At 32.3% G+C, this 121,896-nt stretch overlaps 2 protein-coding genes and 1 non-coding gene across 4 annotated transcripts; 1 reads left to right on the top strand and 2 right to left on the bottom strand.

The window, feature by feature from the left end:
- Positions 1-418: 418 nt before the first annotated feature.
- On the top strand, positions 419-97,347 carry LOC123720428 (serine proteinase stubble). 2 transcript variants are annotated; one of them, XM_045677027.1, is made up of 10 exons: positions 419-529; positions 9,123-9,200; positions 54,863-54,943; positions 86,704-86,868; positions 87,178-87,555; positions 88,418-88,669; positions 90,536-90,728; positions 91,596-91,893; positions 93,196-93,345; positions 94,389-97,347. In XM_045677027.1, exons 2-10 carry the CDS (start codon positions 9,179-9,181, stop codon positions 94,524-94,526), a joined length of 1,677 nt encoding a protein of 558 aa, XP_045532983.1. In that variant the 5' UTR covers positions 419-529; positions 9,123-9,178; the 3' UTR covers positions 94,527-97,347. The 2 variants fall into 2 exon arrangements, with proteins under 2 accessions (XP_045532983.1, XP_045532982.1); XM_045677026.1 differs by having other exon boundaries at positions 54,863-54,958.
- Positions 97,348-116,359: 19,012 nt separating this feature from the next.
- LOC123720137 lies at positions 116,360-119,860 on the bottom strand. The gene is made up of 2 exons (XM_045676641.1): positions 119,779-119,860; positions 116,360-117,362 (listed from the first exon to the last, which is right to left on the bottom strand). Exon 2 carries the CDS (start codon positions 117,349-117,351, stop codon positions 116,443-116,445), a length of 909 nt encoding a protein of 302 aa, XP_045532597.1. The 5' UTR covers positions 117,352-117,362; positions 119,779-119,860; the 3' UTR covers positions 116,360-116,442.
- Positions 119,861-121,728: 1,868 nt separating this feature from the next.
- On the bottom strand, positions 121,729-121,801 carry Trnav-aac. Its single transcript has one exon. It is a non-coding gene; the product is annotated as a tRNA-Val (tRNA).
- Positions 121,802-121,896: the final 95 nt, after the last annotated feature.

Here is a 121,896-nt window from a genome sequence, read left to right as displayed (position 1 = left end):
CTCTAAAGTTTAAGTACTAGAAATATCTTAAGTTTTCAACAAAAGAAAAGTGTAACATAAATAGAAAATGAACTACCCATGTCTAGATGAACATTAAAACCTCTGAAAATGTATCTATAATATAATGTTCTGTTTTAAAAGATAAGTATACGCCTCTGTTTAATTAAGTAATTCATACGACCCGCGAGTTTTTCTTTAACACTTTTTCTTATATTATATTTTCACGCTTTTCTTCCTTCCATAATAAGATAATAGTCATTATACGCGGCATGCACTTCTTAAACATATCATCCGGTTATCGTAATTTCTAAAGAGTAATTTCAAAGGTCCATCTCCATGGAATTGCAATATTGCTATTTTGTCGAGCATCCCAATACATTTCACCGTATTTGAATCAGTTGCGCCCGCGCATCAGGTCTGTTTGCACGTGTATTCGCGTAACGCGTACCTCGCGAAGTGTTCGACAAAAAGCTGTGCAGTGATATGATTTTGTGTTTGATCTGGATTCGTTATTTGTGACATTGACGACGTAAGTTATAGTACATTTATAGTTTTTAATTAATGTAATGATATAAAAATCTATATTCCCAATTCCCCAAAGAAATATTAATAACGTCGCGCATTTAAATTATTTAGAAATCGGACGTACGTGCATTGCTTAGAAGGGATTTATAAGATATATTTGGAAAAACCACGAAAAAAACCGTGCAAAAAATACGGTGGGACTAATTGATAAGGTCGTTACCGAAGTGTTCGAGAGCAATACGAATGGAATAATGGAGCACAAGTTATTCACGATATCTAATACAGGTATCTAATGTTCATGCAAAATGCAACGAATCTCCGTTGCCGAGATTGGCTGCGTGCGCGCACGGTTAGGGCTATGAGATAGGCCAGCTGATTAGGAAAATACAATTCATTACTAAACGAAATACCCTACAAATGATATCTGCTATTTCCCTAAAATAATTTTGTTATAAATTTTAAGAAAAATATATAAAAATTAATGCCCGATATGTTTTCTGGAAATAACGTAATATATATATATATATATATATATAAGTTCTTTGTTTTTGTGAATTAAAGTCATTTTACCTCATGATGGTGATCATAAGACCATTTCTTTAAATATTTTTTCAATCTTTATTGTCAGCACAATTTTTATATATTTAAAACAAAAGTGGTTTCTAAAAAGTATATCTACAGTTTTACTATAATGTGTGGTAACCCTATCCGAGTATGTTAGTGGCGCGCATGCGTAGTGAGAGTTAGAAGATGTAGCAACGACCTGGAACGCATCAGCTCGAATTAGCGCCCGTAAAGATATTAATATTTTAATAAGTTTCGCGTGCAGGTGAGAGTATAAGGTTTTCCTTGTAGTTTTTTTTTAATTAACTTGGGTAGCTATAGACAGTTACTCAAGAACATAATAAAAAATGGGATATATACGAAAAATTATTTAAGTATTTCGATATTTTCTTAATACATATAGTAGCTGAGGTAGACATTTTAAAATCAAACTCAGAATGTATGTTTTTTGTATCAAATTAAACACACTTACTTTTTGTGTGTATGTGATTGTGTGATAATTATATTCTGCTTGAAGAAACTATTGAATGTATTAATTTAGAAATAAAAACTGAGTAATTATACAATATATAAGGGACCTAGAGTATTTTATCTATTAATTAGTCTCCTATACACAGGCATGATATCTTAATATTATTCGTATTGCGGGGAAGAAATATTTACTGTATCCATAAAATACTGTTCCTTAAACCTAAACAGAGGATTCTTGACTTGTCTAACCACTAACTGCCCGGCTAGATATCTCGCTGTTAACCTGAAGAGACTTGGCCAGCATAGCTCTGCTGGAAATGGGCTATTCCCATGGCACAAATGCGTCTTCTGCGATTCGGACATCGGCTTGGGTCGTCATAGAAGGGCTAATCGCCTGAAGGGCAGGACGGAAGCTCACTGGAGTGAGCGAATAATGAAGGAAGTGATGTTGTGTGATATCGCCCATGGACATTGCCAGAATACTCGCTAGTGCGTTGCCGGCCTTTCAGAAGTGGTACGCTCTTTCCTTGAACGATCCTAAGTCGCAATGGGTCGGAAATATTTCAGTGGGCAGCTGGTTCCACGTAATGGTGGTGCGCGGCAAAAACGGCCTTAAAAACACTCACGAGACGGACGTCAAGGTGATACGGATGGTATTTTGTATTCTGCCTTCACGTCAGATCTCGTAAGGTGTTGCTGCAATAATCTTCAATCTAGTTACAAATTGTTCAGACACTAAAAGTTGCCATACCCAATCAATTGAATCGCAACATAACTGGATTTCATAAATTATAAGCCACTCATAATTAATTTGTATGAAATATACAACTCCACATTACTGACAAGTCATCAATTAAACGAATTACACAGTAAAAGATGACAAGATACAAGCTCAGTCATCATCATCTACTTATCTAACGACACACTGTCGTCGCCAATGCGACGTGTTCACAGATAAAACTATAATTGATTTGTATGGAAATCAAAGTCTAAAAAGTAAAGAAAAAAATATAATTTAATAAAAAAATATCTACTAAAATTTATATGTTGAAGATATTTATGACTTTTTTAAATTGACTTCCTCCTCTATTGAGTTGTCAGCCTCTTCTTCGTTTTCCATCTCTAGGGTACCATTCCGTCAATATTTTCTCCATTTTTCATGAGGGCTCCGTAACATATGACCCATCCATCTCCATTTCATTTGGTCTATCGTTATGAGAATGTCTTTTCCAGCTCTTATTTCTTTGCTTGTCCGATTTTCTTATTCTCAGCATGCTTTATATTGGTTGTATTTTAAATTAATTGACGTGAATTTATCGTTGAAAATAGGATTTCTTTTGAAAAAGTGAAAATAGCCGAAATCACTCAAAATATAATATAACCTGCAGGCTGTTTTTTTTTGTTTTTTTAATAGGGGTCAAACGGGTAGGAGGCTCACCTGATGTTAAGTGATATCGCCGACCATGGACAATATAACTATAATACACTGTAATAACTAATTTAAAAAAAATGGTATTATCGTTAGCATGGTTATTATATTATCACAAGTAAAATGTTTTTGTAATTCTGCTAGTGCTAAATATATCGGTACTATTGACATGAAGGTCCTAGTAATTTATACCTTACACGACTTGAAGACAAAATAACGAAAATTATATCTAAATTGCAGTATATGCTTCGTGTACCACGAATGTACAATTTTCCATTCGGGTTTAAAAAGCGTGTCATCTATATAAACTATAATTTAAATATACTTTTGACTATTAATACAAAATTTAATATACTAATAAATGTGTTTAGTAGAAATACTTAAGTAAAGTTAACTATTTAAGTTAAATAATATTAATTAGATATGATATAATGACAGACAAAGGTCGTAGGTTCGATCCCCGGATGTGCACCAATGGACTTTCTTTCTATGTGCGTATTTATTTAACTTTCGCTCGAACGGTGATGAGGTTAGATCCAAAAACTCGACGGCGTGTGTCAGGTGTAGGAGGCTGATAATCTACATGCCTATAATACCTAATATGATATGTAGTTGAATCCAAGAAGCTCAATGTTTGTTTTTAACTTAATTATGAAGGCTAAACTAAACTACAAAAATTTATACATAGATAATTTTATTTTCGTACCCTAGGAGTTAATGTAATGCACAGAGCAGAATGCTCGGTGCAATATAACCCAGACACATATATTGTTTTACTTAAAAGTGTTCCCAAATCTTACACATACATTCTTACATTTAATAACAAAAATTTGTAGCGAATTATTGTCAAATGAATAAACACAATTTTTTTATTACTATCTTTCTCGGCGCTTTGTGCTCTGTGCATTACATTATCTCCTATAAATATATTCATTTATTTAAAAAAAACTTTCCAACGCTACGTACTTTTATACGGATACTTTAAAAAAAAGATTTACTTAATTAAGAGTCAGAGGTGTCCTTAATGGACATTGACAATTGACTAACCCTGCTCCCGCTTGGTATGCTTATATGCCTGCCTTTTGATTACTGGGCATATTAGATAGTAGTTTGTTACATCTCTTACATGCTAGGGGTATAACAGTACGAAAGAACAATTTAATGTGACAAGCACTTAAATATAACAAATATACAGTATTTATAATTTCCTTAACCTACATAATAATAAAAATAATTAAAAATTCATAAAAATAAAATGAAACAAATTAAAAAAAATGGTCTCTTTGTACCTTTACGTATGTATTGCGAGGCTTATTCGTTGAGCGAGGAATGCATCAGCTCTGGGCTTACCGGCACTATTTACCAGGCGCCAACTTAAATCTTTAATTAGCGCCTGTGCACTAGAACACCACGGCCCAAGAGTCTCTACTCCAAAGGGAACAAAATCAAAGTTGGAGGAAAAACTCTTATATTTGAGTGGTTTGTTATTTTTAATTAATTATATATTTCAAAGTGTGAGTGAGTATATCTAAAACCAACATTAAATTTTTATGTCCATATTACGTATCAAAAACCACTTTCACGCTTTATGTAAACTGTCAATAAATTGATAAGTGAAAGAAGATCTTTTATCTTCAACACTATATTGGTAAATAAATGTCGTCGCTTTCTCCGCGTTATATCAATTGATATTTAATGTACTGATAAGATGACGGCACCAAATTAGGGAGCCTTATCGAAGATGTGACGCTGAGAAATGGTTACGTATGGTATGGCTTTAAGCCGAGGCTTAAATAGTATATTATGAAAACAAGAGTAATTTAACATGCATCATCATAGATGTCGTTACAGCGATTGGCTTTTGTTTTTTGTGGAATTATTTTCTGACAAAGATACAGGCGTCGCTATGTTTTCTCTTTAGATTTTATATACGCAACTATAGGGGTTCAAATACTGAATTATTAACAGTAATTGAATCATTATGATTATTCCAATTTGTTCCAAGGGGGCAAACAGGCAAGAGGCTCCCCTGATGTTAGCGATACCGCCGCCCGTTGTCACTGTCAATGCCAGAGGACTCGTGAGTGCGTTACCAGCCTTTTAAGAATTCGTACGCTCTTTTATTGAAGGAACCTAAGTCGGAAAGGTTCGGAAATACTTCAGTGGGCAGCTGTTTCCGTTTAGTGGTGTCCCTGCCTTAAAAACACTCAGTTGTGGAACGACGGACGTTGTGGTGATAACTGTGGAATTAATACATAGGAAGTAAACGAATTATAATTAGTTATTGACTGTAACTTCAGTCGTTGTCTAGGGTATTGATTTTAAAGTAATTTAGTAAATGTAGCTTTATTGCCAACTGTTCAAGTTCGAATAATCTCTTCGTTCATACTCTGCCAGTATTTACAACATGGAAAACCATAGACAACTTCCAAAACCAATTTCCTTTGGTATGCGGTAAAACAAAAGAGGTATGACGTCTGAGGTTACTAACCCGGTAATTAAAATACAATTACAATGGGTTTCCCGCGCTCTGACAAAGGTCCAGTTATAATATTTGTCAAAATCACAAGCACCGCTGCCGTTAACTTTAACTACTTGTAATGGAGAGTTTAACAGCGGAAAACATGATAATTTGCACTAACATCTTGCTTTGAATAATTCATTTTATTTTTATATAAACCGATTATTTAAATGATTAAATTTGGAGTAATATAACTATTCTACTTGTATTCTAAATTTGAATTTTGTTTTTTTTTTCAATACAGCCAGTGTCACGTACACTGGACAACGTTCCAAAGACAATAACCAATTGGTTTTATTTTTCTAGAATAATTATCTACATTAAAAATCGATGGCTATGTTTTTGTCTTTGACAGGCTTATTTACTATGGTAACAAGGGTGATTTCGTTAGTTTGCCCTGCATTGTCAAAGTGGCTATAACGATAAGGGAATTTAATAGCTATTTTATGTTTATAGTATATTTATGAATGGTAAGTGATTTAAATAGGAAATGTTTGTGAACGATAACAGTTTATTGGTTGGAAACATCAAACCATACGCCGTTATCAATTTTGGTGTAATAATTGCACTGTACCTTTAGTGTAATATATCATATGAGGACCTAAAGCATGAAAATTTTGTAATTTATGTTTTAATTGTGTTACATAATTTATTTTCTCTTTTGTCATTGTAATGTTTCCCTTTAAACGTTATGCACACTTGTCATTGATGCATGTATTGTGTTTTGTATGTGTCTGTGGTTCTTTAGTGTGCCTTTTATAAATTAAAAATAAATATTAGAAATTAATAGGTCTGTTGTGACTAGTTCGACTTCACTTAATTGGCCTAAAGCAATGATTATAGATATCCTCTTGAATCCTATAATCAGATGATGTATTAACTATTAATAATTTTTCAACTGTAACTCAAAGCGTTTCCGATTTTTTTTGTACGATCTGTGAACATAAAAAATCGTATATCCGATAAAATTAAAAAAAAAACCTAGAGAAAATTTACTTTCGTATTTGAGTATTACTATGAATAATAAACTCCTATGCTTCGTAGAACTCCCATGATCTAGCTTATCATACATTATTTATTCAGTAGCTTGATTTTCTTCTATGAATATGGAGATGTCATGCAAAATGTCTCTATACGACACGCAATACATTGCGATGTTATTTGTTTTGTTGATAGAGGTTCTTGAACTTGATTGATTGATTAAAACAAGTGAAATTATGACTTAAAAGTTTTTTTCCTCTTTGTCGTTCAATAATTATAATATACTAGCGGATCCGACAAACGTTGACCTGTCTTAACTATTTATGAATATTAATTTCGAATTGGTATAATTAACTAAAAATGCTTTATGATATACAACAGTTTGTATGTTTTTCAGGCGCGTATATAATAGTTTTGTTTGTATTCCGACACGGGAACAGGCGACATATAATAAGTGAAAAAAATGGATTTTCATGATTAATGCCACAAAAAATTAGCGACTGTAATTATTTTATATGTATTTTATCAATATAATAACTCATATAGAGGCATGTGTTTTAAGCGATATTAATTTTTCATACATCCTCTTTGACGATATTTGTAGCACGCATTCTGTCAATGTTATGTCAAACGGCATAACATAAAAATGTTTGAATTGTAAAGGCGCTATGTACTGAAAAAAAATTGCTATCGTAACAAAAATATTCTTAATTTTTTTAATTGACTGCGCAATTTTTTTATTTTTTTATTTCATAAGAACCTTCTCCTGACATAACAGACACAACAAAAAAAGAGTGGTGTAGAACTGATGAAACATTAACAGAGATTATAAGTCATACCCAACAGGCCAGGTACAGGCCTTTCTACCCTAATACAGGTTCTTAAACCAGTACGGATAAATTTATTAATATTTGTAGTTTATGGTAAAAAATGGGAACTAAAGCTTATTTTCACTTCACTAATGACGGCAATAGTAGGGAGCGATATAGCGACCAAAAAAGTATTTAATATAATATAACAGTGCGCCATTGGTCTTTCGGTCTTTGTGCGCATTCAACACTCGCTCGTACTAGTCGATCGTTAGGAAACTGGCGTACTTTATACCCAAGATAGTCGAAGTCGTGTGTCAGGCACAGAAGGCTTATCACATACTTGTCTATTAGGAAAAGTTAATGACTAGGATACGGTTACTGAGGTACAGACTTAGTAGGTACAACCTACCACTGGTTTTTATAGGTACATTTAGCACACGTGATTACAGGAACAAACAATCAGGTGAAAAAGATAACGATCTAGATACAGAGAAGAAACGAAACTCATGAAAGAAAGATATACTTTATTATACACAATATATTTAGGTCAGGCCAGTCTCTTCCTTTTAACATATATAAACTGTATTTTCCTTTATGATATATATCTACATGATACAAATTTATATTTAAACTTTTTTTGCACATTAAAAATATTTTCTGTATCAGGATAGGAGAGGTTGACAAGATATTCTTTGAGATTTTTAGTAATGTGTAATATGTGAGTTTTGAAGTGTTGGTGGTTGGTTTTTAAGGTTTGGTTAAAGATGAAAGGGCTTCGGAAGGAGTGAAAGCGTTGGGCGAAGAATGTGTTTGATGTGGTGTGTCGGGTGGTCCAAAGAAGACTGCATATTGCTATCAAGTATAATTGTCTATGCTTCGTTTCTTTGAAGAATTTTCGAAGTTGAGTAGCGGAAAGGATTCTTATAGGATATCTTAAGAATGACGCGTTGGGTTCGCTAAATTTTCAGCACCAATAAAATGCAAGAGTAAAAAAAATCTTCGCCTACAATACTTATTACACTGAAGGTATTTCGAGGCTCTTCCACTTACTTTCCGATTCCGCAGAAAGTTATAACTAATTAAAATTATCGAAATTAGAGCATGAAGCGACAGTCTTTGGAAACTAATAATTAATTGGAAAACGAGTTTAATTTAACTTTAAGCGTAAGTGCGCGAGTTGCTTCGCACGTAGCTAGTAACTTTTTAAAATTCATTACATTCGCTGCATCGCAATTAATACATTAATAACTATATTAAGTTTATAAAAACTACCCGAAGAAGGGCCGACGTTGGCACTTTTTGAAAGTTGCCAAAAAAACAAAAGAAGTTTGTTCAGCGTTTGGGACTTCCGTAAAGCTGCTGGGGAACAAAAGAGATGATATGCTCCTCATCTACCCCTTGCCTATTTTAAGAGGGTAGTCGGGAAAAGAGAACCGGTGGTCAATAGCGGTAAGGAGCCGAGGTGTGTATTGCCCTGTTGGCTAAAGGAGTCCATTAATCTTTTAATCTATATGCGTGGGTCAATTTTTATCGGAACATAATTAATAATGTAACCAGGAACAAGCCACATAAGGCCACTGAAACACCGGTAGAACCCCGTTGTGCACCAGAGCTGTAAGGAGACGAAATAGTTTAACATGTGTGGCACTCACATAGCAAGTCTATGCTATGGGATGCCAAAGCAATTTTTATCGGAATTTAAAACGGAATTCCCAGAATTCTGAGCTAGATAATGGTAACACAAAAGTTGGATTTTGTACTGCAGTAGACTTTAGATAATATTTTATCAGACTTTAATAAAACTGCTTTAATATTGCAGGGAGTGTGGAGGCCAATTCCGTGCTGTGATGCGCCGCGCGCGCCTCCACTCGACTTATGCATGCCGCCCGCGCATCCGGTAAGTCAAATATACTTGAGTGCTAATTTAGTGATTTTCTGTCAACGATTGTCGACTAAAGGCGATATTCTCATGATTAATTAAATTGAGATAGATAGATTGAAACAATAAACTGCGTAATAATCCTCTACTAATTTCTGCGTAGATTTTAAAAATAAAATAAATAAATCAGTGGTTTTACAAACTCTTTAGGTTTGGGCGTCAGATTGCTGTATCTGGTTCATGATAATTTGTCAATCTAATAGGTAAGTAGGTGATCAGCCTCTTGTGCCTGACACACGCCGTTGACGTTTTGGTTCTAAGGCAAGCCGGTTCCCTCAAGATATTTTCCCGAGCGAATGTTAGTTGCGCTCATATATAGAAAGTCCATTGTGCACAGCCGGGAATCGAATCTACGACCTCAGTGATGAGAGTCGTAGATTTTGCTGCTGAAGCCACTAGGCCAACACTGTTCTAACTCACACGTTATTATTATTTCCATGAATAAAACGAGTTAATCGTATCCTAGAATTTAGACATTTCTTTTTTACAGAGTATCATAACACCGAGTCCAAGCTTAGTAAATTTATTTCACACCCGTCGAAAGCTCACAAATAATTCCCGAAAGCTCTCCCGCAGTCTGCCAAATGCATCGTTGCATATTTCATGAGTGTAAAATGACTCTGAAACCTTCACTTTTATTTCACACTAAAATTGTTTTGTGTAAATTAAGGTGATCTTTGTGGCGTATTCGACTCGCGTATTAAGATATACATAATAATGTTATATAAAAAATAGGACTATAATATATGACATATGACAGCGCCAACATACGTCCTTGTTTGTAGAACAGGGGACAAACTGATAGGTGGCTCACAAGTGACACCGCCACACATGAACACTCTCAATGCCGTGAGCACGAAAGCGATGCTGGACTTTTAAGAATTGGTACACTCTTTTCTTGAAGGACCTGAATTGGTTCGTTTATACTTCAGTGGGTGTATTCCACGTGGTAGTGCGCGTAAATAATTGTAATATTATATAATTAAATGCATTTACTAATTGACAATTGTCTCATTATAAATAAGCGGCATACGATAAGCCTAAACATTTCAAACTAGGAATTTATTATAAAATTCAGACACGTTCTATTATAAAATGATTGAATTCTTATAAAAATCTAATTCTAATTGAAATATTAATAGTTTTGGGTATATAAGATCAGTGTTGGCCTGGTTGCTTCAGCGTGTGACTCTCATCCCTGAGGTCGTAGGTTCGATCCCCGGGTGTGCACCAATGGACTTTCTTTCTATGTGCGCATTTGCATTCTCCCGAACGGTGAAGGAAAACATCGTGAGGAAACCGGCTTGCCTTAGAACCAAAAAGTCCACGCCACGTGCCTATAAATATGAACAAAGAAATGAGAGGCCCAGACCTAAAAAGGTTATAAGTACCAGTGTTTTATTTTATTGTATCCTTGACTTGATACATAAAATAAAAAAGAGTAAAATGCGGAAATAAACGGAGAATGGCGGATATTAAAGAAGAAAACTTTTAAATTTCCTACAAAGTCCTAACTCGGTCTTAACTTACTGTAATTGAGCGTCGCGGTGCACAGCATTTGCTGACAGTTAACGATTTGCATATTTCAGAACTCTTCAAAGTAATGTATATAATACGGATTTATTATAATTATTTTGTGTACAAGTTTAAAAGGATTCTGTAGCCAACTAAAAGCCCATTACAAATTAATGTTAAATATATGAGTTTTAATTAGCAGGCGGAAAATAATAAGCGGCTCAAATATAAGAGTTTTTCCTGCAACTTCGATTTTGTTCTCTTTGGAGCAGAGACTCTTGGGCCGTGGGGTGCCACCCCGCAAGATTTAAGTAGGCGCCTGGTACATAGTACCGGTGACTCCAGAGCTGGTGCTTTCCTTGCTCAACGAATAAGTATCGCAATACAGCGAGGAAATGCTGCCAGCGCTAAAGGAAACCACAGGGACCAAGCTTTTTAAATTTTTGTATTTTCTATATTTGTAATATGTATTTTCTATTCTATAATAATATTACTGTGTTGGATACGAAACTTATTTATACTGTATATTTGGATGTTGATAAATTCTCTAAAGGCTTTGTCTTTGGTTAACATAGCTTTTACACATTGAAAGAAAACAATTTTTTAACCGTCGGAAAAATTTAAATTTAAAATTATGTAAAATAATTATAGGTTTATAATAATACAAATAGCTTTAATCCGGTTAAAAAATTCTTTTCTTTCTTAAAAGGCTGCCAAGTCATTTGCGAGCGCTCTGGCAATGTGAGTGTCTATAGGCGGTGGTATCAATTACCATCAGGTGAGCCGAGAGTTAGAAAATAGAATATTCTAAAACAAAAAAAACTTGGCATTTTAATGGAGAGGTGGAAAGGTTTTTTGCCTGACCGTCTCGTCCGTTCTACGCCCATGATTTAAGATCTACCAGATATTAATTACTTTTATTGACTTTATAAACAAAAAAATACATCAATGGATTATATTTCGATTTGTTTCTAGAAATTTATATAAATTTCACTTTCACGTTTTTTAATATATATTAAAAACGCAAAACCCCGAAAACCAGAGAAACTTATACCACAGATAATACAATTCAAGTGTTGAGTCTATTCACGAGCTATTAAACACTGCCTTTCAGGTCAGACAAATAAACATTTGAATTTGAGAGTTTTTTAATATTAATATCGGTGAAAGTGATATTTCTTTATGAAAGTGAGTACACTGCGGAGTGTATGAAAAATTCAGCATTTCTTTCATGTCAACGGATGTGAAAGCATTTTTGAGATGCAAAGATGAAAGCGGAAATTTGGGGTATAGACATTTCGTAAAATAAGCTTTTACAAAGAATTAAAATAGAGAATCCGAATAGCTGTTTCTATAAAACAATATAAAGGCTCACCTAGTTTCAGCAGTTGTCAAGCTGCTTGATAATGCTCATTGCCTTAATCACTTGATATGAACTAACACGGATCTCTTATCGTCTATGGTTAAACGCGTTAAATGTTTAAAATGTCATCGCAGTGACAGCCGAAATGTTGCTAGCGCCATCTAGCGGTAGTAATTTAAAACAGAGAGATTGTGTTACTGCCACTCTGACGTCTCTAATTGGGTCATTAATGAATAAATATTGCGTTAATTTTTCTTCCATTAACACCTTATTTTCCCCCTTTTAATTTATGTAGTTTAAAATTTAATTAATCACTTATATTTTGCTTTTTGGGAAGTTGTCGTTTTTGTCTATAAAATGTGAGATACAAATGGAATTTTTATAGTTCATTCCTTGTGCTATATCTTATAGCTCTATTAATCTCATGTAAATGATTCTCGTATGCTTACGGGACTAAATGGTTGGTCCATGCAAAATGTGTTGGTGACTACACTGTGGGATCATATGCGGAAATTTTCATACTTAAATCTCGTAATTACTATGACATTTTATCGGATTTTACACATTCATACCTGCCATAAGATTAATTGAGATCGACATAAGCTTTAATAATTAGCATCGTTAGCACCTGCACACAAGTAACTGGTCTAATAAATTATTTATAACTTTCCACACACAGCCTAATAGCACTCTCGTGTATAGGACGTAAGGGCCAAAATACCGTGTCAATATTTTGCATAATAAAATAGAATGATTGCTATCGAAATGTCGAACGCATTAAGTTAGATGTTGCTTATAAGAAATTGTAATGAATTGTAGATCAGTTTATAGATAACTTGTTCTATTATGAGAAATAATGATTTTACAGTACTTCATACTCTTTAAAGTTTATGTAGTTGAGTACTATTTTTTTTTAAATAGAACGTTAGCAATTCAAATAAGGAATTGATGAAACACTTTCGTAATGCGTTCGTGGTATTGCCAGATTGGTCATAGTCGTCTCTGCAGAATTCAACTTTATGCAGATTATAATAAATTTAGTGTCGCGTACTGTAGCAGGTAAGTTATATTGCTAACCTTTGCCTATATAACGTCTTATTTTGGTATTCATAATGTGTAATAAAAAAAGAAGTTCAGAATGGTGGAATCGCAAATTGGACACAGTTTTTCAAATATCATAGCTAGGTAATCAAAGGGGAGGCTCATAAGTATTTGTGGTTAATGAATCCGTGAGATTAGCTTTTAGTTTTAAATTAATTTCTTTTTGTATTATTTTAGATTAAGTTTGGTAATTCTATAAATTGTCAGTATTATTTGTAATTTTATATTTTTGATGTGATTGAACTTTACCTTTAATATTTCTTATTTATGATAAAAAATAACTGGTGTACTTAAATTCGTGTATGCGGTGATGCTAGTTATTTTTGACTATGTCCCCATTGACTATATTCCCACGGGAATGTAAGTGCGTGCTCCTATTTCACCATGCTTCCTGCTGGTGTCATGGTTGCAGCTCCTTACAAACGTTGTGTAATACAAAAACAAATTGGCGATTAAAAAGAGTGGCGGAGAGTTTATTGCCAGTTCTTCTCTTCCGTTCTACGCCTTTGATTTGACAACTGGCAGTAAATGTAACATTAGAAGCATTTAATGTATATTTATTTTTTATTGACGTTCATAAGTGTACATTGTGTTACCTATATGAATAAATGATTTTTGACTTTGCCTTAAAGTTAAAGTTGGCCGAAAGAGATTGCTTGTAAGCTATAAGGCCGCCCGTTGGAGCCCCTATAATTTATGTTACGTATTATAAGTTTTTAAAAGTACTTGCCCTAGGGTTAAACACATTTGTACATAGGTGTTGCGATGCCCTTTCATATCTATTTCATGATAAACATTTTAAAATATAACAAAACAATGGTCGACTAGATGGTCGTCGGAGATAATAAATAACTCATGTATATATATAACTTAAGGACATAGCATTGGTTACTAGGATTATTAATTAATTAGGTTGAATTTCTCCCTAAAATATTTCGATGGGGCCGATGGCTGACCATGCGTCATACTCGTAAACGGGTGCTACTTGTGGTGACTGGTCGGACTTGAATTCGTGTATTTGTCTAACTCTGAACCTGTGAAGATACGACAAGAATACACCGTGACCTGTGAACATTTTACTCATTATAACGCTATATAAACCTTTTTCATTACAATTTCTTGTGAAGAGCAATAAAATACATTGGTATTCCAAGAAATTGGTCTATTGAAGTGTTCGGTTCATTAATTTTAAATCACCAATTTTTACGCCGAGTTCAAGACGTATTCACAGCGTTCGTTAAAAAAAAGTCTCGCTTGATTTTGGTTAAGCGTGTTTTTTGTACATATTTACATTATTGTATTCGCAAAAAATCTTATCAAATTAATTTTATAATACAAGTTTTTATAGCCTTAATCTATTATATGAACCGTCTCGCTTCTAAAGAGGTCCTAGGTTATTGTATTTTAGATTAGTAACTTAGGGTTGACGTACAATTGCGTCCCCCAGGATAATTAGACAATGGGCACTTAATTCTTTATTAGTTTTGGGTCTTTCATTTAATAACAATTGGAAAATTTTCGTCTCGGCTATCAAAAGTGAATTCATTATTGCACTATGAACATATTATTAAAACTAACACGTATGCTCTTCGTATAAATTCATTTAAAATTCAAATTCTTACGCAACTCGGGTAAGCAGTGAACAAAAAATACTTTCACTTTACCCGATTGGGCTTAATTAACTGATTTTACAGCCCAGCGAATTTCGGGGATTTTGCTGAGTCGCTGAAATAAAATATTTTCTCTTCAATTTCGCCCCGTTTGCTATGCCAAAAATTGCTAAATTGTAATCTCAATTCGATTATGCAATTAACTAAATTAAAAAAGAACACAATAACAGAGTGTCTTACGATTAAAAGCTAATATAAGTAGTGTTATGGGCACTTTTAGAGACAATTTATGAAAAAACAATACTATCGTCTTTTTATTCAATCGGTAATTATTCATTCATATCCGGTATTCTTCAGGTAATAGCGTGGTTCTTCAGGTATACAGTATATCTATTATGGACCTGGATTCCTGAAACTAAAGCTGCTTCAGCTTGAACATGACCTTCAGTAAAGCATCTTCTAGATACGGATTTAGATGAGAATAAATATAAATTAGACATAGGTGGACCCTGAGCTAGAGCTTTCCTCGCTCAACGAGTATGTATCGCAATACAGGGAGGAAATGCTGCCGTTAAAGGTACACTGCCACAGGGTACAACCTTTTTTATTATTATTATAGTAACAATAAAAATTAGATTAAGGAAATTGTAAATACTTTATTTGTGTGTTTTCGTCACGCATTTTCTTTATTTAAATTGTCTTAGAGAAAATAGAAAAAAAACTTTGTGGCTAGTCATAAACGGAAGTGCGGTGTGTAAAAAATATCGTTCACATTCTATTGAGTAGTCTAGTACTTTGTCCGATAGAAAATAGAAAGCTGTTTAGATCTAGATTTTTACCACTTGCGTTGTACTGTTAGAATACTATCAAATTGGAAAATTGTCACGTACTGAAACTTATTAACTGTATCCCAGAAGTCTAGATGAATAAATATGATAGGTGAGTGGTCTGCAAAAGCAAAAAAAGTACAGTATATACAATTATACACATCTACTCATAATCATATAAAGATGTTTGTAAAATTAAGAGCTACCCAAACAGGCTGGTTTTCTATGCTGAGTGCCCTCTGCCCCAATTGGTTTTTTTATAAAAATCACTTAATTTTTTCGACTAATCTAAACTGTTAATAGTAAATAAAAATAAATCACAAAATATGTAGCGAAGCGCAAAAGTCGAAGACAGCTGGACCAATTCGAGTATTTTTTTATTTATTCCTTGAACTCTGAGAAAGGCTTTTAGACATCTAGGAAAATTGAAATTGCATAGCAAAATGTTTCATATGTTGGTATGTAGCAGTGTTGGTCTAGTGGCATCTGCGTGCGATTCTCATCCCTGAGGTCGTAGGTTCGATCCCCGTCTTGGTGCCCACTAATAGATTTTTTGTCTATGTGCGCATTTAACATTCGCTCGAACGGTGAAGGAACACATCGTAAAAAAACCGGCTTGCCTTAGACCCAAAAAGTGGACGCTTTCAAGCACAGATTACGATGACTATTAGATTAACAAATTATCTTGAAACAGATACAGAGATACAGGGGCCCAGACCTAAAAAAGGTTGTAGCGCCAATGATTTATTTTAATTTTTTTAGCTACTGAAAAGGTAGGTTTAGGAACAACATTTTATTACGGCGAAACGAAGTTAGAAATAAAATGACACACTAGAATTGAATAAGTTTGGTCGCTGAACTATTTTACTACATAATCAACATTATATATTACCTATACATTGGTACTCACTGTAAAGAATAACAAAACATAATTATACTATTCAGTGACTAACGTTTAGAAATAGCCATCTTTTTAATATCCAATATAAAAATACAAGTCGCAAGTCGAATTTTTAAGTAAAACAATGTTGCTACGCTCTTTGATATAAAATTTTAACGAGGCAATAAATATTCAGTGTATATACATTTTGTAATACTTTGTGATATAATGTTACCAGTATGGACTTGTTTAAATAGGTATGTAGGTTAGGAGTACCTAAAGATGCTTTAGGTGAATTTGTTTACGCTAATAAATAAAAAAAAATATTATTATGAATACAGTTTTTTAATTATTATTATGGTTAAAACACCAAAAAACCACAGAGGTTTAATCTAAGTGAAGTATAAATTTTAAATTCCTTATAAAATAAAAAAGGTATAAAAACAATAAAAATAAAAAACGAAACGAAAAAACAGATAAAAAAATACAATAAAACACACTTTTTTTTTAAATGATCACCCAAATTAATACAAGGAAATTCGCAAATATACATTAGTTTCATGTTAAACTAACGAGTTAAGCAAAATGTTTACAATTTAAGAAACACTTTTGTTTGGAGTGTTGCCAAGTCTGAGTCGACAGCGAACAGCAAATAAACACTTAGCACAATTAACTTATCTCAGTACAAATTTATGCTATACATTGCTGAGAACAAACTCTAACTAAAAACAACCTTATTCATATAGTAAACTTACGAACGTCAACAGAAAAGATGTTAAATTGATTCTAAATTTATATTTACTACCAAGGGCAGGCATGAAGAACTGGCAAGCTCTCCATTCTCCATTCCAGCCACTCTTATTAATCGCTAAGTTTAGAGTCATACAAACTAACCTGTAGCAAAGTAACCATATGTATACCAAATAACCGGTGCATCAGGCATTTGTGACACACACGGTCTCCCCTCCCTTCCAAATTTAAATAAATATACGAAGTAAGTATCGCAATACAGCGAGAAATTGCTGCCAGCATTAAATTATTATTACTATGTAAGTAAAGAATATTGTAAATATTGTATATTTTATGTTGGAAATAAATATTTATGATTTTTACGAAACATATACCGTGAGACACCATCTAAACATTGGATTAAACATAACATTTATTAAGATTTCTTCTTTATAGGTGGATAATTTACTCAAGATTCATATATCATCCTGTCATATAAAATGAAGATCTCAGATCGTATCTGACCATGTATATGAATTGTAATAATGTCTGTAACAATTGAACGGATTTTGAACGGTTTTCGCCAATAGGTATTGTGGATCGAGGCAACCTTGTTAAACACACAAATTCCACTAGGGAGCTGCGAGCTAGTTTGTTCTAATTGGAAAATTGTGCCACTCCCAGACCTGTGTACGTCATAAAAAAATTGAATTCTAATATCGTTCCCGTTAAGCACGGCGGCGGTATTAACATCAGATAAGCCGCTTGCCCGTTTGCCCTTCGATGTTATAGGGAAATTACTCAAACTCATTAAAAAGCTTAAGTATCTGTTAGCTCTTAATGAACGACTTTGAGTTAAGACGTTATTGTATGCAACGGTAGGAATAGGACAAGAGCGTTTTTTATTTTACCAATATGAAAAAAAAACATGTTCGTGTTTTTACAGTACTCTCACAAGTAATTCAATTCGCATACATATAAAATATTCGACAAGTATTTACGAAATGCGCCATTAGACAAAGTCCCTAATCACCGTTGTGCCACTGATCTCTTTTCGCACCCAATCCGGTCATTATCGCCGCAACCAAACAAAACAAAACTCCAACTTTCTATTGTACTCCTCTTATTGGGGGACGTGCGTTCAATATTTGTTTTTGTCAACTGTTTATACACGTTTTGGGCCGTTTTCACTTTCGTTGGTACAGTCGCGAAGACATTTGTATTCCATTCGCGAACGATTACGTGTCTTTAATGTAATCTTAAGTAATCGGTGATGTTGAATGATTTTTTAATGGGATTATTAATGCATTGTTTATGTATGTCGCGTGTGAATGGATTTTCTTTAGTTTTTTGTCAAGAAACGAGGTGTATTTGCTTTTGTAAGTAAATTTCGCGAAATTAGTTCCACACCTACTGTTTTATGTATTAATATTAAAAGCAACATGTTGATATTGTGATATATTCCTTTGTAAACTCCATTATAATAAAATAAAATTACATTTTTCACTCAGTAAAAAATATTACATATGACATAGAAAAACTTCATTGCTCGACTGTACCCCGTCACGGAAAACGGGACAAAGTACTCAAGTGAATATTATTTTTCAATATCTGATTTTTCTTAATACAACATGGCTTTTAGTATAAATAAACTTGCGTTTCTGCTATAAGTAAAGCACGCTTTTTAAATTATAAGCTAAGTATATAGAATTGGTTTCAGTTAGATTAATAAGTTTTTGTTGTGTGAGGTTACCTCTTAAAGTATGGGGCTAATATATTTATCTTTCGTGATAACACCCATAGTTATATGATTATACAGAAGAGTGATAATTGTTTATTAGTAATCGTAACAATCAAATATACAGTATTTACAATTTTCTTGACCTGCATAGTAATAATTAAATTAATAAAAAGAAAACTAAAACAAATTTAAAAAAGTTTGATCCCTGTAGAAGTGTATCTTTAACGCTGCCAGCATTTCCTTGCTGTATTGCGATACTTATTCGTTGAGAGGAAAGCACCAGCTCTGGAGTCACCGGTACTATCTATCTTTCTCTCCTTCTGAGGCCCATTAATCGTTAACCACCTCCTTAAAAACGAAATTATCACTAACACTTCAAAACTCACATTACATACACTTACTAAAAATCTCAAAGAATATCTTGTCAACCACTTCTATGCTGATACAGAAAATATTCTTATTGTGCAAAAAAAGTTTAAATATAAATTTGTATCATGTAGATATCATAAAGGAAAATATAGTTTATATGTTAAAGGGCTGGACTGGCTGCCCACAACACAGGGAATCCTAGTGTGGGGCCAGTTCACTTTACTTTACTTAAATATCCTATATTTAGTGTGTATAATAAAGTTTTTCTTTCTTTCTTTCTACCTGCTTAAATCTTTAATATGCGAGAACTCCACTGCTCCAGAGTCTCTACTCCAAGGGGACCAAAATCAATGTTGGAGAAGACTTATATTTGAGCCGTATATTATTTTCTTTTGGTTCATTGATTTAATCTGAGTAGTGTTGTGTGACTTCTGTGCCCAGCCTGAAATTATTACTGTTTCGCCAGGAATCGAAACCGTAATCTTCGTCACACTTTGAAATCGATTTTTCTTTAAAAAAAATTAAATTTTGTTGTACCAATGTATCAGTGTGCCAAGGGTTAGAAAGCTGTTATAAATAAATAATGAATAATATAGTATATGGTACATTTTAAATGTGTCGGAAAATTCAAAGCAAAATAAATTAATCCATTTAAAATGCGTGTTAGCATCAATACAATCATTGTGATATTATCTATCTGAACAAAAGAGTCTACTAAACACATACTAATGTGTTATAATTGTTAAAACCACGGTTTTCTTAGTACCTCGTGAGAAGATGTTTATCGCGGAGTGGCTTGTCAATACACTTACGGTGTTACAGAAAACCTGGTATACATTAGAGAATTTGAAATGAAAAATATTTAATTCGATTTCAAAGTGTCATCTCAATACAGCTAATTCAATTTCTAACTAATTTCTAATAAGTAAGAAATACTAAAAGAAAAAGGTGGTGGATATGGAGCACACAGTTGGTTTTTCAAACAAAAAAAGCCAAAGTACATTATATATAGCGTGCAATAGAAAGGAGTATTCTCGGAATTCAATTACGCGACAAACGTAAAAGTATATATTAAATATATTAGAAAAACCAAAATTATTGATGCTGAACAATATGCCCTTAAACTTAAATGGAGATGGGCTGGCCACGTAGCCCGTTGTAAAGATGATAAATGGTCTAAAGCAGTAACTGAATGGACTGGTCCAATGGGAAAAAGGAACAAAGAAAGACCAATAGAGCGATGGGCCGACGGGATCGAGAGGGTAGCTGGAAGAAATTGGATGACGATGGCACAAAATAAATTAGGGTGGAAAAAGTTGGAGGAGGCCTTCTCCCGGACAGGGGCCGCATCTTAGTTAAATTTTTTATTTTATCTTATTATTATTTAAGAAAAACCACTGGTGTTAAATTTATTGGCTACAGATTTGTGTATGTGATTTATAATCATTTTTTTCTCTGGCCAGTAGGTGATCTGCCTTCTGTGCCTGCCATAAGCTGACTTTTTGGGTCAAAGGCATTCCGCTTCCTTACGATGTTTTCCTTCACCGTACTAGAGCTTTTTATAAGTGGTTGAATGTACAAAAAATCTTGTCTAGACTCCATTTTTGCGACTTTTATAGTGTTTTTCAGTCACTTTTAGTGAGTAATATTCCGTCAAATATTAAATGGTTATCTCGGATGTGATCTGAGATGACTAAAGGTTACCTTCTTGTGCGTTAAGTTTTTGGTTCATCGCGAAGATTTCTTCAAATCCATATTTATCTTCTTAATCTTTGAGTCCTTTTAATCTTCTCCTCACATCTTGACCCTGATCTTATATTTATCAAAATTCTAGGATTTATTTTGAATGAAAACGAAAATCAAGCGTGTACTAGAAGCTTTTATTAAAGCTTCAAATCATGTTTGACATTTACTATATTCTATCAAGACCTTCATTGTTATTAGCGCTATAGTGTGTATATTCGCTAAATTATCGTTTGATATTTGATATTACAAACTTATAATTTTTTTTATGACTCTCACAAAAACGTTTTAGCAAATAAATTAATTTAAAATGTATTGTATCTTATAACACTTTAATAAAGCCATTAACAGTTAAACAGAACATTGACACAAGGCGGTAAAGAATCGTTGTATGTCGTAAAATGCTTACAAGATTTTTAAAATATCGTATTGCATGTTATATCGATATAAATGAGGTCATAGCCTTTGCTCTGTCCGCATATATTCACAGGCGTAATCTCATCATGAATATATTCAAGTAATTACGTATTCTACGGTTGCTTGAGACAGGTGTGTTACTGAAATTCGTATATTCGGAAATTCATTCACTAAACCAGACTTGCATAAATTATTCGAAGCCTCCAAACCTTACATAAAAGGAAATACATAAACAAGAGTATTTATGAAATGGTAATGGTTTTAATGTATGCTTATAAGTGATTTATTTAACCTGTAAAAAAAATAATATTTAAAATTTTTAAATTAATAAATATAGCCAAAACGGATTACCTACACCATATATACGAAGAATTACAACTCAAACATTTTACCGACCAAGACAATTTACTAATAATTTTGATTGTTGTTAATGGGTAATGTGTAAGTCTGTGAGTGTGCATTTTTATGTGATGCAAGTAAATCCGTATTTAATAAATGATGCAATTCGTATTGTGAAATCAAGGAAACCAAAAGTATTAGAATATAAATTAAGGTTTTTATTGTCAAAGACATTAATAGCAAAAATAAATAACCAGAGGACAGACTTACTTCTGCGTCACAAACTACAATAACTAACAAATATACTAGGAAATGCAACCACAGCTAACAAAATTTTTAAATTTGTTAGAATTTTCTTTATAACTAACATAACAACACCCCATACGACGCTATTTCTACGACTACGTATTTTATATTGAACGTCAAACAAATTGTAGATATCCAAACCAACATATAATATATGAATACAGTTCATTCTTTGAAACATTCTAAAATTCAACATCTCATTTCTTTTTTTTTAAATTTATTTAAGATGAAACAACTTGCACATGGAATACTGTTCTCACCTCTGGGCGGGGGCTCCCCAGTACCAGCTCCTTCCACTTGACCGTATCCAACGAAGAGCGGTTCGAATCGTCGATGACCAATCCCTCTCCGAGCGGCTCGATCCTTTGGCGTTGCGTAGAGATGTGGGGTCACTCTGCATCTTCTACCGCATTTACCATGGAGAGTGTTCAGAGGAGTTGTTCGGATTAATACCTGCAGCTGAGTTTCAGCATCGGACGTCGAGGCAAAATACAAAATTCCACCCGTATCACCTCGACGTCCGACGTTCCACGACTGAGCGTTTTTCAAGGCAATTTTTGCCGCGCACCACCGCTATGTGGAACCAGCTGCCCACTGAAGTATTTCCGAACCAATTCGACTTAGGGTCCTTCAAGAAAAGAGCGTACAAATTCTTAAAAGGCCGGCAACGCACTCGCGAGCCCTCTGGAATTGAGAGTGTCCATGGGCTGCGGTATCACTTAACATCAGGTGAGCCTCGTGCCCGTTTGCCCCCTATTTTATAAAAAAAAAAACATCTTTTTTTACCTAAAATAAGTACAAAATTCAGTAGTATAGGAAGCACGATTCGCATAAGTTACGATAATACTAAACATTTAATATTATTTGGTTTAGGTTATAGACGTGCAACTGAAAATTGGCACAGTTCTTGAATTGATCTGCTCGTAAATTGGGGCAATTTTCCAACTTAACGCTCTTCCATGCAGTCAATATAGTGGCCTATTATATTATGGAATTCATTTTAGAATAGACAATTCAGTTAAATTATTAAACAATAGTATTTTAGAGACATAACATTTTGTATAAAACATACGTTCAATTGTTTAATTTACAATATTAAATGTGTATTATTGATGTATTTAAAAAAGATTGTAATCAAGGGGATTTCAGATCGAACATAGATAATTGTTTTATATTTTATCTAAAACAGTTCAGTGCACAGTAGTATAATAAATATCGCGTTTTGAACCTTAAAATAAATATTAAATACTTTTTATATGTACACATTGCATATGTAAAAAGTTTTTAGTGAGCGCCTTATGTCTTCGAAATATGGATTGATTTTTGAAGGTGATTTGTAAAACTAGACTATAACTTTCGATTATTTATTTTATGTACAAAACATTGTCAACGCTGATACATTGGACCATAACCACAACAAAGGCAACCATAACAATTACAAAAGAAAAGAAAACATCGAATCAAAAATTATAAAAGTAAATTGATTTTCAAATGTGAGTAGTTTTAGTCGTTTTCGACGACATCGTTTAGAACAACATACCCTTTATATTGACCAAAATACACGGTCCCAGCGTGTAAAAGTATTAGGTACTTAATAAAATCCTCATCGACCATCGGTTTTTACGACCAAATATGAGCAGTTCCTTCGATACTGTTATTACAAATTTTGACTGTATATCCAAACCTACCTCCTTAATCGAAATGCTTTGCTAGGGTCACGACTTATAAATTTAAATTGCTTGAAACATAATGTATAATTTTGAATATTAAAAGTGATAACTAAGATCCACTATGTAACACACAAAATACTAAACGATTAGCCTCAAATTCCGTATAATATCTATGAAAACCCTTCTACTTCAACCCAGAGTAAAATGTTTATTAAATTTTGAAAGCTTTGCTCCATAAGCCGTAATGTACAATCTACAAGAAAATGCTTTTTACGCCCAGGTAAGGTGTATTATGGAAGGACAAAATCAATTCTTACGAAAACGGATTTGATATGTTACGAAACTACTTACGAAGCGGAAAGTGAATCACTTACACCATTTTAGTGCGGTTTTCCTTGTACGAGGGGAAAAGTAAGATTTTCTTAACGCTTTTGTAATATTTAAGTGCTAAAAATGATTCACTCGTGTCATAAAAAAGGGAGAATTACATCTGTTAAATCAATAAATTTAATTTTAGATATATTTTACGTTCTTGTAAAAGTAATTTTTTAATTTCCCTCGAGAGAATTAGAATCATCATACATACTGTATATATGACATAAAATGCCCATTTACCACGCCTTTTTGTTATATTTGATAGTGACTGGTGACAGGTGATGTCAAGAAAATAATAGTAATCCTATAATTTTAATACCCTGAACTTGATAGTTTGCATCTGACATAAAGTTCATCATACAAGTACGTTATCATTTCTGTATACATGTTAACGTTTTCTTCACAATGTTTGCCTTGACGATTGAGCAAGTGCGGACATAGAAAGAAAATTGGTGTACTGCCGTAATACGAACGCTCGACCTTAGGGATGAGGATCGCACGCTTAAACTGCTCTGGTGATTGGAATACAAGCCTAAATTTATTATGCCTACTACTACATTTTGTAAATAAATATATCCTAGTTTACCACAAGGTCTATGTAGTATCCTATTGGGGAAATAATTTTGAAATCGGATCGAAAGCTTTCGCGTTTACTCCTTACTAAAATACAAATGTTTCCTCTTTATAATATATGTATTACGAAACTCAGTAGCTCAAGCTCAAACTTGTCATTTAATCTTTAAACGGTCATTGATATAAGCCATTTGTATGCCGAATGCAAACGGAATCTGGTCATAGATTAAACAAAGCATTCCATTTCAAGATTTTCCTAAAATGTAATATTCAAAAGATACTTAAACGTCGCAGAGCTTTAATAATTCATAGCAAATTGATATTATTTGCAGTGAATATTCGAAAGCGAATTCGTGAATAATTTAGTTATTTGCCCCGAGAATTAAATCGGGTTACTTGGAAATTTGGAAAGGGTATAATCGATTCCGAAAATAATATTCTTAAACATTAAACTATAAACAAGAAAATTATATAAATAATTATAATAATCGTGCTTATTTTAATTTTAATTAAAACAAACAGGGACCGAACTTTTTTAATTTTGTTATTATTATTAACAAGCGGACCCGACAGACGTCCTGTCTTAACTACGAATTGGTATAATTAACTAAAAACGTATTTCAGAAACAAAGTGTTTATATTCTAATGCCCGACATCCGACACGGAAACAGACAAAAAAAAATTCGGTCCATACATTCACGCGTGATGCCGTTATCAAGGGAAATAGGGATATATATAAATAGCAGTGTTGGTCTAGTGGCATGCGACTCTCATCCTTGAGGTCATAGGTTCGATCCCGGCTGTGCGCATAACATTAGCTCGAACGGTGAAGGAAAACATCATGAGGAAACCGGCTTGTCTTAGACCCAAAAAGTCGACGGCGTGCGTCAGGCACAGAAGGCTGATCACCTTTAACAAATGATCATGAAACAGATACATATTCTGAGGCCCAGGCCTAAGGTTGTAGCGCCATTGATATATATATATAGGTTAAAAATATTGTATATTTCAAATGTACTGTAAAGGGAAAAGGATGAGACAGTATGATATAAAAAGCGTTTTAAGTGTAATCTTATATGAGTATTCATAATATTTTATTTATACCTTACGGTAATAAAAGTCTCTTTACCTACAATGGAGAATGGGATATTTTTTAAAAAAACTGACCATTACTTATTCATACATTTACGTCTTCCATCCCGAGACAGTCTTTTTATTTAAAGTTAAACTTGGGTCCTCCCAATAGAGATACCCCAAGCATCGCTGACCTGAGCCATGTTGGTGGTTATTATCGGTTTTTGTAAGATTTAACCGCTTCAACTTCACCGATAACGAAAGCCATATGAAATTCCTGTATAACATTCCAGCTTTGTGGTTTCCCAGATACGGTTATGTTTGATATATCCATCGTCTCCATGAATCACTCCCGGTCCTTTGATGATTCATTTAACGAAGAAATACCTAGAAGTTACAATGACCTATGATACATATCTCAGATAATTAGACTGTGTTTATATAATGTGGATTATTAAGTAAAATGAGCAGTGTTGGCCTAGTGGTTTTAACGTTTTCATTTTACCCCTGAGGTCGTGGGTTCGATCTCCGGCTGTGCACCAATGGACTTTCTTTATATGTGCGCATTCAACAGTCGCTCAAACGGTGAAGGAATAACATCGTAAGGAAACCAGGTTGCCTTAGACCTAAAAAGTCGACGGCGTGTGTCAGGCAAGCACAGAAGGTTGATCACTTACTTGCCTATTACATTAACAATTGATCATGAAACAGATACAGAAATCTGAGGCCCAGACCTAGAAATTATATTAAATAAAATCTATACGCAGAATAATAATTAACATTTCCATAGTTTTATCAAGTGTTTTATTTTTTAATTAATTATTTACACACATTTGTACGCGCGTACATTTTGTCTTCGATATTTCGAATTGATTGAAAGTGGTACTTACCTGAATGAAGTCAACAGTCTACTTAATATTTACAAAACCCCCACATAACGCAGTAAACCCGGACCGCGTTATAGAAATTCGCGTTGTAGAAGTATACTTGTAAATCCGTTTTTTACATTTTAAAACTAGGAACATAAATTTAATACATTTATTTAGATTAATTTTATAACAACACAATTGAAACGCAAAGGTACACAAAACTAATTATGGACTACACAAATCATAATAAATTTCCCATGAGACATTTCCGCGATATATGGAAAGAGCATTATCGTATGACTAGAAAAACAAAAGACACGCTGGAAAAAATGTAGTCCAAATACCTGGTAATCGGAGCAAGGCTAAATTAATTAGTGGGTGTCATTATACAACTTTAAAGGATTTCTAAGAATCTGTTAATTTATTGATCCATCTCTTTTATTTACACCATTTGAATCAAGTCGTGTTCAATTGATCTTTTGCTAAGATTATTCTTTAACCTTTCACGATAAATATTCGTGCGTGTTAACTATTATGGTTAGGTAAGCGATATTTTACCGGGCTTTAGAGGAAGCTATGATAACAGATCAAAACACGCTTAAATCGATTTAAATTTATCTGTTTTCAAATTTTAAATTCTAACGCATTTTATATAAATGTAAGTGTATCTGTTTTTTATATAAGACAATAGTATTAAGAGTTCTTGCATACAAGCTTATCAACGTAGGTATAAAATATCTTAACAATGAGCTCCAGTAACCCATATCTTTTTAATTCACTTAACCTTATCGTAATTACATCTGGAGTTACACCTCCCAACAATTCCTGCAATTGTATCTTTGTGTATTATTAAGATCTGTACTGCGTACACCCACTCGTTGTCACGTCATATAGTGACTGGAACATTGTGTTTGCGCTTTTAAATCTTTACAGTAGTCACATGTTACACAGACAAAGCTGGTAATTTTTCAGCTTTCCAAATTCTAACGGACGTTTGCTAAAAATTATTAAAAACCATTTGTTTTTAATTTTTATGGGTGTGGACATAAATTCGTTTAAAGTTGGCACGTGTACTTTTATTTAAAAAATCAGTATAATTATCTCAATTTAACGAATAAATATTATAAAAAAAACTCAATTTCATTAAAAATTGTGGTTTGTTTTCGTTAAATTTTCGCATTGTATAGAAAGATCATCAAAAATCAAACCAGTGGCGCAACAACCTATGTATCAAGATTTGGCTTAAAAATCGAATCAATACAGAAATGTATTGACTTTCATATCTTTTAATAGAAAAGTACACATATCGATTTCACGGTTGAGACTCCTAAACCTGCTTCTTCTTCTCTTTCATTTATTTAAATAGAGAATTTTAAAAACTTTAATATTATTAGTCTTGCAGCTAAAATCCATATTATAAAACAAAGCCAAAACATGTTACTTTGAAAAACAAGATATATGAAACAGAAAATATAAGCACTTTAAAAATAATTTTATTTTATTTCTAGCATCCAACCACTTGTTTATACTTATAGCTTTATAATAGAGTTTTATTAACATCAGCATAAAGAAATAATATTATTGATGCTAATTAGAATTACTAACATAAAACAGAAACTTTGTGTGAGTTCCACTGATTAAAAAGGAATAAAATTTGTATAAATTAAAATGCAAGTGATTTGGAGTGGCTGTTAAGACTTCTGAATATATTATATTAATAAACACGACTGTGAATTAAAAACGATAAATTATACAAATGTAAATGGACGATGTTTTTTCAGATTTTATAAAAGATTTTCAACTTGACGAAATCTTCTCATTTCAAATTTTGTTCCGATTTTACTCGTACCTGGATAGATTTGGAAAATTCTTGTTAGGTTTAAAGTTGTTTCATAATGAAAGAGGCTACTTTTTAGTTAATTCTAATTAATATTTCTTAACATTTACATATCCCTAATGTACACATAAGTATGTCTAGGCTGTGGATACTTGAGAATATTTTAAAGTAAGAAATTTTTTATGGCCGCATGCTTTTAACATCTCTCAGCCACACTCTCAAATACACAGTGTAATTTACGCACACACACATTCACATACTATTCCACTCATATTATACTCTTTCGCACACACCTATTTACATACACATACACACGGACACCCACGCACATCTCATGCATTCACACCTACTTAAACTGTTATACGATTTTTGTTTCATAAGATTAAACGGTAATACTTCACTTTACGTAATACTTTATATTAAACATAAAATCACCCACAACACAGTGGCTATTGATCTAACGCTAGTTAGTCCCTACAATAGGTAATTTTCTCACAATCATAGTGGGTTATATTTGTCTGATAATATAAAATAATAATTGTATTATGTACGTAACAATCTGTCTTATTAATGATTCGCATTTAAGTAAGTTGATGAATTGTCCGAATTCTTTCCCATTCTTCAATGCTGAAATTTACTACACGTAGCATACATAGGATCAGATATCAACGTTATTATGGTTAATGAAAATACAAGTATCAATTTTTATCGCAACACAAAAATAACCATTTCAACCTAAACGAATGTTCGCACACGTAACTCGGAACGTTGAAATTGCTCCATTAGGTTGTATTATTGGTGTATCTACACGATGTCCTACATTCATAGATATGACTGAATAGAGACGTTAGGGAATGATATATAACGCCTGTTATCAGATCAAATGTTAAGTAAAATAAATGGCTAGACCTTATCGAGCTTTGTCTATGAAAATTATGATTTATCTTCTAATGATATAATTCTAAGCTTTCTAAAAGCTCTATAGTTTTAGTAGACTTTAAAAGGGTTCTAATTATTGGATTTGTATATTAGTGTTGTTTTTGTTATTGTTTATTAGTAAGTTTTTTGATTATTTAAACTATAAGAACAGTTTTCGCAAAAAAAAATTGTAATTTATGTCGCGATATTGATAAATAATTGTGGCATTAAGACTACATGTTATTATTCATTTTCACGTTGGACATATGCTATCAGGACTTCGCGTATACTTATATTTAATTAATCGATGTCAAGCCAATTACGATCTATATATTAGAACATAATTATAGTATATAAACGTCTTTGAACTGATGTGAGTACAATAAATATCCATCCATCTAAATTTCAACGAGAAATATTGTAAAATAGGAAGTGCATTTCTCGCAAGTGTATTCAACAGAAGGTGGAAACTAAATGAAATTCTGTTCGCTTAGCTCAGTACTCAAGTACTCTTAAAGAGCTCTAATTTTGTCTAAAGTTTACGCTTTTAAGCCTGGAATCGCATTAGTTTTTAAATGCTATCGGTGCATTAAGCGACTGTGCTATATAACGAAGGAATTTCTTAACAAATTACCATAGAATCTGATATATAAAATTATAGCTATCAATTTCTTTAAAATAAGAATTTTGGCTGGTGACTCTGAATGTGTGTGTGTTCGTTCCACGTCTGTGTACCTATGGACTTTCTATGAGCATACTTAAACAATATTAAAATTGTATTTTAATGTAATTAAATAATGAGGAATATGTATTCGCTTCTTATATGGTAGTTTCTCGTAAATTATAGTACGTTTAAATGTATATGGTCGTATCAAACAGATTTGTTAAAGAAAAATCTTATACTAAGGTAATGTACGGAAGTATCATCGGTCAGTTTCTGTTGTCACTTGCTATCTAATCCCGTCACATATTTCCCGTCTAGGAGTGTAATATTTTGAGCTGTATATCTTGGAATTATGTTATGTAAATTCCTAATAAGAAAACAACAATGATAACATAAATAAGACATACAAGATATAGGTATACAAAATACGCAAGAAGAATTCTAATACAAATTATAAATTTTCCCATAAAACACCTATTTTTTTAAACTCTGTAAAATACTTTACTTTGATAGGGATAATCTAAAACAATTATTACACAAAGCAGTCTTTTGTATTATTTCTAACCAAATAATAATTTATGATATAAATAATTTGTTTATGTATCAAATATAGCATTAATTTGATACATAAACAAATTAATGTTATATTTTGTAGCAAATTTGTATCGGGTTAAAAAGCAAATTCTTAAAGAAATATTCAGTCCATAGTAAACATGATTATTTATTAGAAATATGTGTGTACAATGACAATACTAATCATCTACAAAGAAAATTAGTCACGTTATTCTAGTCGCTCGCCATTATTGTTTTCGGGCTATTTTCATCTTTTTACTTTTTCTTAAGATGTTCTCAAGTGATTTGTTTGGTGAAAGTAATGTATGTCACGATATTTATCTTATGTTCTAACGATGTGGAAATCTCTAAATATACTTGACAATATTGATATTTTTTGTTCAATTATGCATTTACAAGTGTAATTGTAATATAGTGCTCTGACAAAATACGCATTACAAATTGAACGCTACTTTTAAATTTTTCTAAAATATAGTTTTTTAAAGGCAGCTAGATACACCCTACCATTGAAACCACTTTACATAAAAGTACCTAATGGTAGTATTAACATAATTTTGTTAATAGTAAAAATATTAGTAAAGCATTGAATATCACGTTTTTATTGCGTGAGTACTTTCATCTGAGTTATAGCGTAAAAACAAGTTGGCCGAAATAGACAAAAGAGTAAAACAATGCAATTAGACTATACGTACTTTAGTTCTTGTAATGTTTATGATAAACTTTTTATTAAAATACAGCTATGTCACTAATTATGAAGATGTTGATATTTCCCACCTTACCAAAGAGGATGTCAGGTAAAATTTGAATAACCGGAAATACTTAGAGTTTGTTTAGCACTAACAAGTTAGTTTTTACTTTAAAATAATAATAAGCCTTTTTATTTCCTGTTTTACGATAGTTGCTATATTACACTAACCAAAAATATTGATTTTTGTTAGTAGGTTAGCTTAGATCATGTTATATACATTATTTATTTATGAATTAACAGGAATCCCGGTTTGGGTAAATAAGCTGATCTTTTCAGATCATCTTCTAAGGGTTCCTTCCGCCTCTTGCCTGGTGGTCTTTTCCATTAGGTAACTCGTTTGGTCCACTTTCTGCTAGACATTGTCGCTACATGGCCAGCCCAATGCCATTTCAGTTTTAGAGCAAAAGTTAAAGCATTTGTAACTTTCGGCTCTTATCTTTGTGTGTCTTATTTTGTCGTTTGTTGAAGGTTTAATTTCAGTTGTTTTTTGTTCTATTAATGCAGTTAAGTTTTCTGTTTTTATATTATATTTATCAATGTAATCTATTTTGGCTTTGTTTTCTTTTATAATACGGATATGTGTTAGCTGTAAGATTACTAATAAATAAATAAAAAAAATCTTATCGATAACCACAACCACACGTTTGCCACGACCGAGACAAGTCTTATAAAAAATTCTCATTTTACGCGCTGCTGATCCATTGGATTGTGAATAACATTTTTCCAATTTATTGCTAAATTATGGGTTAAGATTGTTCTCTTTATTTATAATAAACTAATAATAGTATCGTAACGGAGTGGTACCCACAAAAGAGAGACATGTAGATGACAAGATGGAACGTGAACCGCTAGAGAACGCCAACATTGGAAATATTTGAAGTAAACCTTTGTTAATGAAGCTGTAAATTTATATCCGTTTGCCGATATTAAGAATATATTGGGACCTAATATAATACTTTAAGCATATTTCCTTTATATTTGGCAAGCTAAACAGGATGAAATATGTTTTTATTTATTTAATACAGTTGAATCAAATATGACATTTATAGTTTATATTTCATTAAAGGCCATAGGCAATTGTGGCATTAGCGATTTTGGTAATTTTAGTACCGCGCAAGTCAAAGGTTATGATTTAAGCCTATTGCTCGTAGATCGCTGATCTGACATATCAAGAAACTCCGAGACAATTATTGTAAAAACTGACAATTTTTATTAATTTCCGTAAATAAATCATTGGCGCTACGACCTTTTTAGGTCTAAGCCTCAAATTTCTGAATCTATTTCTTGATCATTTCAATCAATCTTATAGGCAAGTAGGTAGCCTCCTTTGTCTGACACACGCCATCAACTTTTTGGGTCTAAGCGAGCCAAACCTCTCACGATGTTTTCCTTCACCGTTCCAGCTTATGTCAACTGCGTATAACGAAAGCCGTGCACAGCCGAAGTTCAAATCTACGACATCAGGGATGAAAGTCGCACGCCAAAGCCAAAGTATTACTATACTTTATATTTACTTTATTATGTGGGATGTTTTTAGTTTTGTGGATATGTAGTAGATATGATTCAAAAATATTCACCGGCGCTGATTCTCTTAAAAATACTATCATGTCTCTCCGTAACATTAAAGCGTTAAAAGCTTTTATTCACGTCAATGAAAGCTTAAAATGTTGCATGAGCTTAATGCGTGCGTTTTTACTATATCAGCTTTTATTACACTTATCAATATGCGTGGAGTAAATTGAGAAATGTGGTTACGTCGAAATGAAATTTATAAGCCAATAAAAATAATAAAAAGGGTAATAAACGCAAATCTTGTTTTCCAATACTTAAAATGACCTTAAACACAATATATACTTCGTCTAAGGTGCAACTTTCAACCATAAGGTCTTGTGCTTGGATCCCAGCATGGTTTCTTTTTTTTCACAATTAGTTTTTGGATTTTGGCAAAGGAAAGGATCGAAATTGATCAACCACGTCTTAAAATAGACTAGGGTTCAAGGAAAGGCTGTGCCAATTCTTAAAAGGTCGGCAACGCACTCGCGAGCCCTCTGGCCTTGAGTATCCATGGCATGACTTAACATCAGGTTAGCCTTCTGCCCATTTGCCCCGTTCTATAAAAAACGGCAGCTGTGATTAATAATGCTGCTGTGTTTAATTCGTTCTAAATTCATTGAGCATACATTGGTATGAGTATATATTTCTTATAAAGATATAAGCATAGTTATTAACGGTAAAGAATGATAATAATTTGTTCTAATACAAAAATAGAATTTCTCGTGCTATATGAATTTTAACTTTTTCCTTCAATTCTTCGCTTTCTTCATAACCATTTGGCGTAATTGGAACTCAATATTATCTTTTAATTAAGATAAGTAGAATTCATAGATTGCATTTAGATTTTCTATATTTTGCGATAATTTAAAAAAATGTAATTTGGTTTCGAATCAGCAGCAATTTTTTTTAAAGTTTTGAGTTAGTTTTACCATTTATTATAATGTATATATTTATTATAATGTATTAGCAGTGTCAGCCTAGTGCGACTCCTCAATCTTGGTATTGAGAAAACATACATTCCGCCTCCAAGTCACTATAATGTTTCTGCCCAAATATGTGATGTCGAAAGAGCGAAGACCAATTTTGCCGTGACAAAGGCTTATCATAAAAAAATCGACTAGATTTTTCTCCACAGCGTCTAACCTATGGAACATCACTAAAAACCACATTAAATTTCATTTCCTACTCAGTATAAATATAATCTGAAGTAGAAAGCGCCATTTGCAGAAAGTTAATTAATTAGTTTTAAGTGTTATTAAGAAATTGCTAACACTTAAATCCCGCTGAGAAAACTTTTATATAAAATTTCTTTTCCAAGATAACCTGAGATGATTCTTAAGATTTCATAACTATTTAAATATGGGTTGTTTATTTTTATTAACCAACTGAAAAAAGCTTATTATTTTATTTATATATAGAATCCCTAATACCGACCATACGCTATGGAATTGGATAAAATTATGATCTGTATAACTTTAGGAAGTTCACAAATGTATTTGTTGTCAATATAACTTATGTCCAAGTTTTTGATATGGGTTTCTACTTCGTTATTATTTTTCATTTTCAATTTATTTATCCTTTTCAGTTGACAGTTACTTGGAATTTGACAGTTACTTGGAATTTGACAGTTAATTGGTTTAAATTGTAATAGATATTTTTTTATATATTTGTATGTAACAAATAAAACATAATATCATGTCATAGCGGAATATTAAAAAACAATCTGTAAAAACAAATTTGTATGTAAATTTGAAAATTTCAATTTCAAAAAAAAACCGGAACCGTCTTCACCTATTTTAAAATTGGAAAGAAAAATTCGGTTTTGCCAAATGTAATGCGATTCTGTTTGGCTCTAGAAAACTTTGAAACTAGCTTTTTAAATCACTTTGAACTGAATCCGATTTATGTGATCCAAAGCGTATTAATTCGAGAATTGAATTTCAAAGGCGCCAGCATTTTATTAGTCTACTTCGAATACTTTTTGGATTTTAAGTATATTTCACTTTATGAATCATACTTATAAACCCTTAATTGTTAATGAGTTAAACTGAAATTAAATAATACGTATTGTTGTCTATTTGGGAAAAGCATCTTAGTACATTCAGCGACATATTATCTTAGCGGGAATGGGATTCCCGAAGATAAAAAACTGCCAAAGTGCACGATATCTGTACTGAATCTGTGGGCTAATATAAACCAAATCAGACGATATATAAAATACATATTAGATTTATTCAATAAAGAATCATAACAAGTACAAGATACATAAAAAGAAATACAATTTATTACTACTTTAAATTTCTTAACTGATAACAAAAAAATAATCTATAAAAAAAATTGATCTTAATTACAATGTATTCGTAATAAGTACTTTTAAATGTACGATTATAATAAGAGATTAAATTATCAAAATTCCATTACAGTTTGATATTTGTATTAACAATTATCAATTATACAAAAAAAATGCTTACATTGTGAACAGTGTGTATACTGTATGTCTTTCGACATATTATGGTATTTATATATTTTGTATTAAGAAGTTTAATAGCTTACAACTGAATAAATAACTGTGTACCCTTATAAAGAATCTTCAAATCACAAAAAAAAATTATGAGGTCTTGTAATTAATGGTTTTTATTACAAATATTCTCATAAACAATTTTATGTTTAGAAAGTTTTTATACTATTTCTTCCTGTACTTTCGTTTTATGACTTCCGATGTATTAATTATATAAATTTCAATTGTATAAGTGAAAGTGATTTGGAGATAAGTCTATTGAATTAGACGCTGATTATCTATTGTGTCATAATATTGATGGCTAGAAAGCAAAAAATGTTTGGACTATTCAAGTTTTTATGATTAATTGTTAGACATTATTTATCATTAGATAGATACGAACCTTTTGTCATTATTTTACGGAAATGTTTTATTAAATCTTTTAGTTATTTTTTTTTATATTTCCGCGTAAAGAATATGTCTTGGCCTATTCACACGAGCATAACTTTAAAAACTTTCCCGAAATAAAGTCTATTTTTACGTAATTAAAATTAAAAGTTCATTCATTTCTGTTATTCTTGTACCGTACCGAAAACATTACAAAATGACGGGACCATTTTGCGCAGTCGAGTCGTTTGACACAATCAAAACCGACCCACGAACAATGGAGCTATACTTAAATACATATCGAATAGATTACACATATTTATCTTTTTTAAAAATCTGTTCGAACAGTATTTTCATAGAGTATGATACTGTACGCATTTGGTTAATGTTTTATAATGTACGTGACATTAAAAATCCTACCATAAGAAAATATTCCACCACGCCACGCCACGATGTTTTACTTCTCCGTGCGAGCAAATGGTTAATTCGCAGATAGAAATAAAGTCCATTGGTAGACAGCCGGGGATCGAACCTACGATGAATGAAAATCACACGCTGAAGATAACTAGACCAACAGTGCTCTGCAATTATAAAATTTTATTAATATTAATGTATGAATATTAAACGCAGTATTATCGTATCGGATAAACAACGATTCGATAAATATAACATGTAAACGACATCAAGGAACTCAAAGGACCGCAGAAACCGTATACCAATTTGATGCAATAGCTGATAATGTAGCTCAAAGAATAGCTTTCGTATTAATGGAATTTAATCTTTTCACGAGTGTTAAAAATTGATTTGCGAAGGTTTTTAATTCTACGGCGAATGCAAACTATCTTAATATGTAAAAAAAGTAAGTAAAATATAACCAATGGCGCTACTACCCGTCATGTCCTCAAATTTTGTGTATTAAAATTGTATGTGTGTGTTAAAAAACATTGAAAAGTCCTTTGGCCGCCGAACGCACAATGTCAAAGCTTAGAGCACGCTCAAGCCGCTAGACCAACCTACTTCTATTAATAATATTTTAACTTGGTAAATAAACGACTTCTTTTAATTATAGTTTTAAAATAATATTCCAGTAATTGTATAGCTTTATTTTATGCCATAATAATGCAAACACGTTACATTAATAGTAATAAAATAAAATGATATATTTATAAAATTAATTAAAAGCCTCCTCTGAGGCATTCCACGGTTTTCATTTTTTTTACTCTCTCCATAATATAATAGTACTGTAACTTTATTGTTCCTATATTGATACATCTTACGATTTCGCGAACGGAGTAAATTCAAGAAAGCCAGTGAAAGTTAGTAATTAAAAGCTCTCGTTACATTCGCCTTTACGATATTACATTGTGCTAACAATTGATGGCTGTTATTTATCTTATTAAAAATATATTTAAATATAAGGCTTTTATTATAGAACGCTGCTCAAACGTGAGCCCGTTTTAGGTGATACCTGCCGCCCACACTCGCAATGTCAAATGGGTCACGACCGTATTGCCAGCGTTTTAAGAATAAGTAGGCTCTGTTCTGGAAGTAGTCAAGTCTAATATATTAAGAAATACCTCTTCGGGCAGCTGGATTTGCATAGGTGACGCTGCCAAAAAGTTTCTTACGACGCTCAGAATTATATAAATGATTTACGAAGCTTTTGAAAATACTACTTACTCCACTGACGTGAGACTCAAGGTGAATCTTTTGATAAAATAAATATATATAATAGATCTTCCGACAAAGTAATTTGTATAAAAATAATAATAATTGATTATGTTGCATCGCAAAAGGGATATGGAACCTGCTAAATAATGAATCTACAAATTTAATATTAACTAAGGTTTGCCTAATCGATACTAAATATTTAAACTACAAGTAGTTATCTTATCGTGGTTCATGTTCACTTTTTACTTTTTGTTTTTTATGTATCTAGTATCATTTTAGTTTATATTTTGTTCCTGTTTAGTTTTTTCTTTATAACTATGTTGCACTATTTACCTACCGTATTTTAATACATTTTTTTTCTTTACTCACAGTGGTTGTCTGGAAGAGATCGCACGAAAGCGATAACGCCACCAGTTGCCCTCCTATTCATTTAATTATGTTCAATTTTTATATCATTTAACGAAGTGTTAATAAATAAATAAAATAGTTTAACGTCAAAATTTGTAGTCTTGTGTATTTCATTGAATGAAATTCAATTTTATATCAATATAAATAACACGATGAAATATTGTGGCTCACAAATTGATGACATGAAAGTGAGCCTCCTGCTCGTTTCCCCCCCCCCCCAATTACATAACAGATAAAAAAAGACAAATTTCCGCATTTTCTTCACTGACCATTTTTAGGACCTTTCTGTTTTGTCGCCTCTTAGGCAAGTAGGCGATCAGTCCTAAGCTTGACACACTATCGGCGTTATGAGTCTAAGGTAAGCCGGTTTCCTCACGATGTTTTCCTTCACTGTACAAACTCATGTTAAATGCGCACATAGAAAGAAAATCCATTGGTGCACAGCCCGGGATCGAACCTATGATCGACCTATGAACATATGATATAACCTCAGGGATGAGAGTCCCACGCTGAAGCCACCAGGCCAACACTGCTCGATTGCAGCTGCTCGGTTGATTCAAATACCTAAATATAATGTATTTCAAATAGAAATACGTATTAATATTATATTTATTGGTAAGTTGGAGTTGCTTGGTCAATAGTAATTTTAAAATACCGAAGTAGGTTTTATATTTATTATTAAAAAATAATTCTGACGAAAACAGATAAACATCATGAACTCAGTCAAGCCAATTTGGTTAGAGGCATGGTAATTAATGTCGAGTTCAAAACTAGCTAAATATTAATTAATTTGATACATTTTAAAATTCTAGTTTTATTTGTATTAATTATATATTTTGAAGTATTAATAACGTTGTCCTTGGAACGGTATACAAACTTAATGTTTGGTATGTAAGATTACATTTTATTGACGGTTCATATTAATCGAGTTCCGAAAATAACGCTATTTGTTTTATTAAATTCAGTATATAATTCCACAAATCGTCCTATAGGGATAATGGTATTAAAGCTAGTTTTATTTTTGTTAAACAGGAAGGTCATAAGATATTAAGTTGTACCGCTGCCCATGGACGCTGGCAGAAGGCTGGAATCTAAGGCCAACCTATGTCGAATTAGCTTGTACCCTACCATAGAAATGACTTAATAAATATTTACTCAAATTGCTGAAATTTACAAAACTTTGCTTTAATATAAATATATAAATTTGCACATGTGGTTGGTTTTAACAATTATATGCGTTAAACTTGTAACTGTATAAAGTTTATTTTATATTTTACACGTCCATAAAATTTTCATTGCTGATATTGTCACAATAGTCTGTGGTGCTTTGGTCTTCATGTACACTACAGACATTTACAAATATAATTTGTATTTATTATACATTTATACACGATTGCTTTTTAGATACTTCTAATAAATGAGATCCACATCAAACAGACAGTTTTCTTCAGTCCCTAAATTTACAGTTGTTTTGACAAATTATCTTATTTAAAATATTTTGACGAGGGTAACACCAAGCCCAATTATGTTAAATATACTTTTTATATAAGACAGGTAATGGTGGGACTTTTACGACTTCCACAGATTATAGTATAATATTTACGTATTACGTTTATAGGGTATTTCATCCTACATTACATTTGCATATAGAACGAATGGACAAAACAGTATAAACATAATGGTAACTGCCCTTTCCATACTTTTAGAACTGGGTCACTTCGATATTTTTAGCTTTGTACAAACAGAGCCTCTTTGGGCTTGGAAGTTAGAGTTTGGAATAGAAAAATAGTACGTAATGAGCGTAAAAAGTTTTATATTGTATTATAATTACAATATTCTAAACGAAATTAAACTTGTCTCAACTCCAGAAGGAAAAAAAACCAAGTGGAATTTAATAAAAAAATATGTTTAAAACAATAATTAAAATATATGCTTTACATATATATTTGACAGTAACCTCGGTAAAGGGAAAACAAACCTTATAGGACCGAAGGCAAGGTCGTGTCAAAAAGTCATAACCTTAAATAACGTGTAACGTGTAACCTTTCAGGGTACGTTGTTTTCTTGAAGACCCTTATGTAGTACCGGTTCGCAAATACCTTCCCTGGCAGCTGGTTCCACAAAGAGGCGAACGCCAGGCGTAGAGGAAAGCATAGAATACGAGATCTTGAAACACCAAGAGGCTGGTATCGAGTATCGACTGAGAGACATTCTAATTTGTTCTAAAGCTTCGAGAATGAACGCGGTCACATTATTGAAAACGTGTATAACATGCCGATGCCGTCATTTCCATTTACTAATCTTGTTTTTTATCTGTGTTTAGAAATTAAATACCACATAAAATGTCACCCAGTAGCAATTACGAAATAATTAGCGAAATGATACTTTCTGTATCGATTTCCGATAATTGAAGCTGTAATACTAGCCCGCGAAACTCGCAATAAAATCGACACTTTACTACTTAATCAAGGAAATTATATACTTTCACTTCGCCATACTTAAAATATATGTAGATCCAGTATACATATATGGTTATAAAGTTGGTAGATGTAATTAGGATTATATTGGCAATAATATGGAAACGTTGTGCTTTTATTAGATTATAAAAATAACCTCTAAAATGTATCCAAAAGTCTAGGGTTGTCTTATTGCGACTTTCAACCCTTAGGTCGTAGGTTTGATCCCGACTATGAACCAATGGAGTTTTTTTCTATGTACGTATTTTACATTCACTCAAACGGTAACCACTATGAGGAAATTGGCTTGCCTTAGATCCAAAAAATCGACGTCAGGCACAAGACAATGATCGCCTATGCTTATTAGATTGACAAATGAAAACATGAAACAGATACAGATATCTGAGGCCTAGACCTAAAAACGTTGTAGCGCTGCTGATTTATTTTCAAATGTTTCTAATAGTTTCTTCGTGTTGCTGTAAAAAATTGGTATGTAAAGCATACATGTTCTGATTAGGAAATATATACTCAAGTACATTCTATTGTACCAAGTATATCATAAAACGGTCATAATTGTTCTATTCCAAACTAAGATTTTCTGTTTTCACAAATCTAATTTGACTGACATAAACGAGAAGAGAAAAGAAATGCTTGCGTCTACTCTCAATTTATCCATTCTGTGTTAGTGGTGAGAATATAGAATATTTTCATTTATTTCGATTTCTTTGAGAACTTTCTTAAAAATTGCGCTTTGTTTCGCAAATCTCAGTATCAATCTAGACTGTATAGAACATTAACTTCAATTTTGATTAAGTGTAATTTGTGTTTGTGCTGAGAAAAAGAAACGATAAAAAACAATTGACGGTCTTAATTGAAACAGACTCAGTCTCTCAAGCTGTAAAATTAACCGATTAATAACCAAAAGGCTACGCTATTATTTTTTGGAAGGATTTCGCTTGTACTGTCTATTGTTGATATTCAAATTCAAATTCATTTATTCATATAGGTAACACAATGTACGCTTATGAACTTTAAAAAAACAAATATACTTCTAATTTTACGCATACTACCAGTTCTCAAATCAAGAGCGTAGAACGGATGAGATGTCTCCGCCACTCTTTTTAATCGCCAAGTTTTTGTTTTACACAACGTTTGTAAGAAGCTGCAACCATTACACCATGTTCCAGATAACATCTTAAGTAATAAATACTACTGAATTAAATTAAAAACAAAGATTTGTCCTCTATCAGCTGGAGGCATGGTGAAATAGGAGCACGCACTTACATTTTCGTGGGAACAACACTCACTCACTACATACGTAGTCGAAATAACTAATATCACCGCATACACGAATTTAAGTACGACAAGTCACAAGTTGATAGAACCTATATAGTAGTAGATAGAGTAGATAGTAGATAGAAATTAAGCCCCATTTAAACCACACTGCACCACCAACACTCGCTCTAAACGGGATGCGGTAACAATGGAGCCTTGCCCCTCAATGTCACACAGCCCCGTCAGTCCAAAAAAGTTGTTTCATCGAAAATTTAACGCAGTATTATCGAAGATTATACGCCACATACTACCAGTAAGTTATCAAATTATATTGTTCGTCTATCCCTTATTTTGCGCCTTCGCTTTAGAACACGAAGTTCAATCAAGAAATAAAACAATCTTGAGCTTTGAGTGCAGTGTCTAAAACGGTACCAACTTTCCAGCCCTGGCTAGGCACTTAAATTGCTTTATTTCATTCTAATAATAAATCCCTTCGATGTAAAAAAATATAATTATTCCACGAAGAAATGATTGCAGACTATCGTATACGTGTAACAAGCTTGAAGCTTTTTATAGATCACAGATGAAGAACGGCTAGAACAGTTCATGGACTATATAACTAAACCTATTTATTGTAATTGTGATTGTTAATAAGGTTTGCAATAAATTAGTTCATATAAATTATACACTAGTATTACCTTAGATTACCAAAAGAATTCGTAGTATGCGAATAAAATTTGTTAATTTTATGTAAAAATGACTAGCTAATCATTAAATAGGTATATTCAAGCGTGCGCCAATCTTAAGTCATCATACTTTACATATTCAGGTACAATTCATTCATCTTTGGCTTTAATAACCGTGGTGGATAAGTGCATTCTTTTATTGCTGTTTATTGCGGCTTATTCAAATAATCATTAATTAAGTAATAAACTTCTAGTTTAACTTGTGACTCAAATATATTTCAAAATTAGTTATATGTTATTATTTCATACGTTTGTGACAGAAAATACCGACGCATAGATAATCATTCACTTTTCCAGCAGTTATTGGTCTGTGACGAGATTTCATCGGTAACTCATAAAATGTCCAAGCGTTTAACTTAATATGGCAATACAGCACGACATATGAATTGAATTTATAAATCTTCAACTGGAGGAGAAATAGCGATGTGTCTAAAAGTGATCCCATTTGCCCTTTATATCTTTGTATTTGGACCGGATTAAATTAATTGGAGAAATTACTAATGTCATTAATTTTCGATACATTTTAATAATAATTATTTTTATTAATTAATTAGATTCAGTAAAGCAAAGCAAGAGTACAACATAGCTTTGAATTTTCGTGCATAAAGATATATGACGATAAAAAGAGATTAAGATTTACTTTTTAAACTGCATACATATATATATATATATTTAGTAATAGATTTTCCAAGCTTTTAGGTTAAATAAATACAGTTTGAGTAAAAATGAGCAAGAAACGAATTTCATACTAAACATAGACATTATTTTATTGACAGCGCAGTTGTTCCTCGTCAATAAAATATTTGAATTTGGAAGTCGACAACACAAAAATCGATGTAGTTCTGTACTCTGTAGTCTTGAGAAAGAAATTAGTCTATGGGTTACGCAGACTCGATGTACTCTTGAAAGATCTTTTTACTTACCATACGGTCAAAGCTCCCTTACTTTCGTTAAAAATTCTTCATTCCTCATAGTTTTTAGTTTAGGAATACTTAAAACTGGTTAGGAAACTTTCCATGGCTATGTTTAGTTATATCTTTATATGGGGACTTACTGGGAACATTGACTTATTGCTTTTCATCATTGATTGAATTCGTAATTCTAAACTCTGTTAGGGACTATACTACGCTTCATCCATTTTCAGATATATTTTTTTATTGCAATCTGCAATCAATGTCTTTTTACTGCTTCCAAAAACAGAGAATTCTCTTCTCAGAATTAGTATGATTAGTAAAAAGTGAATCAAAATATTAATATACTATAAGTAATATTCCTTTGTCTAATCTTTTATGGTAGTTTATTTATTACTTCATTAACGCACGTCACGTATATGCTAAAATGACAGCTACAGACTACTATAAAAAATACATTTTTTACTACAAAGCGCGACTATAAACTGTGGCATATTCCAATTTCCACTTATCTGTGGTTGCGTCTATTTGGCGCCATTCATACTTTTCATTTGTAAATCATAAAGTCAATATATCGATTTCGATAAAGCAGTATATAAAACTAAAATAGTATTTCTGTCACAGGCTTACAGCAGCCATGACATTTTCCCTACCGTATTCCTAATATATAATATGGCCTCTATAAAATAAACCCACAAAGGCTTTTATCAGGCTATTCGGGTCAACGCGCCGGAGGCTGTTTGCAAATGACTGGATACTTAAAAAGTAACGATTTATTGAATAAATTTCAAATTAAATAGTTTCTTGATTGTGTAAACACGAAATGTTTTGTTTTGCCGAATTATTACTATTAGCTTAAGATTCAGAGATTGCTATATGAATGATAATTTATCTTTGTATATATATTTCTAGTATGTGTATATGTCATTGAACTCCTCTTAAACGGCTGGACCGATTTGAATGATTTATTTTTGTATGCGTTTGGGTGGCGCCCTGGATGGTTTAGATTCAATTCGGCTTTTCAGTATCTAGTTAAATAATTGTATAGATAAATATCTATATAGCAAATCAACAGCTGGTAAATGTATAAATCTTCTGTGCATGTGTTCGTAAGTTGACAAATTTTGATGAAATTTTTTGTGTGTTCAAGAGTCGAGAGTAATTTACATTGTTTTTTGTGTACACGACAACGTCTGTCGGATCCACTAGTATGACATATATTTTAAAGATTTACTATATAAAGAGAAAAACATTAGATTAGTTATTTAGTTACACAGACGTTAATATATTCACAAAAGACTTGCATGGTTCTTAATCTTGATAGCTGGCTTGTAATTATTAAACCGATATATGTCATCAACATACATATAATAGCAGACCTACGTAAAATAAAAATCATATACACATATGAAAACGAAGTGTCAACGAAGGTTTTTTCTCTCAATGCCAGAAGACTCGCGAGTGCTTGCCGGCCTTTTAGGAATTGGTATGCTCTTTTCTTGAAGTTCCCCTCGGAAATACTTCAATGGGCACCTAGTTCCAAATAGTGGCGTTGCACGGCATAAACTTCGACGTTACATGTATAACCTATCAGAACACAAACTTCGTCGAAGATTTTCAGATTCACGAATTTGGTTTAAAACAATAAATTTAAATGAAAGGTAAATAAATACAGATTAAGGAGCTTCTAACTCAGCAGTTGCAGCTTATTAGCATCAAACACTTAATGCCGACACCATTTGACACACAAAGACATTTGTCAACACATAGAAAGCCGGACCATTGATATGTCAACGTCAATCACTTGAGAAAGTTGAGACGGGCAAATTTACGCGTCAAAACTGCAACATATCTCGTTTTGGCTTCAAACCGCTAGATGTGTCTCCGGCGGACATGGTTAAGGTACGCTTGTTACGCTTTTTGACTTGTGTTAGCATCTCATAATTATATTAGTAGTTGCTTTTGGTCCATATTTATATGAAGAATATAAGTATTCTCGAAACCATAAATGATTGATTGATTTTCGAACAATAATATTAAATTTCAGAAGGTTAATTGTCAGTTGTCAATTTAAATTGAGGTTCAATCTGTCAATTATGTCTGTATAGTTTGATATTGAGAGACTGATAACACGACGTACGTCTGTGATCTTCATATTGCAATTGTTTTCTAACATATCACTTATTCCAAATTGTTATAAAGTTGAAGTTTTCGTTCCTAAAATATTTCGAGTAACATAATCAAAATGTCACCGAAAGCAGAGTTCGTATATGTAAAATACTTAGGTAGATATCCGTATCACCTTGACGTCCGGCATTCCACCAGCTGCCCACTAAAGTATTTCCGAGCCAAATCGACTTAGAGTTTTTCAAAGGAATTCAATTATTAAAAGGCCACACACCGAGCCTTCTGGCACTGTAAGTGTCCATGGGTAGTGGTGTTACTTAATATCAGGTGAGCGTCCTACCGGCTTCTTATATAAAAAAAGAAATGCCGTCCAAGATGTCAATTAACTTAGAGATAGCGAATAAAAAAGAAATGAATTAATTGTGGCCTTACGAGAGATCGTGTAACTTCCGTCGTTCACACATTACGTTTAGTTATGCATGTCGCCGATATAACCAGTTCTTGTCAAAGGTGAATGCGATCAAGTAAAATTAATTCGCTTATTTTTTGACTATATCTTAATTAGTTCGTCTAGTCCTCATGAAAAAGATATAATTAATTTATTTTCAATATTTTTTTTATTTCTTAGGCTATGTAAAATTACAGTAAGGAGGAACAAAGATCAGCTGGTATATATATACAAAAAGGTTCAAATATTTACAAAAACAAAAAGATTTTTATTCTTTTCGTAAATATTCGGCTATGCTGTGTGAGTGTGTGAAAGTGAGGTTATGTACGTGAGGGTGTGCTCATGATGAAGGTGATTTAGCGCTATAGATGTTCTTATTATTCTTACATTATTATTAATATAACAGAAATCGTATTAATACAAAATTTAAACTGAGAAATATTTTACATATAAACACATGATAACAACTGCTTTATATCAAATTATAATTAATGAATTCAGCCCGTGTCCAACTAAATATATCAGTCTCAGATTCAGGATCTTAATGCATATATAATAATAGTAAGAGTTTTTATATAATGTGCTGTATATTGTTCAGGAAACATCTAATGCAATTTTATATTCAGTGTCGTAATTATTAAATTGCTAAGTATTATGAATCCATATGAGTTCCACGTTATCAAATCAATTTACTGATCGACTTCTATTAGTTAGTTATAGTTATATCTATATAGTAATTTATTAAAAACGATTATTTTCTCTGACAATGATTTAAAATTAAATGTCATTGTTTTTAAAACAAGCTCGGCCAGATATATATTGAAGATGTAATCATGTATTTTTTTTATTATTATAAACGTTAATTAAATTGACAACTCAGACTTGATATTTTAAATTAACCTGCCGTGTAATTTTAAACAATTATCATGGATTTTTACAAATATCTAACTTACTACTATATTGGTGATATAAACATTTACTTTCAACCGCTCGATATAAAACAAGTCGTGCGTTTTGGTAATGGCAACTCGATAAAAGCGAAAGTGGTTTATTGCTATAATTTTATTGTAATTTTATCGATACATATTACTACTACTTTGTATCAATTTAAATTAAGCTTAATGGTCCAGCTACTGTTAGTTGCACTTCAATTAATGATTCTTTATTACTTTTAATAGACGTCTGCTGTTTGAACGGAGTTTAATATTTCTTTTACGATAGCTTTATCAGTTTGAAGTATACACGCTCGCGGCGTTGTTTAACCAAAAAAGCTTGTTAAGGGATTTGTCTTTACATAAATTGTGATCTATAGAAAAATTCCTGTATATTATTGTACCACTTTATCGATTAACAAGAAAACATTAAACAAATGTAAAATTTATAAAACATTACATTGTGCAATAGGCCTCATCGTTAAAGAGTTTTTTGTTCTAAGCGATATCATTAAAGCAAGGATGAATATTTTAATAACATTTACTAAAGAGTCGCAGTATAAACCTGGATAATTGCTTAAAGTAATTACTACATGGCACAATAATGAATGTATTTAAAAGCAAAAACATGTCGGCATATTTAGAACGATACACTTTGGACCTATTTGAGTTAAAAAGCTAAATATTATTTTTAATATAAACGTTGCGTACAACACAATGAAAAATAACACCGTGGCGCTACAACCTTTTTAGGCCTCAGATTTCTGTATCTGTTTCATGATCATTTGTCAATCTAATTAAAAGGCCGGCACCGCACTCGCGAGCCCTCTGGCATTGAGAGTGTCCATGGGCGGCGGTATCACTTAACATCAGGTGAGCCTCCTGCCCGTTTGCCCCCTATTTTATAAAAAAAAAAAAAAGACAAAAGGCGGCTACTTTATGGGTCAGCCAGATTTTTTAAAATATTTATTTTATTTTATTCAAAGTGGCGTGTATGTTTTTGGTGAGCTTAAAAGCTAAACAAAATAGATACACAGAAGGATAAAGACGCAAGGAAGAAGTGGCTATTTGATACCTTCTTCTTTCCTTGCATCTGTGTAGTTTATTACATACATATACGAAAGTTGTTAATTATAAATTGTTACAATACAAGCTTTTTCTAATTGTTATAAATTATACAGGGCAAGTGATGATATTAATTTATCAAATATTTCACGTTTAATATAACCCGGAGTCTCAGTTTAGAATAATATACTTAAAACTAACATTATATATACAGAAAAGCCGGTTTCCTCCCGATGTTCAAGCGAATGTTAAATGCGCACATAGAATGAAATTCCATTTGTTCATTAGCCGGGAATCGAACCTTCGACCTCAGGGATGAGAGTCGCATGCTGAAACCACTAGGCCAATACTGCTCATATTGTGTTTATTAGTATAGATTACAGTCCTTTTATTATCCTTGTAGCTTAAAAAGTAAGTAAGTAAAGATTCATATTTTTATTACTCAAAGACAAGCTATTATTGAATACTCAACTGTTTTGTTTATCTTGGAAAGTGGATTCTAGTGAAGAAATAACAAGTCGTCGGCAGTTACTCTCTTAACACCAAATATTATTTCAGAAATGTATGTTTATTCTAGAGAAACAATTTGACAACATACGGAGTTCAATTGTTTTTTTAATTCTTTTTCTATTTCTTGCTGAATTCAAACGTAGATAAAATGAAATCCATAGACATTTAATCTATGCTCCGAAATCCACTTCACGGCTTAATCAGAGCGGTTATTTGAAATTAGAATTGCTCACCACTTCAAACATAGAGTCTACATTCGATTTGAAACGGAGCAGATTTTCTGCTGCGTTTTCAATTCAATGATGGATTATTGCCAGTGTTTGTTGATTGATAACTACGATTCATGACTGCGAGATTTCATTTGTCGGCTCAATCAATTTGTACTTGATTGCCGCGTAATCAGCACTATGATAGTATAATTAAGTTGCTATTACTCCGTATTTCTCTTTGATCTATGATAGAGTTGATTAGAGGACTATGGAGTTGATTGACATATGGTATTAGACTGGGTGTCTGGGGATCCTTGGAGTGACGTTTTGACAAGTTGAGTCTGGTTTTTATATCCGACATACATCTGTATCCGACGACATGAATATAAAAATCTAAGACTTAGTTATTTTTTAATTAAAACCGGATTTTACATAAGAGGTACAAGCCATATCTTACTTAGTAAAGGCTATATTTACTCTATGACCTAATCATCACCATTAATGCGTTGATTAGTTCACATGGCTGTCCACCTTGATTAGATTTAGACCCTTTGCATGCGACTTATCATTTCTTTTGCAATTTTCATATAAAAATCTTTAAACGTAGTCAGTAAACACACATGGACCATTTTGGGACAATACTACGGTAATTATAAGTTTTCATCTTAATTGGTTAATTGTCGCTGTATGATCTTAGTTAACAGCAGTGCAGTGTGATATGCCTATGCATAACTTACTAAAAATATGAATAACCATTATAAAAAAAACATATTTATCTAATTATAAATGAAAGTGGAATCCTTTTTATTATTTTTCATGACTTAGACTTAGATGTCGTTTTAAATCTCTAGATGGGTTACGTGTATAAAAATATATATGCAAAGTTATAAATAAAAACCTTAGTTTGGGGGTTTTAGAGACAAATTACACTATATATACTCTTCCGAAAACTATATTCTTGAAATCCCATCTCATAACTCTTTCAATCTTGGCGAATCCTTTAAAGTCTCTGTAACGAGGCTATGGAATTCACTGCCCGTCCCTATTCGCTTAGCTCCTTCTCTATCTTTCTTTAAATCTCTACTGTATAAGCATTACCTGTCCAAATCGTATTCCTAACTTTCGTACTAACTGATCTGAAATTATCGTGATTCATGTGCACTTTTTCTTTTTTTGTGTTTTTTTATTATTGTTCACTGTATATATGTTTTAATTGTTCTGTTCCATTGGTTTTGTCTATATGCCTTATGTATTTTTCACTTCCTGCTTTACCTAATTCTTTTTTCGTTACATTAGTTGCATGGAAGAGATCGCTCGAAAGCCAGTTGCCAGTTTATTGTATTATGTCAATAGTACTATTTTTCTGTTGTTCCCAGTGTTAATAAATAAATAAAATAAACCAGCCATGTACAAGTATACAATACAACCTACTTACAAGGTATTTAAGCTTTTGCAATACCCTATATACCACCTTTCTCCATTCACGCGTAAAGATTGTAAGGATAACGTGTGCGAAGGCTTTAATAAGCACAGCTAGACGTTAATTTAACGTTAATGTACAAGCTTTTGACCCGGAGTTTGACGAGATAATCTGATGTACGCCATTCATCTAATATGATGGAAAGTTTTGTTATAGGGAAAGTAAATATATACCAGTCCTAATGTGTTTGTAAAGGTTTATTTAAAAAAAGAATTAACTTCTTATTAATTGTTTGTGCAAACAACTGTGTGTTAAATGTTTGCGTTAGTTAAACAAACCTGACTAATAATTGCTTTATCATACAAGAGCAGTGTTGGCCGAGAAGTTTGTATTTAATTCCTTTCCGTACACATACATATTTAACAGACTGAAATAAGTATAGCATAGCTTCGCTGTCCGTGGACTGATTTTGATAATCATTGCCTTTGGGACCGACATCTAAAAACTATATTTAAAATGAATTACATGCCCATTGTATATAAATTAGAATTAAACGTGATTTATGTATTTTATAAGGCCATATTTATATTATTAATATAATTTTGGAGTTACAAATATAATTATACTAAAAATATAGCCAAAGACGGAACACATAATATATATTCATAGGTTTAAACTTTTAAGAAACATAGGAAGGAAAACAAAAATAGATTAAATATTAATAACTAAGAATACTAAATGTTTGTGTGTTGTATGATGTTATGTAAGTTAGGGTGTGTTTGTGGGTTATTTGTGATACTGGTTATTTAGCGCTATGGATATTCGTAATACTGCTTTTAAGAATCGGCGTTAAATTGTGGTCGATGTATGTCCAGGCTGCGCGAAACAAAACTGAACTTTTTTCAAAGTTAAGAACGTGAAACAAAACACGACTACGAGCCTAATAGGCAGAAACAAGGGAGTTCAACTTTTCTAGTAGTGTCTAAAGTGGCAATTTTAAAATGTCACACTGCATACGTATCAAACTTAAAAATAATAAATTTAATGAAGTTGTTATAATTTTTTTAAATTTTCTCTTTGTGTACTGTGTCACTAGGTGACCGAACCAAGCAACAATATTCAAGAATACTTGTAACGTATGTATAGTATAATATGCACTTTGTTACAGTTCACAGGTAGAAAGTTTATTTTTTGCAAAACTAATTTTTGTACATCCTGGATAAATATTTTTTTTATATAATTAATTATGGCTAAACTGATAATCTAGTTACTATACCCCTAACTAAATTGAAGCAAATGTTATTCAGTGCGATTGTATCTAGTAAATAACTGCAAAAGTACCTTTATTTCGAATTTGGATTGAACCTTGACGTTTGTTTTTGTTTGATCACATGTACTGAGAAGCTCTCCGAAAACTTAAAAGAAAAAAAATCCAAATATAACGCAATGTTGATTTTATTATTATTATATTTTACTACGGCCCTGATTTCGCTTAGTCAGGTTAGTGGTTCAAGGCCTCGTACGCGGAATTCTTTCGTTTAAATAGGGATAACACATAAGTCCTTTTTACTGCAAAATATCGTGTTGTGGCGTAGGATCGGTAGGTATGTAAAAATCGTAAGTGAAATATTGTAGTGGCGTATTTAAATTAAAAATAGTCGGTATTTCTTTGGTATGATTTCGGGGCTAGTTATTCTATGACACGTTTACAGACAGATGGACGGTCCAGATCCTAAAAGTTAGGACGACCATGGACACTAATTATAGTGCCCATGGACGATTCGAAATTAACCAGCAACCGGAAAAAAACTTCCATCTAGTAATTTTCGTTTTACGTGATACATTATCGTTGTAAATAATATATAATTCGTCAAACGAGCTCGATAACTCTAATGTTAATGATAACATTGACACTTCGGGTAAAATCTAAAAACTAACAAGAATAGAAGGTATTAAAAAAAGTAATTACGTAAACTTTACTTATCACAAAACATCACGGCTATTTTACAGGATTGGTACAAATTATATTTTAGGTTTAATAGACAGGAGGCAAACCAGTGGGCTTCACTTAGTGTTATGTGCTTCTGAGGTAAAACTATGACACGTGTATGTCGAAATTCAATACAATTTTAATGTTAGGCAGAATTAGAACTGAATCGCGGTTTTGAATACTTGGATACTTGCAATACCAGGTGTAAGTGCATACTGACCATTTAGGTACGCTCTAGAAAAGCTGGAACCCTTGACTTGTTTAAGCTTTCGGAATATTGAGCACACCCCACATACACCTAACTTCACACCATCACACCACACATTCGAATTAGGTATTACTTAGTTAAATGTATTTAATAATTTTAATTCATTTTTTCCGTTCGTAAATTTCTGAACATTTTTGTATTATGTATGCCATCTTTGGGTATGTATTTAGTATAATATTTTTTGTGGTATATATTTTATGTTAGAAGCATTGTGATATAAATAAAATAAAAATAAAATTTCTCTAAAGTGATATCTGCGTATTTGAAGACTGGTCGAAATGTTTATTTTCATTACCAAACATTGATATGGGACTGAGCGTGTTTTGCTTGAGATGAAATACTGACTTTCACCTTTTGTAATATAAAACTGATTGATACTCTGTTGTCAGCATTCTCAATTTTCAGCTATTGTTTGTGATATAGAGACGAGCATGACGATGTGATGTGAACTTGGCTATTTTCTTTTCTTCTATTTATTTAATCTAACTTCTTTTGCTATAAATATTACTGAAATTCTATCAAGTATTCGTATAAATACGTTATTTATTACAAATTTATTCATGAAATATTTGTGAGTAATGTGATCGGAATGGGTGTCTTCGAACTTATAATAAATTTCCGATGAACTTGTAGAACAAATTTCGGATCCTTTGAAATTGGATTGGACCTTAAGAATAATTTTATTTGGCTAAGTTTGGGAACTTCAGGGTAATATTCAAAGAGAAATAGGTTTTTGGTAAACCAGCTTTGACATATTCTTTGATACGGTATTGTTGGGAAAGTTCAGCGGCTTTTAGGGTCGATTTTATAAGTTATTCGAATTGGCATTCCAAATATTTTCCTTTTAAGGATAGAATTTAGATTATATCTTTTATACTTTGTAATCCAAACCCTCTCACAAGAGGGTCCTACAACCATTATATGTGTGGTATTTTATTACTACTATTGAAATTAAGATTGGCATGTATGTTAGATTCTTTTTGAAGATGTATCAGGTACAATTAAAGAGTTAAAATGTCCATACACAGTATAGGCAACTGCGGAGCCGAAAATCCTTTATTTGTTTTATTTATACCCAACTAGAACACGTATAACAAAGAAGAAAGAAACTAGTTATAAAATTTGTATGTGTGGCCTCGGTTATAATTCAATTCCCTATTTTCAGTTCAAAATAAATGCTAAACTACTTACGAACCATCAACAGATAAACCTCTATGACTTTGACATACAATTTGACACTTAAGTCAATCTATTGGTAAGTGGGGAATGAATTGGGAACTGTCAAAATCATTTGTATACCTTTTGTCATTTGTTTTGTAATAATTCGTATGTACAAATAAAATCTACACGTGCCAAGTTATTACACGAATGTTTTCCTTGTCCTAGTTATATAAAGTTATCCAACCTTATCACTTGGTAAGTATTCAGTATTCGCAGTCGCTTTCGACTTTATCGCTCCACTCTAATAGCAAAATACCCGATACGTAAGTGGGCCAAGAAATATAGGCATTTGAATAAGGTGAATAAATCTTTGAGGCGCTTCGTGATTATCTATAATTGCTTGGAATAGGTGAGAGAGGTGTTGTGATTTTTGTGCCGATTTTCCATTGTTTAGTGAGTGGCTGTGCATTGAGATTTGTTTACACTTTATTGCACGTACAAGAGAACATTAAAATATAAATTAATACATTGTGAAAGGTGCTACTTTATTATTACTAAGCTTTTACCGATAAAACGAATTAATAAAAAACAATGACATACAATTTGAATAATAAAAATCATGAGGATAAAAGTTATTGCAAAATATTGTTTTAACTATTAAGTTTATTTTAGAACAGCTGGGAACCTGAAATTGGTATTTTTTTATTTAAAACGGTTCCCAAATCTTACACATTGTAATGTGTCAATATATAATCAATAAACTTTCACTGAGTTTACTTAATGTCCTATAAGCCCTAGATGGGGCAGAGGTGTGTCCACAATGAGTCTCCATCGCGTTCGGTCTTGAGTCTCGTATTTCACCTTACTCCAAGTTTTTCCGGCTTTTTTGCCGCGTTTGCTACTATACTCGTACCTCCGGTTACGTTGCGGGTTCCAATCAAGTGAGAACTTGGGAATATGATTTGGATCTTCGTAGTGTGTGGCCTATCCAATTCCATTTGTGTCGCTTGATCTGGGTGACCGGTGTTTCTCGGCAGATTAATAAACACATTTTTATTTATATTTTTTAAACACATAGTGACAGAGTGTTCTCTCACTGAATTTTCAGGCTGATACGCTGTGCGAGAAAGGTGTAAATGGTATTGTCTACCAAACAGTTTTTTAATTATGTATTCTATGGAATAATCGTTATTTACGACATAATTATTGTTCAATGTGACTTTAATTATTTTTAAACAATTTCATTTGATTGATTACAATGTTTATTAATAAATATTAAACGCAAAGGGAAGGAAAGAAATGATTTTTTTTGTAATACTCATCATCTAATCTCGTTGGTTTCAGGTGTGGTTGTGATGTCATGGTGGTGGACAGTGGCGCTTTTCGCGGTGTTGCCGGTCCGCGCCGCGCCCAGAGCGGCATCCGGTGAGCTATTTTACAGTAAGCATACTGCACATCTATTTTTCATACTTAATTCTTAGAACCCCACTTCTAAGTCACCTTTACTTCGTGTACTTAGATTAATTAGGTTATTTATTCAGAAGGCACATCATAAATACATAATAAAATAAAATAAATTTTGAAATTAGAAATTAAATTGCTTTACAGATAAGTAACAATTTTTTTTATTATAAAGTGATATTAAAATATAATATCACAATAGAGCAGTGTTGGCCTAGTTGCTTCAGCGTGCGACTCTCATCCCTGAGATCGTAGGTTCGCTCCCCGGCTGTGCACCAATGGATTTTCTTAATATGTGCGCATTTAACATTAGCTCGAACGGTGAAGGAAAACATCGTGAGGAAACCGGCTTGCCTTAGACCCAAAAAGTCGACGGTGTGAGTCAGGCACAGAAGGCTGATCAATTCACAAACGATCAAGAAACAGATACAGAAATCTGAGGCCCAGACCTAAAAGGTTGTAGCGCCATTGATTTATTTTTATTAAAATGAAATAAACTAATAACGTGTACCAACACCTACAAATATAAACAGATTAAAAGAGTACATATTTACAAAGACAAAACAATGTGCATTTTTATTATTAAATAGTACAAATCTTGGTTGTAGAAATAAATAAAGCGTAAATTCTCAATCCAATTTCAGATAAAAAATAATACAATTACATATTTCATTATATATGTATTATATATATTATAAAAGCTTTGAATGTAACAAGTACACATGTATAAATCCTAATTATTATATTTATTTGCCAACGCAAGCTTTTATAAAGCTCTTCCCACTGAGTCATTGGTACAAGAACAATAAAATACACATTTTAATGTGACAAGCACTTATAGGCAAACAACATACACGAAGCGATAATAAAAATAAATTAACAAAACAATTAAACTGTAAAAACCAAACGAAAATCAATTTTAAAGTGTGAGGAGAGCAACTATATCCACACCCAGCTAGTTTATCACAATGCTCAATCAGGATCATTTGTGAGTTTTGGACAAAATGCGTTCTCCGGAAAGGAGGGACAAATTGAATTATGGTATTCCTGGGTATCTAGAGGGTAGATCTTTGATTGTTGATTGTTAAATATTTTAAACGCAAATGATACATCAAATAATTACGTATTCTAGCATGCTCCACACGAGACAATTGTATAATATAATATTCGTACTCATGTTTCGGAATCCTTTAGTGTTTCTCAGGACAAAACCAAGCATCTTAGATGCTCTCTTTGCTGTAATATCCTGTGTATATCCATAAACTATATAATATATTTTAATATATATACTCTATGAGGTTTGGAGTATTCTGTTTAGTAATACTTTTTCTTAATGGGCATGTAGATCAGAATTGAGTTATATATCTTTTTGCATATTAAAATATATTTTAGTTTCTAGATAAAATACATTCGTGAACTAGCTTTAATTACCTGGCACTTCGCTAGGGTCTGAACTTGAAAGCGTGACGTACTAATTGCTCGTCGTCATGCGTGTTAATTAATGAACTACAATTTTCTATTTTGCGAAAGTGTTAAAGTATTTTTTTATATTAAACTAGCTGACCCTAAAAACGTAGTTTTGCCAAGTATATTATTTCCAGGAAACATTTTTTTTTTCAATAAAAATAACTATGTACTATATATAAGGAATAGGGTTTGATCGTAGAGGGGTGACAATTAAGGGTTGTATGTATTTTTGTATGCTGTATCATAAAAATAAAGAAAATTGACTAAAAAATAAAATAAATTATTTTTTTGGTTCCCCTTATCGCTTAAAGGTTTGAAAGATAGTAGCTGACTTACTGAATATGCATAATATTCATAAGCATTGGTCGAGCCGTTTCAGAGGAGTATGGGAACAAACATTGTGACACGAGAATTTTATTTATATAGAGATAAAGTCTTGGAGACACATTTTTGTGCCTGTCTTGTTATGGCCAAGTGTGTGCCGTCTGTGCATGTCAATTTTGACTAACACTTGCGTGAGTCAGTTGTGTTTATAGTGCAAATAGAAAACACAAAAACTCTATTCGTGTGTAGTCTAGATTTAAGCACACGACCACACACTAACACTGCTCATTGTACTTTTGACTTCGCTGTATACATTTTTATATGTTTAGAAATAGGTGTTGTATCAATCTTAAACGGACTGTCTTAAATATTTAAGTATGCTTTGTCATGAATATTGCTTTTCTACAAAATTTTATAGATATTTAAAGCCGTTTGACGTTAAGGAATAAGAGCTTTATTTACGATAATATAACACGAATTAAGCGAATAAGACAATAAATATGAATGGTATCAATAGCGTAAAAGCTCGAAAAGGCTTCATTAAGTTATTTTTCATATGGCATAAAGATTTTACATCACTTACATCGTAAAAAGTTTGATAAAATTAAGCTTAATATCCCATAATTATGACCGTAAAACACAATATAGGTTAAATATAATTCGAAACAGGTTGTGTGAGTAAAAGTGTTATTTAAATATGTACAAGCTTAACAAAGCTTTAATTATTCACAGTGAAAGAGAAACGAGGAAAGAGATTTGTTAATTTGACTTTGTCACGTGTACTATTGTTTCGTGCGGCAGATTTGTCCCCAAAAATGTTAGAAAATGTGAAATTTAAATATCCACTGGTCACGCAATTTTTCATAGATTCTAGATTGAAACATTTGCTTTAGTTTAGATTAATTAGACAAGATTTGATTTTTATAAAATTTTCTTTATGTGTTTAATAGTCATGATCAAAGTCAAAAATCATTTATTCATTTAGGTAACACAATGTACACATATGAACGTCAAAAAAGTATACATAAATCTATGTTAATGTTTCTAATTTTACATTTACTACCATTTCTCAAATCAAGGGCGTAGAACGGAAGACAGGAACTGGCAATAAACTCTGCGCCACTCTTTTTAATCGCCAAGTTTCTTGTTTTACACAACGTTTGTAAGGAGCTGCAACCATTACAACATGTTCCACATGACATATTAGGTAATGAATAATAAAAAAATAATTTAAAAACAAATATTTGTCTCAGATTGTCGAAGATCCTCTATCACCATGAGGCATGGTGAAATAGGAGCACGCACTTACATTCACACACACTTACAAAATCGATATAAAATAATGATGATGATTATGTTTTATAACCACCTTTGTAGTTGTGTAATTTTATAGATCAATTTTTTTTAATTTGTTTTAATTTTGTACATTTTGAATTATATTTTATGTATATTTAATATTTGTGTGTTGGAAGAACTCATACAATCTAAATACACATATTTTTGTTATATCTTCGTTAATGTAGCAAAAATATGTGTATTTGATTTAGTGTGTACTCTCTAAATATAAATAAACAGATGAATGGTTAATAATGCCGTAATTTGTATTAAACGTTAACTATGTTGAATACTATACAACAACAACCCCCACAAGATACAACTTAATGAAATCGAATTAATGATTATTTTCGTAAATTCATATGAATATGGTAACGTAAAAATGTATTTTAATAATGTGATATTTTATCACTACAATTAATATAAAACTTGACTATAATGATACAACTCATAATGTAGTAACTTCTATATAAAATTCCTTTTAAGAGAAATTTGCACATCATGTGTGAATTTCAGAATTTCAGAATTCAGAATATGTGAACTTTAGATAGTACCACCATAACATTTTTGTACCATACACTTGCAAATAAATAATAATATTTATTATAAAAAATGTGTACTTAATATATTAGGTCTGTAAATCATAATGGGAATCTAATGCACGTAAGGCAGTAAGCACGTAGCAAAGTAGCGAATATTATCTTGTGACGCCAACGCACGATGCGCCTTGGCCTATATTTTTTCTTAGAACTTCACATAAACAGTATGACTAACTTAAGTTATTATTGAAAAACGAGCATAGATGTCTGGCTTTTGTTTAGGGCCAATTCTGATCTTTTTTTAATGTATATCTTTCGAAATTATCAACAAGATTTTTTATATAGAAAGGTCAGAGGCTCATCTGATGTTAAGTGATACAGCCGCCCATAGACATTCTCAATTCCAAAGCGCTCGCGAGTTCGTTGCCGGACTTTTAAGAATTAGTACGATCTTTTCTTGACCTTCGTTCCGAAAAAGTCATTTGAAAAAAGTCAAATTCGTTCCGAAATACTTCAGTGGGCAGCTGGTTCCACATAGTGCTAGAGGGCGGCAAAAACTGCCTTAGAAAAGGCTCAGTTATTGAAGGACGGACGTGGAGGTGGTCCGGGGAGAACTTCGTAATCTCCCTCAATTAACAAACCTATACATATTTCCCAAATAATAAATAACAATATAACAGTTTAAATAATCTACGTTAGTTATTGATATGAGATATGAACAATCTTTCATAACCTATAAATAATGCTGATATTAATTATTCTTTTTTATTAATTGATTTTGCCATTTTTAACTTATTCATGGGACACAAATGGTTTTATTTATTTAGAAATATATAAAATTGTTTAATCCTACGGCTTTGTTAAGTTGGTTAGACATTTTTAATTCATCAAAAATTGTCATCAGAATCAACTAACAAAGTTAACATGGTATTGATTAAAATATATCAAAAGCATGATCTGTCCACATCAATTGTTTTTGTTCAAACAAATACTTTATATACAATGCTCGTAAACAACTTTGTTAAATTTACGAAGGCAAAGGTTCATCCCCACATATGTCCGCTGTAACACGGAGTAATGAGCTTGTTGATGGGATAATATATCACATAGGACACATGTATCTTGATAAAATCTCAAGGGTCTGGCTCTTAGGCCATTTATCATTAACCACATTGACTTGACTTGACAATAAACATTATATTGTACTTCGAGTTTGGAATCAAACATTCGGTGTATATTGGACATAATAACAAGCTGGTTTATGGTCTTAAATTATTTTCAACTTTGGAGTTTACCACGACACAATATTTATACATAACCTATGCTCTATTTATTTGAGAATTTTTTAAAGTATATAGTAGGAGGCAATCGGTCTCACCTGATGTTAAGTGATAAGCCGCCCATGGACACTCACATTGCCATAAGGCTCGCATGTGTGTTGCCCCCTTTTCAATATTGGAACGCTATTTGAAGCACCCTAAGTCAAATTGGTTTGGTAATATATCGGTTCAACATAGTGGTGGAGCAAAAGCTGCCTTAAGAAACGCTCAGTTTTGGAATGATGGACGTCTAAATGACGGATGGTATTTTTTATTCTGCCTTGACGCCCGATAATGAAACCCAACTGCAGGTCTTAGTCCAAATAACTCCTCTGAACATATGGGAAATGTGGTAGAAGATGCAGATATACCACATCTCTACGAAGCGCCAAGGAATCAAACATGTCATTCTTCATGCCTTTACCGTAAAAAAATCCAACCAGCTCCATACTCAGTGAAACTCAGCTACTAAATATAACGTTCATAGTAATATTAAAAACATTAAGTAAGAAGTTCTTTTCCGCACTATTCGAAACGCGATAAACAGTGTTTAATGCCTGTTCACGTAAAAGATTGACTCGTAACTTTTGCAGCTAAGTGTCTACTGCTCTTAAGTGAATTAAAAATACCTTACAAAGATGTTTTTCGAATCATACACTTACAAAATAATGTATTCAAAGTAAATGGTATGTTTTTTCCCAAACCATTACGACAGCGCACTACCTTAAAGGCCAATAACGAATTTGCAAGCCTCATGCACTTCAGTTTTAAGCTCTGCTCGTTTGCCATCTGTCCAATATTCCACAGATTAGAATAGTCCTGTCAAAATAATAAAGGTTACTTACAGTTGGAACGCGTATGTGTTCTATACTTTTGTTTATAGTAAGTGCTACCCGCACATCAAACGATGATTCATCTGATTCATTTTAAATACACTCATAATGCGTGTACGCTTTTGTCAAATTTTACATTGTATGTGAAACCTTTTACTGTTACACCCTCGTTAATACAGTCGTATTTTGAAGTTTTATACATGGATAGTCAATGTCAATCAGATGAATCATCGTTTTATGTGCGGGTAGCACTTACTATAAACAAAAGTATAGAACACATACGCGTTCCAACTGTAAGTAACCTTTATTATTTTGACAGGACTATTCTAAACTGTGGAATATTGGACAGATGGCAAACGAGCAGAGCTTAAAACTGAAGTGCATGAGGCTTGCAACACAATGTATTATATGTGACCCAGTAGCTGGAATCAACTATTATGTTTGTTATCGAAGAGCCGGGAACCCAGAAGTATTTTTTTATTAAAATGGTTATTAAATCTTACACAATGCAAAACACATTTTTATTTTTTATAATGTTAGTTTACATTTGACTATATCATGATGAAGCTATAACGCAAAATAAACAAAAAAGGTTAATCACGAAGCCAGCCGAAGTATGAAACATTCCTTCCCCTATGATAAATAAATGGAAATACTTAATAGAAAATATATATATACATCAGTAGGATAAGCCCCGGTCGAGTTTGTTTATTGTATGAGATAGGATGTCAGAAAGTTTATTATAAAAGCTTACAATAGAGATCGGAAACTGCCTAACAGGATAGAAAAGCAAACTCCGTCATTGAGTAACACGGTCGCAGGATATAAGTAAACTTTTGTGCTTTGAATACATTTCCTTTCGTTTTTGAAAGCTCAATTTTGCTATTCTATAGAATTACTCTCGAGCTTTTTAAGTTTACGTATTCATACAGAAAAACGCTGTATTTCACGAAATAACATGATAGAACAATAATAAGTAAGCGTGACATAATGCAACGGCGATGGATGCCAGGCAACCCTATAAAAGTAAAAAAACTTTGGTGATATATTATATTTACGTTATGATTGTACCCTTACTGGGTCAGCAGGGAGTTCTTAATACTAGACCATTTTATTTGTACTCTCTATTAACCACTCGTGTACAACAATAAACAAAATAATGAAATGTTAATTAATATGTAACCAATGTATGCAACGTAACAGTCGAAGAGAGTGCCTACGTCTGGCTATACTCTCGGGGCGTAATTGCTACGATTTAGGAAATCTCCACGATTCTAAAACTTAAAAGCCTGAGCACAATGTACAGCCTTGGTTTGTACAATGATATTAAGGAATTTGAAAAAATTTAGTCATGCTATATCTTGAGTTCAAAGTAAGAGGTGTCAACTAAAAACAAAAAAAATATCAGTACATTTTCTTTCAATCTAAAAGAGGGAGTTTAAAGAAATTCAAAATGATACCTGGTCAAACCAGTTCTAAAAATACGGATACCAAGGCACCGGTGAAGTTAGTGAATACTAGTCAGTCTATTTCCATCAGATCAATGATAGATTATCTAAAAATGTAAATCCATTTTTAGATAATCTATTCCAATTTTAAATAAAATTATTGGTGTGTGAAAAGGTCAAACCAAACCAATCAAAAGATGTCAACATATAGACAAAAGAACAAAACAAAACATGGATGTACTATTCTATGTTATCGAATATTGGTATTTTTCATAAATGTCTTGTCTTGGCTGTAAATCACCGTTCTATCATTGCCAATTGGTGACACAGACAACAGATTTGCTCAGCAGATTATAATCATCCCTCCCGACAGGCTAAACTTAACTGTATTTACTCCTGTAGGTTTGCAACTTCTTGCAAATGCTTTAAAATTAGATACAAATTACTGTTGTAAGTTCCAATTAGCAATTTTCTATAAGGTACTTAAATAATTATTTAATGTATGCCTACAGCGATAACTTTTACTTTTTCACTTCGCCCTAGCAAGGTCATGAAAGTGAAATTATTAACCTATATGTGTCTGATGTTAGTGGAAAGTAAAACGATTTCGCTTTCCTTCAAATTACCTTGATGGGATCACGCATTGTATGTGTGAGCCCTTAGCGGTGCACATACGTTAGATATTTCAGAGATATTTTCATTTGTGGTTAGAAACTGTTATAATGAAATAGATACGAAAGTTGTATAGATTTCTTGGTTTCAAAGATTTACATTGAGTTCCACGTGACCCAATGCTACTGTGATTAGGCACCCAGTGCCACCCTAATCTACTAATAACTGCATGAAACATTGAGGTAAGCCGTTTGCTGTGATATACGAGTATAACTGAATATTTTTGTTGGGTCGAAGAAATCTTTTTAATTATATGAAATGAAAAAATACAATCCTTTATAAAAACATAAATGTGACAGTAGAGCAGCTCGATCTCGTGTAATATTAAAACTGAGACGGACACAATGCTGCTGCGATTCCTTAAAAAAACATATGCTTATAATTTGAAAACATTACATTATATATGTTCAAGAAGGTTAAAAAAAATGTATCTATTTTGTTCCCTTTGGAGTAGAGACTCTTGGGCCGAAGTACACAGGCGCTAATTAAAGATTTAAGTTGGCACCTGGTAGATAGTAGCAGTGACCTCAGAGCTGGTGCTTTCCTAGCTCAACGAATAAGTACCTCAATACAGCGATACTACAAACTACAAAACTTTTTAAATTTGTTTTAATGTTCTTTTTATTAATTTTTAATTGATTTATTATTGCTATGAAGAAAATTGCAATTAGATATATAGATATTTGATTGTTATGATGACTAATAAACGTTATAAAAAAAGTTAAAGTAATATTAAAAGTCGTAGTTTTAATTTTCTTATCTTAATATCACATTAACCTGTGCACACTTACACATTCGTTTTAACGACCAATAACTCGCAAAATGCATGCCGCTTTGCTTTACGATCAATAAAATATCGCAGCAAGTGGGTCGCAACTTGGGGCTTCAAACGGCTGCTGTAGCAGTATTGGCCTAATGGGTTGATTGTGTAACTCTTGTCTTACGACAGGTTCGAATTCCAACTGTGCACCAATGGACATTTCTATCTCTGTGCTCATTAAAGACTCGCTCGTACGATGAAGGAAAACATCGTCAGGCACAGAAAGCGGATAGGTGGTCTACTAGAATTAGTGTTCACGAAAGATAATGTTGAGTTCGAGACAAAGGTTTGCAGTACCTCTGTGTTATTGGTTCTGTCAATTTCAATTCAAGATATTACGAAATCCCGGTAGACTGAATATGTAGGGTGGCGTAGTGTTTAGACCTTATGCCTCCAGAGAACCAGGTCCTATAATCTATATGGGTTTGTATTGTCGATAGTCAAGATGTTTGAAAATCATTATGGGTCAACAATTCGTAAGGTTTTAATATTACTATTGTTACAAAGACGGGTTGACTGAAATGTTTCTCGATTTTTCCACGAGTTAGAGACGTTTTCAGTTTGTTGAAATGTGACCAGCTACTCAGTAGTACCTAGAAAGTTATCGTTATCCCGGACCCATCTGTTCAGTTTCAAATGCGATTCCAAAAGATTAACATCGAAGAGATAAAGTGGGAATAGTGAAGACAAATGATAAAATACCGTGTGAAGTAACTAGTGAACGTATTTTTTGTGTGGTAATTACTATATTACTGCGCGTTATTTGCGGCTTTTTAGTGTAAACATATACCTCGTTGATAAATTTAAAAAGAGAAGAAGAGACCTACCAATCTGATCCCTAGCTCTAACAGTTGACTTGTCATTTGTGTCAATTAAGCACGAGGAAGTTTACAATTTGGTTTTATCTTTTTAACATTTACACACTATTTAATTCTGGTTTAAGAGTTCTGTATTATACACGTCCGCTTAATTTGTTTTTGATGGTCACACTTCTTTTTAATCTTATTGAATCTTATGAATTACACAGATCGTTATATGTAATTATTTTATTTTAGTACACTTTGTTTCACTGTGAAGAAGTGAAAGCGAAAAATGATTATAACTTTTGCTGGTTATATTTAATTGGTTGTAATTTTGTAGATAGTTTACAAACATTGTTAAGGGGTATAAGATTTTTAAAAATTAATAATAATGTTCACTGGTCCAGTATTTTTAGATTTTAAAGTTGTAAAAATATCTAACACGAATCTTTTTAAGCACCCCCGATAAAACTAAGTATGTTTGTGTTAGTAAAAGTGAAAAAATATTTCTCATTTCTTAACATAATATTAATATCAGTTAATGCATTATAAGTTTTTTTTAATTAAAATGAATAAATACGATGTATATAAATTTCTTTAATGGCACTAAACTTGATATATTTTAATAAAAATATTACAACATTCGAAAGTGAGAATGCTTACAATGTATATTTATTGAGTCATAAGTGCCGGTATTTTTGCAAAATCATCATCCTATGAGTAACAATTTAATAGCGATTGAATAATTTTTAAGGCAACAAAAACACTCGTAGTACCTGCTACCATACTTTGGAACTTACTACAACGATACTGACTTATGTATCTCAATAATGAGTTCCGTTCCTTGTTCCGCGCGATCGAAACGTTGCGTCAGCGCTACGGATATTGACAGAACTACATCGCACTGACAAAAACGTTAGGATATTGCTCTCGCTGTTTGAAGTTATAGAGTATACCACAAGTTCTACGGGTGGTTTTGTTGATTAGCGTTTTACTCATAGAATGATAATTCCGCAAGAGTACTTATGACTCAAAAAATATATACTCACTTTCGAATATTGGATAATAGTTTTTCGTTAGACCATACTTGCTTTCCCGTAATATTTCTTAATAATAAATCTTATTAACCTATAGTAACTAGGGCTGTATGTTATCCTAACCGTTTCCGTAGATCGTTAGTTAACACAATGCGTTTAAGCCCTGGGGGAGAATGTTAATTTAATCTTACAAATCAAGAAATATGTAAATATTTTGCCTTATCTTTTGGACTCTTAAATAAGGGAGAGACTAAGCGATAATGAAAATATATTAAACTTTTCTGTAATAATAAATGTTGTTGCTTTGCTTCCAAAAAAAAAACTTCTGAGCTCCTGTTCAATTATGAAAATGTGGGTGAGTCATTGTTGTTATATCATTTCGAAAAAAAATAAGACGCCGGATGAGTTCACAGTAGCGATATTGTGTATATTATGTATTTAATTTTTCCACGTGATCGTATTGGTTTAGTAATGATTATGTATTTTTGTAAATAAATAAATATTAGAGCCAAACTTAAGAGGGCTTAAACGTGTGATCCTTAACCCTGAGCTCGTGTGTTCGAATCGCGGTTGTACACCAATGGAGTTTTCTTTCTATGTGAGCAAGAAACTATTGTTCATACGGTGAGGGCAAAAATTGAGAGGAGTTCAAGTTCCAAAGCCAAAAATCGGTGACAAATGTCAGGCGCAGATGGGCACAATCTTATCTGTAAACAAATCAATAAACAAATGCAGATTGTGGCTAAGATTGTTGTAGTGATATATTATTATTAATATAAAAGATTATGTAAACTCGAAGGCTTTTCATGTACCAAGGCCATTGTAAACACGAAGCTTAGTTGCAAATAAAGCTGTTTGCAAAGTCGATGTTTTTAGGTCAAGCCTGACAACGCCAATGTTGATAGAGATTCGACGTGAAAATGTCCGTCTTTTGCACGGAAATTGAAACTGGGGAAACGAAAACACAGCGAGTTCGGGGTTAGAAGAATTCAATACACTTTTCAATTGGGTGCTTTTTAGAAATAGTAGAATAGCATAGACTGTTTTTAGTCTAAGTTTGTGTATTTTACTTGATTGATATAGAAGCACAGAGTCCGTTAAAACCAAACAATCGATTTTTAAATGATGCAAATGGACTTAAATATATTTACGGGCATATATAAGATTTACATTTAAGCAATTTTAAATATATATTTATTTGATTTGATTATAATTTTGAATATGTAACCGTTTGGAAAATTAATAGTGTGTAAAATTTGGGAACGTTTTTAAGTAAAATACTATGTATGTATATGAGATTCCCAGCTCTTCCATAATAAACTTAATAGTTGATTGCATAACGATCTTTTTTTTAAAATACAATTTTGACGTTTCTTTTACTTGAATGATTTAAACAGTTTTTTTAACAAAAATAAAAGGCGTGTTATGTAACCTAACATTAGTTAAGTTACATATGTATGTAATTTTGTTAGTAATTAGAAGCGCAAACTAAATGTTAGCAATCATCGCAAACTTGAATCCAAAATAAGCCCTTTAGTTTTTCCCGCAATCATAAATTATAATATATCATTCTCGTGTCCGATAATGTTAAACATGTCGACTACACTTATGTACTTTATAGGTAACATAAGTGTCAATTAGATATAAGAACCTTTAATAAGTTAGTTTTTTTGTTAGCATCGCAACCCTACAACCCCTAATTTTATCATAGTCAAATGTTTTAAACAATTAAAACCAGTTGACACCCAGCTTCAAACAAAGAGTTTCATTTATTTGAACATTCCTCCAACAACTACTGAATTTAACTTTTGTTTAAGTTAACTCGCGCTACGTAAGGCTTTTCGCAGTGTGTGCGAATGTGAGTGAATGAATGAGTGTAATGTGTAACTATATGTTAGGTCTCAGTAGCATCTCCTACTGTGTAAGGTGTGTTTATGTCAGTCCTTTAACCGTTTTTAGATTGTTTACTTTAAGCGGAAAGATTAAGCATCCTATGAGATAGATAGCAAAGTCAGTCAGTAAATATTCTATGAAATTCACAATAAATTTAATAAAAGTTTCAATATACCGGTTTACTTCCATTGTAAATTGTGTCTGCTTAACATCGTAATATCATCATAACAACTATGAAAGGATAACTGTACTGTTAGTTCTCAAATAGTCTCTGACTTTCATCTCCTAATCTTTATAGGCTTTTTCAATTTGATTATGATGATATATTTCGGATTTGTCACCGTAATTATAAATTAAATGTATGTATATAAAGAAATAAAAGTTAATTTTTTTGAGTATTTACTAATATTCTTAACCTACAGTCATAATAATTAATAGATAATAAATTTAAAAAGTTATACAGTATTATAAATTTAATGTCTTAAAAACGCCGTGGGTTCAAATTGGGAGATTAATCATTGGTTAAGTATTAATCACAGTCAGAAGTTTATTCATATTTCAATGTGTCAACGAAATTTGGAAATTTTTTCCGTTTCGCGCATTCACTTAGGATCTCAATTAGTTTTGGATTATCATTCTCTGGGCGTCTTTCGAGAATCTTTATCAAACTTCCATTAGCTTGGAAAAGCAATAGTAATATTTTACAGATTTATCGTGATTTGATTTCCAAATTTATTTTATATAGAAAATGAGATGGATTAAATTCTTGAAGAGAATTGACATTGTGAGTCCATTGAAGGCGGGTATCACTCATCTATTAAAATCAGGTAAGCCGACCCGTTTGCACACTGTTCTATAAAAAAATTTAACTAAACATTATATTATGCTAAACCCCTACAATTAATATATATGGAAAACACTTTGAGACAATGTTTTCAATTTGTACAGTTTTGTGATACAAATTGCCTACTTTCTTAAGCAGTATTCACATATATTTTAGACATTCAAAAACTTAGAACAATAATTAAAAATGTATGTAAAGGGTGCATATTTATTATTGCGAATGAATTTGCTGGCAGCAAGTGTTTGATAAGCTTTTTGGAGTATTTTTGTTATACAATATCAGTATTAATACAGAATAATCTCATCGGTAATTAACTGTTAATATTAATAAGCTAAACATAGTTTATTTATAATCTCATTAAGCATACCACGTATTAATAATAACTGGACAGCATCCGATGTGGTTTTAACTGTTATATGCTTTTATTAATTTGCGGTTAATATAAATAACTGGGTTTAATAATGAATGAAACAAAAGTTATATAGGAGATTTTTTTATATAAATTTTATTACAGATAAGATTGTGAAAAATTTTATGGGCTGTTTTTTTACTATAATAAAATTTTGTTTTATTTATTCAAAAAACGTCATTTCGAAGCGTCGGAAAAATTTAAATTAAATATTATGTAAAAAAAATAAGTTTATAATAATAATACATAGCTTCAATCCGTTTAAAAAGTGTTTTCTTAAAACATGATTTGTTTAAATATACTCGTTTAAAAATTTATTCGTTCGTTGGATAAATTAGTGTTTGCCAAGTGAGGCCGAGGCCGTAACTTCGATACCAGGCTGTGTACCATTGGAATCTCTAAGGACAAGATCCATTTAGGGTTTTAGCGCCACTCGATTATTATTATAAGCTAGTTTAATAACGTCACCGTAAAGTTTTAAATACAGTTATATTTTCCTCTACCGCGGGTATCTATTGCGAACAAAAAATATTATAACAATCCCAAGGATTCAGGGCCTTATTTAATAAATATGATGTACAAGAATTAAAAAAGCAACAAATGAGCAGTAGTGTACAATATAACGGGTTAGATTGATTTGACATGACATCTGTTAGCTGTCAGCTGTCAGCTGTCAATCAAAACGTGACAATATTCGAACCCAGATTCATATCTGCAATATAGAGCTTTATATGGGTTATAAAATTAAAAACTTTCTGCAATAAACAATAACTTTTGAGCACGACTCAGTTTTATCGGTGGAGTTACCAACTGGGGTTATTAAAAACTTAACGACAGCTTTTACACGAAGTTGGGTTTCTATTTTACTTCTCTTTATAACTAACTATAAAACGTTCTGAACTCCCCCCTCCCTCCATAAAGAAAAGAAGAAACATAAGTGTTGTATTGGGACACAAATTTCCGAAAAATAAAAAATGCTTTAATAATAATTAAATTTATTTTATTATTTTTAATATTGGAACCTCCACCAAATTCTTCCATTTCCCCGCTATCTGTTTTATTTCATCTCAAAGCTAAAACTGTATTTAACCGTTGTCATGTACAATAAAATACCACTAAAAATCTAAATAGTAATGTTATTCGGAAGTCTTACTTAATTTTTTTATTATCTTTTGTTTTCTGTCCTACATATTCATTGGCATTTGGAACTGTAAACTTTTCACGTATTATAATGCGTCTGTTTTTACATAAAACACATATTTTGTTAATATTCTATACCCTACCCTCAGCTAATAAATAATTTTTGATTTGGATCGAACCCAAGATCAAGGGATTGTGTGATACCAATTAAAACCGCCCATATTAGGAAAACAATCATAATTATGGTAGGTATTATTGTTTTGTTTTAATAGTGGGTACCAAATAAAAATAAGTGATAAAACTAGACCAGGCCCTTACAAGCGACCTTCATTAATCAGATCCGCCTTTGCTTGGTAGGCATAGTATAAAAATATCTAACTATAAAATCAAAAGGAAGTTAAAATAGTAATGTTTCTACTGAACATAATATATGCCTAACGGCCTTAACAACCGGCATGTTTAATTAGTATGACAATCGTGCTTGTACTCTTATTGTTTATGTCTATAGCCGCTAAATCAATACAAGTTTCATTTACATATTTCATTACTTCGCAATGCATTTATCATCCTTTATTGCGTCCAATTATAACGCTAATTTTATTAATAGATTTTTTTAATATTATTTAGCAACTAAAACTCAAATGCAATATTGTGTTTTTATATAGACTAAATATATATATTAATATGAATATAATACAAAAAGATTCAAATATTTACGAAACGAAAAATCTATAAAAAATATTAAATACGCTGCTGTGTGTGTGTGATGGTGTGAAAGTGACGGTATGTGGTGTTTATGATGCAGGTGATTTTGTTTTTGCTTAGTGTGGATGTGAGGAATGTGATGAAATGATTACGAGTCTGGTAGGGAGGAACACGGAAGTTTTTAGTCTTTATATATATTTAGGCTTTCAAGGTAGTCCTTAATTGATATTGTGTGATACATTAATTTAAAAGTGTTATAAATATCAACTTCGTTATAGATTTATGAAACCTAATATCACGGAATTTTTTACCAGCGAAAAAATCCTCTTAACAAATATCATTCTTATCACGTATCTTTACGCCAAATTGTATTTATGATAAAAAGAGATATTCGATAAACCTTAAAAAGATTTTTTATGACATGGGTATATATATAAATTTATCGTTTTGAATTGGTTTTTAAGTAACAAATTTTTCCATAATGTATCGACAAGTTTATATAAAATAGTTTCAAACGCATTGGTCGAAATATGTATTATATACCTAGGTAAATAATAAATTGTATTGTTAACAAATCTTTTCATTTTTTAATACTATTTTTGAATCGAAATAGGTGACTGTGGTGATTTGATTCATTCCACATACATCCCGTCTCAAACCAATGGCAATTTTTTATTATATACTTTTTAAACCAAAAATATTTAAAGCCAATTTCGAAGCCTACTTTAAAACTAAAAATACGCCAAGTACGTAAATAACATTGTAACCGAGAGGCCGTAAGTTTTCATTTATTCCCAAACAAACTCTGAATTACAGCCGACAAAACTTCGGCATTTTAATGGGTTCCAGCATCCTTATAATGGTTTGTTTTGCTTGCAAAAATAAATGTAATTCATTAAAGTATACATAGAGCAGTGTTGGCCTAGTGGCTTCAGCGAGCGACGCTCATCCCTGAGGTCGTAGGTTCGAAATCCTGTGCACTAATGGATTTTCATACGAGCGCATTAAACATTCGCTCGAACGGTGACGGGAAACATCGCGAGCAAACCGGCTTGTCTTAGACCCTAAAAGTCGACGGTGTGTGTCAGGCACAGGAGGCTGATCACCTACTTGCCTATTGGATTAACAAATGATCATGAAACAGATACATAAATCTGGGCTCCAGAACTAAAAAAGTTGTACCGTTGTATTTATTTTTTATCATGTGGATAGGTTTAAAAATTCATGTGTAATAGTTGGTTATATAATGTACAACCCGTATTTTAGAATATCAAACTTGAAGTATATTTTGAAGAGATTCTAACTTGAGATACGTACGAGAATACGGGCCTATTCACAGTGAGGCTGTGACCAGTGTAGTGTATAGGTAAACGTGACACAACCTAGAATACTTTCTCAGATAAACAAACTTAAATCAAGCCAACTGTCTCGTAATTTCCCATTAAACTTATTGATATAATTTAATTTATGAATGCCTTAAGCGAAGCTTGTACTAACGGAGATGACGATCTTTACAAATGGTTAATAACTTGAAACCACCAAGTCACCCACGCGCTTGGCTGTGTGATTACAAAATCGTGAAATTTTGCAAAATTTTATCCGTTAGATATAATATATATATCTTATATGTTCTGTGAATGTTTTAGATATATAAATAAATCGTTTATACTCTATAACTATTCAAACTGAACGATATATTTCAGTTTACAATTCACATTCCGCTCAGGTCTAGTCGTTACACCATATCGCCGTGTCTTACGTGGTGTTTTTTCTTAAGTAAATTCTATAACCAAAAAGATTTAGTATTTTTTCTTAATTTCAGCGTTGTCAATTTTTGTGTAACCAGCCAGCAAAAAACCTTACGTTAGTCTGTAAGTTTATCGAAAGAGGTTAAATTACACATCGTGGTTAACACAGATATGTATAAAACAATTGATTTCTACGAAAGATAATTTGCAGACAATAATTCTCAGTATAAAGGCAAATGCACTCGTCGGTTTCACTTTCGTTCGTCTTGTACAGTTAGCGTTCTGTTAACCGAACGCGGTTAACGCTTAACGATCGTGTTAATGTAAAACGACAGTTTTCATTTCGCTAAATATTACTCATGTTAAATTTATTCATTACAAAATGTTAAAATTTTGTAAATAAAATAGTTTACCTTTCGTGTAAGTTTCACAAAATTATGCCAATCCAACAGAATTATAAAAAAGGTTCTTTTAGCCGTTTAAAGTTCTACTTCAGACGCACTCTTCATTTCTGAAGAACTTAGCGACACCGCACAACTTCCTCCACTCTCTCCTGGGCAAGCCTCTGCGCCTGGGTGATAGTAAGATTTCAGGGCCAATACTTGACTTACCTTAGTATGGACACATTTGTTACCTTAGCTGTTCGGGGCTTCCTTTGATGCGATACGATGTTTAGGAAGTGATTTTCAAACACTTCATTTTCAGAGCATCTATTACACCTTTCAGATTATCCAGGATTCAGCGCTATAAAGTGGATAAATATTTTTCATTATTATAGTACCTTTTATCATACACATACTCTTTACCTGCAGAAAATATTTAAGACAGAAATCATTGCTCGGACCTCGTTAAAGCACGCTCATCAACAACTAATCCATAGAGATGCTGCCACACTGGCGACAAAAAGGCAATAAATTGCTTTTCCAATTGAAGATTGTATTTGGGAGGCTTTCATTGTTATCCTACGCACAGCTGGTATCGGGCAATTGCTTTCTTTGACACCAACGTTGATTTATAAACGCCTATTGTACCTTATCACGGCGTCTTGAAAGAATGACTGCTCGAATGTCTCTAATATAATAATATATATAAAACTAGTACGAAAAGCGTAATTTTGTATCGTAATTCTCTAAAATTGTATGACAATTTCGAAGGTAGATACTCAGACAAGACTTCTTCATTCGTAAATATGATATTGATTTAGTTATAATATTACAATATCGAAATTGTATGTTTTAATTACAAAATTGAAGAATTTAACTTTTTTATATAAAGAAAGATATGCTTATTTATTTCTAACATGCTTGCTTAAAATAAGTAAAGAAAATATGACGTTACAAATTGTACACACGTCATAAAAGTTATAAACTAGAAAGGAAAAAAACACAGAAAAAAACTTAATAGAAACTTGTAAAATGCATAACTTAAAAATAATACAACTGACTATAAAGAGCACAAAAACGTTATAATTAAACCTACTTACACATCAACCATAGAGGTTATGTCACTTTTGTGTATAAAAAGTCAAATTGTTGCCGCGTTTTTGAAGACGGTAAATTGTCATTATAATTTACAAAAGTAAAGCATAAAATTGGATAAACGCTTCAATGATTTAGTCACGTGATAAACCTACAAATCGTTGGCAATCAATTTGCTAATCACCCACACTATTTATCATAACATAATGGGACAAGCACAATTTGCCGCAAGCTGTTCTAACATCTAAACAACCCATAAAGTATGTAGGTATCGACTGATTTGCTCTAGGTTAGGAGTATACCCAGTCGGGGCTGAAAACTATAAATATAGTACCATTGACAAGCGACTCTAATAACAGACAATGATAGGCAAGGTACAACTTATCTAACATGACCGTTTTTTTATAAAAGGGGCCAGAGGGGTGCTAGCGAGAGATTGCGAGTGCGTAGCTGGCCTATTAATAATTGTTACGCTCTTTTCTTGAAGAACCCTAAGTAGAATTAGTTCGGAAATACTTCGTTGGCTGTTAATAACCAATTTCATGGGGAAAAAGCCAGAACGGGTGGTTTAATACGTACTTTTATTACTAGTTTACGTATGAAAAGCCTTAAGGTTTATGAGTCTGACGGTTGCTACATTTTTATCATTTAATCAGCTTAACGAGTCCCACTTTCAGTGAACTGGTTGTGATTAATATGAGTAAATTTACTGTGCGTGATTATCGAATATATGGGTAATAATAATTACGCGTACTCGATTTTCTGTTACTGTTATTCTGTGGGCTTAAAAGAGGTTTCATTTATTTAATTACATTATTAGTCTGGCCATCTAGACTATGTTTAAAAATAATATAAAATTTAAATTTGAAATCTGTTGTTCTTGAGATCTGTTATTCGTGGTTCATTTTGGCGCCAATTTATTTATTATTTATTAACACTTCGTTACATTACAATAATTATAACATAGACTATGTATATATTATTGAAATATTAGAATATAGTTAGAGTAGACTTAGACTAATGGTCAAGCGCGTGTTTGCTGCGTTATACATTTTTGGTATATGTCTACGTTCTACGTCTAAAACATATGTTGAATGTAATAAAGCAGACAAAGAAATATTTGCCTCATGCCTCACGTGGCCTCATAAATCTTAGAGACGAGAGACATATAGGGACTAGCCGACTCGGCAAACGTATCATATAAAAAAATATATATTAGTAATATCTCTATTGCAAGAGCTGGGCTGGCTTCAGCATGTGATTCTTATAGGTCGCAGCTTCAATCACCGGCTCTGCACTGTTCTGTCGACCTGCACTTTCGTTCGAACGGTGATGAAAAACATGGTGAAGAGACCCAAAAAGGTTATGACGTGTGTGCCTAGAGGTTGAAACGCAACTGATTTATTTTATTTTAATATCGCTTAGGAAAATGTATCTGTGGAAGAAGGTACCATTAGGGGTATGAAATAGTATATTTCATTACGAGTGCGGAAAGCCTGTCATTGCAAAGAGTTCCGACAATGTCTATACAATACAGATCCCACATCCCGAACGCTATACGTCCCTGCAATACGCCACTGAGCAACTGTATTAAAAATAGTTGTTCAGCTTGATCTGACTGTCTCTCTTTGAAATGGCTTTCCGCACTCGTAATGAAATATACTATTACAAACTTAGTTGTTTATCACACATCATATACACAAAAATTCATAGAATCGGTCAAGCCGTGTTGGAGGAGATTACATACGTTTTTTTAATCCCTTTTAAGTAAAAAAACTAATTGTGTCAGAGTTACTGAAAACTGAGTCACGACACTGATAATATTTTGTTTCCGGACAATGAACTTTACTTGCATTCACGTTAGTTACCAATTCGTTGTTAAAAAAATCGTTTGCGTGCTAAAAGTCGCAGTGTTATTCGCACATTATATCATTAGCAATGTCGATGACCTTATGAGTTCATCATTTGTCATTAGAAAAACATTGTATCACCATTCATTTAACCATGGTTAAGTTAACGGTGTCTAGTTAAGTGTGTGGTAAGCCGCATAGACTGGATTTGATTATAAATTAAAATACGGAAGGGAATTTAATAAATAACCTGCAAATACCGGTTAACCGGTATATTTAATTCTGGATTAGGATAATCGGTTTGCAAGACTTTTGTTTACGAAGCCTTGACCACTATTAGAAACATTGTTTCAATATTCTCATTAGTTTTTTATTCTTTCTCTCCCTCTGTCATGTATTTGAATGTCTTTGGTTTATACAATAACCGCCATTTGAAACCTTTTAAATTGAGATAGATCTTTCTCTTTTGTTTGTTTGTTTACCACGTCACTGAAGCATTATATGAAATCCGCATTTGAAACATTTATATAGTGTATTAAAATATCTATTTAATAATTAAATTTTAAAGTAATGTATCAATTTATTTAATGCATTAAAACAGTTCGTTTTGTTAATTGAACAGCCCCAGTTTATATGAAAACCACCGAAAATTATTGACAATTAACAACTATTTTTTAACATGTCGTCACTCGCTATAGAGCAAAAATCTGTTACAATAATATTTCTTTCCCTCCATTTGCAAGTCATCAAAACTAATTGCGTACAGAAGAATCAACCTCAAACCATACCAGGAAGGCATATAATCCTTTGAATGTATTACGTATAATTCGCATAGCAAAAACGCTTGGATAAAAACTAGGATTCAATTGGCCTATTGAGAAATAATCAATTCTTTATCTGGCGAACCAAAGATTATAGATAAACCGTTGCAGCTTCCGGGTTTAATTTGGGCTTCAATGCAAATTATAAAAAGGTTATCGGTAACTTGTATGTAGGTTATTTTGATGGTATTGGCTTTCAGGCATAACCACGTAATTCTCTGAACTAAGAGTCATTTACTTAAATATAATAAACGTTTATCAAAAGCTAAATTGTCTAGTTCAAATAAGGAGCAATGGTGCCAAGAGGCTTAATCGTACGAATCCAAAGTTCAGTCCGACAGTTAAGTTTTGTTTTTAAAATTAGGCACATAATAGCTCATTAATATATACAGAAATCTGAGTTCAAAATGTATATAGATGATGTTTTCAATGAATAATTGTCACATATATACGGATACAGTTTTTTTTTATTTTTCTTATACATATTTACGAGTATATCTAGATTTTCTTTAGTTCCTTCTAAGCCAAATTTATTTTATTAAAAAATCCGATCAAATTCTCTTTTTTTTTAATTTAACAATTTTTAATTTATCGCAGTTCAGTAAAATACTTGAACAATAGTTTTCAATAAGGTAATTAAATAATAATCTTTTATAACAAGGCGTATGTGTAATATAGCAAATTCTCGTAATATTGTCTTTTGTTAACATGGCTTTTACATATAAGAAAACACTTTTTAACCTGATTGAAGCTATGTATTATTATTATAAACTTAGAATTATTTACATAATTTTAAATTTATTTTCTTTCCGTTTCGCGTGCTTTACAGCTGTCTTACATAGGTCAAACTAAATAATACATAGCTTCAATCCGTTTAAAAAGTGTTTTCTTAAATTTTCGTAAGCTTTTGCAATCTTCAGTTTAATACAGCCATGACGAGATCAAATGTAATGAATGCCGCCCAATCAGTACACAATGCGTAACGGTACTCTGTTTGTTATCAATTATTTTAAAACCGACTTATAAATCAATTTATCTTAGCGGAAGTCTATATCGATTAGAACTTAATTATACACGTTAATGATTTAGACGAAGGTTTATTTAAGAAGAATCGCATAGTTTATATTTTAATGTCTTATTAGGTTTATACCACATTTATTAGCACTTAAAATCTGATAAGCCTTTGTCCGTAACCCAAAAAAATACGACTTCCAGAAGCTTTTCAAGCTATTAATAAACGAACATAGTTTTTCTATAGTTAAAATAGGTAAGTAGAACATTGTTCTAGTTCTAGAATTTTAAAGCATGAAGCATCTATATATTAACATAGTACATAACAGTTGGTTAAATGAGATTTAACTGTGATACACTTTACATACATAATATTCTTAACACAATTTCCTTAGACTCAGTATTTTAGCTAACATTCTGTACTGATGTGTTGTTATTTTGTTCACTTATTTCTTATTAGCTGTTCCCCTAACAGTTGTTTCTGAAAATATTTGAATTTCACTTACTCACTCACTTTCTCGCTATATAAAGTTTTCGCTTATCCATGCAAATCGTTGTTGTAATTTAGTGCCTCAGTGTGGGACTGAAATCCCTGAATGATTTTCTGTCTATTCGCGCTAATAGCACTCGCTCGTATGCCAAGGGAAATCTTTGAATATAAGAAAAAAATATATACAGAAATCAGATGCAAAAGCTTGTTGCGCCTTGTTTTTTTTTTAAATCTAATTTGTTTTGTAGTGCAACTCACGCAAGCGGCCGGCCAATATAGTACAAAATATTTGTAATTTACGTTCTACATATATATTGAGAGATATTTAAAAAAAGAATTGTTTTCTATATCGTGTTTTGTTTTATTATGTTTTGGGGTTTAAATGATTTCGAAAAAACTTACTAAAAAAAAACAAACGCATCGAATTGATAAATATTAACATTAATATAAGAGCAAAGTTTAAAATGATGGCCACAAAATAAAAAAAAATGTATGTATCGTATATAAACGTAACGTTACCTCATTTCGACATATTATTTTCGAGAACAGTGAGTTTTCGTAGTATGCTTACAGGAATTTCAAATGTTCAGAGCGTCCTTGGTATTTAACGGGATCCCAGTAGCTACTAGTTTTGAATTATTACGTGGTTTGAACTGACCTACATACTGTATAATGAATTTATTTTTCATTCTCCGAGCCGGATCTAACGGAAAACTATTAAAATTTATACGTATAATAAGAACGCAATATAAAATGTTGACTCGAAAGCAATTTTAACAAGATTTTATGAAAAATATTTATATTAAAAAGTAAATCATCTGTACTATTTTTTAGAGCCTGGAGAAATAAGTTAGTTATAAAGAAGTATTCAGTGTGTATATATAATATAACATTAACTTTATATTACCTAAAGTTTTTGCTTTTTTTTTGTTAAGAATTACATTTCTTAAGTGTTTCCTTAAATAAAATCTCTAGTTTTCTGTGGCCGTCATTAACATTTAGTTACACATGAACTTGATAAATATCTACGAAATGTAAATAAGTTAATGATTTCAGGAAGTACATGTAGACATTTCAGGAGTTACGAGTACAATGTCAACTTAAATAAACTTATAATCATAACCTCGCGGATAAATTTAATGTTACTGATAATTCTTTTACCTAGTTTATATTGTACCCTTACGTTGATCTTATGTATTTTTATTAATTACTTGCTGTCACCGCGATCTGCGTTTCATCTTACTTTTTTACTATGCCTCTTTGTAGTAGATTCATACCAACATATACCCCATAGAAACTGTTCGCTGTTCCGGAATAAAAACCTAAGTACTAAATAAAAGTAAATTTTAATTTTTTTCTCCATAAAAATCTTCCTCAGAGTTCAAGGAATAAACAAAATACTGTAATTGGTCGAGACGTCTTCGGATGTAAAAGCTCAGCAACATAGTTTGCAAAAGGATTTATATACATATACGTTTACTGGAATACTTGTAAAGATAATAAATAAACAAATGAAAACGGTTTTAGATACTTAGTTCCATATTATGAAGTTTAAAATTACATGGGAGATTACTTGAAAGTGGAAGTAGAAATTGTGATTATCTCCTACAATAGAATGACTTCCTGCAGTTCGGGAAGTGACTGTATTGTTCACATGCTTATGAGATATTATATACGTAACATAGTAATCTTGGCGAAACTAAACGGTCACATAATCTTAAACACTTGGTTCTTCCAAATATATAATTTTATTTATTTACACTTCGTTACATTTATACAAAAACAAATAATATAATACGTAAATTATATAAGGCATGCAATGGGTGGCCTTATCGCTAACTAGCGATCTCTTCCAGGCAACCCTAGTAAGGGAAAAAAACTAAAAAAAGAAACATAACATAACAATCTTATGAATTTTTTTCTTAATTAATAATCTATATGCTGATTTGCTATTTTAAGAGTACCGAGAGTTTTTTACGCCGGCCTTTCCTCTCGGCCTACATCCTCTGTCTTCTTCATCGATGAGTAGGGATGTCCTATTTAAATTTAATGACGTGGAATAAGTGATACTTGTAACTTATGTTCCATAATAAACATATTTTATTTATTATTAAAACAAACTAGAAAGCTCAAAGAAAATAGCGATACAATAAAAAAGGAAATACAAAAATTACAAAAGTCACGATTGAGCACGATAGGACATGGTTAATAAATGTTAATGTAGAAGAGTTTTCAATGATTTTAGGGAGGTAATCAATCGTATGAGCTGCCTATTTCACAGATTAATGACGATGATCCCCAACGAATTTAATTACACTTCTAGTTTTACTTAAGAATAATATTTATATCCCGGCGAAATAATTTTAGTGTTTGGCTCATAAGCAATCACATAAAAATATCAATGACACAGACTCTGGGATTTTCACTAAGGGTGTATCAGGGACTTGTATCTTATATCTTAAAATCCTACTTAAAAGTGTGATAAATTAGAGAAACTATTTTCAGTCTCAGGTCTGCCAATCCTTATCCTACCTATACTTATCATTGAATATTACAAAGGTAGCCGATTTTCGTAATAAAGCCCGTCCTTCCAAAACGTTACAAATAGTGTTCATGATTATCAATTTAGTTCAACAATTTTCAAATTACACATCCAACATTTCTGGAGCATAGCGACCTTACTTAAGTTCTATACTTTTGTCTCCATTTTGTAACACATTATTACGCGAACAATTTCGTGTTTACTTTCGTTATTTTGCAACAAAGCCTTTTTATTTTTACGTAAATAATGGAGCTATTGTTAAGAAATGCTTTTGTGAAAACAAGCTATTTGGAAACTCAAATATTAATGTCTTCATTCATATAATTGTAATTTAATTATTAAGATATTATTAAAAGTTAATGGGGTTATAGGTTGTATTAATTTGTACTGTCGTCACGTTATACTGAGCGGAAAACATCTCACAATTTCATAATAGGTGTATAACTTAATGGGGAAGTAAATAAACGAGCACTAAAAGTTAAGTATTTATGCCCATGGACACCCGCAACACCAGAGGGTTTGCAAGTGCGTTGGTGGTATGTTTAATTGCTATAATTGCACGCTTAAAGCATAATGAATCATAAATTTTTCATCGAAAACAACTTTCTTTCACCGCACTTCTACTAATACAGATAATTAAACAGAACATGAGAACTTCGTATAAGGACGTCTAGTTCAAAAAAATTGAAAGTTCCGTCCGTTATCGAACCAGTATTTAAGTGATATTTGCGAATGTGAGAATTGGGTGATTAACATAGTACTTAATGCATAGATAAACAGTTTGACATGTTAATTGACTACGCTAATTAATCTATTATATTTACGTATGTCTTTTTTTATTTTATACAGTATGTAAACTAAGTCAATCTTAACATCAAATATGTCATCTTATGTTTAATGAAGAAGAAAACAATAGAGGCGCTTTTTATAGTAATGTTTAGGTATTTTCTGTGATATTTAATTAAATGTTGTGTGTATGCTGTTAAAATGTAACCCTATATAGTAGTTGGTCTAAAACTGTTACCGAATATACTGGTCCAAACGGAAAAAGGAACAAGTACAGGCGGCTGGAAAAATTGTATTGAAAGATGTCGATGGCACAAAATAAAATAGGGTGAAAATTGTTGAGGTGGCCGGTGGCCTCACCCACACAATTTGAGAATAGTAAAATTTTATTTAAATCTATTTTTGGTAAATGTATGTCAATAAGATGAATAAAGGCTTATTACGAGTTATTATATAATAGTTGATATGTTAGTGCAGTGTTGGCCTAGTGGCTTCAGCTTGCGACTCTCATCCCTGAGGTCGTAGGTTCGATCCCCGATTGGATGGACATTAGCTCGAACGGTGAAGTAAAACATCTTGAGGAAACCGGCTTGCCTTAGACCCAAAAAGTCGACGGTGTGTGTCAGGCACAGAAGGCTGATCACCTACTTGCCTATTCAATTCACAAACGATCTTGAAACAAATATAGAAATCTGAGGCCTAGACCTGATAAGGTTGTAGCGCCATTGAATATTATTATTAATAGTTGATATAACATATATGTATCATTCCAGTAAAGGTATTTTTATTAGGTATTATGTAAGTATTTTAATGTTGATTAGTGAAAAGTTATTATTGCTCTATGTCTGGTGAATCTGACGGTGTCCAGAGTTAACGAGCCTTTCAGATTCCTTCGCTCCTCCGTTCTGTTTAGGGCATCATCATTCGTTGTGACGTGGGAATTCCAGTCGTGAGATAGTTGTTTATTCTCCTTTGAGAACGTAGAGGCGACTGGGGCATGGAGAAGCTTTATTAATAACAACGAAAGTGTTTAAAGGAAGGTAACGAAATGGACCAATCAAGAGCTGATCCTAAAAAAGAAAAAAAAACGCAGTAATAGAAAAAGGTTGACAAAGCCTGCTATTTAGTTTGAATGAACTGAGAGTAAATACTCTATGCTACTGACCGTTTCCGACCCTAGAGTGATGATTACACCAGCTACAGATAGCTTATCCAATAGCTTGTCCAATCACAATATTATATAAAATAAATAAAAAAATTGTGAGAAATTAAAAGCCGTTTTCTTTTTAATTAATATATGTTAATAGAGGGGATAAAATTTTTAATATAAAACCCTGACACATGGGTGATTATAAATAATGTAAATCAAGAATTTGAAGTTAATTTGTAACCAGTTTTCCAGATTTTCATATGTGTAATACCAATACGTCACAGTTAATATATATAAAGTTTATTTAGTAATAATCAATATCACGTATAAATATATTAGCATAAAGGCATGAGAATATCATCATACAAGCGCTTAAAAGGCTTCGTCACAGCGCCCACGCGACTCGATTGCTGATAAAATTTATGGAATCGCGCGTAAAATAATACAGGCCTGCAAATCAATATTCCATATCGTTTCAATGAGGAAGGTACAAGAAAATCCCTAATCTAAAATGTTGACGTAAGGAGAACTCATCGGAAGTTCATTTAATCGTGAATTCTCTCAAAGACGTTTAAATTTCACATCGAACTGCTATCGCGCTGGTGGATGAAGGTTTTGAGTTTTATCTTTTTTTTTATTTGGAATATCTTTACAAAATCTAAATGGACCAGTTGGCGAGTAATGAGCTTGAATCTCTCTACCCACTTTATAAGAACTAAAACAATGCATTGTTTTTTATAAGTAAGTTTTTGTCTCCTTCTGTCAAATTCTGGATACCCTATGATAAAACGAGACCGAGGAGTGTAAGTTAATTTAACATTTATTTTTTCATAATGAAAGGATTCGTCTTTAAGATGCCATTTTTATAACTATTAGTACAGATTGCTTTCAATTGACGAATAATAAGTACGACGTATGCGACATGCTAATAATATCCTATATAAAAGTCCTTCAACGCAGAAGATGTTGAAGATTGTATAACATTTAATCACGGATATATTGGTTTGCAAAGATAATTTGAATAATTTAAACTTCAGTGTCTAATATGAATATCCAGGGATAATTTTCTGAAAATTCACCCCTAATTACACGTATAGTAAATAATTGACAATTTTCCTTTTATCGATAATAACATTAATTACATATAAATGCAATTTAGATTTTATTAAGAGAGCAGTCTTGCGTGTTGATCTGATCAATTTTAATGAACAACTGGTTTCTACTTAAGTTTTAAACGAAATACTAGCACTAAGATATAAGATATATATTTTGTTCGGTCTAATACCCGCAGCTGAGTTTCATTATCGGATGTCAAGGCAAAATACAAAATACCATCCGTATCACCTCGACGTCCGTCGTTCCACAACTGAGCGTTTTTAAGGCAGTTTTTGCCGCGCACCACCACTATGTGGAGCTGCCCACTGAAGTATTTCCGAACCAATTCGACTTAGGGTCCTTCAAGAAAAGAGCGTACCAATTCTTGAAAGGCCGGCAACGCACTTGCGAGCCTTCTGGCAATGTGAGTTACCATGGGCGGCGGTATCGCTTAACTTCAGGTGAGCCTCTTGCCCGTTTGCCTGCTATTACATAAAGAAAAATAAAAAAAAATAAAAAAATATATATATATCGCTTTTTAGAATCATGTATATGTTTTTAAGGTTGTACTTACAGACTATAAATTCTTGACTAAACTTGCTCACAATACAGTGAATTCTTCCGAATCTCAATCTACGTTGTATCAGGTCAACGCCTATTTGAGTATATAATCAACAAAACATATGCAGGTTTATTAAAATCGTTTTATATAAGACAATAGGTGAATTGCAAAATGTTCATAAACTCACAACAAAGACGAACGATAACCATTAAGGCAACATATTTTCTGTACAATTTATTACTGGTGGAAATAATTTCTTACTGAAAATGGAACCTGATCCGTCCCTTCCCCTATCCCTTGATATATGAACAATAATATGCTATAAAGGACGTGTCTGGAAAGTCAGGAAGACGGTATAGGCTTAGTAAGGGAAAAATTTATGAAATATTTTTACGGTCCTTCGAACGGGATTTTAAAAATTCAGTTTTGCTACACAATCTTGTTTAACAAAACTCATGAATTGTTATTTATTTTCTGGTGAAATTTTGATCCAGAAAATTCCTGAATAATTTTATAAAAACGTTTCCCTAACGTAATTTAGGAATTATTGTGCTTTAAGTGCCCTATTGTAAGTATTCCTTATAGTGGTTGTCTGAAAGCTATCAGGCCGTCCTTCGTGGTCATTATTAAGTGTTTGCTATACATGTACAAAACTCAATTTCTATTGATTTATTATGTATAGATTTTATTATTTAAGATTTTAAGATATCGAATGAACATATACAATTCTATGCGTAACAACTAGGTTTCTAATAAATGATTTTGCAAAAACATGAATAAGTTTTACTTAGCCCAGTGAATATATTGATTGCGTGACCATCGCGATAGTATGTATTATGCGAGAAAAAGATGCTCTATGTTTCTTTCCATCTCATTTGAAATTAATAGGATTGCAATGTATATAATAATTTCTGAAAAATATTTATGTTATGTCTATCGGAGAATGGGGCAGACACATGTCTGCAACTGCCGATGATTATAAGTTACGGCGGTGGCATAGATGCTTGTCATAATGTATGTAATGAAAATTTATCTAGACAGTACGTGCCTATGGTGTCTCCTAACATCAGTTTGCTGTTATATAAAAAATGGACAATATTTCTTGAAACTAATGTTACGTTAAGCACAATTTGAAACGTGAATCACCGATTCGTTTTTACTTTGTATTTAAGCAGTCAAGTCAGTCAGTATACAAAAACGAAAATATTTATTTATGTAACTATACAAAGGTCAGGTCACAATCATAACTAAGATCCAAAAGTAAGACACAATGGACCAAATAAGCAACACATAAATGATTTGGAAGATAAAAGATCCGAATAAGAAACTTCGCCTTTCGTCGGACTCATAACTTATGATGGACTCTATGTGATGAATAGCGCAATCTTTCAGTCGTGAAACGCAACAATAGTTTGTATCCTACCAATAAGTAATAAATAGCTTTTGTAGAACTTATCCCTACATTGTTAAACAGGCCCCTAATGTTACACATAAAGCCTATAAAATATACTAAATATACAAAATAAAACACTGCGAAATATGAACGGTGCGCCGTGGTTAATACGAAATGCTGAAGTCCATAAATATTTGGGAATTGCCACTGTCGAGGAAGACATTAAAAGATCAACCGTACGATGCGAAAGGAGACTTTAGCAACACGTCAACCCCCAGAGCTTCGGGCCTCTTGGAAACGACGGACTATGTGTATCGGCTGAAAAGAGCGAAACTTTCTGCAGTCTGATAGTTTACGAATTACGGAGAAAAATTATTGGATTTGCGTTCCCTAATTGTCATAATTTCATAAAGTCTGATAAAAGCCAAGAGGCTGATTGCAGATTGTCAAACGTTATAAAAAAATATAAAGCCTATCAGTTTGATTGATCTGGAATCTTTAGATGCCTGTCGGCTTAAGACAATACAAACAGAATGGTTTCTTGAAAAGCCCACAAACACAGAATTGCCTCATTTATTGCTCATTGTTTTCTTATACTAATGAGAAAAGATCAATTAAGCTTATGCTCCCATAACACAAATCAAAATACTCTAAGGAATGTCATGAAAATACTTTCTTTAATATTCTTATAGACTGAGAATTTCAACTTCGTTTCAAATTATTAAAATTTCAAGCGATCAGCTATTGGTGGCAATGTTCCAAGGTTCTTAATAGTTACTTTAATTGTCACTTGAAAGTTAATTATGATCATTATATTTTGTATTTCTATTTAATAATAAATGAAATGAAAAAAATGTTTGTGTTTTACTGAATTATTGTTATACGAGTAAAGAGATAAATAAACGTTTTTATACTACTAACGACATCTATTATATCCCTCAAATTTCTTAGTTCCGCTACGCACCGCTAGGTGACACGATATAAAATATTTTATCCTTGGCTACTCACACATAGATGACACCTTTTCTACATCTTCAACACTATTTGCACTAATTTTATATAAAATTATATAATTAATACATATATAAAGAGCATAGACCAAAAATAATAGTTCACAGAATATTATATTATAATAGACTCTTAAATGTTAAAATTCGACAGTATCGAAAACTTTAATTTATATCTAAATTAATATTTGACAATTTTTTTTCAGGTTATCAAATGACACGCAAGTCATGCACGGCTGGCGGGGCGCGAGGTGCTTGCATGTGGGTGCAGGAGTGCAATCGAGTTGGGGGGAGACATGCAGGTGTATGTGTGGACGGATTTATGTTCGGATCCTGCTGCAGGCTACCCGACAAACCTATTATTATAGAAGGTACTGTCTCTTACAATAAGATTTACAACTAGAAGCGAATCAAGCCTTGAGACTTGGCCTAAGATGCTATTTCTCTGCAAGATGCTCTATGCACTTCACAGTGTTAATGATGCACATAGGAAGAAAAATATTTTGTCTGTGATTCGAAGGAACGAGCTCACGATTAAGACACTAGTTATTTATGGTCATATGTTTGAATATTTGGATAAAGCAATTACCGTAGTGGTTGTAAAATTAAAAAAAAAGTAGTACAATCACTATCGATTAAATTATTATTACTTTATTATATTAAAAAATATTGACTTCCAGAAACCCAAAGCCCAGTCACAATAACGGAACGGCCGTATACAGCGCCACCTACCGATACAACGCCGACGACACCAAGACCTACAACACAAACACAGCGCCCTTCATTCATGACCAAACCTATAGATGGCGCGCCACACAGCTATAGACCTCCAGAAATTAATTTGCCAGTCGGCAATCTAGAATCAATTAGCGAACAAAATAGTGATATAGTTAATAAAATAACATATAACAGTGTAAATAAGTACCAAAATGTAAATAGGCCGAACAATGATGTGGAAGCTAGTCCCCACAATAAAATATCTTCTAGTCTTAGTTTAATACCTGGAGCTCGACCGATGGCGGTATCTGATCAAAATCTAGACAACAGTATTCCTGCAGGTGAGTTACACCATTAACAGTTCATTACATTTACGGTAGATGCCAATACTACAAATATTGTATTAGAATGTTATTTACTGTTTCAGAATTCCAAAGCAATTATGATAGTAATAATAAAGTTTATTAATAAGTAATACTTAAGACTTAATACTGTAACTAAAGTAAAATAGCAAACAAAATAAAATAGATACTATGATAGATAAAAGACGCGAGAATTCCTATTTGTGATGTAGGTACTTCATAAAATTGTTACATGGCAAAGACAGTAATTCGGCAGTACTAAAGTCTACAGTGCCAAAGTGCTAAAGCTCCAATGTGCCTGATGAATAAATTCGGTGTATAAATTTAGTTATCGAATTACATTATTTAACGGACCTTTTTCATTGTCAATTGTGTGAACTGACAAAAGTTCTATTTATTTATTAGTGCCTATAGTTAGGTAATTGTTTGTATTTTTATTATGTTGTTGTTTTTCCTAATTAATTTATTATATTTGTTTTTTTTTCGTCTGTAAATTTTTATTCACTTGTGCACTCTTGTCAATTTAAGGTGTTTTAATAAATAAATAAATAAAGTGTATCGTATAAATTGTCGATACCAATAGCTTTTTTTCGAGAGCTACTCACATTATAAACTGTATCATAAAGCTAAAAGGCCTATATACTTACAATATATAATATACATTATGTGTAATGTATAAATATATGAGGTCCACCTTCTTATTTTTTTAAAAATTAAAGATCTTATTATACATTATGTAATAGTTTAAATAAGATTGCAAAGACGACTTAGCTGTGCACACATTTGCATACTTCAAACAATCATGAGTAATAAATATTAATTTCCAAATAAATATTTTCAGTCCACATGTCCAGACCGAACAACGTAAACACAATGCATTGGCAAGCGACCACTGAGTCCAGCTTCATAACGAAACCACGACCTAACTGGGAGAAACCGGGAAAACCGAAGCCGACCAAGAAATTCACAACCACAACGAGTAAACCTCAAAAGAACTACCAGAAACCGAAAGATCCAATGCTTAATATGATCAATAAAACTGAAGATTCCACAGCACCTTCTATACAGACTACTGCTGCTACGACAAGTGTTGGTTCGTATTCCTTTTTATCAATACTACAGTAGCCGTAATCTGTAATTCTCAGTAATGAAACAGCGACATCTATAATAGACAGCTACAATCACGATGACGTTATACTCAAAACTCGCTCACGAAGGTTTTCCCACTATTAAGGCTGTAAAGAATTTTTCGATTCTAACTACTTCAATCCAATCAGTCTTTAGATTGGTCGAGGATCCTATACTAAGATCGAAGGAAGGGCAACTCTTGTTTCTTCAGAAAACCAATAATGGCAAAATTACTATTAGGAGTGAATATAGATAATGACTATTAAAAGTTACTTATTTTTATTCAGTTAATTTGGTTATGCACTTCTGGTATTAATTCCCTGGTTCCCTTATTTTTTTTTACTTCGGTTGTCTGGAAGAGGTGGCATGTTAGCGATAAAGCTGCATCCCTAAAAAAATATTTTATCTATTTTTATTTTAATGTAGCGAAGTTTAATGAAATTATAACGTGCTATATAATTGATAGAACGCCATCTATAATTTGATCACATTTTTATTAGTTTCCTATTCAAATTCCATCCACTATACTTGGCGTTCGCTAATGTTCACTAACATCAGCGGCATCTGTAGTGTTATTGAATAAACAACTTACGTACTTTGTACCTTCCAATAGCGACAGCGACACAGATTCGACGTTTTTGTTTGCAAGTTCGATGTAGTTCTCTTAATATCCGTAGCGCTAATGTTGCAATCATGGACTGCACGGTGAAAATTAAACGTTGCTGTCCCAATAGTTCAACTATGCATCACACGCCTCATGTCAAAACTCATCCCAAATATTTTTAACGTTTATTATATATAAATAATAATAATATATAAATATATTTTCCATATAATTATTAGGGGTTATTTTTTTTATTATTTACATATTAATTCAAGAAAAAATGGTGTTTATATACGCATAATAGTAAATAGAGTTTCAGTTGTATATGTAGTTTTAAAATGGGACCATCAGCCTAACTAAACAGTGGGGCGTGGGACCGAATTGGTTTACGCGAATTGCACAAAAAATAGCTGCGAGTATAACATTAAAAAATAAATATTCTTGTGTCCTATAAAGACTTTAAAATATTCAGTAAACGTATGCAATACATATTAACTCATAATCAATGACGAAGTCAGAGTATTTAAGTAGCTCTGGTCATAAAAAATAAGTATTTTTAGTTCTGGGTCTCAGATTTTATGTATCTGTTTCATTATCATTTGTATAAGTATTTGATCAGCCTCGTGTGTCTGACTCATGTCGTTGACTTTTTGAGTCTAAAACAGCCGGTTTCAAGTTAAAAGTCTATTGTTGTACACCCAGGCAATATTAGGGGGATTTTAAAAACTACTGTTATAAAATTAAGTACCCAATCGCGTCTGTCTGCCTAGATCATTGTTTCCCAATGGGAGGTCACGGGGGGTCAACTCCATTTGACCACCCTCAACAACATTTGATTGTTAAGGCTATTAGAAAATTTATTAAAATTACTTGGAATTTGAATTTCAGTTTTTATTATATATTTTGAAATTTTACTTACCGTGTCTCGATGTCGACTTCCTAGTCATTTCTACCTACAACGTATCATTAAAGCATTTTAGAACAATTATTCTAAATTAATACATAATATTAAAAAATTGAATTATTAAGAATTTTAGAAAGGCTAAGAACATAAAAAGTTGGGCAGCACTGGTCTAGATGAGTTTTAGTGTTTAAAATTGTTTTTTGCTGGTAGTGTACAATTCTTTATGATTTTATGTAATTTGCCTCAAATATAATGATTATTAAATAGTTTGTGACAATACCTGACAGCACTGGTTTTTAATCATTTGTTTTAATAAATTACAGAATGTGGCGTAACATCCATGTGGCCTCGCCCAGACTCTCGTATTATGGGTGGAAAAGACTCTACCTTTGGACGCTGGCCGTGGCAAGTTTCAGTAAGACGGAACTCGTTTTTCGGCTTCTCTTCAACTCATCGATGTGGTGGTGCCATCATCAACGAAGGATGGATTGCAACAGCAGGACACTGCGTTGACGAGTGAGTTTTATGAGTCTGAATTATAGAAACTAGACTTTAAAACTGAAATCAGCAGTATTTTTATATAATATTGATGATAATAAATAATCAAACTTTGTTAAACAAATATCTGTGGACTTTCTACACCAAATGCGTTTTAAAATACCATATTTATATGTATTAAGGGTGGAAATGTATCAATCCACGTGATTATAGAGTACTTGTTTATAATGAGGATTTTTATTGGTGTACATAATTGTTAACATTTAGTACAAAATTTAATTTTTAGCTGTAAATCTTTTTAATAAATAAATATAAAATGGCTAGCTTGTTAGCAGTACATAATAAAAAATTAACAGATCAAATACCATAGACAATATGGATACAAACGTTTTCTACCAACTGTTTTCGGACATGACATTAAAGTATTTTTTATGTTTTTTTTCCCACGCGTACTATATATATATATATTATATGAAACTGTTTAGTAGTAGTACTATAAAAAAGCTGTGGCGATACAACCTAATTAGGTCTGGGCCTCAGATTTCTGTATCTGTTTCATGATCATTTGTCATCTCATAGGCAAGTAATATAAAAAAAAGTATTGCAAAGTATCACAGGAGGTTGGTGACCAGCACGCCGTCGACTTTTCGGATATAGGCGAGTCAGTTTCCTCACGATGTTTTCCTTCACAGCTCGAGCGAATGTTAAATGCCCACATAGAAAGCTCCTAGAATTCCCCGGCTGTGCTGAATTGGTAGGGATTGAACCTACGATCTCCACGATAAGAGTCGCACGCTAATGCCATTACTTTTCGACAACTACTATATCTTTTATAAACATATGGATTAACAGATGCTATTTCTATTTATAAACCTTATCTTCCAGCCTCCTTACATCAGCAATTCGAATCCGCGTGGGAGAGTTCGACTTTTCGTCCGTTTCGGAACAATATCCTTACGCAGAGAGGGGCGTGTCACGAAAAGCAGTTCATCCCAAATACAATTTCTTCACTTATGAGTACGATTTGGCTCTGGTGAAGCTGGATGCACCTGTGCAGTTTGCACCTCACATTTCGCCCATATGTTTGCCGGCGTCTGATGATTTGCTGGTGGGAGAAACTGCTACTGTCACCGGATGGGGGAGATTATCTGAAGGTGGGGTGCTACCATCTGTACTACAAGAGGTAAGTTAGAAGATAAAATTTCGAATAAATTGATAAAGTAACATTTTAAAGAAAACACTTAAACACACACGCTTAAAAGGCCGGCAACTCACTGGCGAACCCTCTGGCATTGAGTGTCCATGGGCGGTGGTATCATCAGGTGAGTCTCCTGCCCGTTTACCCCCTGTTTTATGAAAAAAGCTCTATTTTACCGGATTGAAGCTATGTATTATTATAAGTTTATATATACACATAGTTTCACTCCGATAAAAAAGTGTTTTCTTTAAATGTGTAAAAGCTATGTTAACAAAAGACAATACTAAGTAAGATTTTTTTGTTATACGAAAACAGATACATGATATAAAGAAAATAATAATAATTAAGCTTTATTTATTCCTTGAAACATTCATCCATATTTACAATAGATACACAAACTTAAAAATTTATATACAAAAAAACAAATATTTAAGGCCCTTTTATGTATAGAGTACACGTAACTGACTCCATTTCTCTCATCTTGAGCATTTTTCTCTCAATCTTCCCATTAGCTTCTTTAAGCTCGTCAGACACCTAAGAGGACACACAAAAATAATATGTTGAATGTACTTTTGTACACGCGTTAGAAGTTATGCTTCTTTGGCATAACGAGATAAAAATGTTTTCCAAAATTTTGTTCTACGTTTGTATTAAAAACGACAGTAATAATAGAAAGAAAGGTATAAGGTAAGGAAGAAAGGTAGTACATTAAAAGTTTTATTATAACGCATTATCTAGTTAAACTTCAAGGTGTCGGTTTTCATTAACTCTCACCATTTTTCATTAACGCGCCAAAAGAAGTATAACTTAAAAAATACATGATATAAGAATAAATGTTTTACAACTAAAAACTAAATGACATTTTTTGACGCAAACATAGTCAATATGCTTTCTATTAAGTTATCAACTTTGCGAAATAATTTAATGAACCACTCTGATCATAAATATACTTAATTTTAGGAATTAATTTGTATGAATATTTAAATTAGTTTTATATGAACAAAAATGTACTAAAACAGAGTTCCAGATACAATTCAATAATAATGCCGTAATATTAATCTTAATTTTAAACTATTGTTGCAAATAATATTGTACATATTGTTAGAAACAAATATTTTTATTTTATATAGCTTATTTTCAAATAATTTCATAACACCTAACCTACTCTAAATTTTCTCCCTAAGTGAATATAATTCTTTGCGAAATAAAGTATATTTAAACGGAATTATTTTGTTATCGGTTTATTTAAACAAACTCAAATTATTATATTTTTAAACATAATTACAGGTCCAAGTACCAATAGTATCGAACGAGCGTTGCAAGTCAATGTTCCTGCGCGCGGGCAGGCATGAGTTCATTCCTGATATATTCCTCTGTGCCGGCCACGAGACAGGGGGACATGATTCCTGCCAGGGAGATTCTGGAGGACCCCTCCAGGTAAACACTTGTATTATTCCTTTCACACCAGGGAAAATATTAAAAGAATTTAAAGAAAAGTTTGTATGCTGAAATTGTTAATGTGAGGATTGGTCTAAGTCGAGGGGTTTTCGAAGTGTATCATAATAAAAAGACATATATAAGGAAAATACTATTTCTTAATAGATGTAATGAGTTAGTAAGTTTTGCCTTTGAGCTGTGTTGGCCTAGTCGGTTCAGCGTGCGACTCTCACCCCTGAGGTCGTAGGTTCGATTCCCGGAAACCGGCTTGCCTTAGACCCAAAAAGTCGACGGCGTGCGTCAGGCACAGAAGGCTGATCACCTAAAAGTTTAACAAATGATTATGAAACAGATATAGAAATCTAAGGCCAAGACTTTAAAAAAAAAGTTGTAGCGCCATTGATTTATTTATTTTTATTAAGTTTTGTCTTCTGTAAAAATCTTTATAAATTGTAAATAAATAAAATTTATTATTAATATTTATTACCGATATATTATTATTTATTACTGGTAATACTCGATAGAAGCCACACTGTCTTAATCCTGTCAAAGAATAAATAAAATATTTCTTATTGGCGCCTGGTACATAGTACCGGTACATAGCTTTCCTCGCTCAATGCATAAATATCGCAATACAGAAAGTAAATGCTGCCGGCGTTAAAGGTACACTACCACAAGGACCAAATATTTTAAATTTGTTTTAATTTTATTATTATGAATTTTTAATATGTTTTATTATTACTCTGTACTTGTAAATTGTAAATACTGTTTATTTGTCATGTTTAGTTACATGAATAAAAAATGTTATTATAATCCTCGCTTATATTGAGTTGTATTAAAAAAGAAATCGTTTAATCAAAAACTCGCGGTGGTGTTTGTTTTACACCTTACATTTCCTTGAAATAAACAGCAATTATGTTTTGAATCCTAAAAAAATCATAAGAATCGGACGAGCCGTTTCGAACGAACGAACATTGTGACACAAGAATTTTTTTATTTATGGTGTAGCCGTAAGACTAATTATAAATAAATATCATTTTCAGGTGAAAGGGAAGGACCATAGATACTTCTTAGCCGGTATCATCAGTTGGGGAATTGGTTGTGGGGAAGCGAATCTTCCAGGCGTTTGCACAAGGATATCCAAGTTCGTACCGTGGATACTGCAAACGGTTAACTCGTAAGACACTATTTGGGACTTAAATATTATACATTAAGAGGAACCTATTCTTATTATTTGTGATAAATTTATTTATTCATCGTAAGCTTTTAAAGCAGAATTGAAGTATTCATATCTTGCTGACCACGACTGAAGAGTACTCGTCAAGTTAACTTCTAATTAAGAAGATATATTTAAATTATTTTTGCGTATTTTTCTTCCTTGAACACCAATGACGGCTGATTTTAGTAGTGTGTAGTCACTACTAAAAACGTAAATGTCATTACGTAATACGTTTTTATAATGCAGCGAACAGTAAAAAAAATCGTATAGGAATTTCGTTCATAAACACTCTGAGTATATAGTTTTAACTGATGTACTCATGTGTTCATGTGTAACAGAATTTGACTGAACTAGTATAGTATAACGCGTTTACGTATAACGCGATGTAAGTGCCCATATAACGCGGTATTTTTTTCTCATGTGAAATTTATGATTTTTCAAGTACATAATTAATGTTGCGTACATTTGCACCTTTGTTTCAGTTATGTTGTTATAAAATTAAACTATATATTATTAAATTCGCGTTCCTAGCTTTTTAATAGTTCAAAAAAAGGTTTTACGAAAATACTGCTGCAACGCAAATTCATATAACACGGTCCGCATTATATGGGGATTACTATATTTTAGTTAAATTATAGCATTTAGAATGCTTTATATGAAGACGTCTAAAGAGAATAACAATTATCAAACTCAAAAGATTCACAATCCGTTATAAATGTATTATACAAAATGACGTAAAACATTATTATATATTTCATGAGAAATTGAATTTTCGCTTGGGGTGTTAATCTAATTAGCGGGACTGAAAACAGAGGGCAATGATAAATCTTCAAAATGTGTACGTCGTAGAGAAAGTGCCGACTGAGCTGTTTCTACAAAACGTTCGAAATACAAAAATATATTTTTTAAATTATTTATATCCAGCCAGTTTGAACGTGAACATTTGAAAGTATGTATATGTAGATATCTCTAGAAGTTCTAGGAACTGGGACTCAAATTATTTTACCCCCTGGATAAAATTTTGGCCATTAGCGTGACCATTAGCGTGATTAAAACCAAAAATATATATTTCCTTATCTATTTGACCTATAAAAGTAACTTGTAAAGATACTTGCTTAAAGTATTTGGATAATCATGATTACGAATTCATCTTGAGATTCAGAAATAATCAAACTATATCTAGTTTTTTTTCAGATATACGTAAATAAAAAACCTTATAGATTCAAAATAGGTACACTCTAAATGAACATGGAATTAACGGAGACGAAAACACTGTACTAGTTCAAAAACTTATCGAATACTAAACGACACGCACTCTCACTTTGGCACGAACAAAACGTAACGTTGAATGGTTCACGTAAGAACCTAATCAGAAACGTTACTATTTCGAATATTATTTGTGTTTCTCAAATTGTAACGAAAATATATTCCACCTGACATTATCGTTATTATACTTGGCGTAGTCTGTTAAGTCAGATGACAGTTACCTTCAAAAATGTTGATTGAATTTAACGTTTTCTGAGGCGTTTTATTAAAAGGACAGTACACCGGAGCTATGCAGAACTCGTTACTGCGAGACACTGTATGTTCGCAAAAGCTAAGCGGTGTCGCACGCTTCTACTTAATAAACGCCTATATACTTTGATTTAAACCAAACTACAAAGGGATGTTACACGAGACCGTACGTTTCATTGTGAATGGACAATGGGATGTCATATCATGTCGTGTCACTTGTCAACGCGTGTTACACTATGCTTGGCCAATCACAATCAAACGGAACGTGACACTGTTTCATATTTAGTTAAACATTCTCAGCCCTAAGAAACTCAGTTTAAGACATCTGTATAAATTATGCTTAGACGTATTTTAATCTTCAGGGTGTGATATAAAACGAAAATCAATTAAAGCGTAATCGGATTAATCTGGTTTTAATGTATATACACAAAGTCCTAATTGACATTTATGTAACTGTCTTACATAAATGTCAATTAGGACTATTATTATTAGTATTATTTCTTGTAACAATTTATATACGTGTAGTCAAAAACAAAAATTTTGAAAATCTAAACTGATATTTATTTTACTATTTATATTATTAAAAAAATCGTATCGTTACATTTATTAAACGCTTAGAGGTTTTCCCATTTATTCACACAAACTGAATCGAATTACTTTTGACTGAAGTACGCATTTGTCTCTTTCTGTCAAATTGTGATTAATAGAGACTTTATACAATGTCAGTCAACTTTTGTATATATGTAACTTCTATGCCTAGTTATTATGAATAAATTATATAATAACTTTACATATAAGTTACAAATAGAATATTGTTGTAAACCGACACAAAAGCGACGAGGAAGCTTTTGAAGCTTAAGATTTATGATTAAGATAGTGTAAGATCTTCGATCAATTATATAGATTTTTTTTAATATTGCAATTCAGTTACGTGCTGGGGCGATCTGTGAATTTTAAGATATTTTAATATTGTAAACTAAAATTTAACCATTAGTTATCCATTTTTCGTAATTATGTAAATAAACCTTATTTAAATACATAAAATTAAGTACTCTTGCCTTCTTTGTATACAGTATTACTTATGCGCATTGTATATAATTTATTTTAATATTTAGGCTTGCTTATGTAATAAATGTGAGCATTACCAAATCACAGTGTAATAATTGCTTATGTTTAGCTTAAAGGTGATGTTTATTATAATATATATTGTTTGAATACGTACCGAAGTCTATGATGTTGATTGTTCGTTTATATTGTTAATTATTAAATATCAAGAACAATTATGTATTTTATTTTTCAACATAATGCCGAATACGAGCCCCGATGCAAAATAGTGCGTCTAGTATGGAATTAGTGCAAAGCGTAAAATATAGAAAGTAAATATTGGTAAAATAATTAAGAACGTTTAATAAAAAGTAAACAATAATTTTAGGAACATTTAAAAGTTAATTTTAACATAACTGAAATTCTTTTATGGCTTTATATAACAAAAAAATTAAAAAATATTCTTAAAACATAACGCTAAAGTATTCGTCTACCCTTGACACTCACGCAAAATAGTTCGTCTACACTTATTTGTGTCGCCTTTGTTCTCAATGACAGCTTTAATGCAAAGAGACATGGTTACAACCAACGCTGCACACTCCTCAGGCGTAATTGACTCCCAAACATGTAAGAGTGTAGCTTTTAAGTCGCTCTTCGATCTTGATGGATTTTTACGGAAAACTTTTCATTTTCCACCGGTTTCGATTGGCTACAAGTCCGGGCTGTTAGACGGCCATTCGATTGTAGGGATGCTTTTCGCCAGTAGCCAGGTCTTTGTTGTCCTTGCAGTATGGCAGGAAGCACCATCCTGTTGAAAAATAAAGGAATGCTTCTATTCCAGAGGGCAGTCAATTCTCTTCCAAAAGGTTTTGATACCTCACAGCATTAATAGAACTATCCAGAAACTGCATACCACCATCACCTTGTGCAGACACGCAGCCCCATATCAAAAGAGACCCTGAAAACTTCACTTTGCATTTGAGACAATCAGTATGAAATGCGTCATATAGGTTTCAAAAAGTGCGAATGGGAGTCAATTAGGTGTCAGGTAGTTCTGATAACTAGAAAGTTCTATTATCGGCAAGATAACTATTTTGGATTGGAACGCACATTAGGTAGACTGATCTTCTTTTTACTTAAGAAAAATAAGATCTATTTCCAACTTTGTTTTACTACTACATTATAGAAAATTAAAACATGCACGAAAGAAAAGAAAAGTTAAGAAACGAATTACAGTCCGTCAAGTAAATTAGATAAAGTTGTATATTTAAATATTCGATTCGACATTTGTTCATTATACATGTTTATAATTCGGTTCCAGAATTTTTGTCTTTGTATTCGAATATCTGGACAATTTTCTTTAATTCCTTCTGTTTGGAGCCAGTGTGCATACAATCATTGAACATCGAAATCTATGCAGCCATTCTTAAATTATTGACGGGGTAAACCGTGTTACGTTGTTTTATTTATGTAGATAAAGCTCAAATATAACCGAGTGTACACCACTCAGGATATCTGTATGGTTTGAGTTCAGGTTTAACGGGTTCTCCAACCTATGGAAGCATCCTCAATCTTCTGGCAAGTCAGGCCTGAATGGCTGAGATCGATATAGTGTTGATATTAGTATCTTCAGTGGTAGGAATAAGTTCCATAGCTGTTCGGGTTCACGTCAACGTAGATTGTAGGTCGTTAAATACCTTCTACTTAGTAATTAACAATGAAACGAAAAAGGGAAAGAGGACATTACAGACAAAACCGTAATCCAAAATGTTTAGTAGGTACCTCTTGAAAATAATATATCAGAATTGTGACATCGACTGTAGTTATTTGTGTAAGTAGTCGTTGCTAGGCAACAGACGTTTTTTGTTTTCTGTAAAATATTTTCCAATAATTAGAAATGCTACATCGCTAAAAGTGTAACCAAACACAATTTTCAAATGATATTGTATTCAAATCAAGTTGATTAATTTTAAACATTCCAATTTTAATACAATTTGAATTAAAATTCGCCGTGAAACAATTGTGGTTTCCAGTTGAAATAATCTAGTTTCGACCGCTTATAGTCATTAGAGCCGGCCAACACTAATTAGAATCTAATAATTCATAGCAATTTGGTAATTAGTTGGAGATAGCATTGATGAAATTCCCAATGGCCAACAATGACCATAACTATAATGAATATCTAATTTGAATTAGAGCATTGATATATGGTAAGTTAATTTAGCGTTTTGTCTCTTATTATGGCACGAATACATTCCAAATTTCAAAAACATGTTTCCGATTACGTACGGTTTTAATAATATAAAATTCTATTTCAAATTATCCAATACTTCAATGAGTAATACTCACTTTACACCGTCAACTAACCTACAGACTGTAGAAAATTGTCTTGGACACTTGTATCTTACCTACTTTTACATACGGCTGCCATACGTGGACATCCAACTCAAAAATTTAAAAAATACAATATAAAAAGCGATAATATATATATAATAGATTATGCCCTAAAACCCTTATGGCAATGGGTGAGGCACTAGGGAATGCAATCCCGACTCGAGATTGATTCGTGAATTCGAGATCCCGCGAGATTAGAAATATCAATCCGGCGGGATCCCGAAATTTTCGGGATCTCGTATAGTTTAAAAAAATAATTCACGTGACTGAATACGATGAAAACTGCATGTTTGTGATAGTGAGGCTAATTAAAATAAAATATTATTTGAAAGAAAACAAAAGCCTTTATCCTTTAATATTACGAACTAAACAACTAACAATTTAAATTACATGAACATAATCAAAACAAAAGTAGGTATAGCTCAAGGAGATTAAAATTGGTGATTTTGAAAGTAACTTCTAAAAAAAGAGTATCTTCTAAAGTGTCTCAAGAGTGCTATCTGCTAACCGGCATATAATGTCCATTGCAATGTACCCTATGTAATGTGCAATGTCGCGTGAAGCGTCCCGAGCGGATGTGTGTAGAATCGCTGACCATTGCAGCCCAATCCCGTCAATCTCGAACGGGATCTCGTCATATTATGCTTCGAGATTGATCCCGAAAAATTACACGGGATCTAGCGAGATCGGGATTGCATTCCCTATGGGGCACATAGCAAGATACATAGGTAAAATATGGTCTCTAAAGGCTAACTATATAGTTAGCTAACTTTCCATATGGAAAGGATCAGAGGGAAGAAAGAGATGAGGGCGCCCGCAAAAAAGCAAGATAGAGGAAATATTGCAGTTGGAAGTGAATTGAGAAAGAAGGCCATGGACTGAGTAACTTGTAAGGAGTAAGGTTTTACCCCTCAAAGGGGTTACGGTACTGATGGTAGCTAGGAAATAGGATATATAGGATAACAAATAGAATTATAAAATGTAAAAAATCTATGCAGTATTTATTTAATGATTGGAAACTAAATTGGCTTTTCTTATTATTATGTGGTGCCTACATATTCTATAATAAAATTACAAATACAAACAACAATTTGTATAGAGGCTTTCAATATTATAAATACGCTATAGTAACACATACTATACACTATGCAACTTTATATTCTATGTAGGTGGTGTAAAATGTATTACTTCATATGTGACGATTTCTTGTAGGACTCCAAGCAGAAAATTGTTTCCTTTGCTCGTGCACTTCGTAACGATGCAATTCTATCACTTCATTTATTCTTTAGAACTTTTATTTTCTTAGCTCAAGTTATGTAACCTAACATTAGTTAAGATATATATTTGAGCAAATAATTGAAAGCGCAAACCAAATGTTAGCAATCTCAGAATTAAATTCAAAATGAGCCCTTTAGGTTTTCCCACACGCATAAATTGTAATATAACATTCTTTTTTCCGGTAATGTCCAAGTGTTAACTTAATATTAAGCGTCACTTAAATAAGCCAAGTTAGTTTTTTGTTAGCGTTGCAACCCCCCTTAATTTAATGTAAGTTATAAGCTCATGTTTTAAACAATTGAAGTCACTTGACACCGAGTGACTTCAAAAGTTAGTGACTAAGACAAAGAGTTTCATTTAACATTTATTAGAACATCCTCAAACAGCGCCACCGAACTTAACTCAAGTCATGCAATATGTATTATTACTGTAAACAATAAAAAAATTTACAATTATTACGCACAATTACGGATAAGGTGTTGTTGTGTTGCGTTGTTGAACATATTAAGTTCTTGAATTTATATGAACATTGATTTATTTTGTTTTCATTAAAAGTCTCGTTAACATTAATTTGAAAAATGCAATAACAAATCAATCACAATTACATCAACCGATGACGGTTGCGGTTACATTGAATCTATTTGTACATTATTTAAAGTTCTTTTTAAATTAAAAGCAACATTTTTATCTTTATAGAATTTTACCCATTCGTTTCAGTGTGTTACTTTGCGCTCTACGTAGGATTTTACGCTCCGCTAAATAGAATGGCTTTAGTGTGTTATCTGCTGCAAGGCGCTCACGATCTGAATATTTTTTCCAACCGCCCATCCTGTTTATAGGAAGAGATTCTGTTAGCGCTTGACTCTTAGGTTATTTTGTTATTTATTGTGTGTGTATTCATGACTGTTTTCCATTTTTCATTTTCATTTTGTTTATAAATTATTTTAAAAGCATTATATGAGCACACTGTTCGCACTAGTTAACAAATAAATAAATAATATTCATTAGTAAAAACACTTTTTGAACGGATTAAATCTATGTATTATTATTAAAAACTTATAGTTATTTACATAATTCTAAATTTTAATTTATTTTTTCCGACGTTTCGCGTGATTTTCAGCGTGCATGGTAACGGTGACTTTTTAATAATAATACATAGCTTTAATCCGTTCAAGGAGTGTTTTTCTTAATGTGTAAAAGCTATTTTAACAAAGAACAATATTTATTAGTTCCAAAAATAGGAATCGTCTTTAAATGTTCATTAGTCCTTTAAATAAAACCCTTGTAGAAATACATTATAGTAGTACTATTTTCAGGAAGAACTTCGGATTATAACGTAAATAACTTTATTTAATAAATATTTCATTCTGATAAAATTGTCTTAAGTAGTGGAATTTTTTTTCGCCATCCTCATTCAACCGCCAGCATATCGTTCTTTGTCACACTTAAACTTCTATACAAATGTAAATAAATAATGATATTTTTTAGATGAGAATCTTTAGATTATTGATTATTATGTTTCATTTAATTTGTTTGTTACTCTGTGGAAAATACGCCAGCTTAGGCCTGTCGTATAAATTTTAATAGCGTTATTTTATAAAAGAAATATGATAAAAGTGATTGTTTTCAAGTAAAATAACTAACTCAAAATGTAGTTTCTTAAAATACATATTTCAGCAACACATTTGTGTTTCATTCATCATACACATGAAGAAATAAATAGCGCTAAATTGTTAAAGTCATTTACAGCACAACTTACTAGCCTTGAAAGTTGAACGGTGTTATCTGAAAGTTTTGTTATCGTCCAACGGAGTTATCAAAGCCAGATTGAACTTTTACTGTAATGGAGTACTCTAAGCTAAGTACACAATAACATTAGTGCCTTCTGGTGCATTCTTTGTTTGAGTTCAATGTGCATGTTATTAAAGTTTCAACTGGTTTTTAATGGAGCTTTTAAGAGCTTTGTCGTGCTTGCACTTTTTGTTATACTGTATGCTTCCACTACTTTAGTGATAACCATGTCAGACTAGCTTATTTCGGGTTTGAACCCCGGGACCAAGGCAACTCTAACACGTTCTACAAGAAACAAATTTTTATTATAATTTTTGCTGATGTCTTTTATATCGGACTATGAGACTTATAGGAGAAGGTACTTATGCCTGCACACACACTTGTGCACAGGTACATACATGTTAAATAAAAGAATCACTGGCGATACAACGTTTTTAGGTCTAGGCCTCAGATTTCTGTATCTGTTTCATGATCATTTGTCAATCGAACAGGCAAGAAGGTGATCGACCTCCTGTACCTTACACATGCCGTCGACTTTTTTTGTGAAGAAACCTTTCTTTGGGGCGTATTTTAAATGCGCACAGAGAAAGAAAGTCAAATCGAACCTACGAGATTAGGGATATGATTCGCATCTACTAAGCCAACACTGCTCTACATGCTCGTACATATGTAGCAGTGCCCACGTGCTGCTGGAGCGAAAAACTTAAAAATATTTAAGAAATTTGAATAGAAAACAAAGTCGCTTCATAGTAGGCTGAATTATAAACCAAATATCTATGGTTAATACAATTTAATTTTATATAATGCTTAATTGTCATAGACACGTGTTATGCGTTTTACAATAGTGTTATAATAATAATCTAACTATGAATATCAAAATAAGGTTACCTTAGAACAGTCACGTAGAATATGTGGCTATACTTATAGCGATTAAGTAGTTTTCGCAATCCCTAGATTAGAGGTAGCTTAGTATAATATTCTCGACGTCCATCGTTCCGCAACTGAACGTTTTTTAAGGCAATTTTTACCATGTTATGTGGAACCAGCTCCCCACTAATGTATTTCAAAACCAATTCAACTTAGGGTCCTTTCAGAAACCAACCAATATTTAAAAGGCTGGCAACCAATATTTCACTTGCGAGCCTGAAATCTGAGTATTTATGGGCGCCTGTAATACTTAACATTAGGTGAGCCTCCTGGCCATTTGGCATATCATATATAAAAACAAGTTATATGGGAGTAAAGTCGTTTTGGAACGCCAACGATTTGGTGCTGTGTAGAAGTAATAGTCAACGAGAGGTTGAAAGTTAGTAAAGACTTTCTTCTAGACTTTATTTGTAAGTAAATATTATATAAGTATAAAGATTTTTTTATTATTACCTCATGAAAAAACAGTTGAAATTTAATGAGAACTTGCCAAATATTTGGTACGAATGGGTGGAGGATATTCCACTTTCACAGCTAATATAAGTTATATACAACAAAAAATAATTATACTAAAGATATAGCTAAAAGAATACCAACATTTACGAAAGGAAAAATTAATAAACATTTTGTTACACGTAATACCTAATTCAGCTGTGTTGTGTGGTGTTAAAGTGAGGGTGTGATCATGATGCAGGTGATTTAGCTATGGATATTGTTAATACTTTTTTTATGCATATTCCTATTTTGTCTGGAAATATATTTAGCCGTTAAAGAGAGATTTTAGGTGCGTGCCACTACTTCATACTACAATCGTTATAAGACGGTGAGCTGCCCAGCGAAAAACTCAACCTCAAAAATCGCTCACATACAGACCACACACGTAGACAAGTATTATAGTACATAATTCATGTTGTATACAGCTTATGGTTAGAGCCCGTCTTGTTTAAGTTTAGACGATACTCAAAACATAAATAATTAATTTAGATGGTTCTAGAAACGATGTATGATAATATTCGACGTTATTTTTATACTTTTCTAATTCTGAATGTAGTAAACATTATCTATCGTTGTTTGTCCCGTTTGACACGATAATAAACGTTAAAACTTAAGTAGCAAATTAGATTTTTCTTTGAAATATTAAGAATTAATTGGCGTTTGTTTAATGTAAAGTTTTCCTCTATTTTATGTTTTCTATTTCATATATATTGTCTATCTATTTTGGCTTTGTAAATTGTCTAAGTGTTTTGTTGTATAATATGTATGTTATCTGTAATATTACTAATAAATAAACATATTTGTTGCTTACACTTAGGAGGCCGTTGTGGCAAATAATCTACGTAGACGAATTTAAATTTAGCAAAGTTATAGTGAAGTTATCGGTCAGCCTTTTTTAATAGAACAGTTGAAACAGGCAGGAGTTGTTCACATTACCTTATCTGATGTTAAGTGATACCACCCATGGACACTAACACTACCAGAAGTTTGAGCCTTGTCGGCATTATAGGAGTATTAAAGATGATTAAAGGTCAGGTACGTAAGCTTTTTGTCACTAGTAAAACATTCTTCAAATTCATACAGAGGCGCCTACGTCATAGAAGGCGCTTCTAGAAAATTCTGTGGAAATGGTTTAAGTTAACCAGGAATAAGACCGTGTATTATACTCCGTTTTTAGATTTACGTTTACATTGCTTGCAATATAAGTTTTTTATCGTAAACTAGTCCACGGGACACCTAAACATTGCAGTCATTGGCACCAATTTTAGTGAATGCGTTGCCGGCGTTTGAAGTTGTAGTATACTAGTACTGTCTTTTGTTAACATAGCTTTTACACATTTAAAGAAAACACTTTTTACCGGATTGAAGCTATGTATTATTATAAACTTATAATAACTAGTACACATAATAACACGCGACTGTAAAGCACGCGAAACGTCGTGAGAAATTTAAAATTATGTAAAATAATTATAAGTTTATAATAATACATAGCTTGACTCCGGTAAAAAGGGTTTTCTTTAGGAGTATACTCTTTTTTTAAAGAATTGGAGGTCGTATCTCTTAGGGAAGACCCCTAGCAGTTGATTCCACAGTTCGCTAGTTCGAAAAAGAACTTCTTTTCTCAAACTCTTCCAGTCATCAAAGTTTATTACTAAGCTTTATAAAACCAATATAATTAAATTACACTGTACTCAAGTTATGTAATCTAACGTTAGTTAAGTTATATATATATTTTAGTTAATAGAAGCGTAAACAATCATCGCCTACTTGAAGGCAAAACAAGCCCTTAGATAAGCCAAGTTAGTTTTGTAAGCGTCGCAACTCCGCAAAGTTATAAGCTCATATTTTAAACTATTGAAGTCAGTTGTTACCCAGCTTCAAACAAAGTGATTTCATTGAACATATATCTAAACATATCCATACAACAACTGCCACCGAACTTAACTCTTGTATGGACGTTTTATAAAACAAAGTTTCTTCGAATCGTTTTATTGGACTTATTAAGACTTACAAGAATTTTGGCCACCGCAACGATCGTAAATTTAGTCTTTATTCACTTATTAGTCTTAAAACTTTGCCAGGACGAAATGCATTGGTAAGATAGTGCCAATTCTATGGGTAATCAAGTGGATTGGAGTAGGACAAACGAAATGTGTCTGTATTAAGCCTGTATCAGGTATATCTAGAATTATGTTTAGAAAAGCGTCTTATTTGCTTACAAATGCAGAATGGTACAGACATTGATAATTTTATGGCAATTAAGAAAAGGGGCTTTCTTGTTAGTAGATTTTTAACACTGTTTAATAATAGTATATTTACACCAAAGTGTAAATTTTTTTGTAAACATTGCTTTACCAATTACAAAATAATTTTATATAATATACTAGCGGACCCGTCGTCCTGCATGATATTTCAAGCGATAAGCTTATTAAACAAAGTATGAAAGTATCGACTGCAGTGCCATCTATCAGGTTGAGTTGTACATCTCAAACATCCAGGGCGCCACCCAAACGGATTCCAATCAGTCCAGCCGTTTATTGGAGTTAAGTGAGATACACACGTACAATGGAATTATATATATTAGGTTTTTATTAGCCTAAATCCACCTCTATTTCACATGGCATATGACCACGAGGTCTTGAGATCGATGCCCTGCTAGTACTTAAAACAATTACAAAAAATCCATTAGGATAAGTAGGTACAAAAGACTCACTTAAAAATTACAAATGAAACACGGTGCGTCACTCAAGCAAAAAAAACTTAAAAATCATTATTTTTTATAGTGCGTCGTACCAGTCTCATGTCTGGTTTCAAAGAACCATTCACGCCTTCTTGGTAATTTTTGATGTCAACCAGATTTTATAGAAATAAAACAATCGCTCCGCTTATGCATTCGACCAGGCCATTTAAATTAAAGATCTTTGATAAATTTCCGCACTTTTTGCAGAAATGTTTTATTTCTTGTGATAAATATTCAACAGTGACACTTAGTTGTTCTCAATTTTACATATTTATGAAGTTACTTCAATATTTGATTTTTTTGTGGAACTGAATTAATTATTACACGTGTGTTTTAAATTAAGGACGCTGTATAGAATAACACAAGAAAGTATTTTACGGTATAGATAAAATATTGAAGGAAGCCTTAACATAGTGTTATATATGTAACTTGTCCACTTTCATTATATACTAAGGACTCTATATAATAAAAGAAGTAAATCCCAGGATACATGGGAATGTATCCTTGGACCTCTTTTGTTTCATTGATACTTTTTGTTTATCGTATGCGATCAGCCGTCTGTGCCTGACCCCTATTTTTGAGTCTTTTTGCAATGTTTTCCTTTACCATAAACGAAATGATAAATTTTACCCACGGTAGGAAACAATTGGGATGTAGTCAGCATCCGAAAGCGAAGCCCCAATGTTGCAATTCGTAGACTAGACTAAAACTATACTTTGTATACAAAATATTATTTGAAAACATTTGATATTTAATAAATTTAAAAAGTGTACATTGGTTGGCACGTAGTGTATAGACGAAGTGCGGAGAAAATTGCGTTCATAACCTAGGCTTTAAATTTCAAAGTAAGAAGCTCAAAGAACAACATTTTTGTAAGAGATTGAGACAAATATACTACAAACTACAATACTGTATTCGGAGCAGTTTCCCGATACTTTATACAAAGCTTACATTCAATATTGATTCATACTCCAGTAACTTTAAAACGGAATTTTCAGATTTAAGTTTATAAGCCGAATGAAAAGTTTATAGTTTGAAACTTGGTTGTTATGCGGCCCAATGGAGTCGCGGATGTGTGAAGGCTTTCATAGTTGCGGAAATTAGTTGTTCGTGAACTGAATACTTTGGAAAAAATTGTTTTCGAATTTTATTGAATAGCTAGTGGATTCGTGTCAAATCTAATAAATATATGTTTCTATTTGAAACATAAAAGTTTATTAATACTGACGACTGCTTTACATCGAAATAGAACTCTCAATATTTACCAAAATATACTTAATTCATTCATTTTTATATATTTACAGAAAAAATATATTTTGGTTTTTATTGAACTGGGGCCAGACGGTCCTATGCTAGAGGACACCCTCAATGCCAGAGGTTTCCTCGTCGCTTGCGATTACATTGCCCGAAGTTTTTGGGAGAAAAAAAAGTGAAAGCGTGTCGAATAAATACAATCATACTTCACGGACTGCATATGCGAAATAAAATGTTAATAACAGCAAGTTCAATAAATAATTAGACCAACGTAGGTCCTTTTTTATCTTTTTCGTTACATAATTTAACAATAATGATAATTAAAAATGCATAAATAGAGAAATGAAACAATTTTAGCAATGTACCGTTAACACTGTGTGCAATTTATCGCTATTTTGTTATGCTTATTCTTTGAGCTACGAACACACCTTACATTTTTAATTAGCGCCTGTACATTTGAACCCCAACAGGGGCCACGGTTCTATTTAGAGAGACTTTCCAACTGGAACTAAATCAAAATCTTTTATATTTGAGCCGTTTATTAGTTTCCTCCTGCTCTGCGGCCGCGCCAGCTTTTTTTCTAATGTTATTATCACAGACAAATACATACATGGCAACTGTTTATATTCTAGAAATCTGTCAGTCGTAAATAATGTCCCAAGTTCGTCGAGGTGACGTCGACAAATGCGTCTTGGCTCTAATTGAATAAGTTTGTGATAAGATGCTTCTAGGGAGTAAAACAATTTACTTAAAATTATAAATAAATAGTTGCTAGTATAGAACTCTCTCCTTTTACGATTTAATGAATAAAGCGTGAGTGTTATATTGTTCTATTGTTTTGTGTGTAGTTTTTTTTTATATAGAACAAACGGGCAGGAGGCTCACCTGATGTTATGTGACATGGACACTCTCAATGCTAGAAGGCTCGCGAGTGCATTGCCAGCCTTTTAATTGTATATTGTGATTAGATTAAAGACGGACGATTATATTGTGTTTAGATTATTGTGATTAGATTAAAGACGGATGATTAATAACCAAACTTTACTTTAAGGGCAATACAACAACTTTCGAAAAATCTTAAGATAATTTGACGTTTACAATCAGGCTGCGGACTGATCTTAATTGTTGATTGTCACTCATTTAATAATGACGGTCACGTGCGAAATGATCTTTTAATTTCCTAATTAATTTAATTGGCACATATTTCACTACAATAAGAATCAATCTCTCTCTTAAGTCGGTAGCTCATGTCAGAGCTCGTGTTCAGCAAACATCTGGAGCGGTTTATCTGTTTCCACCGTTGTTGTCCAGCACCTGTCTTATTACAGTGTACACTTTTGAGAACGATAAGTCTTTCCAGCCCATCTGGTGTGTGAACTGGTAGTTGTGTTACCAACGTTCAGTTTCTCCAAGTTCTCGTCTACTCTGCGTATTGTATGGCCAAAATATAAGTTAATTCGTTGTCGGCATATGGTAGACAGTCGAATCCGTAAGTAGAATTGGATTGGTCGTTCGCGCATAAGAATCATATAAGGGTGTGTCCACATCTGGCGAATATGCCGCCAAAGGGGCAGCTCGCGAGCCCTTTGCGAGATGCGCGAGAGCATTTTTGTTCACGCGGACTCGCGTCTTCCTTCCGCCCGCGCCTCAAGCCCCGGACTCCTAACTTACCCGCTCAGTTCGTTTCTGATTACTGGAGCCTAAATATGTGTTGTCATGGAGTGGACGGAGGAGAATTGTTTACGCTTTATTGAAACATAAAAGATTTCCGGTTTTAGTTCTTCAGGAATAATAATACTTATCCTTTGCTTAGAATTTCTAAAAAGATACTGCAAGCTTGGGTAGGTATATCCAGTGGCCTAGAATCGTAATGTCAAACTTAATTTATTTTCAATTGAAATTGGTAGCTTAAAATGCGTTTCCTTTTTAGAAATCTTGAAACTAACCATCTTTAGTAGATTTTGATATAATTCGGTGAGAATTTTAAAATATTTGCATAGTGTCCGCTTAATTGATGGCTTTTCAACACCTGGCTGGCTGGCCTGAATGGCTATTCTGTTTTCTTTTAAAAATAGGATTTTGCCACCAACGCCGTTATCTCTTTTTATCAGTAATATAATAGCTAATGATACAGCAATTATATTAAAAGCACTAGTGTTGTCCGACATCTTCGAAAGTACTGAGCCAGTATAAGGAACTGTATATAGAATTGAGTGCGCGTAGATCACGCGCCGCGCTAACGCCTTATACTAGCCTTGCATGCGTTGCGCTAAAGAGACGCACCAAATCATTCAGTGACTGCACGCGCGCAGCTCGCAGGCCGTTTGCGACACATTCGCGGCATATTCGCCAGATGTGGACGCACCCTTAGAACTTCAAAACTACAACGATTAAAAACAATCATATCTTATGGTATTGGAGTAAAAGTCACGTTCAAAAGTACGTGATTTTCTGTTAACAATTTATCACACTTTAATTATTGTTTATTATTCGTGTAATAAAATACATATCTTCATTTAATCTCAAATAACAAGCAAAAGCAATATTTCCATGCACATAAACCGTTTTTATATTGCTATCAACCGGTATTTTTACGGTTCCTTGGTCGTTACGTTCAATAGTATTCAAAAGACATTGAATATCCTCCCGGGGAACGTTAGGGAAACGAGATGTTAAGGAAAATAAGGTTTCCAAAATTTTATGTTGTTATGCCATTTATTTTCTAAATTAAATCATACATACGTGTAAATTTCTTTCATGGTTCATCTAATAATAGTTTTATATTTAATTTATGGTAATATTGTTGCCATAATCCTTAATTTTACAATTGTCTTTTGATAGAGGCGAATTGAAAAATGTCGCAACTTCCTAGAGATTCCTATTTACGTTAGCATAAAACTATTTAGGCTGGAAATACTTGGAGCGAGGTGAAATACGAGGCTCAAGACACTCACTCTGCCCCAACTAGTGGTTATAGGAGATTAAGTCAAATAAGTCATAAAACTATTCGATTTTTCTTTCATTTGCTTCAATCGAATTCACAAGAGACGATGAGAAGCGGCCCGATGGGATGTCGTTGAGCCCTAGGAAAGACGGGCTCTAATATGGGATGCATCTTGTGTGAAAACGTTTGCCCCACCTCACCTCCTTCGGACAAGCAAGAAGGCTCCAACTGCCTTTGGAGTAGAGACTCTTGGGCCGTGGTGTTCTAGTGCACAGGCGCTAATTAAAGATTTAATTTGTCGCCTGCTAGATAGTACCGGTGACCACAGAGCTGGTGCTTTCCTAGCTCAAGGAATAAGTATCGCAATAGGAGGAAATGCTGCCTATGACAACAATGCAATTTTTAGTCTATGGCGCAGTCATAACCGGAAAGGCATTATTACCAACCGGACCAGCTTTCCGAGGAAGCAGCTGAGGCTAGTAAGATTTTAGGTGTTATCGCCAAGATTATGTGAGGATTTTTTTAAGGGAAAGCTGTAATCAGGATATTTTTAATCCTCTTTTACTTACTTCTTATCCTATGCTAAGTGGCATGCGAACTGTAATAAAACGGAAATCTGGATCATTTTTACCTGAAACTTTGGTCATGTTTGCACCTGCAGACCACAATACATCAGAAAGTTCATCGGAGAGTGAAGAATGCCTCGCCATTTTTACGTTATTTCCCTTTGTACAAACCGTAAATTGTATTATTTTGCTTTTTTGTATATATATATATATACACAAAAAAGCATATTTATTGTGAATTTTTTTATATTTATTTACATTGTTTAGATACTGTGCAGCGTTAAAGTACACTGCCACAGGGACCAACCATTTTAAATTTGTTTAGATTTTCTTTTTAATTAAATAAATTACATACATCAAAGACGAAACCTGCTCATTTTATTTCCACAGCGGCATATTCATGGAAAATGTTCAGATCATTCTTCGAAAAAATTATTCAAGTTTCGCCATCAAACAGCCATCAAGACTACCTTTAAATACATAACTAGAAATGACACAGGTTTGATTAAAACATTTCGTTGGTTTGATACGAATATATAAACAAAAATTGTGAATATTTTTAGTACAGTAAAATTGTTTTTGTCGTTTGTGCAGTCTTAATAAAAGTGTGAAAAGTCTAAAATGTTACTTAATATTGTTTTGTCATTATTTAAAATTCCATTTTCCCGTGGAAAATAAAGTTACAATTTCTCTCATTACTCAGTTGCAAGTAGCATTTGAAAATTTTAAAACACTGGCCCAGTTTCGATTTTGTGTCGATGTAAAAAATTCTCTGAAATGGAAAGAAAATAGTATGTGGTTTAATACAAGGAAAACGTTTATCGACGTCTTAAATTTTATAATAAAAATAAACCAGTGGTACTACAACCTTTTTTAGGTCTGGGCCTCACATTTTATGATCACTTGTCAATCTAATAGGTATGTAGGTGATCAGCCTTCTGGGCCTGACACACGCCGTCAACTTTTTTGGGTCTAAGGCTAGCCGGTTTCACCGTTCGAGCGAATGTTAAATGCGCACATAGAAAGACCGTCCCATAAGTCTGCACAGCCGGGTATAGAACCTATGACCTCAGTCTCAGGCTTAAGCTACTAGGCCAACACATTTTTTGGCATTCATTTCATTGATAGCCAGTAATGCCTGACACATGTTGGCGATTTTGGTTTCATTATCATATTACCTATAGAATTAAGAAAGAAAGTCTATTGGTGCACAGCCAGGCATAGAACCTACGATATGAGTCGCACGCTAAAGCCACTAATCTAACACTGCTCTTAAATATTAAACATTTAAAATAAAATTTACTATTGACAACGAATGTCTTGATTAATGCATTCATTATCTAAATTATCAATTCGATATACAAACATTCATGCATAGGTTCGTCCGTGGACCGGATCCGGATGAACCGTGTGTTAAATGATTTCAAATGTCTCATTAAAAATTCAATACCGCCGTCTACTGATTAATAAAAGTCGTTAGTTTATTTACCTTTATAGATATAGTTATTACATATTATATTAGGGTTTACAGTTATTAAAAAATAAATTTTAGCTAGCCGGGTTTACTGTGTATTCTCGAGAGCTGTATTTTAAGTAATAATGTTGGAATTGTGCACGATTTAAGACGCAGCGCATGGAAGTGTCTCTTTGAATTTTTATAGCTCCACAGAGGTTCACCGAAAATGCAGCGAATTTAATATTTCCTTAAAATTAAATTAGAGATATTTTTCAGCAAAATTCTTGATACAACAGCAACAAGACGCTCAAAGAGAACTAAACCTTTTGAGTTACTAAATCTAGTGTAGTGAATACAAATGCAAGTGCGGTATATCGGAGTGTCAAAACATAAACACTAAGACAGTTAATAAACATTACCTTAGTTTAAGCTATTCACTAGTATTGTATAGGCTAGATAATTATTCATATAAAGACGCACTTTTGCGAAATTCATTTTAAAAAAAACTACTTGACAAAAGGGATAAATTGGATAATATAAAGTTGCTTATATGCAAAACAGAATTTGCATTTAAGAACCAGCTTATAATACGTTTGATTTTCCATGAAACTTGGGTATGTTACGCATAAAACTTTTTCTTACCAAATTTAAATATAACCAGCTTATAATACGTTTGATTTTCCATGAAACTTGGGTATGTTAAGCATAAAACTTTTTCTTACCAAATTTAAATATAACCAGCTTATAATACGTTTGATTTTCCATGAAACTTGGGTATGTTAAGCATAAAACTTTTTCTTACCAAATTTAAATATAACCAGCTTATAATACGTTTGATTTTCCATGAAACTTGGGTATGTTACGCATAAAACTTTTTCTTACCAAATTTAAATATAACCAGCTTATAATACGTTTGATTTTCCATGAAACATGGGTATGTTAAGCATAAAACTTTTTCTTACCAAATTTAAATATAACCAGCTTATAATACGTTTGATTTTCCATGAAACATGGGTATGTTAAGCATAAAACTTTTTCTTACCAAATTTAAATATAACCAGCTTATAATACGTTTGATTTTCCATGAAACATGGGTATGTTAAGCATAAAACTTTTTCTTAACAAATTTAAATATACGTAAAAACTTAACTTTATATTTTTTATGGGACAAGAAGCATATGAGGTGATAATAAAATCTTCTACGTACTGCATCGTAGACTACTCTTTTTACTCAAGAGAAGCGCGTTTTCCTTTTAATTGATAAATTAAATATATTTGATAAAACAATGGCCATAATGTAATTGTGTTAATAAATATTTCTTTGTAATGAGTTTTATCAGTGGCGCTACAACCTTTTTGTGGTAGGCCTCTTTTTTTTTTAATGTATCATGATCGTTTGTCAATCTAACAGACCAGGGAGTGACCAGCCACCTGTGCCTGACACACGCCGTCGACTTTTTGGGTATAAGGTAAGCTGGTTTCCTCACGATGTTTTCCTCAAGCGAATGTTAAATACGCACATAGAAAGTCCATTTGCGTAGAGCCGGGGATCGAACCTATGACCTCAGGGGAGAGAGTTCCACGCTGAAGTCCCTAGACCAACATTGGCTTCTAATAACTTTTACAATAGCTAATATACATACTGGCCGTACTGGTAATCTAGTCCAATGGGATGTTTTATTATTGATCAAGTAGTTCCTGAGATAAGCAAGTTTAAACAAACAAACTCTATAATAACCAATATATAATTTCTGATTTCTCAACCGTGTCTGAACGCAATAAACTCAATGTAATATAAAGAATTTGCACAAAGAACACGAAATCCACACGGGCATCGCGGATAGCTCCTAGCGGTAGCTAGTATTTATCCACAATCTTACTTCGTACATGTGAATCATGATTAGATTTCAATGGAAGCATAACGTTATACTTGAATAGTTTTGTATGTAATTTCACCGGTAATTAATATCTGGTTACTATGTTGTGTTGTTTCCGTCTTCGGTGTAAGAAAATAAATATTCTCCAGACAAAAAATATATATTCTCATATTTAATGTGATTTAAGGATATTTTAATTTCATATATTTTAATAAAGGAGCTTACAAAGAGAAAACATGTTCGCATCCGGTGCTTTTACTGTGATATATTGTATTATGTTTTTCTTGTATAAAGTAAACAATAAAAGAGTGTGGTAAGTAGATCGTTTCATTTTGTAAAGTACATTTTTCATTACAACGTCAGTTGAACATATTTCTCCTTTCACAACTTCATTTCGGAACTACGCTATATTATATCTGTTTTTATTACTAGATATAATGTTGGCGTATTTTGACGATCTAATATGACAACATTATTATATGAGCAGTGTTGGCCTAGTGCTTCAGCGTGCGACTCTCATTTCTGAGGCCGTACTTTCGATCACCGGCTGTGCACAATAGACTTTCTTTCTATGTTCGCCTTTAACATTCGCTCAAACTGTGAAGGAAAACCGTGAGGAAACCGCCTTAGAACCAAAGAAGTCGACCTTGTGTGTCAAGAGGCTGATCACCTATTTGCCTATTATATTGACATATAATCATAAAACAGATACAGAAATCTGAGGCCCAGACCTAAAAAGGATGTAGCGCCTCTGATTTTTTTATTTTTAGTTTTAATATTATAAAATTGGGGCCGTTAATAGTTATATTAACGAAAGTCGATGTTTCTTAGTAAACAATTCCAACAAAGATGTCATATTATATAGTACTAATGTATCTAAAAAGAATATTATTAGGGCTTTATTATAATTTCGAAGGTTAAAGCACCGGAAGTGAAAGTTCTACAGACATCTGCCAGATGACCGTTCTTAAGCAGATGGTTGAAAAAAAAGGTTGTTTTGTTATCTATTTGATGGATGCAAACACGTGGTGAATATTTTAGTTAATAGGCAAATGCCTGGTTTAGAATTTGAGAGTTTTTTACCTTATATGGTAAGATTTTTTTTCTCTAAACTATAAGTCAACTAGTCGAATTTAGAAGCTCAATTTTAAATTGTATTTAATATTTTATTGATGAATTATAATATTAATTAGCTTGCATTTAAGAGGTAAAAAACATGAAAATATATCTGTTATTTTATCTAGCCTATTCAAGTCCTACGACAGGATTTTTTTATACATTATCTTATAATTTCTCACCAACAACTACAATTAATTAGTTATAATTTTTAATCTACTTGTTTTGACGTAAAAAGTCTTATTAGTGCACGGTGAGGCTGTTAAAAAGACTATTGTGACCATTATAAACGGTCTGCTTTAGTTTTTATAATAGTTCTGAACAGGTTGCGTGGGAACAACCGAATGAAGCATGTTATCATCAACATAACGGTGAGTAATGAAAATAAAACAAGAATCGTTCTCATAAATGCTTTTTAATGCAATCCCAATCCAATTAAATTGAAATGCGATCAAAATAAATAATAAACGTAAATTTACATTCAGTCGACCATATTAATTTTCACCTGTTCTAGGAGTTTCGATTTCGTTCGATTTATCTTTTTGTACTTCGGGTTAGCTTTGACGGATCTCCTGACGCTACTCCTGATCATCACTCTGTCGAAGAGTTCTTCACTGGTGTCTTCACTTCCGTCATCGGAGAAGTGATTATTCATACTTTCATCTAATTTCTTTGGCCTTATTAATAGTGAAGTGTTCATCGTATCATCTGAGAGCGTCGCATCGACATCCTCAGACAGCTGTCTATCTTCATCACTTGTCGCTTTTTCTGAGCTGAGTTGTCGGACCAGAACTCTGGATTCGGTTCGAGGTACTTCAAGGGTTTTCTTTTTCTCATCCTTTTTTTTAGTGCCTTCGCGATTACTTGGTTTGTATTTCATTGGAGAGAAGTCCACTCGACGTAAGAAACTAATGGAATCAGCAAATCGTCTACTGCCTTTCCTTGTAGTTTTTGGGGCCGCTTTTCCATCCTTAGATTTACATATGTTATCATCGACATCCAATGCAACGCCAGAGTCAGAGTTAGATTCTATATTAATTGTGATTTCCGGTACACATAAGGCCTCCTTTATTTTAAGTTTATTCGTTATTTCCTCAATAATATCTTCTTGTTTTTTAATTATTTCATCTTTTTGTGCTAATTGTTTGTTCACTGCCTCGGTTCTTATAGCTAGATTTAATTCGTAATTTTCAAGTTCCTTAGACAAGAATTCTAATTCCCTTTTTCTGTTATCTTCGAGCTTTTTAATAGTCTCTGCTTGTTTTATGTAGGCGTCTCTGAGTTTCGCAATTTCTTGTTTATGTGACGTTGTAAGAAACTTGATTACGTTAATAGCTTCCTGGAGCGTTGATGGCTGCAACAGATTTTCTCTACTGGAACTGGACGTCATTTTTCTTGGATCTATAAAAAAAAATTTATTATAGTCACTTTAATACGATAATTTACTTAGAGATGATAAGTATTAAGTGAATTATTACTTAATATCTTACAAAACTGAAAAATAAACTTAATACTCAAGTTTGTAAGTGTATGTTAAATCTAACCGCTTTATCAAAGAATAATTAATAAATTGCATAAGACTGCGAAATTAAATACGTTTTAGTGGTACCTCATTAGTAATAGGTTTGGTAATTTAATTAGTTTATCATTATCACTTGTTAGTTATAATGATTTAAACGGATTATCGAGTTTGTAATGTATTTGAACAACGTTCCTATTGTGTATTATTACGATTGGGGCATTATTACTTTAAATTCATTATTACCGTTGTATTCGTGTGTTTTACAAAAGATAAACTAATAATGTATCCATTTTGCTTAGAGATAAGATCACTACTATATATAGGATATATATAAGGATCTAACAGGGAGTTTTTTAGGTTATCGATTGTCGACTTGATGTCGCACTGCTAGTAAATACGGATTTTTAAGGAAATAAAGAGAATCGGCTTTGAACTTGTAGCGTAGTTGAATTCTTCCATTTGTACGATACTTTTTTTTACTTCTATTGATATTTCCCAAATCTAACTATTCTATGAATACGATAAATGTAATAAAATCCTATAAATTTCTTAGAAACACCTAATTAAGTTTCGTTGTAGTAACGGATTATAACCAGCTGTAACTATTGTCATGCAGGTAGCACCCTAAAGTTTTTATGGCATCCCGGTTATCTTTTATACGAAAAAAATATATTTTATTAATACCAACGAATTTTGATATGTATGTTTGTTATTCGTACATACAGTCAAAACCGTTTACGACGACATCGTTTAAAACGACATAGCGGTTGATTTATCAAAATCAAAGGTCCCGGCTTGATTCTATTGTATTATGTACTTAATAACAACGTCATCGGCTTTTACGACCAAATATGAGTAGTTCCTTAAATGACTAAGTAAATATTTACTTTTAAGCTCTACATCCATCTTCAGTTGGATTTGTAGAAAATATTTTCCCAAAACATTGCCTATTACAATTAGCAGTGAGTAACTGGAACTATTTTTATATGAAGCCCTTAAAGAGTTTAAAGATATCTTGTAATTTGACCTAAAAGCGTCCATAATGGCGTTAGCCTAGATGTGTATATTGTAATTTGCGTCTGAACTAAAATAAATAAAGTGCTATAACAAATAATCATATTATGTTATTAAAACTATTTACTATGTCTACCTCTTTATTGCACATATAACTCCGATTCTTAGAAAACTTTAAGAAAACCGACTCAAATACTAATCTAATGAAGTCCGAAAAGAATTGTTATGATTTCATATATTTAGTAATATTGACTTTTCCGCGCTTAACATTGTTTATATATAAGTTATATTTTTTTTTAATCAATTCAACCCGACTTATTAGATTGATCATTAATTAATATTTAAACAAAGTTGAACACAGATCTCAGTGTTCATTCAGTTCCCGAAGCGGTCATGAATGAATATACAGGACGTAGTAAATATTTGATCAAAAGTGTAGTTTGGTGTATGCAAATACTATATATTTAAATAAAAGGTGTTTAATTAATAAAGACAATTTAACATAATTTACATAACGTGTAAACCTTACAGATATCGTCAAATATCGAATTACTATTGCAGCATAAATATCAATTCAATATAGTAATAAATGGTTTTTAGCAAATACACGATGAAACTTGTTTAGGGCAGAACTTAAAGTTTGTTAAACATTGTATAAATAAAAATTGAATAGTAGAATTCGATTGCAGTACGAACGCAAATTAGATAATCTTTGAAATATTTTTCAGTGTATTCTAAATCCACCTGTACCAAAGTATGCACTTCCATTCCACAAATACTATCGTGGTTTATATTATCCGTACAATAACATTATTGTTCGCCGAACAAGTGACCTTTTAAACAGCTGTTTTGTTAAGTCACTATAGAATTCCTTTCTTAGAATTTCAATCTATTATGTTTTAATATTCAGTTGATATGTTTAATGTAATCTTTAGATTATATACCAGCTAGCTAATAAATATAAAAGCAATAAAAAACTTAAATTGTAAAATAAATCATTTGTATTATAGTAACATACAATACATTACAGGAATACACATAAAAAAAAGAAAATTTTAATTCAAATAATGGACTTAATTTACCGGATTCCAGAAAGCATACAAAAATATCGCAATCAAAACACCATATAATATTTAATCAACATTAACAGTTACTTTATATTAATTAAGAATTATAATAATTTATTAATTATATTAAAATTATACTAATAATCATCCCTATAAGAAACTAAAGCAAATATTAATTAATAACTACAATTAAGTAAGTTATAAAACTAATTACCTGAACAAAACGATCACAAATCAATATAAATCGGGAATAAAACATAACAAATAACACATCACACATTGGCGGCTGAACACTGACTGAACCTATAATAAAACATTGACAAAGCCTTAATTGATTTCCCAACTAAAACACCTTACTGTACACATATTATCACACGATTTTGATCCTTATTACTATATGACAAGAAACGATGTCAGATGAACAGTTTTAATACTCTAAAGTATGAGTCAGAACAAGTTTCCCCGGATTCCGATGCAGGTAAGCCGGGACTGAGTTCATAGACCTGCCAACTATTAATAGACGGTGGGAGAAAAGGAGATCATTTTATAGTGGTGTGCCAATTGTTGAAACTTCTTAGAATTTTTTATACCGTAAAGGACTCAATAATAGTTCTAGAAAAATACTGAAGAATGTATTGACTATCTAAGGATGAAGCAATTACATTCTTAGTAATTTCTACCATCATAGTGAGACAAATTCATTGGCATAGCCTGGATGTGAGGTCCACGCCTCACAGAGAGTTATGTTTATATTTTGAAAACTGTTTTTCATTAACAATTTCCTTGCAGATAATTTTTTCCTAAAACCTATAACTTAAATGTCTTACGTGAACAATTCAATTATTTATATAAAAACTATGTATGAGGGTTGTATAAGAATCTGAGAAAGGCTAAGGGGGGGGCATGGCACAAGGAAGGTTGGGAATCACTTGTTTAAACACTTAATTTGTACAGAATATGATGGAAGGGCAGAACTTCGTGACCGCCTCCCGAGACTGAGCGATGACAGTGTTAAGATAGATAAGTTATGACTAGCACAATCACAGTCGTAATGGATGAAGATGGAGAAGAGAAGGACTAAGCTCAATTTCCCTAAAATTGCTGTTGGTGATGATGGGGTATAATAACTTCTCCTACAGAAAAAAAACAGTCATCTCTAACAGTGAAAAAGCTCAACATTCTTCCTGTTTGTATTTAAAACTAACAAACTTTCCCTTGGTAACAAAATTAATCCTGTTTAAACTTCATAAAAGATTTTTGTATCGATTCTAACTTTGCTATTGTTTTAAAATTTTGTTCGTATTACAAATTAGTTGTATGAAGTGTTAATTTCTAAATGAGTAGCATATCTTATTTATAAACTATTAATTAAATATGTGAATTTATACAAGGAAATTAAATAGGTTTTGACACCATAGCACGTATAAGGTCAGTTTTGGACTAACTTACTACCAAAGCGATCTAGGTAGGTTGGACTAAAATGTATTTCTTGAAAATTGCTTAATAAATACGAGAAGCTGGAGATGCCACAGTTAAATAATGTATGCAAACTGTGGTGTGTAAAATTCGTGTAATAAAGTATGTTATTACCTAATGTAATATGATTAATTAGCTGGAATATTTAGTGTTCTTATTAACAAAATATGTTTAAGAAGAATTTAATATTCAAACTTCAAACACATAATGATGCTTGTTAAAAGTATATATTAACTACATATTTTAATACGTTGATATTTATGTTTTAGATAATTAATGTACCTAAGATATATTGATAAATAGGCAAGCTCGCTCAATTAACTTACATTGATGAAAATTTGATATATTTTACAACAATATTCAAAATTACCGTAACTTTGTTTATGAGGTTTAAATTTTTATTTAGTTTTAGATTTTTTTGTGGTTGCTTATTTATTTTCTTAATAGCTAGCTTGCTTATGTTCTAATATAATTGATGTGTATGTGTGTAAAATTTGTGATGCCATATTTTCTTGTACAATTTTATGCATATAAGTTTTAGAACTTATAAATAAATAACTTATTAATAATATAAATCTAATCAAAGCTGACGCACTGCCTGCTTAGTAAAACCCTGAATTTAAGCGTAGGAACACCGGTAGAACTTTAACCTTTTTCGTTACACATAATAAAAAATAATAAAAACATTTGTTTCCGCCCGGGATCGAACCGGGGGCCTTCTGCGTGTTAGGCAGATGTGATAACCGCTACACCACGGAAACTATACGTGTGGATGCCAATTTATTGAACATATACTGTAACTTTTACTTACCATTAATAAAAGTAGCTTGACAACTTCTGACGTTAATATAATCGT

This window comes from Pieris brassicae, chromosome 2 (genome assembly GCF_905147105.1).
Source record: "Pieris brassicae chromosome 2, ilPieBrab1.1, whole genome shotgun sequence".
In the NCBI taxonomy this organism is placed as follows: Eukaryota; Metazoa; Arthropoda; class Insecta; order Lepidoptera; family Pieridae; genus Pieris; species Pieris brassicae.
This window is presented reverse-complemented; position numbering and strand designations above follow the sequence as displayed.

Excerpts from the sequence above, each read along its gene's own strand:
- LOC123720137 (XM_045676641.1), bottom strand. The coding sequence starts at position 117,351 with ATGACGTCCAGTTCCAGTAGAGAAAATCTGTTGCAGCCATCAACGCTC.
- LOC123720428 (XM_045677026.1), top strand. The coding sequence starts at position 9,179 with ATGCATGCCGCCCGCGCATCCG. Across the intron at positions 9,201-54,862 it reads GCATGCCGCCCGCGCATCCG|GTGTGGTTGTGATGTCATGG; the intron begins GTAAGTCAAATA and ends CGTTGGTTTCAG. Across the intron at positions 88,670-90,535 it reads TGCTGCTACGACAAGTGTTG|AATGTGGCGTAACATCCATG; the intron begins GTTCGTATTCCT and ends AATAAATTACAG.